Source organism: Callorhinus ursinus, unplaced genomic scaffold, assembly GCF_003265705.2.
Source record: "Callorhinus ursinus isolate GAN/ISIS: 27379988/994484 unplaced genomic scaffold, GSC_fseal_2.0 scaffold19, whole genome shotgun sequence".
Taxonomy (NCBI): Eukaryota; Metazoa; Chordata; class Mammalia; order Carnivora; family Otariidae; genus Callorhinus; species Callorhinus ursinus.
The window spans coordinates 21310534-21445494 of NW_027397081.1; the positions used below are offsets into that span (position 1 = coordinate 21310534).

General features: G+C 41.5%; 4 protein-coding genes and 1 long non-coding RNA gene across 11 annotated transcripts; 4 read left to right on the plus strand and 1 right to left on the minus strand.

Annotated features, from left to right (window-relative positions):
• The first annotated feature begins 2536 nt into the window (after nucleotides 1–2536).
• On the plus strand, nucleotides 2537–15466 carry EI24 (EI24 autophagy associated transmembrane protein). 2 transcript variants are annotated; one of them, XM_025893654.2, is made up of 11 exons: nucleotides 2540–2741; nucleotides 4968–5077; nucleotides 8160–8305; nucleotides 8767–8827; nucleotides 9862–9928; nucleotides 10411–10535; nucleotides 10866–10985; nucleotides 11338–11449; nucleotides 12141–12252; nucleotides 12641–12715; nucleotides 14327–15466. In XM_025893654.2, exons 2-11 carry the CDS (start codon nucleotides 5036–5038, stop codon nucleotides 14487–14489), a joined length of 1023 nt encoding a protein of 340 aa, XP_025749439.1. In that variant the 5' UTR covers nucleotides 2540–2741; nucleotides 4968–5035; the 3' UTR covers nucleotides 14490–15466. The 2 variants fall into 2 exon arrangements, with proteins under 2 accessions (XP_025749440.1, XP_025749439.1); XM_025893655.2 differs by lacking the exon at nucleotides 12641–12715 and having other exon boundaries at nucleotides 2537–2741.
• Nucleotides 15467–21764: 6298 nt separating this feature from the next.
• On the plus strand, nucleotides 21765–53183 carry STT3A (STT3 oligosaccharyltransferase complex catalytic subunit A). Its single transcript, XM_025893582.2, has 18 exons — nucleotides 21765–21850; nucleotides 24105–24231; nucleotides 25490–25550; nucleotides 28921–29042; nucleotides 29404–29549; nucleotides 30737–30827; nucleotides 31647–31753; nucleotides 32579–32743; nucleotides 34167–34347; nucleotides 35346–35501; nucleotides 37015–37106; nucleotides 37942–38097; nucleotides 38324–38512; nucleotides 39508–39624; nucleotides 39742–39844; nucleotides 49531–49719; nucleotides 50530–50645; nucleotides 51266–53183. The coding sequence occupies exons 2-18, from the start codon at nucleotides 24144–24146 to the stop codon at nucleotides 51302–51304; spliced, it is 2118 nt and encodes a 705-aa protein (XP_025749367.1). The 5' UTR covers nucleotides 21765–21850; nucleotides 24105–24143; the 3' UTR covers nucleotides 51305–53183.
• Nucleotides 53184–56692: 3509 nt separating this feature from the next.
• On the plus strand, nucleotides 56693–118483 carry CHEK1 (checkpoint kinase 1). Of its 6 annotated transcripts, none has more exons than XR_012381546.1 (14): nucleotides 57073–57856; nucleotides 58657–58880; nucleotides 59978–60042; nucleotides 60137–60206; nucleotides 73006–73194; nucleotides 73833–73937; nucleotides 76120–76215; nucleotides 79764–79872; nucleotides 80060–80237; nucleotides 80505–80636; nucleotides 82934–83035; nucleotides 84264–84378; nucleotides 104554–104665; nucleotides 117907–118483. XR_012381546.1 is itself a non-coding variant. In XM_025894015.2 (13 exons), the coding sequence occupies exons 2-13, from the start codon at nucleotides 57792–57794 to the stop codon at nucleotides 84357–84359; spliced, it is 1431 nt and encodes a 476-aa protein (XP_025749800.1). In that variant the 5' UTR covers nucleotides 56693–57044; nucleotides 57772–57791; the 3' UTR covers nucleotides 84360–88277. The 6 variants fall into 6 exon arrangements, 4 of the variants coding, with proteins under 4 accessions (XP_025749800.1, XP_073760035.1, XP_073760036.1 ...); XR_012381545.1 differs by lacking the exons at nucleotides 104554–104665; nucleotides 117907–118483 and adding exons at nucleotides 97660–97784; nucleotides 99480–100214; XM_025894015.2 differs by lacking the exons at nucleotides 104554–104665; nucleotides 117907–118483 and adding an exon at nucleotides 56693–57044 and having other exon boundaries at nucleotides 57772–57856; nucleotides 84264–88277.
• On the minus strand, nucleotides 113115–118562 carry ACRV1 (acrosomal vesicle protein 1). Its single transcript, XM_025893699.2, has 4 exons — nucleotides 118434–118562; nucleotides 115726–116316; nucleotides 114255–114374; nucleotides 113115–113500 (listed from the first exon to the last, which is right to left on the minus strand). The coding sequence occupies exons 1-4, from the start codon at nucleotides 118480–118482 to the stop codon at nucleotides 113376–113378; spliced, it is 885 nt and encodes a 294-aa protein (XP_025749484.1). The 5' UTR covers nucleotides 118483–118562; the 3' UTR covers nucleotides 113115–113375.
• A 9638-nt stretch (nucleotides 118563–128200) lies between these two features.
• LOC112840475 (uncharacterized) lies at nucleotides 128201–130635 on the plus strand. The gene is made up of 3 exons (XR_003212483.2): nucleotides 128201–128469; nucleotides 129096–129220; nucleotides 130105–130635. It is a non-coding gene; the product is annotated as an uncharacterized lncRNA (long non-coding RNA).
• The last annotated feature ends 4326 nt before the right edge of the window (nucleotides 130636–134961 follow it).

Sequence of the window (134961 nt, forward strand, 5' to 3'; positions counted from 1 at the left end):
TGATGTTTAATAAATCAGAGTATCTCTCTCCCCTGGAAGATTCCAAGACTCGTAACTGGGAGATCTAGCCTCTAGATCTGATATTGTCACCAATTCACTAAATCAGGGCACATAGAATTAGAAGGAACTCTAACCTCATCTGTGTAAATATGCCATATCTATGTAAAGATATCTATGTAAAGATTTACATAGATACCATTTATTTTTTTTAAGATTTTATTTATTTATTTGACAGAGAGAGACACAGTAGAGAGGAAACACAAGCAAGGGGAGTGGGAGAGGGAGAAGCAGGCTTCCCGTAGAGCAGGGAGCCCGATGTGGGGCTCCATCCCAGGACCCGGGGATCATGACCTGAGTCAAAGACAGACGCTTAACAACTGAGCCTCTCAGGCGCCCCTAGGTACCATTTATTTTAGCAACCTTGTGTTACAGATACAGAAACTAAGACTCACAGCTAGACTGGAGGTCAAGTTGTCCGAGTTTAGTGCTCTGCCATACAGCTTCCTCATTTGTAAAGTTAGGAAAATAATACCCTCTCCTATTTATCTCATAGGTTGCATCTAATCTTTTGTTTGTGAGAGCTCTTTAAAAGTGCAAAGTATAATTATTACTGTTTTTTAATTCTAGATCATATTATACATGCTGGGATTCGTAAGATTTCCTTCCATCAAGCAAATTAGAGATGAATATGTATTAAATTCTTTTTTAAGTTCACACTTTTGTAAAAGGATAGAGTTCGGAGGAATGGCTACTATGCTGATAGTTACAATATTCAGTCTATCATTAAACCATTTAAATCTCTTTATAACACGATATCTAAGCCTCAGAGGATGGATTGCTTACTTTAATCAAAATAAAATTCCAAAAGAAAAAAAAAGCTATTTTATGTAATAAACAGTTTAAGATTTTTACTTGAATGGGGGCAAAAGGAATGCATAGGAATGTCTCCTCTTTGTAATGACTTAAGTGCTAGAGTAAATAAAGCAATAGTTTTGCAGGATTTCCTTTCCTTTGGTGCCTGTGGTCCTTGGTCACCGCTTTGAAGAATGAAGAGGTTGACCAGACAGAGTAGTGGGCAGCAAAGCAAAGTTTATTGAGTGATAGTAAAGGGATAGTACAGAACTCCGGAAGAGGGAGGGGACCTGAGAGGGCTGCCATCAGCTTTCTAAGTCTAGGGGTTTTCAGTGGGCTTGTTGGAGGGCTGTTTTAATCTAATTAACCCTCCCTGTCATCCAACTAGGTTTTTGCCATCTATCTATCACGTGGGCAAGGGTGGAGGGCTCCTACCAGGGGGTGTAAAATCCTTTTAAGGGTGGTTTCCTCTTAGGGCAGGGGCAGCTTGTCCCTGGACACCTTTCTTCCACCTGTCTTTCATCAATAGATTCATGAGAAAAGGAAACTTGAGTGGATATTCCTAGATCTGTTTTCAGTGACAATGAGATTATTGAAACAAGTAAGAAAAAATGTCCCATCTCTGCCCCCTCCCCCCAACCTCTCCAGGAGTTTACATATAAATCCTAGGTTGGCCCTTTACTTCAGGGCTTCTATTCTGAATGCTTCATTCCCTTCTCTGATCTTGGTCATTTCTACTGATCCTCTTCCTTGAAGGGAAGGGAAGGTTTCTGCAGGCTCAAGGTACGGGGCTGGTTTATTTTGGCATGGGGCTGGATGTTGAGCCAGGGAGAAGGGGTCAACAACAACTCCTAGCCCACTTAACTGGAAGAGTCAGGAGGCCTGGGCATTTGCTCTGCCAATGACCTTGAGTGAGTCACTTGACACCCAGGCTTCCTGTCCCACAAATAGGAGGTTGCACTAAATAGCTTCTCAAGGTAAAAATCTGATCCTATAGGTGGCCCTAGCACTAGCAGTTCTAAACACAAGAGGTAAAGGGAAATATTAAGAGAAAAGAAAAGAAATGGTGAGATATAAGAGGCTGGGAATAGAAAAGAAAAAGTTCTAGGTGAGGCTTAATGTGGATGCTAAGGAGTTGCCATCCCTGGGGTAAAAATGGATTGGTGGGGATGGAGATGAAAAGGCTTTACTTCTTTTCACTTTTAGAGTTTTAATCTCAACCATCACTTTGCCGGCAGAGTGCACACCTAAGCAGCCGAACTGCATGGCGCCGTGTCCTGTTCTTAATGATCTTGACTTAAGCCCATCGTTGCATAGTACCCTTTGGTTACGGAAAATTTCCAACTAGATAAAGCAAGGTGACCTCTGTATTTTTTGTTAGGCTTCGTAGGATTTTAGAAGGACAAGCAACCCTGCAGAAGTAAACGGGGAGGACAAAAACCAGGTTGAGGGATCTGGCAGAACTGGAAGAGGGATCTGGCAGAACTGGATGAGGCAGGCGGTCCGCGGAAGCGTGCTGGGCGCTCCTGGGCGTCTCTGGACCCGGCGCGGGACGGGCGGGGTCGGAGCACGGACTGCATTTCCCAGGCTCCACCGCCCCGCCTGGCCCCGCCCCCTCCGCCGCTGCGGCCCCGCCCCCTCCACCCCACCCCGGGCTGCGCGGCGCGTCGCGGCGCGGCTCGGCTCGGCTCGGCTCGGCTGGGCGCCCGCCCGACTTCCCAGCGGCCCCGTGCGGCCCGGGCATGCCCAGTGCGGGCGCAGCGGCCCCGGCCCTGGGAGCGCCCGGGCGGGACCTGGCTGCCGGGCGCGGAGGGTCCAATAGGAGCCGAGTGGGCCCTCGGTGGGCGAGGGGCCGGGTGGGGCCGGAGCCGCGGCGGCGGAGCGGCCGGGTAAGTGCAAGACTGGCCGAGCCAGGCCACTGGCTCCGCGGCAGCTGGGGCCCTGCGAGGGCTGGGAGGGCCCGAGCGCGGGGGTGCGTGGTTCCGGGCAGGGGATTCGGGAGAGGACCCCTAGCAGGAAGGTTCTGGCCCGAGTCGGGCCAGGCCGGGGCGCGGGACGCAGCCCGCAGCCCCGCGCGAGACGGTGCCGGAGGTGCGGCGCGTCTATGTTTAGCTCTGCGTGTGACCGGAGGTGAGCGTGCTCCGCACTTCGTGCACGGCTGGGTTCCTGGGGGAAAACTATGTTTCCGGTCGAAATTGGCAAGGAGCTACGGCGGAGACGGGTCCGAGCTGACCCGTGGATCTGAAGCAGTCTGTGGAGCTCTCGAGAGAAGCGAGGATGCTCACCCTTTCTGCGCCTGGTGTTGCCTAGAACAGCTTCCTCCTTTCCGGACTTGGGTTTGGTGGCTTAGAAATGAAAGAACAGGATTGTGCCTCAGAAGATGCTTAACAAGCTCTAATGACTATTCGGCATCCAAAGGCCACCTGTATTTCCGGGTTCAAGAGAAGTTGCCCATGGGATCCTCGGGTTAAACAAACTCATTGCAAAGTTTGAGTAACAAGTCCCGACTGAGGGTTAGAATACCAGGGTTTTGAAGTTCGCAGTAGCCTTTCTTTGCTGTAATCTTGGGCAAGCATTTAACTTCGGAGACTCAGTTCCTCCATCTGTAAAGTGATGAGAACCAGATGCATCTTATTTCCTTCCAACTCCATTGTAAAATTTCCCGTGTGGTCTTAAATTGTGGCAAGTTCTATTTTTCTCCATGCCTCAGCTTTTTGTTAAACCGGGCAATTCAAGTATCCGTGAAGGAAGGCCGCTAGGGTCTCTGTATAGAATTGACTTGTCCTTCGACGGCCGCTCCTGGTCAGTAGGTAACCTGCCCCTGGTACGTGCGGAAGCCAGGTGTTAATGGCCACGGTTCAGATAACCCAGCTGTTCTGCTGGACTAGAACTGCCGTGCTTGAACGCTCTTTGTCAGTGTCCTGTGAGAAATGCAGACTCAGTGATTGGCTTCCTCAAACTCCCAAGCTAGCTCAGTCCTTAGTGGGATTGTGTTTATATAGAAGTTACTGTTTTTCTGTTATTACACCTATTCAAAAGACCTGTGAAGAATTTTAATATCGTTAATTTGCAGAGGAGGAAATAGCTGGTTAAGAATGAATCCGTGATAGTCTTCAGAAAGTGGTATTGTGTGTTGAATAGTTACTATTCACCTGACAGTGAGTTACCCTGTCACCCTGAGGTGTTTTTGTTTTTAAGTGGCGTATTCACAGAAGTTTTTGAATCCTAGAAGCTTCTTTATCTGAGGTAATAGGATTTGACCTTAGGAACATATGGTATATACGGTGCTGTGCAAGTTGTGCAAGTACCTTCCTACTGCTATATTCACTGCTCTTCTGGTTCTGGGTTGGCAGCAGTCCAGTTGGGTCAAGGTTCAGTTTGAAGTGGTTATATGTGTGAGGGAAAATGTGCTTATGTTTTGAAATTGGAGTTTTATACAAGATGCTTGTGAAACTCTGTCATAATTTTTGAAGCTAGGTTTCTCATTCACCTGAGAAATACCTAAAATGAGAAAGCTGTAGTGTTTTAAGGAATATTTATACATGGAACTTTTTTGACCTAATTTATATTCCACTGTTTCTTGCATGCTTATTAAAATTGTGTGTGTATATATGTATATATTTAAAGTTGGAAAACACCGGGAGGCCTATTTGGTAGTCTATTTCACATTTAGTCATTTTTGCCAGAACCTTCATCTTGCTCTTGCATTTTCATTCAAGAGTTTGAGGTTCTACATCAAGTATAACTACCACTTACGAGGATACTGAAATGTAATTATCACTCATTTCCAAATCCGCAAGTATTTGGGATGTGTAGGAGGGATGGTTTGGGACATCAAGGCCCAGAGAGGAGACTCCTGGACTGAGAGCACATTTACCCCTACTTAAAAGTGGAAGGGTGGGAAGTGACTTAAAAATTGTATTGCTTTCAGGTTTCAGCAGTTACAGGTATACCTTCATTTAGTTCCCTGTGTTCTATCTATGGGAGTGCCCGAATCTGCTACACTCCTGGTAGAGATGCAAGTATATGGAAAAGTCCTTATGTAGAAATGTACGTGAAATAACTTACCTGTAAGATACCTATTTGTTGCCCCATTACGCTCCATCTGTTTCCAGGTCCTTCATGATGAAAGATTTTGAGACGCTTCTCCCTCTGTGTAGTTGGTAGTTTGGGTGGCGAAGAGATGGCTGACAGTGTCAAGACCTTTCTCCAGGACCTTGCCAGGGTGAGTACATCGTTGTGTCATCTCTATCTTTTTGCTGCGGGAACTGACTAGGAAATCCTTTAGGTTTTTTGTGGGGGCAATTTTTGTTATATTTGTTGGGTCCCTCACCTATAGGTTTTCATTCTCATCCACACTACTCAGGAGATTAAGTGTTATCTTGCATCTTCCAGAAGCTTGGGAAAGCTGTCTAGTGAGTGTCTCTAGTATTGGAACCTTGGTTAGTTTGACTCCAGAGCCTTTTTTTTCAAAAATAATGTCTATTTTGGAATAATTTTAGACTTACAGAAAAGTTGCAAAATAGTACAAAGAGTTGCCCTATATCCTTCACCAGCATCAAGTTATTTTATGCAACCATGGTCCGCTGGCCAAAATTAAACAATGAGCATTGATAGAATACTATTACCTGAACTACTTTATTCCTATTTACATTACAGAACCTACTTTCTCCCCATTCTACATGGTCCAGATGACGATGCTCTAGGAAAATGTCCCATAAAGATCTGTTTAGGACTTAGTAACCCAATTAACCAGTAGCAGAAAATTCCATTATAGTGTGTGTCTGAGGCTAAATGCTCTGGTTGTAACCCTTGTAGCTATATCCTTGGGAGCAGGGGGATCCTTCCTTAGTGGGAATGCTTAAAAGTTTATTACCTTTGAGTAAAAGAGGGGAAATTGAAGGAGTATCTTAGAAGGGTCAAAGAGACTTCATGCAATGAGATCTACTTTTTTTTTTTTTTTTTTAAGATTTTTATTTATTTATTTGAGAGAGGGATAGGGAGCATGAGCAGGGGGAGGAGTGGAGGGAGAACCAGACTCCCCACCGAGCAGGGAGCCTGATGTGGCGGCTCTGGGGGCTCGATCCCAGGACCCTGGGATCATGACCTGAGCCAAGGGCAGACACTTAACCAATTGTAAGCCACCCAGGAGCCCTGAGATCTACTTTTAATAACTTTACCTCATCTTGCCATTCTTGTGCTATAAAATTTCAACCCTAGATCAGTTCTACAATGCACTGTTAATGTTTGTCCGACCCAGTTAGACTGTAAGCATTCAGAGGTGGGAATCCGGTCATCGTCCTAGCACATACAAGGCCCTCAGCCCTTTGAACTTCACTAACTCAAATATTTAAGCAGTTTGTGAAGATTTAGAAGTTAAAAGCAAAATAAAACTCTACTTGCAGATAAAAAGATCACATGCGCACTGTGCCAATTTATGCTGTCAGTGGTTAGTACATAACCACTTGGCCCATTCCCATTTTTCTGTATCCTGGCAGTTATCTCCAAAATTTGTTAGTAGCTAATAATAGGTAAAAATGCCATTTTTTTAGTCCAGTTTGGCCTTTGCTTCCAGAATCATTTTTTTCACCACCTATTCTTTGTGAGGTTGAATATCCCATTGCTACCAATCCATTTTGGACATAAATCTGTTGTGGCACATATTTTAAACTATTTTTGTTGTTTTTTGGTTGTATACTAGTCCTGGTAGGCTACATGTTTCTTGGGCATTTTCATGTGACCAACGTCTAGCTCATTGAGGATGTTTAACATGTGGGTGGATGGATGGATGGATGAAGTTTTGGAACTGGGTGATAGGCTCTTCTGGGCTTTGTAGCACTAACTTTTCTGCTATTGGAGCTCTTTCAATATGGTGGGCAAGTGCCTCTGTCACTATCTTTATAAACTTAACAGCCAACAGCCCTCCCCCTTCACACACTCCTTAAGGACATTCTTTCCTCTAACTATACTACCACGTTGTTTCTGTCTTATGTGGCAGGCTCTCATCCTCCAGCTATTCATATCTTACAGTAGTGATTTCTTTGTCTTTCCCTAACTGTGGTCCAGCCCCTGGTCCTTTCTAGAGACCAGTGTTTCATTTGTCCTTGTATCCCTGGAGTTTAGTACAGGGTATAGGGCATACTAGAGGTATTTGATTAATATTGAAAGAGTATGGAGGAGGGCAGTAACCGGACTTTCTATAGTCTTAAGTGTGGAGGGATTAGAAAACCACTGTTTTGCAACCATGTTATTCAAGCTTGGTTTGGCCAAGAATTGTCAATGGGTGCTAAATCTCAGGGAGAGAAACTTAATGAGCAGGATATTTGCCTGATCTCAGCAGTGTCTGCCCACCGATGGCTTATTATTGCAAGAGGAGAAATTTGCAACCATACAGTGGAGAAGCTAGACAGCACCGTGGCTGAGTATGTAACATAACATCACCAGCAAGGGCAGACAGGTGTCTTTCTCTGCCTCTACTATCTAGAAGGGCACACCAGCCTTTCTGCGATACCCATGCCAAAAATGGGGTAGCCTGGGTCTAATCGTGAGAAAACCTAACTTGAGGGAACCATGAAATAACTAGCCTCTGTACTTCAAGAAGAAAGACAGGCTGAGGAGCTGTTTCTAATTAACAGGGGCTAAGGAGATATGACAAGTAAATGTAGCATGTGACTCTGAACTGATTTGTGACAGGTGCAGGGTAAACATGCTATAGAGGGCATTGTCGGGACAAATGGAGAAACTGGAATATGGCCTGGGGATTAAAGTATTTCAGTATTAAATTTCTGGAATCGCTAACTTGCGGTTATAGAAAAGAATATCATTCTTAGGAATACACATTCTGGGGGTGCCTGGGTGGCTCTGTTGGTTAAGCATCTGCCTTTGGCTGAGGTCGTGATCCCAGGACCCTGGGATCAAGCCCTGCATCGGGCTCCCTGCTCAGCGGGAGCCTATTTCTCCCTCTCCCTATGCCACTTCTCCTGCTTGTGATCTCTTTCTCTCTGTCAAATTAAAAAAAAAAAAAGTGATACCCATTCTGATATGGGAGAAAATGTGTATATATACATGTAAATAATAAGTTAATTTACCATATTTATTATTACTTGGTAAATCTGGAGAAAGGATATTTAGAAGTTCTATTCTTACAACTGCTGTAAATTTTGAATTATATCAAACTATCAAGGCTCCCTTAAGCCATGTGGCAAAATAAGTTCAGTGGTTTCCACTGTTACTTTACTTTATATAACTTAGGGAAGTCTTCTCTGATCCATAATCCTTCCTCTTTAAAATAATACCCTTGTCTATAGGGAATCAAAGATTCCATCTGGGGAATTTGTACCATCTCAAAGCTAGATGCTCGGATTCAGCAAAAGAGAGAGGAGCAGCGTCGAAGAAGGGCAAGCAGTGTGCTGGCACAGAGGAGAGCCCAAAGTATAGAAAGGAAGCAAGAGAGGTAAGGAGTGGGGGCTGATGTCAGGAAATGTCTGAGGGGGAGGGACTTCAGGAAGTGACTGGTCCGTAGTGTAGAATTAAGACCCTATATAGTCACTTGGAATTTCAGTACCCCCTTGTTTGCTTTTTGCATTTTTTTCCAAAAAAAATATTACAGGTGACTCTTCCCCCCCCGCCCCACATCAAATTAAACTAGGGTCTAGCAATCATGCTTGCTGAGAATGTCATGGTGTTTTAAAAGACAGAATGGTGAATCGAGAACCACACACACACACAAAGAAGAAAAACTGCTTCTCTAGAAATATTTTTAGCCTTTTCTCATTGACACTAGGAGGACATTGGGAGAATAATAGGTGCTAGAAAAATAACAGTAACCAACAAAAGGTCTAAGGTGGGGAGTGACTGAATGATATGGAAATAGCCCATATATCTTATGAGCTAAATACACGTGGTCTTTTCCAGTGAGCCACGTATCGTTAGTCGAATTTTCCAGTGCTGCGCTTGGAATGGTGGAGTATTCTGGGTAAGTTCTTTTTCCTCAAATGCCAGGTGCCTTCAGGTTGTTGCTGTGTTAATAGTTCTTGACCCTTGTCTTGAAACTGAGACAAGTAGCTTTCACGTGGTGATACATGCTCAAGACCATAACTGAGAAGTCTGTGCACCAATGGTGATTTTATTCCCACACAAAGAACACTTGTATGTAAATGTCAGGGATAGCCCTAAATATACACTTTTATTTTTATTTATTTATTTATTAATTATTTTATTTCATTTTTGAGAGAGAACACAAATAGGGAGGCAGAGGGAAAGGGAGAAAGAATCTCAAGCAGGCTCCGTGCCCAGCGCAGAGCCCCATGCGGGTCTTGATCCCATGACCCTGAGATCATGACCTGAGCCAAAATCAGGAGTCAGATGCTTAACCGACTGAGCCACCCAGGCGCCTCTACACTTTTATTTTTTAAAAAATGACTATTTCACCAGTTTTAATGTTAAAAGAGTTCCTCTTGGCATTGGACATTTTGGCTAAGAGCGACTATGGGAGATCAGAAGGGCAGGGCAGAAGGACAGGGGCAAGGTTATCTTCGCATCTGGTCTTATCAATCTGTTAGAATTGATTACTGTTAAAACCCATACCAGAAAAAGTTACCTAGAGTTCATCAAGAACCAACACAGACTTAACGGAAGTTTAAGTACTTTGAAGAACAGGTAGTTAAAATTTTTTTTTTTTTGACTTGGAATTCAGTGTAACTCAAGTTGTCTTTGTCTTGATCTAAACATCAGAGATGTTTCCAGATGTTTAATTAATAAGTATTACTACGTATTTAGGTCTGAACACTATTTGAAACGTTCATCTCTGTCCCCAGGAGTCTCAGTGTTTTCACAGGCAGTGTCAGGTTTGTACCTTAGGGGAGTATTGGGAGGTAGAAATAGCTCTCAGTTTTGGTGTCTCCAAGCTTCCTTGAAAAGTCACCTCTGTCTGGAAAATAATGACACTGAAAGTTGGAACTCTTGTTTTAAAAAGAAGAGCTTTTAATGTTTATTACTTCTTCCCTTTAGTTAAGTCTCCTCTTGTTTTATCGAGTGTTTATTCCTGTGCTACAGTCGGTGACAGCCCAAATTATTGGTAAGTGTATGCATTGCTGTGTGCCACCTGCCCGGGATGGGGGTGGGAGGTATTGCCCTGTCTCCCTCGCTTCATGGAACACTACCGCGTACCAGGAGCTTTAGGTGTTTTTAGGTCAGGCCTCTCAACAACCCTTTGGGTACTGTTACAGATAGCTTTTTTATGGGTGAGGAAATAGAAATAGAATAGAAATTGGTTACTGAGGTTAAACCATTAGTAAGTGGCAGAGCTGGGATTGAAACTCAGGTAGTTTCCTGCATAGTGTGTGACATCTCAGTCACCACCAGGTAAGCAGCACAGATGGCTCCTCTGAATGAGAGCTGTGACTAGAGGTTGGTGTGTGTCCGGAGAGGACAGCTGTCTGAAATCGGTATGGTGATGTGCTGGCAGGAAACATAGGTGGGGGGTGGAGGGAAGAGTGACCACCTAGGAGTTCCATGTTTGGTCTTTAAACTGACAGCTCTTTTCCCCCCCCTTTTTAGGTGATCCATCACTACATGGAGATGTTTGGTCGTGGCTGGAATTCTTCCTTACGTCCATTTTCAGTGCTCTTTGGGTGCTCCCTCTGTTTGTGCTTAGCAAAGTTGTAAATGCCATTTGGTTTCAAGTAGGTCCATGGCAGAATGGAGTCTGGGTCCTGCAGCATGATGGTTGATGGGTGGTGGGTTGATGGGTGTCAGGTTTTAGCCTCGTGGTTGGTGGCCATGCAGGGAATGATTTCATAGCCTTAACCTTTCTTGCTCATGCAGCCAGTGGGTGATCCTTGTACACTTGTAAAATGGAATTATTGTCTCAGGTCACAAAAGCCTCCCTTGGCCAGATGTCCAGGAGCTTTTCTCACCTGGCAGATCTAAGGGTAGACCAGTGACCTTAGCTTTGGGGATGGGTGGTGAAGCCATCTTACTCATGTTTTGGTGAGCTACTTTCTCTGTTACAGGACATAGCTGACCTGGCATTTGAGGTATCAGGGAGGAAGCCTCACCCGTTCCCTAGTGTCAGCAAAATAATTGCTGACATGCTCTTCAACCTTTTGCTGCAGGCTCTTTTCCTCATCCAGGTGAGACTGGCCTTCTGGGTACATGGGCAAGTTTTGAAAAAAGGTTTGTTAAAAGGAGCTTCACAAAGACAGTATTGCATTTAAACTGGGGCAGATAAGCTTTATGGGAGGTAATGATTTTTAAATCATTTTTTCACAGAAATAACTAGAAAATTTAAAAATTGTAAAATAATAAGCAACATGAATTTACCTCCTCTTCCTTGCCCACGGGCATTCTCCACTCTCCTGCTGTTGAGAAACTTGAGCATCTATGAGGCTGTATTATATACGCAGAGGGGGATGACTCAGTGGCGGGTGAAGAGTGTTAGGTCTTGAAGCTTTGGGATTAAGATTTTCCGTATTTGTTCTTTAGGGGATGTTTGTGAGTCTCTTTCCCATCCACCTTGTTGGTCAGCTGGTTAGTCTTCTGCATATGTCCCTTCTCTACTCACTGTACTGCTTTGAATATCGTTGGTTCAATAAAGGTGAGTCCATCTAAAGAAACTCAGAAGTAGGAGGTCCAGTTTGGAAATGCTGCTAAACAGACTTCTCGAGAACTGTTCAATACTTAGGCCCTTGGTAAACCATCTTTGGAAGGAAGTAGCCTCTTCGGCAAGAGGGAATTTACACTTGGCTTACGGGGTTTAATCCGTAACTTTGATGCCAGGGGGACATGGCAATGTAACATTACCTTCATGGTGCTTAATGTGATGTAGCTCTGACTGAGCCATACAGTGGCATAAAGGAGCACTCATTTTCCTGAATTTGAGAAATCAATTTGATGTCAGTGCTTTCATATTCTTTGGGGGATGTTTTAAAGACCTTGGCATATTTGTCCGGTTGTCTGTGGTTGGAAGAGGTTACTTGGTTTCTAGAGAATGGCTGCCTTTTTATTTGATACCTTACTTTGTTTGAGACTAATCATGACAAAGGATGCTGATGTTGTAATTCATAATTCCTAGCAGCTTTAAAGTTATGATTATTGAATTGAAAAACTTCACACAGAAGCCTTATATCATTATTTGGACAGTTCCAGTTTGTATGCTTTAACTGTTCCAGATGACAGATGTGTACCTAAAAACTCAAACCTCAAATAATTTGTCTACCATATTTAGTCATTTGACTAAAAGGAAGTAAGCAATCTAATTATTAATTGTATTGGCTGTCTTGTTTTAGGAATTGAAATGCACCAGCGGTTGTCAAACATAGAAAGGAATTGGCCTTACTACTTTGGGTTTGGCTTGCCCTTGGCTTTCCTCACAGCAATGCAGTCCTCATACATTATCAGGTAATTTGGCCAGAGGGACTTGATGGGGACTAGTAAAAATACTCAGTGTAGGGAGCATCTGTATGCCTGGTTTTATGGTAGGCACTTATTTGGCCATCAGGAGGCCTGTAGACTTTTTCTCTTTGACAGAGAGACATTTGTCAGTTAGCATTAAAATCTAGTCTGCATGATGCTAAATGCCATATTCTTTTATGTTGCCTCCTGGAGCAGTGTTTACTGTAGCTAGTGCTTAGGAAAACAAAAAAAGGTTTTTTTGAAGATGTGTTTGATAGATTTAGGTTTCATCAAGCCATGAGGTTAGCTCTGGAGGCAAGGGAACTCTGGGCTTCTAATCTCTTCTCCAAAGTCCTGGCTGTCATGAAGGCGTCTTTTTCTCTTCTGTTTACAGTGGCTGCCTCTTCTCCATCCTCTTTCCTCTATTTATTATCAGCGCCAATGAAGCAAAGACCCCTGGCAAAGCATAGTAAGTACTAGCCGGTATTAGCTAAAGTGTAGTAAAGCTGTGTCTCTGTATAAAGGATCGGGGCTATAAGGTCACAATTACAGGAATGAGACTCTTTTTAAAAAAATAATCTCTTACAGTGTTGAAAGCGTTAATATACACTATGACAATAGAAGAACACTTGTGGAATATATCCCCCAATTTTCCCCACGCACATATGCACATATGTTTCAAAAAATGATGCTATTATACATATTCTTAAAATTTAAGTCACTGAATATAAGGCACTGTAAACACCTGTAGTGAAACCCATTTTTGTAAGAATGGTCAACTTTTTATAGTGGATCATGTGATCTGGCTTACATGAGTTTATTGATAGTGATAGTAAAACAAAGTATTTTTTAATATTTTATTTGAGCAAGAGTATGAGGGGGCCGGGCAGCAGAGGGAGAGGGAGAAGCAGACTCACCGCTGAGCAGGTTACTCTGGGCTCCATCCCAAGACCCTGAGATCATGACCTGAACCAAAGGCAGACACTAAACTGACTGCGCCACCCAGGTGCCCCAAAATAAAGTATTCTAAAATGAATCTTTAGCGGGGTGCCTGGGTGGTGCAGCCGGGTCAGTGTCTGACTTTTGATTTCGATTCAGGTCATGATCTCAGGATTGTGAGATCAGGCCCCATGTTGGGCTCCGTGCTGAGCGTGGAGCCCACTTGAAATTCTCTCTTGCTTTTTCTCTGACCTTCCCTCACCACTCGAGCACCCGTTTGTTTGTGCATGCGTGCTCTCTCTCTAAAAACAATACATTTAAAAAACAAAATGAAGTGAATCTTTAGCGATAATAATAGCAATCCTAAAAAAAAAAAAAAATAATAGCAATCCTAAAGTTTTACCATTTATTATTTTTTTACATATATATATTTTTTTATTTATTTGACAGAGAGAGACACAGTGAGAGAGGGAACACAAGCAAGGGGAGTGGGAGAGGGAGAAGCTGGCTTCTGGGTGAGCAGGGAGCCCGATGCGGGGCTCGATCCCAGGACTCCAGGATCATGACCTGAGCCGAAGGCAGACGCTTAACGACTGAGCCACCCAGGCACCCCAAGTTTTACCATTTTAAAAAAAGTTTAATCTTTGATCAATTTTGGTTGAGTCAGTGAGGATACATGTATTAGAAATTTCAGATCTGTTTCAGGTGTTTGCTTACTCTTACTATCCAGCAGTGCTTAGTGTAATGGCAATCTCGTGTAATTGGCTTTCCCTTGAAACTCTTGAAAATGAAGCACATACAGTATATGGTATCTTCAGACATAGCTGGAGGTTTATAAGCAGCCATAGAAAAGTACTTCTCTAATCAGAATTAATCTGAAATGTAACTTTATTTCCTGTGAGCCTTTATACTTCAAATGGTGATTCCATTGCACTCATGACAGCAACTGGACCCAGCGCCTTTAGTTGCTGCCTTTTAACCCATGTGTCTAAAATCTATAGAGTACTTCCTTGATCAAATTTCAGTTGTCTTGTTTTCCCCATGTCATTTTAAGTTTAATGTAGTCAAGTAAGTTGTTAAGTAATTAAAACATTAAGTTTGATGAACTGGGATCTAACAAATCGGGTCTCTTGCCTTCCAGTCTTTTCCAGCTACGCCTCTTCTCCTTGGTGGTTTTCTTAAGCAACAGACTTTTCCACAAGACGGTCTACTTGCAGTCCGCCCTGAGTAGCTCGACCTCTGCAGAGAAATTCCCTTCACCGCATCCGTCTCCTGCCAAACTGAAGGCTGCTGCAGGCCACTGAGTCGCCTGCCATCCAGAGGAGATGGGTGGGTTTGGAATCAGGCTGTAGAAGCTCTTTTCCTCGTCCCCTCCTCTGCCAGGAAAGGCAGGACCTGCTCTGCCAAGGGTCCTCTGCCTATTCCCTTCTCTCTGAGGAATTGGGACTTTTGTCTCTGGTGCGCTTAAGGCAGAATCTTCCTGACACCAGTGTGGGGATTTTTAACACCGGTGAGTCTGAATGGACCACAAGTTTTTTCTGTAGCTCTTTTCTAGCACTTGCCAGCCCCCGTGCCTGGACTGATTGGAATACTATTTTTGTCCCTGTGCCATTGACCCTCCCAGCTCCCCGTCCTGCCTTCCACCACCCTCGGATGAATGGATTTTGTAATTCTAGCTGTTGTGTTTTGTGGACCTGTTATTTGTGTTGTTTTTCTGTGAAGCACATGTATTGGATGTGGGAGAGAAAGGAGTATCTCACTTGCTCCCAGCCATTCCCTTCATAGCCATCACTGTCTAGTGTTTCTTGTAACTCAGGTTAGATTCAGATCTCTCTGGCTCCACTGCAAAAAAACAAGTCTGAAGAGATGGGACAGGAGGAAAGACCTCACAGCCAGATCTGCTGGGTTTGGGGGAGTGATTTTCTTTCTTCCCCTTGAAGGGGAAAAAGCTTTTTCACTGGTACCTTTAAAGTTCCCCAGCTAAAGGGAGGTACCAGTTCTGGACAAGTGCCACTGCAACACCGAATGCTCAGAGACCCTGAACTTGGAACCCGGAAGGTCTCAAGTGTACTGCTGGCCACTGCTGGGTCTGTCTGGTATTTCAAGGGAATATTGGGTGCTGCAAATAGGAACTGAAGGGGTACACTTATTAAACCCATTAAGCCTGTGATTGGTTGGTGTTTTCCTGTCATTTTAAAGAGACTAAATATGGGGGGGCAGATGTCAAAACACTTGTCCAATTTTAAAATGTCACAATTAAACGTGAGCTGGTTTCCGACAAGCGTGTAGTGGTTGAATTTTCAAAAATCATCACCTTGTGAAACGTTAAAAGGGTTAAGTGGTACCACGACTTTGCCTCAGACAATTTGGTTGTAGTTTTGGGAGATTAGTCCTGAAAAGTGTTCCCTGAGGAGGTGTGGATTATGGGATTATAACCATGTTTACATCTTATGATAGAAATGGGAATTGTTTTAAAGTCCCTATGTATGTCTCCTGTGTATTCATGAAGGGAGAGAGGTCCTTTCAGGTTTCAGTATGTTGAACATTCGCATTAGGGAAGAGATTACACATTCGGTTAACAGAAACCCTTATTTACAAGATGATAAGGATATAAAAATCCTTGCTGGGAGACCTACAAGCAAGTTTAAAGTACAGGTTTTAGAATAGTGGGCATCTTAGAAGTGGGTGTTGTTAGCAGCTTGTGCACAAGAAATTGTAAAAGATGTAGTTAAAATAAGATGTCTTTCCAGTATTCCTCTGTGACCCCTCTGGTCATTTGGCCACGTTGCTGTGGGGTGGTTTGAAGAAGACCTCAGTATTTCAGCAGCCATTACATTACCTTAAGGTGAGTGTAAAGTTCTTACAACTGGCTTTGTTCTTTAAGGGCCCACATCTTAGCTGCCTGAAACTTGTGTTTGTACCAACTGAGCTGGTCTTTACTTTAGAAGGGTGAGTTGTCACGTGGATGAAGTCATGTGATTCTTATCCAGCACTGTGCCTCACTATAGAAAAATGCGCAAAGTTGGAAGTGAGGTGTCTGCAAAGTTTTATTGGTGTAATTGAAAGACCAGGCCTGAAATCAAAAGGCCAGGCATATCTGCAGTAAAAATCTGGCAACCATCTCAAATGAGATGTCCTCAAAAGCAGAGTCAATTCCTCTTACATTTTCACTACGGCGGTGGTTGGGAAATTAGGAGCAAAGGGATAGTAGGCTCCTTTTTTGCCAAGTTCAGAATGGCAATTGGAGGCAAACTGACAGTAACTGAAAGGAAGGGAGATCGTACTTCTAAACATGAGAGAGCCTGAGTTTTAGCCATGCAACCAGGAGGATCTAAGGCATCCTGTTCACAAAAGTCCTTTTCAGGGATAGGCGTCAGCTTGAACAGGCATATGGGATTCAAAAGACTGCCCTTTTATCCCATCTAGAGCTCAGTTGTCCATGATAGCAACTCGAAAAATTGGAAAGTGGATACTTCAGACCTGAGTACGTTTGCTAAGTCTGTTGGAAACTTAAGTGGACAGGTTCATGTACTGACTTGTTCATTGCTCTGCACTTAGTAAGGAGCCAAGATAAAGTTGAAGAGGAATGGTGACAAACTGGAGCAAACCCAGAAGAGGGCAGTCAGTGGCTAGAGGTTTTTGAACCGCCTTAAGAGGATGACAGGTGTGGGAATAAAAAGGCAATTACAGTTGTCTGTTCACTGTCTATTCATTTTCCAACCTCTTCTATTTTCTGGTTATAGAAGTAGTACGTTCAGCTTCTATATTCACATCTTTACCTCCATCAACCATCTGGTAAAGGTTATCAGCTCAGTAGTACAATGGAATAGACCTTTTCCTCCTCCCTATTAATATTCCTCCTATGCTATCTGACCCCCAGAAATTAAAAGGAAGCTGACTTCAGGTCAGTGCAACATGCCTTTTAAACAATGACAGCCATGCATCACTGAGGTATTTTGGATGGACCTAAAGTGAGTCCATAGAGCCAGTCAAGGATCAAGTGGGGAATGGATGACTTCATCATGTAACATTTAAGTGCCTTATCTGTTGGGCACTTTGCAAAGCACTGGGGATTCAAGGGTGAACCAGAAGGATGATTACTGTCCTCTTGGACCTAACAACACAGTGAGGGAGAGTGACAAGTGATAAAGCAAATTTTTAAAAATAACACGATCAAATGCTGCTACTTTCCCCAGGTCTCAAAGCCAGATATAAAACATTGGATTTCAGGGAATCTCAGGGTGAGAGGTTAGGCTGTACATTCAGCCTCCTATTCTTGTACTCATTATCTGATTTCAAGTTTAAATGTTTTGTAGTGCTTTACATAAGTAGTTCTGGATCAGCATCAGAATCATCTCTGGAGCTTTCCCTAAATACACATACTACCTGACCCTGGAGGAAATTTAATTCCAGAACAAAAAGTAACTTTAAAAATTCTAATAACTACTCTAGGGGCACCTGGGTGGCTCAGTCGTTAAGCGTCTGCCTTCAGCTCAGGTCATGATCCCAGGGTCCTGGGATAGAGCCCCGCATCGGGCTCCCTTGCTTGGCAGGAAGCTTCTCCCTCTTCCACTCCCCCCTGCTTGTGTTCCCTTTCCCATTGTGTCTCTGTCAAATAAATCTTAAAAAAATTCTAATAACTACTCTCATAGAAATTTGGGCAACTATTGCATCCATAAAGTAAGAACATATTGTGAAAAGGGGACAGAATAGGAAAGTTCTCGGAACTTAAAACAGTTGTGGAAGTAAATGTAATGGCTTATAAAAGTGATAGATGTGCGCAGACATTTCTACAAAGAAGACCTACAGATGGCCAAGAGACACATGGAAAGATGTTCAACATCATAATCAGGGAAATGCAAATCAAAACTACAATGAAATATCACCTCACACTCATCAGAATGGTTAAAATAAACACAAGAAACAAGTGTTGGTGAGGATGGAGGAAAAGGAACCCTTGTGCATTGTTGGTGGGAATCAAACTGGTGCAGCCACTGTGGAAAACAGCATGGAGTTTCCCCCAAAAATGTAAAAATAGAACCACCCTATGTGATCCAGTAATTTGCACTACTGGGTATTTACCAAAAAAATACAAAAATACTAATTCAAAGGGATGCATGCACCCTAATGTTTATTGCAGCATTATTTACATTAGCCAAACTTCGGAAGCAGCCCAGGTGTCCTTTGATAGGTGAATGGATATATATACATACATACAGTGGGATATTATTCAGCCACAAAAAGAATGAAATCTTGCCATTTGCAATGACATGGATGGAGCTAGATAATACGATGCTAAGTGAAATAAGAGAAAGACAAATACTATATGATCTTACTCATATGTGGAATTTAGAAACAAATGAACATAGAAAAAAGACAAACCAAGAAACAGACTCTTATTAATAGAGAACAAACATGGTTGCTGGAGAGGAGGTGGGTGAGGGGCTGGGGGGAGATAGGGGATTAAAGACTACACATCATGATGAGAAAAAAACGATAAAGTATATAAAAAAGTGACCCTGAAGAGCCTAAATTAGAGAATTGCAAGATAAAACTGAGGAAATTTCTCAGAATATAATGATCAAGATATGGAAAAAGTTAATCATGGAAATGTCCAAGAATCAGGAGGTCTGACATTCATCTAAATTGCACCTTCAGAAATGAGAACGGGAACATGGAGACAGGAATAAAACCAAAGAAAACTTCCTGGACTGATGATGAAATTGGTGTTTTCAGATAGAAAGGGCCCGCAGAGAGTAAAGGTGCAAATGAGAGCAAAAATGAAAGGAAAACACACCTGGATGGAATCTCTAAGGAAAAGTCATTTATCTGAGAGAAAAACAGGTTACTTACAAAGGACTGTGATTCACATGGGCATTAGACTTCTCAAGAACAACTCTAGATAACAGAAGGTAAAATTGTAATGCCTTAAAAAGGATGCTTTTTTGTGTGGTCATGTGTATAGGAGATGCGTGGGTCCCCATTTTGTTCCCATAATTCTAGCTATGTTATAAAGGGTAAAACAAAGGCATTGTTTGCTTTCCATTCAGCTTTTCTGAAAAAGTTACATGAAAAATCTATCAAAGGGAAAAATAAATCCAAGAAATAGATGACTAATTAAAACAAAAAGCACCCAACCAAACACGAAACAGTGAAATAAATGCATTAAGAAGAAATCTTGATAATGTCGCTTTGCAGCACATTTGGAAAAGTAGATTCTGGGTAGAAGATCTTCAGGAAGAAAATAAATACTGTTACTCTGGTGTGCCTCAGATGAGATGAAGGCATGTAAAAGAGGTAAGTCAACACTTCAGGAAACACTAGGAGCTCCATAGGAACGATCTGACTCGTACAAAGCAAGCAAAAATAGCATTATTCTAAGCAATTCATGGAATAGTAAAAATAGTGTTTCTGAAAGAACCAACTCAAAGCTTTTGGTCCAATAAAGCAGGAAGAAGAAGGATTAACTAATATGCTGAATTCAGGTACAATCTCTGGGTTCACAATAATTTCCCCCATGACTTTGCTGTGCCGACTTTTATTTAATTATAGATAAGACTTTCCCTATCAACTGGTAGTAATGAATCACCTAAAAATTGGCTTCATGGGGTGCCTGGGTGGCTCAGTCCGTTAAGCATCTGCTTTTGGCTCAGGTCATGACCCCATGATCCTGGGATAGAGCCCCAGGACAGGCTCCCTGCTTAGTGGGGAGCCTGCTTCTCCCTCTCCTGCAGCATCCCTTGCTTGTGTGTTCTCTCTCTCTGTCTCTGTCAAATAAATAAATACAATCTTTAAAAAATCAGCTTCAGTTTTAAACTTTGTTCTTTGGTAGTATATTTTGACTTTTGAAAAGGTTGACTTAGTTTTACCACCTGGAAACTTAAGAGATTCCCTTTAAGAAACATGTTCAATAATTATTTTAAAAAATTAATGAAAACCCAAGATCTTATGTTCTTCAAACAGTATCTTTTTTTTTTTAACTTTAAAGGAATCTAATTTTAAATTCCTTTTTCTTTTTTGACAGGAAAAAAAAGCGCGCCCTAATTCCTGTTTTGCAGAAGCATTTATTTGAAGTTCCGCAATTCCTTTAGGTTCAGCTTTAGTTTCCTTGCGTTAATAAAATTACACTGAACGCATTGTAAAAACAAAACAAAAAAGCCGAGAGCTGTTGAATCATAACGTCCGAGGGTAAACCTGGTCATGCGAATTGTGAAAAGCACTGATTTTGAAGCACAGATTTAAATGTGCTTTCAGCATGTTTGGTCGGTTGCATTCATAGCAGCGTAAATAGTAAGATAAATGAATGGCATTGGCACTGACTTTGAACAGTTACCGACGCTCCCATTTTCTTTAGAGTAGCATCAGAGAGAGAGAGAGAGAGAAAGAGAGAGAGTGTGTGTGTGTGTACTTGCGTGTTTGAGAGGCGATGCATTTGGATGACCTTCGCCCTCTTCCCTACCCTCAGCATTTCTTTTGCGGGGGGAGGGGGGTGTGATTATGGGGGAGAGAGGGAGGACAAAGTGGTTAGGGCAGCTTTCACTGGCAGATATCTTACAAAGGGGTGAGCTGACCAGGCACAGCAAGGCTGCCTGCTGGGTCTCCAGATAAAGCCTATCTACCGCTTGGAAGGACTGCCTCTGCGGCAGTGGTTGACTCTCACTAGTCAGGCAGCGCAGACCCTGCCAGCTTAACCCCCACGATCTCTCTAGGCCTAGACATGCTCGCTATCGAAGTCCGGGGCTTAAGAAAGGGCTATGCCGGGCGCCTGGGTGGCTCAGACGGTTAAACGTCTGCCTTCGGCTCAGGTCATGATCCCAGGGTCCTGGGATCGAGTTCCGTATCCGGCTCCCTGCTCAGCAGGGAATCTGCTTCTCCCTCTCCCTCTGCCTCTCCCCCTGCTTGTTCTCTGTCTCTCTCGCAAATGAATAAATAAAATCTTAAAAAAAAAAAAAGGGATATGCCTCAGAAATGTGGCAGGGCTCTCTCGTCTATCGCAGTTTACGGGAGCATTGTCAAAAACAGCTCTTGAGCGAAATCTCAGACAAATCTTGTACAAGATGTAGCGGTCCGAACCAGAAAGCGTTTGAGTTTTCATCGAGAATAGGCAGAAGAATCTTCCCTCCTCTTCTTTAGCCTTATGTTAGGTAACAGTCAATTTCTGCACTTTCTTCCAAACTGAGACGAGAAGTCTCCCGGCACGGCTTTTTGGGATTTGTAGATTCAGTTTATCGCTCCGCTTAGTTTCCGCTTCTGGTCACATGACTGGGGTAAATCAGCCACACCTTCACCCCGGCGACTCCTTCTCGGTCCGTAGACCGACACGTCACTCCTCGGCTCTCAACCAAACTGCTCCGAGCACGTTCTTTCCGCGCTCTCGCTCTCACGAGCAAGCCTATCACAGCTCGGCGGGAGCACAAAGTCCCGCCTCCTGGCTGCTAAGTGACATCTGTATTGTCCAGTTAAGAAGTGTGAGCGCGGCTTTGTACACGCCTTTGGCTCTGACAGACAGTTCCGCAATCCTATCGTTCTTTCGAAGTGTGGTAACGAACCAGAGCCAGCCAATGGGGAGCGGTCCAGGAGGCGGACCAGGCTGCTGCCAGGGTTGGGTGCGCCGCTGAACGGATGGCAGAGACAGCGGAGCGGATTCCTGAGGAACGCTGGCCAGGTGAGAAGGCCTTAGGCTATAACTTGAGAATTAGCTGCAGGTGCAGCCCAGGTTGTTGGTGGCGCTGAACGAAGAGCAGGAGGTGGGGCTCTAATGGCGGCGGGTGGGGTGTGTGAAGCGGAGTTTAGGGCCTTGCAGAGGAGGGGGCGTGGGATGTGGGGTGGGGACATCCCGGAATGGAAGGACGTGAAGGTCCGGAATGGGGCGTGCGCTTTGGCTAGGAGGGTGTGCGAAAGATCGGATCCTGGGACTAGTCCTGGAGAGGAAGGCGCTCAGGACTGGGGTGCCCGCGATGGGTAGTGTCGGAGGTGTGGAGTTATGTGAGGTGGGAGGCAGGGAGTTGGGACCTGCTAGAGTGAGCAGAAGAGGGGCGTGGAGGGGAGTAAAAGAGTGAGAGGGTGCGAGAAAGTGTGTAGGCAAACGGGGCTGGGGAGGTCGCCGTCTTGGGAACTAGAACGAGGGTGGGACTGGGATGCCACGGCTCACAGGCACCGTCGAGGAGAGCAGATGCTAAGTGTATAAAAGTGTCTTTGCCCTTACTTGCTCTAGCGATGTGCTCAAATGCCCAGAGAGCACACTAGGAAAACTCCCTAAGGTCCTGACTTAAATTACCAGTTCCTGTACTCAGGTTTCAAGTAGAGGTTCCGGTGCTCTCATTTCTTCTGCTGACTCTTCTAGGCATGTGGCTCATACCAACTCAGTGGTGTAAACATTTTTCTGTTTCAGGCATTCCAGAAAAACATACAAACCTGTGGGGTGTGGCAGGATTATTGACTTCCTGGGGTTAGGTGTTTATTTTTGATTGCAAGAGAGGGTAAAATTTTGGGGTTGTAATTTAAAAACACATGTAAAACTGCCCCTCTGGGACAGCTAATTGTGGAAAAGATGTTGGGGCCAGGAATGTGTGCTTCTTAATGCCTTCCACCTAGTCCGGTGTTATTTTTTCCCCTCGTTTCCTCCAGTAATAGTGAGAAAAAGATTGGGAGGGATGCAGGTTCCTTTTTTCCCCCTGCAGTCTTGAACAATGTTGCATATCCTTTGTTACTATATTCTTTATCATTTGGCCCTTGATCAGCTTATGGTTTAAGAAGGCAGCACTATCTTAAACAGAAATAGCTAACCTCCTTCCTTCAGCATTTTGTTTTAATCTAGTATTTTTTTTCTTCCCTAAGCTTTTCTTGCTTCAGTAGGAATAATTTATTTTCTTTTCCCTTCAGATTTTCATCTAGTTGCATGAGCTATCTCTGAGATCAGTGGCTTAAATCAGCATTGTCAATTACAGACACGTCTTGGGATGGGCATTTGGAAGTGGCTGTAGATCTGAGCAGTAGTTGCAGTGTGATATATGGGATTGAAAGTGCAGTGATACACATATGTGTATCTTTCCCTCTTGAGTGCATCACTACCTGCAGTAGTGATCAGTCATGCTCTTTAGTTGACCCTTTGACCCCTTTGGGATTTGGAACAGAAAGAAGCTTGTAGCCAGTCAGTTGCTGCTGAAATGTAGGGCCATAAATTGGGCATATTCAGTCATGACTTATTTCTCTGATTTCTACTTTCACCTCTGTACTTAATATTCATTTCCTGCTTTCTTCCATACATTCCTGCTTTTTTCTAGAATGCTCTCTTTCTGGGGCACCTGGGTGGCTTAGTTGTTAAGCATCTGCCTTCGGCTCAGGTCATGATCCCAGGGTCCTGGGATCGAGCCCCGCATCGGGCTCCCTGCTCTGCAGGAAGCCTACTTCTCCTTCTCTCACTCCCCCTGCTTGTGTTCCCTCTCTCGCTATGTCTCTGTCAAATAAATAAATAAAAATCTTTAAAAAAAAATAGAATGCTCTCTTTCTCCATTTAATTATTTTTTTTCTCTATTTCCAGTCTTTCCTATTTTCTTTGCATCTCTTCCCCTAACCACCTTTTTTCTCTTCCCATGTTTGCTCCTTACTCCTTTTGTATCAGGCTATTGCCAGTAGCGATTATGTACTTGTTAGCTGTGAAGGAATAGGAAGCAGAATTATGGTGATAGAATCCAGTCACTCCTTTTGAGTCTTGACACATAGACCTGACTTATGCCTACTTCCTTGCCAGTCAGTCATACCTCAGGCAAGGCTTGGATGTTAGTATTAGCTCTGACCCTCTCTGGCGTGTTCATTAGCTCCTGTCTCCTTTATGGCTTTTTTGCCACCATAAAATATGAAAATTAATTAGATAAATTGGAAGTGTTTAATATCCTACACTGTTGACTTTTCCATTTCAGCCATTTGAGTGTCATCTGCTGCTACCCATTGATGTCAAGATGACTAAGCTGGGATTTTTGCGGTTGTCCTATGAGAAGCAGGACACACTTCTGAAGCTTCTCATTCTGTCGATGGCTGCTGTGTTATGTGAGTGTGCACATGGACCTCTCTTTGGGGATGGAAAGGAGAAAATCTTGAAAAAAAATCAAGAATGGCTTTCTTAGATGCCTTGTTCTTTTCAGTAGGTTGTGATGTGTTCTTTTTTTTTTTTAAGATTTTATTTATTTGAGAGAGAGAGAATGAGAGATAGAGAGCACGAGAGGGAAGAGGGTCAGAGGGAGAAGCAGACTCCCCGCCGAGCAGGGAGCCCGATGTGGGCGGGACTCCAGGATCATGACCTGAGCTGAAGGCAGTTGCTCAACCAACTGAGCCACCCAGGCGCCCTGTGATGTGTTCTTTTTACTGTTGTCTAATAGTATAATTTTATGAAGACAAAATACAGGAAACACAGGATTATAAAAGTCAGGTAGAGATCATCTGAGAAAGAATGGGAAGCATGCTGTGCTAATTCTGTTTTCTTATAGGGCTGGAAGATATACTGGGGACCCTTGGACACTGAATTTTATAAAAGACAATTGTCTTCAGTCTAGTTGCCTACTCTAGTATTTCTGAAAATCTCTTCAGAACTTATTCTGTTTTTTTAGATTTTCTAGCTCTTGATGAGTTATAAGTATAATCTCTTAGTTTGCTCCAAAGTAAAGGTTAGTTGTGGGAAGGGGAGGTCAACATATAAAAAAAGTGATCATGTAAGTTGAGTGCAGTATTAATAGGTGAATGCGTTGTTACAGGCCTTGGTAATAAGTAGTTAAATGTGTCCTACCTACGTGGAAAGTGTAGGTGTCATTGTCAGGGGAAAGTGAACTTGTTTTTGTTTCTTCTGTGTGGGAGAGATGGATAAATACTTTATTCACAGTTTTTTTTTTTTTTAAGATTTTATTTATTTATTTGACAGAGACACAGCGAGAGAGGGAACACAAGCAGGGGGAGTGGGAGAAGGAGAAGCAGGCTTCCCGCCAAGCAGGGAACCCGATGTGGGGCTCGATCTCAGGACCCTGGGATCATGACCTGAGGCCAAAGGCAGACGCTTAACGACTGAGCCACCCAGGCGCCCCAGGGTTTTTTTTTTTTTTTAAGTAAACTCTACCCGCAACATGGGATTCAACTCATGACCCCAAGATCAAGAGTCACAGGCTGTACCGACTGAGCCAGCCAGGCACCCCTATTTAGGGATCATTTTACGTTTCCTGTGACTTCTGTGCTGGATAATATTATTGTCTCTATGATACTATAATCTATTATTTTTCATGGCAGACTACCATTAAAATACTAACTTTGGTTTACGCAGCGTTCTCCACTCGTCTCTTTGCTGTCCTGAGATTTGAAAGTGTCATCCATGAGTTCGATCCGTGAGTACTTTTGCTTGGTCTTTTATTTGCTTTGGGAAGCTTCAGGTTCACGGGTTTCAAATTTCAAATTCTAATCAGCTCTTGGTGATGGGGATGTGCTTCCTACATATTTAGGGCAAAAAACCCTCAAGTTTTCCAAAGGAGATAATTGCTTCCTTTTGAGACATTTCTGTTGGAATTAAACAAGTAAGTATCCCAAACTCATTATCTGGCTATGCTAAGAGAAGTCTGGCTACTCAGCTTGGTCCACAGTTAGTGATACAAATTGAGGGAAAGGGGCCTGGTGTGTGTTTAAGGCTCAAAAGAAAATCACAAATCATGAACTTGAGATTTATGACTTTTTGTTTAACAATTTATATGATAGAAATTGGGCCTGTTGGCTAAGTTCTAAGATATTGGGGAAAATTTAAAGCCATGAGTTTGATTAGGGATTTTAGGTGAGTATTCATTTTGTTTCAAGCACCGTTTTACAGGTTATCTCTAAATCCTTACAACCCTACGAGATGGAGGTGCTATTTTCTCCTTTATATAAATGAGACAGGCTAGGAGAGGTCATTGAAGGTTACATGTTTGGAGGAGCCAAGATTTGAATCTAGGTTTGTCCGTCTCTAGACACTAGAGTCACTATGTTGTATTGCCTAAAGTTCAGGCCTAATTAAAAATTTGGAAAGCCAGAATCATAGATTCTTTAAGTGTCATTAATATTTTAAAAATAACATATTTTAGCTTATGGAGCATAGATTCAAAAGTTGATTTGCAAATTTGTTATTTTGTGTAGGTATTTGAAAGCACTTTGGAGGCACACAAATACATTCTTTGGGGCCTCTCAGATCAATTTATATTTTTTTCTCATGAATGAGAAAACGTATCCTTTTGTTTCTTGATCACCAGTCTGTTAAGGCTTTTTCTCAGATTCTCTAGATGACAAACATTGAGGCAAGATGGTCAGGGTAAATGAGACAGTCTGCTCTGCGGCCATAGACCTAGAAGGAACTGTAAAGATCTTGTGATTTGATGCTTTCTTTTGTGGAGCAGGAAACTGATGCCTGGGTTGTGACCCCAGTCCAGACCTCTTCCCACTAATTTATACATCCTCTGCCTTGCCCTGCCTGCCCGTAGGTGAAGGACATAGTTCTCATACATGTCGACTGCCTGCTACCCTCATTCCTGTGTTTCTCTGACAGTTACCAAAATAACATTCATTAGCAACAAACAGAAGGATAGAGATTTCTGCCATCTGCTACTTCTGCTTACTTCAGCTGCTAAAACTTGACTGACCAAGAAGGAAATAGGGTTAGAGGGATGGGCAGGAAAGGTGGTTAGTCATCATTACCTTTAGTAATTAAAAATTCCTTTTATTTATTTATATTTTTCCTTTTTTTCTTATTCGTTTTTACTTTTTTAATTAAATTTTTATTTGAATGTAGTTGGTACACAGTGTTAACATTAGTTTCAGGGGTACAACGTAGCGATTGGACAAGTTTTATACACTGTGGTGTGTTCAGCACAAATGTAGCTATCATCTGTCACCATACAATGTTAGGACTATATTCCTTATGCTGTGCCTTTTATTCCCGTGACTTATTCATTCCATAATTGGAAGCCTGTGTCTCCCATGCTTTTTCATCCATTTAGCCCATCCCCTCAACCTCTGCCCCTGTGGTAAGCATCAGTTCGTTCTGTTTTTACAGGTCTGATTCTGCTTTTTGTTTATTATTGTGAAATCATATGGTATTTGTCTTTCTCAGTCTGACTTTCTTTTAGCATAATACTCTAGGTCTTTCCATGTTGCTGTAAATGGCATGATCTCATCTTTTTTATGGTTGTGTAATATTCCATCGTATATATATGTGTATATATTTGTGTGTGTGTATATACCACATCATCCTTATCCATTCTTCTCTCAGTGGACTCTTAGGTTGCTTCTGTATCTTGGCTACTGTAGGTAATGCTGCAGTAAACATATGGGTGCTTTTAAATTATATATATATTTTTTTATATATATCATATATCTTTTTAAGTTAGTGTTTTCATTTTCTTCAGGTAAATTCTCAGTAGAGGAATTACTAGATCATATAGTATTTCTGTTTTAAATTTTTTTTTTGATTTTATTATCTTTTTAATTTTTCGACAGAGAGAGAGAACGCAAGCAGGGGAGTGGGAGAAGCAGGCTTCCCGCTAAGCAGGGAGCCCGATGTGGGATTCGATCCCAGGACCCTGGGATCATGTCCTGAGCCGAAGGCAGACGCTTAACAACTGAGCCACCCAGGCGCCCTCTGTTTTTAATTTTTGGAGGAACCTCTGTATTGTTTTCCACAGTGGTTGTACCAATTTACATTCCCACCAGCAGTGCATGAGGGTTCCTTTTTCTCCACATCCTCACCAATACTTGTTATGTCTTGTCTTTTTGATTTTAGCCATTCTGACAGGTGTAAGGTGATACCTCATTGTGGTTTTGATTTGCACTTCCCTGATGATGAGTGATGTTGACCATCTTTTCATATGTCTGTTGGTCATTCTTATTTTTAACTTTTTTAATTGTCATTTTCTCTTCTTTTAAAATAAGAAACTTAAGAGGTTACATACCTTGGACCTAAAGAATTGTGTCCTTCCCTCTATAACTCCAAGAATTTGTATCAAATATTTTTTTGAAGATCTTATTTTTAAGTAATCTCTACACCCAATGTGGGGCTCAAACTTACAACTCTGAGATCATGAGTCACATGCTCTATCAACTGAGCCAGACAGGCACCCCTCAAATATTTTTATGTAGTTTATATTTTTATGCTATTACATAGGTGGCAGCCAGAACTATTTTAAATAACATGAGTAGGACTTCTAAGTTTAAACACTCATTAAGAAGTTTGTGTTGCTGAGTTGATTAAAAAAATTGTAAGGTGTATAGGTGTTATACCAACATCTTTAGAGATGCTCATCACTTGAAGTTATCTTTGTGTCCTCCTATGTGGTATCAAAATGTTCTTTTTTATGTTCCTGTTTCTTGGAAAGGGCCAAATTTATTGGTGCCTACATCTCAGCTGTTTTATGTTTGGTGCTTGAATTCTCTGGTGCTAATGCCTACTAATTGCCAGGCTGGTAAAGTATCCTGCTTGAGTTAGGCTCCAGTTGCATTTTCTTCTTAGAGAAGCAGTGCTTTAGTTGAGACAAACATGGAGCTAGAAATGAGCAGACTTATGGTAATATAAAATGATTTTCATACTTGGCCTAATTTTTGGTACCGAATTGATTTTTATTGGAGTAAGGGTAAGTTCCTCAATTATGAAACCTGAGGAACAAAATTCTCTGCAAATTGGTACCACTATGTGAGTATGAAGAGGAGGAGACGCAGATCATTTCCTTCTTGCCACAGGTACTTTAATTATCGGACTACCCGGTTCCTGGCTGAAGAGGGATTTTATAAATTCCATAACTGGTTTGATGACCGGGCCTGGTACCCTTTGGGACGAATCATTGGAGGAACAATTTATCCAGGTGAGAGGAACAGGATTTTTTTTTTTAAATTTTTTAAGAGAAATCAGGCATTCTACAATAAGGAACAGTTTCTCTTATTTCTAATATCTTTATTTTGTGACAATTGTAACTTCATTCTGATTACAGATCCCTAAAAATGGATCTTATATATACAGGAGAATATATATGGGAGATGGGGATGGGTGGATTTTCATAAATTCTCGAATTTATAGGCCTAGCACAGTTGCAAGGTGTTAGTATTTATGGTGGTTTTTTAGGAGTTGTGTTATCACTTTATTGATACTTTGATTTTCTCTTTCTCTTTCCCTTAAGTTCTTGTCTTACTAAGATAACCTAATGGGGTTTCTTCTTCCTGTTACAGGCTTAATGATCACGTCTGCTGCAATCTACCATGTACTCCATTTTTTCCACATCACCATCGACATTCGGAATGTCTGTGTGTTCCTGGCCCCTCTCTTCTCTTCCTTCACCACCATCGTCACATACCACCTTACCAAAGAGCTCAAGGTGAAGGATTTGGGGTGATAGGCTTGGGAATGAATGTTGTTGAACCTCTCCAGCAGATGCTAAAGGGTAGGGGATTGAGAGCCTCAGAAGGGCAGGGAGCCAGAGACTAAAGACAGCTTTGGCTAGGCTAAATTATTGGGTTCACTCCAGCCCCTTCCTAGAATATGTGGTTTCTCTTTATTTCTCCTTATTAGAGAACATTTGAAGGTCAAATAAAAATTTCTACATAAGGAAAAAAAAACATTTAAAATGTAAAATGTGAGCTTTAGATTTTGAAGTTCTCACAATCTAAGGGAGAGGAAAAATAACTACAGGAAGTGTTCCAAAATGGTTAATTTTTTCTACTGGCAGTGCACATTTAGCAATTATTTGTTGATTTTTTTTAAACATTTATTTAAAAGTTATTAAACCACTTTTGTAGTAGGCTCTAGAATACTGACTCTCTATTTCTAGGTTTCTACATTGCTGATCCTGGTTCCTTGGATGCTATTCTTAGTTTGTGGCTGTGGTGTCAGGGAGATACCTGAGAGGTGATAAACTAGTAGGAGGTCTTGGGACACTTGAGTTTAGTTTGGAAACCTTTTCAGCCTTCTCTTTGCTGCCCTGTTCCAAATTTGACTCTTCCAACAGACAAGTCCTTACTCTCTTTTGGAGTGTGAGTTATATTTCGATGTTCCTCTCTTCTGAGCTCACAGATTGCCTTGTGATATTCCAGCTTTATTATCCAAGCTCCTGGCATCTTTAGTCCAGATAGATGATCACCTTTTGGCTTTTTAACTTAAATAATAGTTGTCTTCCTTTGATTATCCTTGCCCACCTCCTAGAGGTGTGACTGTTCAGGAGTGTGCAGATATTATTAGGGATTTGGGACTCATAAGCCTGGGAATACTCCAGCCAAACAGCCCATTTCTGGGGCAGTGTCTGATGTCTGACAGCTTACATGGTTTGCCTGTCCTTAGCATATGTGTATTCAATTTCAGAGAAACTGGTGTCATCATGGGGAATTCGTTGTGAAGTTTTTAGCTTTCTTGTGCTGCAAACATTTCTAGCATTTCTAGCATCACTTCTGCCTTGGAAAGTTTTGGACTGTTCCCTGGGCCCATTTTAAATAGAATGGATTAGTAGATCCTCTCTTCTCTCTCAGGAATGGATGGTGTTGACTTCCTGTTACCCCTCTTTTCTTATAGGACGCAGGGGCTGGGCTTCTTGCTGCTGCCATGATTGCTGTAGTTCCTGGGTATATCTCCCGATCTGTGGCTGGCTCCTACGATAATGAAGGTAAGACTTAAAATGCTGAAGATGATCTGTTCATTTCATTATTCAGTAGATCTTCAGGAAGTGCAGTAGAATCTGAGTTCATATCTGATGTTTAGCAGTAGCAAAAATGGTATCTGGGTGAGGAGATTAGAAATGGGCAGGAAGGGACCTCAGACAAATTTATAATCTCTCTGTCTGTCATCTCCTCCGGAAAGGTAGCTGGTAATTTTCCTTATATAAGGTCTTTTGCTCTTCTCTGGATTCATAAAAGTGGAGTTAGTTCAGTGTTGAATGTTACTGTTATTTTAACATATTAATCATTTGCTTTTTTTTCCTAGATAAGAGAGATGGATATTCTTTATTATTTATTTTTTTAAAGATTTTATTTATTTGAGAGGGTGAGAGAGAGAGCACGAGTGGTGGGGAGGGGCCGAGGGAGAGGGAGAAGCAGACTCCCTGCTGAGCACGGAGCCTGATGTGGGGCTTGGTTCCAGGACTCCGGGGTCATGACCTGAGCCAAAGGCAGTTGCTTCACCAACTGAACCAGCCAGGCACTCTGAGAAATGGATATTCTTTTTTTTTTTTTTTTTTTTTAAGATTTTACTTATTTGTCAGAGAGAGAAAGAGAGCGCACAAGCAAGGAAGACGGCAGAGGGAGAAGTAGGCTCCCCACTGAACAAGGAGCCTGATGCGGGGCTTGATCCCAGGACCCTGGGATCATGACCTGAGCCGAAGGCAGACACTTAACTGACTGAGCTACCCCGACACCCCCAGAATAGTATTCTTAAATATTATGTCAGTACGGCCTTTTATTGAATTGTTGTTCTGTTCTTTCTGCAGGGATTGCCATCTTTTGCATGCTACTCACCTACTACATGTGGATCAAAGCCGTAAAGACTGGTTCCATCTATTGGGCAGCCAAGTGTGCCCTTGCTTATTTCTACATGGTAACTTTTCACTCCTTTCTTCCACGAGTGTCTCTATTGGGATCAACTGATATAAGCTGGAAATAGCTCTTGGGCTTTGAGACCATGGATTGGAGGCTAGAAGTCTTTATTGTCTTATGTCCCTACAAAACCCAATCCAAGGCAGGTGTGGATATCTATCCATTGTATAATAGCAAAGTAGAGATAATGTTTTTAATTTTTAAAGTTCTCCAAATACCGTATGTCCTATGGGTACATATTGGTTATATTTTTTCCTGTTCAATCTTATGTATTCACTTCTCCCCTTAACTGCTTCCTCTTACTATGTATCCTTAAATCCTCCATATAATGTTATAATAGATTGCATCTAGATTAACCCTGAGGGTTGGGTGCTTCTTTTGTGATCATGATGGCAGGAGGCATAGGGAATAGGGGATTGAGTTACAGTAATAGGTGTGAATTTGATTTTCCTATTTAAAGAAACCAGTTATTTAGACTCTTTAAGCCACTTGGCTTAAAGGAAGTTTATAGTTACTATAAAGAGATATTCTTTGCAAGGTCGTAGGTAATATCCTAAGGTGTAGTGGGGGCCTGAGGAGGAATGCTTAGAGGAACTCTTTTTTTTTTTAAGATTTTATTTATTTATTTGACAGAGAGAGACACAGCAAGAGAGGGAACACAAGCAGGGGGAGTAGGGGAGGGAGAAGCAGGCTTCCCGCCGAGCAGGGAGCCAGATGTGGGGCTCGATCCCAGGACCCTGGGATCATGACCAGAGCCGAAGGCAGACACTTAACGACTGAGCCACTCAGGCGCCCTGAGGAACTCTTCTTTTTTATCCTGTCATAGGTTTCTTCATGGGGAGGTTATGTGTTCTTGATCAACTTGATCCCTCTCCATGTACTGGTGCTGATGCTTACAGGACGTTTCTCCCACCGGATCTACGTGGCCTACTGTACTGTTTACTGCCTGGGCACCATTCTTTCCATGCAGATCTCCTTTGTGGGTTTTCAGGTGAGCCCTAGACTGAGTAGAGTTTTTAGCTACTTCTACTTTCTCTAAACAGCTCCAACCAGCTTGATTTATCTTGGATTCCAATGAAGAGAGTAAGACTTACAGTCTAACCTTGGACTGTTGTGCTAACTGAAGCAACAGAATCATTGGTCATTAAAGTCTCCTTTCAGGGTGCGTTAATATTTGTTCCATAAAGTTTGAATTGAATGACTGTTAATTGGGCTTAGGTTTGTTGGAGGAGAGATACTTTGATCTGAGTTGATATAAATGCAAAGTTATTTGCAGTCCTTTTTAATGTTGATGAGTCTACGCATTAGTAATGACCCCTGAACTTCTTGATAGGGCCTGTGTGAAAGTCCTTTAGGAAGCAAAACACAAATGTTGTAACCACATTACTCGTAGGTTAAGAGACAACTATGAAACCAAAGAGTAATGTGTGGTGTGTTTGATTTCTCATGTAAAATTCTGATGGAAATGGAACCCTTATTCAGAGTTCAGCAGTATTTTCCTTACTGTTCACCTAGTGTATGCAATTTACTAATCAGTGAAATATAAAAATTAAAAATATGATCCTGGTCCTTAAGGGGTCCTTAAGGGAGTTACAGTCTTGCAGGGAAGGAAATACATGCAGGTGTCTATATTCTGTAATATAGCAGTTCTGGAAATGTAATTCCTGGACCAGCAGCATCTGGGAACTCGTTAGAAATGCAAATTCTGGGGGCAGCTGGCTGACTCAGTAGAGTATGCAACTTGATCTTGGGATTGTGAGCTTGAGCCCCATGTTGGGTGTAAAGATTATAAAAAATAGTAACAAATTTCAGTATTCTGAAGAAGCAAATGAACTCCAAATTTTTTATTAAAAAATGCAAATTCTGAGGCTTTATCAGAGACTCACTGAATCAAACTCTAGGGGAGGACTCCAGTCCGAAATCTGTGTCTTAACACCCTCTTTTCTTTGCCCTCCCCATGGTTATGGTGCTCCCTAGTTTGAGAACCACTGGTCTAAACAAAGAAGGAATTTATAAGTAATCTAAGGGATCTAAAGTGCATGGAACATAGAGAATAATGGATTTCAGTTTAGGCAGATTAGGAGGAAATGGTATTTGCATTGGGCCTTGGGTGATGAGAAATTCTGTGAATGTAAATTTTGGGAAAATGAGAAAATTGCTGTCTAGGCTAAACAAATAGTCTGAGTAAAGGCCAGAGGTATGATAATGATAGAGTATGAGATGCTTTGGAGGATTCCAAATACTCTTTGGAAAATGCAGCAGGCGAATTAGACCTTCCCCTCCATTGGCCCTAATTCCTTTGAGGCGTCAGAACTCATTTGACCCTTTTTTGGTCCAAACTAGGTCGGGATAATTCAGGTCTAGGCTAGATCCATTGTTTTGCAGCATTGTCACATATATGCTTTTACCTACAGCCTGTCCTTTCATCAGAGCACATGGCGGCCTTTGGGGTCTTTGGGCTCTGCCAGATCCATGCCTTTGTGGATTATCTGCGCAGCAAGTTGAATCCACAGCAGTTTGAAGTTCTTTTCCGAAGTGTCATCTCCCTGGTCGGCTTTGTTCTTCTCACCGTGGGAGCTCTCCTCATGCTGACAGGTAGGGAAGGCTCACAGCTTTTGTAAATGGGTATAGAACATATAATAAAACTTCAAAAATACGGGTTATTTCTTGACCACAGAAAGATTCATTCTTTTCCTCCTAAGAGTGTGAAGTCCTCCTTCATCACATTCAGTCCACTTGTCAGCTCAGTGTTTGGATTCTGCGTAGTTAAGAATGTCTCATTAGAGTAGCTCTTAATGTCAGAAACATCACACTTGGTGAAAGGACTGTATCTCACTTTGCTAATTTTTCTCCTCTTTTTTTTTTTTTCTTTCCTATTGGTAGGGTGGAAGGAATTGATACTGCTGGCCGTACCCTACAAATATGGCCTTGTCTAATCCCATATGCACTAACCCATGGCTGTTTAGCATGCCATGTTTTCCTCACTTCTCAGAGGCTGATTTGATTCTGCCCACGTCTCTGTGTATTGTCTACTTTGGAGCAGCACTGGCGGATGTAGCTGACTTAGTTTATAGAGTTGGCCATGGTTTGGCCAAATTTGACCTAAAACCCTTTGAAGGAAGCACTTTTGCCTCCCATCTCTGAGTTTATAATGTACAGCCTGACTTTATTCTGTTAGCTGTGCTGACAAAAGTACTCTCTAGTTTGAAAGAAAGGATGGGGTGAAATTCTCAAAGTATTGATGGCATTTTATTTTATTTATTTATTTTTTAAAGATTATTTACTTATTTGACAGAGATGGAGAGCACAGGCAGGTGGAGCGGCAGGCAGAGGGAGAGGGAGAAGCAGGCTTCCTGCCGAGGAAGGAGCCTGATGTGGGGCTCGATCCCAGGACCCTGGGATCATGACCTGAGCTGAAGGCAGACGCTTAATGACTGAGCCACCCAGGCGCCCCTATTGATGGCATTTTAACAAAAACCTAATCCTTCTCTGTCTCAGACTCTTATTAAAATGGAAAATTGAGATTAGTTAGGGTCAGAGGTTGTTTTGTTTCAGGAGTGATTGTGAAATGTTTGTTGCTCCTTTGCTGCCAGGAAAAATATCTCCCTGGACGGGGCGTTTCTACTCACTGCTGGATCCTTCTTATGCTAAGAACAACATCCCCATCATCGCTTCTGTGTCTGAGCACCAGCCCACGACCTGGTCCTCATACTATTTTGATCTACAGCTTCTGGTCTTCATGTTTCCAGGTCTGTCTGCTTTGTGTTCTTAGGTGGCCTTTTGTAAGAACCACCATTTGATTCAAAATAAGTAAATTACCCTCGTCCTTGTGTTTTGTTGTTTTTTTTTTTTTAAGATTTTTATTTATTTATTTATTTAACAGAGAGAGAGAGCACAAGTAGGCAGAGCGGCAGACAGAGGGAGCGGGAGAAGCAGGCTCTCCGCCGAGCAGGGAGCCCGATGCAGGGCTCGATCCCAGGACCCTGGGATCATGACCTGAACTGAAGGCAGACGCTTAACCCACTGAGCCACCCAGCCGCCCCGTTGTTGTTCTTTTTTTGCCTGTTTACCCTGTGCTGTACAAAGGATGGCTAAGCATTTTTCTAATATTTGAGGCAGAGTAGGAGTCAGAAGTTGAACAGTTAGAGATGCTGGCAAGTTCAGAGCCTCATAGTTTTCTGTTCATTTGTGTTATAAGTTAAAATTCAACTTGAATTTGAATTCACGTTTTGGTTTTTGTTTCTGAGTACTTTCAGAGTACCTCTCTCCCATCCCCCATCTGTGACTCCTCCCTGTTTATTTCTTGGCAGTACTGAAGTTTGAGAATAGGCATGGCTGATTGTAAAGACACAGCTACTTATCTTCTAGCCAATCCAGATATGTTTTTGGATTTACTAGAGGTGGGGTGCTTCCTTTTTTTTAATAATATAACTTCTATTTTTTTTTCTTATGAAATAAAGCCTATTGTAAAAAATACAGACAAGTTAAAAAAAAAAGTAAAAATTTCAGGAGTTCTCACCACGCATCTGTTGGTACTGTTATCATTTTGATGCATGTTCATCTAGTTAGTTATTCATTTATTTATTTTAGGTTTTTTTTTTTTAAGATTTTACTAGAGAGAGTGAGAGAGCGAGCACAAGCGAGGTGAGGGGTAAAGAGAGTAGCAGACTCCCCGCTGAGCAAGGAGCCCTGTGCAGAGCTCGATCCCGGGACCCTGGGATCATGACCTGAGCTGAAGGCAGACGCTTAACCAACGGAGCCACCCAGGCGCCCCTTAGTTTTTTTTTTTTAATTAAAAAATTTTTTTTTAGTAATCTTTACACCCACCCAGGATGGGGCTCAGACTCATAACCCCGAGATCAAGTGTCACATGCTCTTCTGACTGAGCCAGCCAGGCCCCCCCTCAGCCAGTTACTTACTGAATAAAAATGAAATGATATAGTTTTTCCCCAATTTTTTTCATTTTATGAAGGATCATAATTTATGTTATTTAGTATTATTTTAGAGTTATGATATTTAAATATGTTTTTTGTAAGTACAGAGATATGTAAAGAAGGCAAATGGTCCATATTATCCTGTAGCAATATTTTAATTGATGTATTGTACTCTATTATATAAATATACTATAAAAACTACCTCTTTTATGTTGGATGTTAGGTGGTTTCTGACTTTTTGCTATTTTTAAGAGTTCTGTAGTAAACATCTTTGCACGTATATATGATTATTTATTTTAGTTGCTTCTTTTTATTTTTACTTTTGTAGTTGGTCTCTATTACTGCTTTAGCAACCTGTCTGATGCCCGGATTTTCATCATCATGTATGGTGTGACCAGCATGTACTTTTCGGCTGTCATGGTGAGGAATGCCGTCAGTCATAGTATCAGTACTGCCCCTGACTCTGAGGGCCATGGCAGGATTCAGAATGTACTGATGATTGTGCAGATGCTTTCCTCGGAGCATTTGAGGGGCTGAGTTGTAAAGCTGCTCACTGTTGCTGCTCCTTCTCAAGGATGTGTAATGGGCTCATACGTTCTGCTTGTGTGGCCCAGCCTTCTTGGATTCATAACCTTGTATCAGGAAGGGGCACGTATACTCCGTTGGAAAAAGCGTCTGTGGGCAGGTTTCTTCCCCTCTCTTTCTGCATGTCTTAAGAAAGGAGTTGACATTTTTTCCTTAAAGCCCTGGGAGGATTGCCAAGTGTTAGATTGTTGAAAGTGGAGAGATTTTATATTTTGTAGTAAAACAGTGTTTCTTAAACCATAGTTAAATACATTTTTTTTTAAAGATTTTATTTATGTATTTGACAGAGACACAGCGAGAGAGGGAACACAAGCAGGAGGAGTGGGAGAGGGAGAAGCAGGAGGGAGCCTGACACGGGGCTCGATCCCAGCACTCTGAGATCATGACCTGAGCCTTAGGCAGACGCCCAACGACTGAGCCACCCAGGCGCCTCCCATAGTTAAATACATTCTTCAACATATCATTATTTGGGGACACATATACATATATAACTGAAAATAGTTTAAAGAATGTATACTTCTACTGTAGATATATCAAGTATTTTCTCATATTTTTTTATTGAGAAATCATGTTTGTTGAAAACCACTGAACTGATGTCATGATGTACTAATAGGTTGTAATTTGTAAAACGCTGATTGGACTATTTTTGTTTGCTTCCTGTCTCTTGTAGGTCCGTTTAATGCTAGTGTTGGCACCTGTTATGTGCATTCTTTCTGGCATTGGAGTCTCCCAGGTGCTGTCCACTTACATGAAGAATTTGGACATAAGTCGTCCAGACAAAAAGAGCAAGAAGCAACAGGATTCCACTTACCCTATTAAGAATGAAGTGAGAATTAAGCAACGCTAAGAACAGGCTTGGGAAACTCTGTGTGTATGTGTGTGTTTGTGTGTGTGTGTATCTATTTTTTGAGTGAGGGAATAGAATGTTGTCATAGTGGTCAGAGTGAACTCATATAGTCCCTGACTTGTTTTGATTCATTTCATCTATATTGTGTGTAAGAAGCTGTTCTGAGTTGTGAAATTTAATTTGCTTTATATTCTTCCTTGTTTAGGTGGCAAGTGGGATGATACTGGTCATGGCTTTCTTTCTCATCACCTATACCTTTCATTCAACCTGGGTGACCAGCGAGGCCTACTCTTCTCCCTCCATTGTGCTGTCTGCCCGTGGTGGGGATGGCAGTAGGATCATTTTTGATGACTTTCGAGAAGCATACTATTGGCTTCGTCACAATACTCCAGAGGTAAAAATTTGGGAGCGATGGGATTGAGGGGTATGGGGAAGTGGGAGACGTTTGCTGTGATAGTGATTCAATGGGTGAAAAGCCTAGAGAAATTGGAACTATAGAACCCTGGTGTTGAATGAGCCCTATAGGTCAGCCTCCATTCAATTCAGGATTTCTTCTGTATCCTTACTGGTAATCATCTACACTCTGACAGCGTGGTGATTTTATCATGAGATAGACCACCCCAATTATAAAAGAAATCAGAAAATAGAAACAAGAAAAAAGATACGGGGGCGCCTGGGTGGCTCAGTTGGTTAAGCGACTGCCTTCGGCTCAGGTCATGATCCTGGGAAGATCGAGTCCCACATCGGGCTCCCTGCTCAGCAGGGAGTCTGCTTCTGCCTCTGACCCTCCCCCCTCTCATGTTCTCTCTTTCATTCTCTCTCTCTCTCTCTCAGATAAGTAAATAAAATCTTAAAAAAAAAAACAAAAACAAATTTTCCATAAAGTGATCACCTGATGATAAGCACTTTTAACATTTTGGTTTATAACTTTTAAGAATTTGAAGTGATTTTCTTGCAGTAGCAATAGCCCTTCTGAGTTAGACACTTGATGAAAGCTGTAAGAATTTCTTAGTTCTTGTCCATTATATTCTGTGGTTTATATTCCCCCCCATCTTGATATTAACTGCTTTTTGTGTATTGCTAAAGATCATTTATTTAATATAATTATCTGATGACACCAAATTATTTATTTGGAAATATTACCCAGGCCCTATACCTACCATCGCTTTATGCTTGTTTATATAAGGTGATCTGAGATGAAAGTATTGGGAATGTTGAATTGTATAATTTGCACTGAGATTCCATGATTATATTATAAATGTAGGACCAAGTGCCAAGATTTATTTTCTGGTTAGGCAGTGCCTCACTATCAGATGCCTTTCCAGTTCTTCTCTTGTACTTGAATTTTGGAGGCAGTGAGCTTATTTTCATTTCCTGTTCTTCTTTCAGGATGCGAAGGTCATGTCATGGTGGGATTATGGCTACCAGATTACGGCTATGGCGAATCGGACAATTTTAGTGGACAATAACACATGGAATAATACCCATATTTCTCGAGTAGGGCAGGTAAAGTGAAGGGATCATTTGAGTGTTTGGCACACAGGATCTAGTGGGGAATATTTCTCTCTGAGGGATCATATGACTTAGAATTTTGCTCTGAGAAATGTGCGTTTATTTTTCTAGGCAATGGCGTCCACAGAAGAAAAAGCCTATGAGATCATGAGGGAGCTTGATGTTAGCTATGTGCTGGTCATTTTTGGAGGCCTTACTGGGTATTCCTCTGATGGTATGTACTTGATTCTAACTATAGGTCATAGATTCTAAGAAAACTACACGAATCTCCTATTTTTCTGGTCTTTTTTTTTTTCAATAATATCAACATACTTTCTTGGTTGGGAAAGTTCCTAAGTATTTGCAACTTTAGGGTTTATATGTTTGGATTTTTTTTGGCAACAAGTAAGAGGTAAAAGTAAATAATTCTCATATAGGTATGGCATGCTGTAATTGTCTAAAGACCTAGGAGTAGTTCCACACCAGTAAGCAAAGAACATAAAGCTTAGCTGAACCTACTGTGGTGTTCATTTCACAGTATATAATCGAACAAACAAAAAGTAATAGCAAAGTAAAATACAGTGTGAAAAAAAGAACATAAGGCATCTGAAAATGAACTTAAGAATTAGCATTTCTAGTGGGTTTAAGCCATAGATTCATATGCCAATTTAAAATGTTTCATATTTGTGTGTGTGTGTGTGTGGCATATGTTACCACGTTCCCTACGATTAATAGCAAAACCATGTTTTTTTTTTTTAAAGATTTTATTTATTTATTTGACAGAGAGAGACACAGTGAGAGCAGGAACACAAGCAGGGGGAGTGGGAGAGGGAGAAGCAGGCTTCCTGCGGAGCAGGGAGCCCAATGTGGGACTTGATCCCAGGACTCTGGGATCATGACCTGAGCCGAAGGCAGATGCGTAACGACTGAGCCACCCAGGCACCCGCAAAACCATGTTTTTAGAAGACTTGTCAAAATGTGATTCTCTGCCTTAAAAAAACTTTTTTTTTAATTTTATTTATTTATTTTTATATATATGAACGTATACATTATATGTAGTAGAAAGAGATGATGACCTGAGTCAAAGGCAGACGCTTAACAACTGAGCCACCCAGGCGCCCCTACCTTAAAAAAATTTTTAAAAAACTGAAGCAATACCTTATTTTTACTTGAAAATGTGAAACACTTTTGAAGGTTTATAATAAAAAGTGGTAGATACTACCCAGTCCCCAAGACTAAATTCCCTATGATACCAGTTTCCAGAGGCAATTATTTCTTCAGTTGTTCCTTTTTAGTACTTATGTTCTTATTTCTAAAAATATGTATATTCCCTATTCATTGATCATTTTATTTATTTATTTATTTATTTATTTATTAAAGATTTTATTTATTTGTTAGAGTGTGGGCAAGAGAGAGTGAGCGAGAGAGAGTGAGCAAGGGTACAGCAGGGGGAGCTGCAGGCAGAGGGAGAAGCAGGCTCCCCACTGAGCAAGGAGCCTGATGCGGGACTCGATCCCAGGACCCTGGGATCATGACCTGAGCTGAAGGCAGACGCTTAACCAACTGAGCCACCCAGGCGTCCCTCATTGATCATTTTAGATATGCCATATCAACTTATAATTGTAGAGAAGAAATTTTGTCCTTTTTATCACTCCCCACTTCCTCCTTTTCCTCTTGATTCTTCTTAGTGGGGTCAATTTTTAATTTTTGGTTAAATCCAGATAAAGTATTTTCAAAATCGTGACTATGTAAACATTCATTGCTGAGTCAGCCAGTATACCATGGTTACATTCTTACCTAAAATAACTTGTTTTCCTGCAATTAATAACTACCTCATATTTTTTTCTTAATTTTCTTTGAATATATGACTGCTTCTTAGAGATGTTTAAATTTTAGATTATATGTCTCTATATATAGTACATATAAAGTGCCAAGTATAAAGTTAGAAGACTGGTTTCCATGTGTGTCTTGTACAAGCAGAGGAAGAATGATGATGGCAAGGGCGTGTGTCCACAGACTTAAACTTTCACGATTGTACCAGCACTGTTTGTGTATAATCATTTATAGGTTTTTCTCGTAGTCACAATTAGCCAAATACTACAGAAAAGTATTTGTGTATGTATATATGTATATGTATTTTTATATATATGAATGTATACATTATATGTAGTAGAAAGAGATAATTTCTCAAAATCTTAGCAGTAACCACTCTTAAATAACCACTTTCAGTCAGTCAACCTTTTATTGCCTACAACGGTGCACAGAAGAAGTATGTTTAATGCTGGCATAAAAATGAATGTCATTATTTGGATTACATTGTAGTTTTTTTCTGTGAAATTAAGGAAAGTAGCATGTGAGACACCTGACAAAGTAACTTAACATTAAAAGAAAGTGCTAAGATGAAGAGGTTTCAATTGTACAAATATTTTAAAAAATTTTTTTAAAAGATTTTATTTATTCATTTGAGACACAGAGATAGAGAGCATGAGCACAGGGAGAGGCAGAGGTAGAGGGAGGAGCAGGCTCCCCGCCGAACCAGGAGCCTGATGTGGGGCTTGATCCCAGGACCCTGGAATCATGACCTAAGCTGAAGGCAGATGCCCAACCATCTGACCCACCCAGGTGCCCCAATATTTTTTTTAAAAGATTTTATTTATTTATTTGACAGAGAGAGATATAGCTAGAGAGGGAACACAAACGGGGAGTGGGAGAGGGAGAAGCAGGCTTCCCGCAGAGCAGGGAGCCCGATCCCAACCTGGGCCGAAGGCAGACACTTAACGACTGAGCCACCCAGGTGCCCCTCAATTGTACACATTTTTAAAGTGAACTTTGCATTGAACATTTTTAAAAATTGTACACATTTTTTAAGTGAACTTTGCATTGAACATTTTTAAAAATGCATTTTGTAAGCATATAGCATGATCAGTTTCCACAAGGGGAGCGTATCCATGTAACTAGCGCCCAGATCAAGAAACAGAACATTACCAGTGTCCTAGAATTCTTCTTCATACACCCTGCATCTGCCCCCCCCAATCTTCTAAGGGTGACCACTGTCTTGGCTTCTAATGCCATTTGTTTTTTAAACAGATTTATTGAAGCATTTTAACATATTGTACACTGTGTATATTTAAAATCTGTAATTTGGTAAGTTTTGACATTAATACATACCTACCTGGGTAGTTTTGCCTGTTTTTGAATTTTATAAATGCAGTAGTATTGTATGTACCCTTTGTTTCTGGCTTGTTTGGTCAGTATTGTGTTTGTAAGATTCATTCATGTTGCAGGTCATAATAATTTCTTAATTCTCAGGGCACCTGAGTGGCTCAGTTGGTTAGGCGTCAGCCTTCTGCTCAGGTCATGATCCTGGAGTCCCGAGATTGAGTCCCACATTGCATTCTCTGCTTGGCAGGGAGTCTGCTTCTCCCTCTGCCCTTCATCCTGCTCTGTCTCTCTAATAAATAAATAAGATTTTTTTTAAAGATTTTATTTATTTATTTGACAGAGAGACACAGCGAGAGAGGGAACACAAGCAGGGGGAGTGGGAGAGGGAGAAGCAGGCTTCCCACGGAGCAGGGAGCCTGACGCGGGGCTCGATCCCAGGACACTGGGATCATGACCTGAGCCTAAGGCAGACACTTAACGACTAAGCCACCCAGGTGCCCCAATAAATAAGATCTTAAAAAAAATTTTCTTAATTCTCATTCCTGTGTAGTATTCCATTGTGTGAATATAGCATAATATATGCATTTTATTTTTTATTTTAAAGATTTTATTTATTTATTTGACAGAGAGACACCGTGAAAGAGGGAACACAAGCAGGGGGAGTGGGAGAGGGAGAAGCAGGCTTCCCGCTGAGCAGGGAGTCCGATGTGGGGCTTGATCCCAGAACCCTGGGATCATGACCTGAGCCGAAGGCAGATGCTTAAGGACTGAGCCACCCAGGTGCCCCTATTTTTTATTTTTTTTGAAGATTTTATTTATTTATTTGAGCGAGAGAGAGAGAGAGCACAAGCTGGGGTGGGGGAGAAGCAGAGAGAGAAGCAGACTCCTGGCTGAGCAGGGAGCCCAATATTGGGTTCAATCCCAGGACCCTGGGATTATGACCTGAGCTGAAGGCAGATGCTTAACCAGCTGAGCCACCCAGGTGCCCCAATGTATGCGTTTTAGTGTTGATGGGTTCAGCTTGGGGCTGTCACAAATGATGCTCTTATGAACATTATCGTGCTTGTCTTCTGGTGAACATATATATAATGTTAATAATGGAATTGCTAGTTTAGAAGGAATGTATGTGTTCAGCTTTAATAGGTACTGGCAAAGAGATTTCTAAAGTGGTAGTACCAATTTACATTCCTGCCAACAGTATTGTTGGTTGTTCTGTATTCTTGCCTAACACTTGGTATTACAAATCTTTTTCATTTGTGTCTGTATGTGGTGGTAATACAGATGTTCTAATGAAGATGGAGACACTGTTCCCTCATAATCACTTGGTTATGTAAGACTATAAAAATGTGACAGTCAGAGATTTAGTTAGGTCAAATTGATGCCTAATTGTGAGAATGATAGCATAGGTTAAGTTTATGTAAAGAAAGACTCAGACAGAACACCTTAAGAGAGAAAAGCTTTCTTTGGACATTGTGCTATGTTTTTGAATTGTTGCAAGAGTAGTGATTGGACAATTTCTCTGATCTATATATGGAAGCTAGACTTAAAAAAAAAATAAGATAACCACTGAAAAAAGAACACTCGTTATCTAAATTTATGAAAACATGCATGTGAAAATCATGAAAGAAGTATTGTTTAATTTTCTCATATTGAATTTATTTCTCAAGTTCAAATGATTAGGCTTCATTAGTTGGAATTCTGAAAAACTCAAGAAGTATTGTATGATGAAAAGGAGTGAACCCAAAGTCCAGAGGTTGTTGCTATTATTGTTATTTAAACATGGTAACATTCCAGGTGGTGCCTTTTGTGAATACTTTTTAACATTTTAAAAGTAGCTTCTCCCTCCCTTCCTCCCTCCCTTTTTCTCCCTTCCTGCCTCCCTCTCTCTCTCCCCCTTTCAGTCTTTTACAAACACACACAGACACATGGACAAATGTGCCCCAGAACAGCTACTGGTATTGCCTTGATGGCTAATCCTCTCTTCCCCCCTGCCCTAACTCATTTTCAGTCATTATTCTTGCCTCTCCTGAGTCTATTAGAAAAAAAAACCACCACATCATGGGGCACCTGGGTGGCTCAATCGGTTAAGTGTCTGCCTTTGGCTCAGGTCCTGAACCCAGGGTCCTGAAATTGAGCCCCACATCGGGCTGCCTGCTCAGCGGGGAGACTGCTTCTCCGTCTCCCACTCTCCCTGCTTGCACTCTCTCTCTCTCTGTCAAATAAATAAAATCTTTTTTTTTTTTAGGATTTTTTTTAGATTTTATTTATTTATTTATTTGACAGAGACACAGCAAGAGAGGGAACACTAGCAGGGGGAGTGGGAGAGGGAGAAGCAGGCTTCCCGCTGAGCAGGCAGCCTGATGTGGGGCTCAATCCCGGGACCCTAGGATCCCGACCTGAGCTGAAGGCAGACGCTTTACTACAGCCACCCAGACACCCCAATAAATAAAATCTTTAAAAAATAAAATAAAATAACCACCACATCTCATCAAGTTGTATATGTTAAATATGTACAGCTTTTGGTATATCAATCATACTTCAATAAAGTGGTTTTTAAAAAGCACACACTGGGCGCCTGGGTGGCTCATTCGTTAAGCGTCTACCTTCGGCTCAGGTCATGATCCCAGGGTCCTGGGATAAAGCCCCGCATCGGGCTCCCTGCTTGGTTGGGAGCCTGCTTCTCCCTTAACCTACTCCCTCTGCTTGTGTTCCCTCTCTTGCTGTGTCTCTCTCTCTCAAATAAATAAATAAAATCTTTAAAAAGAAATAAAAATGCACACAAAATTTTTGCCCTGAAGATGATTCTAAAATGTTGTGAGCATTTTTTAAAAAAGATTTTATTTATTGGGTGCCTGGGCGGCTCAGTTGTTAAGCGTCTGCCTTCAGCTCAGATCATGATCCCAGGTTCCTGGAATCCAGCCCCCCATCGGGCTCCCTGCTCCATGGGAAGCCTGCTTCTCCCTCTCCCACTCTCCCTGCTTGTGTTCCCTCTCTCAGTGTCTCTCTCTCTCTATCAAATAAATAAATAAAATTTAAAAAAAAAGATTTTATTTGAGAGGGAGACAGAGCACAAGCAGGGAGAGGGGCAGAGGGAGAAGAACAAGCAGACTCCCCACTTAGCGGGGAGCCCCAACAAGGGGCTCAATCCCAGGACCCTGAGATCATGCCAGCCAAGTTAGATGCTTCACTGACTGAGCCACCCAGGCACCCCTCTTGTGAGCATTTTTATGCTAAGTGGTACCAGTTCCAAAAACAACATTTTCTAAAGGGATTAACATGCATTTGGGTATAAAAATTGTATTGCATTTATTTATTTATTTAATTTTTTAAGAAGATTTTATCTATTCATTTGAGAGAGAGTACAACAAGGGGAGTTGCAGAGGGGGAGGAAGAAGCAGGCTCAGCTAAGCCACCCAGGTGCCCCATGTACTGCTTTCTTTTTTAAAGTTTCATTATTTCATGGTCATATCTCATGTTTCTTAAATGTTCTTAATTTAAACTTCCTTGAGATGTTGCGTCATGGACAAGATTTTGCCCTTTTGCAAGTCATGTTTATTTCATGTTACTCATTTTCTATTAAATGCTTATACAGATCTAAAATAAAATATTTAGATCTGATGATAGTTCAGACTCTCTTGTCCGAGTTTGATACAACACTGCCCTTTAACTTTCCCCTTTTGTGTAGGCAACAGAATCTTTGAGTGGTGGCCTGTCCTTCATGCAGTTGCTGTTACTTTTTACTTCCCCTTCTTTTTTTTATTTGAAATTTTTAATAGGAAAGAAAAGAAGTAAGGGATTTTATTTTGTTTTTCTAAAGATTTTATTTATTTATTTATTTGAGAGAGAGATAGAGAGAGCATGATGAGCAGGGGGGATATCTTTGATGATCCAGTAGACCAGGGGTCCATTAGACTGCAGCCATACCCATTCATTTCTGTGTTATCTCTCTCCCCAGTTTTGAGATATAACTGACATTTGACATTATGTAAGCTTAAAGTTTACAACGTAATGATAAGTTTAGTCAATATTCGTCACCTCACATAGTTAATTTTTTTTTCTTGTGATGAGAATTTTTAAAATCTCTTTTAGCAACTTCAAATATATAATACAGTATTGTTAACTGTAATCATCATGTTGTATATTATGTGCCCAGAACTTAGTAATCTTATAACTAGAAGTTTATCACCTTTGACCACCTTCACCCAGTTACCCCCAATCCCGCACCCCCAGCCTCTGGCAACCACAAAATCTGGCTTCTAAGTTTGGGTTTTTTTTTTTAAGATTCCACTTATAAGTGAGATCCTACAGTATTTGTCTTTCACTGTTCGACTTATTTCACTTAGCCTAACGCTCTCAAGGCCCATCCATGTTGTTGCAAATGGCTGGATTTCCTTTTTATTTTATTTTTTTTCTATGGCTGGATGGTATTCCATGTTATATATGTGAAATAAATATATATAGTAGTTTTTAATTTTTTGAGGAACCTGCATACTGTTTTCTATAGTAGCTGTATCAACTTACATGCCCACCAACAGTGTATAAGCTTTCCTGTTTTTCCACATCCTTGGCAGCATTTGTTATCTCTTGTCTTTTCTAACAGGTATGAGGTGATATCTCACTGTGGTTTTGATTTGTATTTCTGTCATGATTAGTGATGTTGAGCACTTTTCCATGTACGTGTTGGCCATCTGAATATCTTTGGAAAAATGTCTATTAAGGTCCTTTTCCCATTTTTAATCAGATTATTTGGGGGTTTTGTTATTGAGTTCTATGAGTTCCTTATATATGTTGGCTATTAATCCCCTATGTTAATACATGGTTTGCAGATATTTTCTCTCATTCCATAGGTGGCCTTTTCATGTTGCTGATTGTTTCTTTTGCTGTGCACTCTTTCATTCTTACAGCTTATCAGGTTTTTGCTTCAGACATAACGTTCAGGAAGCTACAATCTCAGTACTCCAGACACTACACTACACAAGGAAAGCAGTATTATATATGGAATGCTTACTATGTGACAAATGGTATACGAAGTGCTATACATGCTCTTACTCATAACTCTGTTGTACATACTCTCCTTTTTCTATCTGAAGCTCAAGAGAGGTTAAGTAACTTGTTCAGGGTCATCCACCTAGCATTGGCAATGCTAGAATTCAAACCCTGGCTGTTTAGATCCAGAGTCTGTGTTCTTAAGCAGTGAGATATCCCCTGGAACCCTTTGCTGTAGTGCAGTAGGAACCTTTTTTCCTACAGATCCATAATACATTTTTTTTTTAAGATTTTATTTATTTGACAGAGAGAGACACAGCGAGAGAGGGAACACAAGCAGGGGGAGTGGAAGAGGGAGAAGCAGGCTTCCTGGTGATGCAGGGCTTGATCCCAGGACCCTGGGATCATGACCTGAGCTGAAGGCAGACGCTTAACAACTGAGCCACCCAGGCGCCCCCAGATCAATAATACTTTTTATACTAACCATCCATTTCCCTAACACTCATGGAGGAGATACAGAGAGTGACATTCTAAGAGAGAGAACCTGAGTTGCTGGTGGCGTCAGTATATATGGACCCTGGTAGTGTGTTTGACATAGAAATGTTGACTTCTCATAGATATGTTTTCGAGGTTTGTAACTTTACAACTGTAGGTCAAGAAGTTGCTAAAGTTGATAAAGTTGCTTTCTGGGTCTGTGCTGTCTGATAGAAATACAATGCGAGCCACATATATTGTTTTAAATTTCTATTAGTCACATCAAAATAAGTAAAAAGAAACAAGAAGTGAATTTTAATAATTTAACTGAATATATTCAAACATTATTTAACCAAAATATTTTACTCACTTCGTTTTGTTTTGGTTTTGGACTAAGTCTTAGAAATCCAGTGTGTACTTTATACTTAACAGCAAATCTTAATTTGGATTAGCCACCTTTTTTTTAAAATTTTTTTTAATTTTTTTTTTAAGATTTTATTTATTTATTTATTTGAGAGAGACGGAGAGAGAGCACATGAGAGGCGGGACGGTCAGAGGGAGAGGCAGACTCCCTGCTGAGCAGGGAGCCCGATGCGGGACTCGATCCCGGGACTCCAGGATCATGAACTGAGCTGAAGGCAGTCACTTAACCAGCTGTGCCACCCAGGCGCCTGCCACCTTTTTTTTTTTTTTAAAGAGAGGGAGGGAGGGAGACAGAGCACAAGCAGGGGGTGGGCAGCAGGAGAGGGAGAAGCAGACTCCCCACTGAGCAGGGAGCCCCACATGGGGCTCCATCCCAGGACTCCAGGATCATGACCTGAGCTGAAGGCAGATGCTTAACTGACTGAGCCACCCAGGCGCCCCTGAACTAGCCACCTTTCAAGTTTCAGTAGCTACATGTGGCTAGTATGTATATACAGCTACTATACTGGACAGCTCAGACCAACTAATAACCTGGAAATAATTTCTGTTGTGACTTAAGTCTGGACCAATAGCACAGGCTTTCAGAAGTCTATAGGAAAAGTTGTAAATTTTGAGGGAAAAGTTTTGCCCCCACATTGTATTTCCTATTTTAAAAAATTAGACTTAAATAGTACCATTTCTCATTAGAAAAATATTTTGAGGGATTTTCTTAGAAATAGTGACTTTTTCAAAGGTCACATCACTGTGTCGTATACTTTAAACTAATATTGTATGTCAACTATACTTAAAAAAAAGGAAATAAATAATAGCTTTCATTAGGTGATTTAGCTCTAGCAACCTTTGTGACACAGCTGTTCCCTTTCTGCTTTTTTGTAGACATCAACAAGTTTCTGTGGATGGTCCGGATTGGAGGGAGCACGGACACAGGCAGACATATTAAGGAACACGATTATTATACTCCAACCGGGGAGTTCCGTGTGGACCGGGAGGGTTCTCCGGTGCTGCTCAACTGCCTTATGTACAAGATGTGTTACTACCGCTTTGGACAGGTCTACACAGAAGCCAGTAGGTGACTCCTAATAACATCGGTAATAACAGTAAGAACAGTGATGCTAATACCTATAGTGTTTTTCATCTGCCAGGCACTGCTCTGAGTGCTTTACATCTATTAACTTGTTTGATCCTTACAACAACCCAAAACACAGATACTACTATTATTTCCATTTTATATATGAGGAATTTGAGGTACAAATCAGGTACTTACCTGCCCAAAGTCACGTAACTAGTGGCAGAGTTAGGTTAAACTCAGGCAGTCTGGCTCTGGATTCTGTGATTTTACCCATTACATTTTATTGCCTCTCAGGAAAAGGTATTGCAGTGGAGAGAGGAATGAAAGGGGGATACAGTGATATAAAGGACTTTTCATTTCTTTAAATAAATGCCTGGAGACTAATCTGATTAGGTTAAGTCTTCTGATTTTAATTTCTTGGTATTGCATTAGGGACAATGCTTGAAATGGATGCAGGTCTGATTTCTGATGGGTTCTTCTGTGATTCATGGAGGGGTTACTAGTGTAACACAGAGGCCTCTAGGTAGCAATCCTCGGGAGTGAGGGGCTGGGAAATCAGCCCCCTGTCTTGTAGAAGAGGTAGCCTCCATGGACTTTGTCAAACATCAGCTTGGAGAGGACTTGAATCAGGGTAACACTTGATTTGTCCTAACTACCTGATGTCTTTTTGTGTAGGCCCTACTCTCTAAACAAACTTCAGGCTGAGAAGTAACATTCCAGTTAGTAGATGATTTACCAGATTGATTTCCTCTTAGGAAATCAGCACTGTAGAAAGAAGTGTTTCTCCTTTTTTTTGTCCCTTCTAGAGCGTCCACCAGGCTTTGACCGTGTCCGGAATGCTGAGATTGGGAATAAAGACTTTGAACTTGATGTCCTGGAGGAAGCATATACCACAGAACATTGGCTAGTCAGAATATATAAGGTGAGTAGATGCTACACTGAGAAAGCAACTCTCATGTTTGTGGATTGGTTCTAGTGCTAAAAAATGGGCCACATATTTCTAATATAGGGACATTTCTAATGTCAGAAAAGTAGCTTTTACAACTCAGAATGTTACTATTTTTATTTCAGATTGTTCTTCAAGAGTAGACACCCTAGTCTCCTGTCATTTTCGTTGCGGTTACAGTGATATTTTTCCAGTTGGGGTTGTACTTGATTTGTTGTCGTGATTTTCAGGCCTGGAGGGGAAAAAAAAGAAAGTGTGTGTGTGTGTGTGTGTGTGTGTCTGCGTGTGTGCATGTATATGTGCACACGTGTACGCTACATTTTCTTCTCTCCTACTGAAGAATTTATGGCATAGAGTCACACAGAAGTGTGTTATATCTCTTACATAAGAAAAGATTGAGAACCCTTGATTTTTTTGGCAGGTAGATCATTTATACTCCTCCTCAGAGGTACTCCAAAAGGCTAAGCAGAAAGTAGCTAGTCTCAAACCAGTGCTCATTTAGTCACAAAGCCAAATCAGGCAGCAGACCCCAACTTAGTAAAGCTCTTCCAACTTGACCTGATTGTAAATATTAAAATGACATCTTTATGTTGCAGGTAAAGGACCTGGATAATCGAGGCTTGTCACGGACATAAATGTTATGTCCACCTCCAATATGCTTCGCACTGAGCGTCACATTTAGGACACTGAAGACGTTTTTTAAATATGCAGTTTATAAGAACAGAGCACGATGGGATTAGTATTGTCTGGAAGTTTTGCCCTGGGCAGTATGGGCTGGGCCAAATGGAATGATTTTTTATAATTCTGAGCAGGTTACCAAATGAAATGTCATGGCTTTACTTTGGTCAATTAAAGGGGGGACCTTTTTTTTTAAATGTGCCTTATTTGTTTTGACTTATGACTGATTTGAGAAAGGCAAAAATTTGTGCTGGGCTGATAGAAGGACGAAAAGTAAACCTCATCCATGCTTTTAGCTCCCTAAATGAGCCATGTGGGGGCATTCTGTCTTTCTCAAATCAGGAACACTGTCAAGGACTAGCTCACATCCCACTTGTACAAACAGTTTTGTCATTTCAAAAATTGCAGCACCTAACACAATGCTTTGCATATAGTGGGTGCTCAGTAAACTTTTATTAAATGAATAAATGTTTGTGGAACTAGGAGTGCTGTTTCTGGGCAGGAAAGTCAGCTGTATTGCCATCATGTCTCGGTTTCAGTATCTCTTGTCATTAGAGGCTCTTTGCTTTTATGAGGGACAGAAGGTGGCTAACCACACCTGATCTCACCAGTATTCTTTGGGACTAGCTAGGTTTTTTGTTTTTGTTTTGTTTTGTTTTGTTTTTGAGCAAGAATAAACCAAGTGAGACTCAGTCACTTGAAGTTTTGAAGACTCAAGGCAGACAGTGAAATTGTTCTCAATGGAGAAGATGAAACTCCTCCAATATTATTTATAGAATTTGATGGTCAGGTGTTTTCGAATCAGCTGAAATATAATCATACATTTCTATTTGAAATCCAGCTTTTCAGTCAGTACTCATTTATTCATGATACAGTAAACATTCTTTGCTCTTTTCCTTTACCTTATATGCTAAAACTCTTGTGATTATTTAAGGGTGAGCTTCTTTCTCAGTCTCAGCTAATAAATATGTGGCCCATGTTGTTATTATATACCACTAATAAACTCAGTGATCTGGTTTTGAAGCCCTTGCCAAATAAGCTACAAATTAGAAGCGGGGGGAATTGCTATTAGCAAGTACCTGGAGACAGTGCTAGCCTGACTGCAGTAAGGGGGAAGAGAAACTTAAAAAAATTTTAACTCAAAGTACAGTAGTTCCATCAATATTCAATGTCAGGACAAATAGCCTTATATTCAGTACAGCAGGACACTGTATGTATTTTACAACATAAGACATATATCAGTGATGTATCCCTAAGTCATTAAACATACAAGATAACTGTTTAGTGTCACCTGTTTAAGAAACAGGAGCAATTACATGACTTTTAGGTAAGTCATAATGGTGCCCCTAAAGGGTATGCTCAGGTATTCTTGTATACCCAGGAAACTTAACCTTCCAAACCAATTTATATACTAAGTGCTTGACCTGTGGGTGAGATTCAGATTGGTGTAAGATTTAATTTGCTATATGTAAATATATTACTTGATTTTTATACAGAATTTCTCCCTAGTGGAAGAGGTTATTCCGAGCTTGTTTTTTTTAACCAATATGAGCAGTACCAGGTTAAGATTGTTAGTGATCTTCCTCAGAAGCATATATGGAATAATCACTATAGTTGTTAGTCTTAATGATTTTAATTTTGTTACCTTCTAGGCTACATGAAGGTATTTTTTTTTTAAATTTACTTTTCACTTTCATTGTCCTAGTGCATTTAGTGTAAGAAAAATCACATAGCTCTAAAAAAGCAACAACACTTTTTCACCCCCCAGAGACAACCACTTTCAACTCTGCTGATTCTCATATTACTTACCTCCTTATCATTAAATAATTTGCTTTATTTTGCTATGTGTTGGTTTTTCAATTTTAGGTATCATCTGATGACTTGGTGGTGTGGAAACTGAGGTTGTAGCTCTTTCACCAGTCTGTGATTCCCATGGACACACATATTCTTACCATCTTATGGTTCAATCATGGTTATGATTTAGATTAGATCACTTATGATTTAGATTAGATCAATATTTCTTACCTTATGGTTTTCTACAACTAGGCCATGTGGTTACTCTTTTTTTCCGACATAACTTTTTGGGGGAGGGTTTTTTTTCTTTATTTGTATTTTGTACCTGATGCTCATTTTTCCCCAAGCTCTCCTTCATTTGTAACAGCATCCTTTCAATATGTTCGGACTTGTTAGGTATTCATTCTTAGAGAGGTCTTCTGTTTTGATATGTTCTAGTTTGGACTGGTTTACATTCTAGATTTGCTACCCAACCTGTTGGGTTGGTGTATCCTTTCACTGTCATATTGTGTTAATATCCTAACTTCCTTCTTAACACCTCTACCTACCTTCCTGAGAAAAAACAGGTGGGAGATAAATTTCTTGAGATCTTGCATGTCTCTTTGTCACACTCAGATGATAGGTTAGCTGCATACAGAGTTCCAGGTTGGGGATAACTTTTCCTTAGAATTATTTTGAAGGTATTGGCCCGTTGTTTTCTGTCTTCTAAATGTTGAGAAGTGCAGTGCTATTATTTTTTTTTTTAATTTTATTTATTTATTTGAGATAGCACAAGCCAGGGGACAGGAGAGGGAGAAGCAGGCTCCCCACTAAGCAGGGAGCCTGGATCATGACCTGAGCTGAAGGCAGACTCTTGACTGAGCCACCCAGGCGCCCTTGCAGTGCTATTCTGATTCTTAATTTTTTTGTATGTGTCCATTCCTCTAACTCCCACCCCAGACCTATTAAGATCCTATCTATGTAATGTTTTGAGATTTTTACCAATGATACACTCGGAAATGGGTCATCCATTGTTCTGGGTACTTTAAAGTATGGAAAATCAAGCTTCGGTTCTGGGAAATTTTCTTTTTTTTTTAAAAGATTTTATTTATTTATTCATGAGAGACAGAGGAGGAGAGAGAGAGAGGGAGGGAGAGAGAGAGAAGCAGAGGGAGAAGCAGGCTCCCAAGGAGCAGGGAGCCCGATGCGGGACTCGATCCCAGGACCCTGGGATCATGACCTGAGCCGAAGGCAGACGCTTAACCATCTGAGCCACCCAGGTGCCCGAAATTTTCTTTTCCTAATTGTGTATTCCCACAGCTTCTCTTTCTGAAAATTAAGTTACTTGGATGTTGGACTTACTGGGTTAGTCTCCTGATAGTCTATATTTACTTTTCTGTTTTCCACCTTTATCCTTCCTTCTGGGACATTTCTGAAACTTTTTTTTTCTAACCTGGTTTCCTTTTTTTCTCCTGTCATTTTTTTTAATGTCCAAAAGCTTTTTAAAAATGTTCCTTTAATATCTTTCATATTAAAGACCTTTTCAAATTCTTGGTTGTCTGCTCTTCTTAGAGAGTGGGGCCCAAAAAGTGGATTGGAAGGTCTGTTTGGGGTTGGGCTCACTAAACGTGGGCCTCTCTCCCATGATCTGGCTGAGTTATCATATTGTTACATAGGAACATATTTCTGTTGTTATATAATTGTTTACATAGGCAATCCCTGATACTAGTATTTTTAGATCTTTCATGTAGGTAAGATTCCCTGAAGAAGGCTTGTATGAGTATATACTCTTAGGGATACGAGGCCAGCTGGCAGATTTCTGGGAGTAAGGTGGGGCAAGAAGGCTTCGAGTTTCAGCCTGATACTGATTGTGCCTGATACTCTCCAGTTAGGATTGGGTTTACCCTCTCAAGTCTTGTACCAGCTTTGGGGAGGAGCAGTTAATTGGGTACACACAGGAGGGAGGGGTTCCAAGGTTCTTTAGGCTTCTTACATAGTCTTTCAACATATCCTCTTTTTAGCCCCACCTTCACCTCCACATTCCATTACCTGGAGTCACTAATCAAACTTGAGCCTTTTGGGAGTTCTGTGATATAAACCAAGTTGCTTTCCTTTCCTATTGATGGCTTTACGATTCATCATTTAAGTTATCACTTATCTGAAATTTTTCAATTTCCAAAATCTTGTTTTTCATACTCCATTCTTGTGGGTTATTGCATTTTACAAATTTACTATTTTTTATTTTTTTAAGATTTTATTTATTTATTCGACAGAGAGAGACACAGCGAGAGAGGGAACACAAGCAGGGGGAGTGGGAGAGGGAGAAGCAGGCTTCCCGTGGAGCAGGGAGCCCGATGCGGGACTCGATCCCAGGACCCTGGGATCATGACCTGAGCCGAAGGCAGACGCTTAACGACTAAGCCACCCAGGCGCCCCAAATTTACTATTTTTTAATTATTATTTTAATATTTACTATTCTAGTAAGGTCTGAGAAGGGAAGAGAGGCTTTTGTGTGCACTGATTCTCTCACATGCTATCTTTAACTGGTGTTCTGCCTGAAATCTGTACCTTTTTTTTTTCAGGCTAAGATACCTTCACTCCACTCATACACAGAAACTGTGCAGGCCCTCCTCTTCCTTTGTTCATATTCTTGCAGCACAGTGTGCAAATGAGAGAAAACGGAGTAAATGACCTGGAAAACTTTATTACATGAAGCCTAATGCTGACATCACGGTTACAAACTTCTCCAGTAAGCACTCTGAAGTGCTCTGGCCTTTTTTTTGGTCCCTGACTTTGCTTTGTGTGTGCTTTTTTGATAATATGTACGCTCATTTTACTCTCTTACTAGTATCACAATCAAGAGCTTTATACTCAAGGTATGTGGCCCAATTTTAAGAACTGGAGAATTTAATGGAGATGATCTTGACACCTTGAGTTCCCAGTCTAGTTCATTGTCAAAGGGGGAATATCTATAGTTTTTCCACATTATTTTGTTCTCAAGTCCCTTTCCCCAGAATTTTCTTTCCCATTTAAACTGGTTACTCTGCATTTAAAATCTGCATCGTAAAATGAGGCCAAACAGTCCTTTGCCTCCACCTGTTTCTTACACACTAAGAATGAGAAAGCAGGTAGGACTCGGCTATGGAGGTGCTGTTCCCTCAAAAAGGTTGGGAAAAGGTATGGTTTTGGAGCCTGGACACAAGACAGAGCAAAACTGGTTATCCTGACACGCTCTCACCACTACAAAAGAGTAGCTTGCTTCAGCTGGATGCCTTCCACCCACACTGCAGCACAGCCAGTCTTGCCAGTCTTTTTTGGGTGCTTCTCGCTCCCGCCACAAAGTTCTTTCATTGTTCACAGGATCGGTTCGCCAACAGCTGTTCCTAGCTTTTCGGCTCTGAGCTGTACCGCATTTTAAAGTTTCAGAAGCAGCACTTCTGAGTACGATTCGCACAATGCTGCCAGGCCGCTGGGCAAGGGGCTCAGAGGGCCGGGCAGGGGGGGCGTGCAGGTCCAGAGCGGCGCGGAGGGCACACGAGCACCGCGCAGCCCACATAGCGTGTGCCGGCATTCGAGGGGGCTTCGGCTCCGCCCTGCAGCCCGAGGGCCGCCCGGCTGCGGGCCACGCGCCGGATACCGGCTCGCGCTTGGGCCCAGAGATCCTTCGCGCTGATGCGCTCGAAAGTTCTTAAACCTCTCCAGCCTGGGTCTCCCCTCGACTCCAAACTAACCCGGGCCTCGCCGGCTAACGCATCCGGCGCGCAGCCCGTTATGGCCATCCTTTAAAGCAACGGGACGAAGGGACGCGCGCTCTCCTGCTTTACGGCAAGGGTGCGCGGGTTTGCGACAGCGTGACGCCGGCAGAGTTTTGGCGGGAAAAGCGCTGCATTTGGATTCCTGTGGTGGCGGGCAAAGGACGGCCTGGTGAGGAGGGGCGGCCGGTAGGGTGGGAAAGCAGCCTGTAGAAGGAGTTCGGGGTCTACATTAGTTGGGAGGGGCATGGCGAGAGAAAGTTATCGGTGACGAGCGAAGGGAATCGGAGAGACTCCCGCTGAGGGGCGGTTTCGGAGGGTGGAGGAGTGTGGGACCGGGGAACCCCGTGGTGGGGGGATTGGAGAGACTACCCCTTTGCCGGCTGAGGACCCCAGAGGTTTGGGCGCCGGCCGTCTAGAGTGCCTGCCAACCCTTCCTTCCGCTTCTGGGGGCAGTTTGGCCCCGCCCCAGGCTCCTCCCGGCCTTTGGGACGGCGTGGGGTGGGTATTGGAGCTGAGCAAGCGGGAGGAGGGGCTGCAGGCGTCCTAGTTAAACTCTGTTCTTCTCCACTAACTGGCAGCCCGTCGCCCGTCTCACCCTCCGTCTGTCCCTAGTCATTCCCCTCAAAGCATATGTGCCCCCAGCTCCTCAGCAGAGCCGCTGCCTTTTCTCAGAGGCCTGAGGAAGGCAGTTTCTGCTTCGTTCTGCGTGGGAATGGGGATGGTGATTTACACCACAGAATGCCAGAATTTAGAATACTTGCTTGTGGTTTAAAGCCTTGGATAAAATACGGATGAGGTGTAAGGGGAAACCAAACTGTTAGTTATATTGAGGGATCATGGCAGATGGTTGACGCTTATCCTCACCCCCATCTTTTCTGGGTTCCTGCCTTTTACAGCCGTGGTGCATCGTGAAGTCATGGCAGTGCCCTTTGTGGAAGACTGGGACTTGGTGCAAACCCTGGGAGAAGGTGCCTATGGAGAGTGAGTTCGAGTCCCTTTACCCTGCCTTCACACTTGCCTTAGATTTCTGTCTGTTGTCTTGAGTACGTATTTGTTGTTTTGGAATTGTTTATTCTAATACAGTGGCATCTTAGAGAACAGATCTTTGCGTTTGAAGTCTACGATTTTTGGAAACTAGAGCCGCACTTTTATAAGGATTAATCCCCCCCCTCTTTTTTTTAAAAAACATTTTCTCTGTAAAGAGCTGGAAGAGACCTGTGAAGTCAGTTTCTCCTCCCACATATTCCATCCTGGGATTTAAGCATAGTGGTTAAATGAGCAAATGAACAGACTCTTGAGTCAGACTGCCTGGTTTCAGATCTTCACTCACCACATTGGTTTGTGTTCTTAGGCAAACTTCTTCGTGTGTGCCTCTGTTTCCTCAGCTCTAAGGTGACAATAATAGTACCTACCTCTTAGAACAGTTACCACAGACATATGTAGTATGAGCTTAATAAATCTTAGGTAGTGTTATTAAAATTAAATGAATAGAGCATGTGTATATGTGATGTGGCATGGAATTACTGTTACTCCATTTTAGTTTATTTTATCAAGTATTTATTAAATAACCTTTGGATGTACAACATAATGACCTCTTTAGAGCATTATTCATCATACTTCACATTTCAGAAAAGAGTAGTATCTGTTGAGAACATGGCAGAAACTATTTCCTTGGTTTCTACTGGGTAGAGAGAGTAATGAAGGTAAAATTGTTGAGTCATATTTAATCTTTTGAAGTTTTCAAAGAAATCGAATTCAGTTGTCTTCCTTTTCCTTTTTAGGGTTCAACTTGCTGTGAATAGAAGAACTGAAGAAGCAGTTGCAGTCAAGATTGTAGACATGAAGCGTGCCATAGACTGTCCAGAAAATATTAAGAAAGAGATCTGTATCAATAAAATGTTAAATCATGAGAATGTAGTGAAATTCTATGGTCACAGGAGAGAAGGCAATATCCAGTATCTATTTCTGGAGTACTGTAGTGGAGGAGAACTTTTTGACAGAATTGGTATGGAAATAAGCTGTAAGATAACTATTCTACTAAATAAGTTTCTAAATTTGTTTTTTAATCTTGGGTCTGCTATTTGGTCATTGTCCATTCAGAACTGCTTATGCAACAGTGAAATTGGAGTAACTTTTCTTGTTTTTACAAGTTACATTAACACATTAAAGCATATATGGAATCATCAAGGAAAACCTTTTCCCCAAATTGTGTATGTGATTTTGGTTAGGATTGCTGTTTTGTAGAGTTTAAGGATGATAAACTAATCTCATGGTGAAGTATCATTAGTGCAATGTATTCTCACTATACAGTGATTTTTCTTTATAGACATTCCAGTTATATGAAATCATTACATACATTTACAGAGCCAACATAATAGCATGTTATATTTTTTCTTTATTTATTTAAGTGAAATTAACTTGAGAATTTTCTAGAATTGCTTTGCCTATATTTAGTGAATTCTGTACTTGCTACTTCAATGTTCTATGTAGATTCAAAGGCTTGGTATTGCAGGACTCTGAGAAGTACACAAGAATAATATTATGTGGATCTAAATTTATTATTTAAAGCTGTTGTGTTCATATTTAAAAGCTGATTATTAGACTCTCCAGTATGTATCTCAGGAGAGAGTTCAGTGTAAAAGAAACCAAGAGGTAAAGAGGGAGATCAAAATTTAAATATTTAGTGAAATCAGTTTATATTTGCCCAGGCTTACACTTTGGCAATTACATTTCAGGGGTGGGGAAAATATTGTCAGCATTTGGAAGAAATTAGGGGAGAATTTGAAAGATACCAAATGAATGATGGTTAGTGTATGATAAGCAGAGATTTTCAAGGTATGACTTCCATTCTTGATTTGGATAGTAGTTTGTTGTTTCTCTCTGTAACTTTCCTGTGATGTTAATTTATTTTTGCCACATAACAGATGGGGAAATGTGAGTTATTAAATATTGTACAAGTTAGTGGACACCAGGGTCTTAATTGTTACCATAAGATTCTGTTTGCCAGAGTACCATCACAAAAGTCTAACCTAATTAGGAGACTGTGGTTGATACCTGATTATGTTTACCTGGCAAACTAACTTTCATTATTAATTCTTACAGAGCCAGACATAGGCATGCCTGAACAAGATGCTCAGAGGTTCTTCCATCAACTCATGGCAGGGGTGGTAGGTACAGTTGTCTCTTTTCCTTTTGCTTAAAATTATTATGAATGAAGTAAGTTACCAAATTTTGGTATGTTTCCCTCTGTTTCTCTTTTAGGTTTATCTACATGGTATTGGGATAACTCATAGGGATATTAAGCCAGAAAATCTCCTATTGGATGAAAGGGGTAAGTTGAGCATTTTGTCACTGCTGCCTAAATTATTTTATTTTATTTTATTTTTCTTTAAAGCTAGAGAGAGAGAAAACAAGCAGGGGGAGCAGCGGGCTGAGGGAGAAGCAGGCTCCCCGCTGAGCAAGGAGCCCGATGCAGGACTCCATCCCAGGACCCTGGGATCATGACCTGAGCCGAAGGCAGCTGCTTAACTGACTGAGCCACCCAGACGTCCCTGCCTAAATTATTTTAATCCATAGAAGGCAGGTTCGAAGCTTTTGCATTATTGAAATCTTAGGGCAGAAAATCTGAAAAGTCTAGGAAGTTTGAGAGACTCCATATATTTAGACTTCACAAGTCCTTCCTGATATAGTTGTGGATGAGAGAGAAATCTAACCTAGATGCTCACTAAATGAATAGCTGTATGAATAGTCTTAAAATGACTTTTCAATGAATTAAAGTTTCTGTTGGAATACACTGCACTTTAGCCTTATCTTGTTTTATTTAATTAGGTAGATAGTTAGTTTGTTTCAAATTTTTATTTAAATTCCAGTTAGTTAACATATAGTGTAATATTAGTTTCAGGAGTAGAATTTTGTGATTCATCACTTACATATGACACCCAGTGCTCATCACAAGTACCCTCCTTAATACCCATCATCCATTTAACCCATCCCCCCACCCACCTCCCCTCCAGCAACCCTGTTTATTCTCTATAGTTAAGAGTCTCTTTTATGGTTTGCCTCTCTTCCCGCCTCCATGTTCATCTGTTTCGTTTCTTAAATTCCACATATGAGTGAAATCATATGGCATTTGTCTCTGACTGACTTATTTCTCTTAGCATAATACTCTTTAGCTCCATCCACCTCATTGCAAATGGCAAGATTTCATTCTTTTGCATGGCTGAATAATATTCCATTATATACCGCAACTTATTTATCCATCAGCCGGTGGACACCTGGGCTCTTTCCATAATTTGGCTATTGTTAATAATGCTGCTATCAACAACAGGGTGTATGTGTCCTTTCAAATCGGTATTTTTGTATCCTTTGGGTAAATACCTAATAGTGCAGTTGCTGGGTTGTAGGGTAGTTCTGTTTTTTTGTTTTAAGATTTTATCTATTTATGTATTTATTTGAGAGAGAGCGAGAGAGTGTGTGTGTGGGGGGGGGTGGGAGAGGGGCAAGCCGACTCCATGCTGAGTGCAGAGCCCGACTTGGGGCTTGATCTCAGGACCCTGAGATCATGACCTGAGTGGAAATCAAGAGTGGGAGGCTTAACCATCTGCACCACCCAGGAACCCCAGGGCAATTCTATTTTTAACTTTTTGCGGAACCTTCATACTGTTTTCCAGAATGGCTGCAACCAGTTTGCATTCCCACCAGCAGTGCCAGGGGATTCCTCTTTCTCTGCATCCTCACCAGCATCTGTTGTTTCCTGTGTTGTTGACAGGTGTGAGGTGATATCTCATTGTAGTTTTGATTTGCATTTCCCTGGTGATGACTGATGTTGAGCACATTTTTGTGTGTCTGTTAGCCATCTGTATGTCTTTGGAAAAATGTCTGTTCGTATCTTCTGCCCATTTCCTAACTGGATTATTTGTTTATTAGGTGATTGAGTTTGAGAAGTTCTTTATAGATCTTGGATACTAACCCTTTATCAGATATGTCATTTGCAAATATCTTCTCCCATTCCAAAGGTTGCTGTTTAGTTTTGTTGATTGTTTCCTTTGCTGTGAAGAAGCTTTTTATCTTGATGAAATCCTAATAGTTCATTTTTGCTTTTGTTTCCCTTGCCTCCAGAGATGTGTCTAGTAAGAAGTTGCTACTGTCGATGTCAAAGAGGTTGCTGCCTGTGTTCCTCTCTAGGATTTTGAGGGTTTCCTGTATCATGTTTAGGTCTTTCATCTATTTTTTTTTTTTAGATTTTATTTATTTTTTTGACAGAGAGAGAGCGGGTACACACGAGCACAAGCAGATGGAGCAGCAGGCAGAGGGAAAAGGAAAGGCAGGCTCCCCGTTGAGCAGAGAGCCTGACATGGGGCTTGATCCCAGAACCCTGGGATCATGACCTGAGCCGAAGGTAGATGCTTAACCAACTGAACCACCCAGGCGCCCCTGCTCTTTCATCTATTTTGAATTTGTTATTGTGTATAGTGTAAGAAAGTAGTCCATTTGCGTTCTTTTTTTTTTTTTTAATTTAAGACAGAGGGAGAGAGTATGAGGTGGGGAGGCAGATGGAGAGGGAGAGAGAAACTCAAGCAGACTCCACACTGAGTACAGAGATCTCACGACCTGAGCCGAAACCAAGAGTTGGATGTTCAATGGACTGTGCCACCCAGGCACCCCTAGTTTCATTCTTTTGCATGTTGCTGTCCAGTTTTCCCAACACCATTTGTTGAAGAGACCGTCTTTTTTCCATTGGTTATTCTTTCATGCTTGTTGGAGATTAGTTGACCAGATAGCTGTGGGTCCATTTCTAAATTTTCTATTCTGTTCCATTGATTTATGTATCTGTTTTTGTGCCAGTACATACTGTCTTAATGATTACAGCTTTGTAATACAGCTTAAAGTCCAGAATTGTGATGCCTCCAGCTTTGCTTTTCTTCTTCAAGATTGATTTGGCTATTTGGGGTCTTTTGTGGTTCCATACAAATTTTAGGATTGTTTATTCTAGCTCTGTGAAAAATGCTGGTGGTATTTTGATAGGGATTGCATTAAATGAGTAGATTGCTTTGGATAGTATAGACATTTTAACAATATTTGTTCTTCCAATCCATGAGCATGGAATGGTTTTCCATTTCTTCATGTCCTCTTCAATTTCTTTCATAAGTGTTCTGTAGTTTTCAGCGTACAGATCTTTTACCTCTTTGGTTTTATTCCTAGGTATCTTACGGTTTTGGGTACAATTGATTCCTTGATTTCTCTTTCTGCTGCTGCTTTATTGGTGTATAGAAATCCAACAGATTTCTATCATTCTTTTTTTTTTTAATCGTAATACATTTATTTCACTTACATCAACCTGATCCATGTGCTCTTAACAATTTTGCTTGGATTGCTCAAGAAGAATTTTTTTTTATTAACATATAATGTATTACTTGTTTCAGAGGTACAGGTCTGTGATTCATCAGTCTTTACACAATTCATAGCGCTCACCATAGCACATACCCTCCCCAGTGTCCATCACCCAGCCACCCCATCCTTCCCACCCCCTCCCCCTCCAGAAACCCTCAGTTTGTTTCCTGAGATTAAGAGTCTCTTATGGTTTGTCTCCCTCTCTGGTTTTGTCTAGTTTCATTTTTTCCTCTTCCCCTATGATCCTCTGTCTTGTTTCTCAAATTCCACATATCAGATCATATGATAATTGTCTTTCTCTGATTGACTTATTTCACTTGGCATAACACCCTCTTAATTCCATGCATGTCGTTGCAAATGGCAAGATTTCATTTTTTTTTTTTTAAGATTTTATTTATTTGATACAGAGAGAATACAGATAGGTAGAGTGGCAGGGCAGAGGGAGAGGGAGAAGCAGGCTCTCCGCGGAGCAGGGAGTCCGACGCAGGGCTCGATCCCAGGACCCTGGGATCATGACCTGAGCCGAGGGCAGCCACTTAACTGGCTGAGCCACCCAGGCGCCCCAAGATTTCATTTTTTGATTGCTGCATAATATTCCATTGTAGATATGTGTACCACGTCTTCTTTATGCATTTGTCTGTTGATGGACATCTAGACTCTTTCCATAGTTTGGCTATTGTGGACATTGCTGCTATAAACATCGGGGTGCACATACCCCTTCGGATCCCTACATTTGTATCTTTGGGGTATACCCAGTAGTGCAATTGCTGGGTCATAGGGTAGCTCTATTTTCAACATTTGGAGGAACCTCCATACTGTTTTCCAGAGTGGCTGCACCACCTTGCATTCCCACCAACAGTGTAGGAGCGTTCCCCTTTCTCTGCATCCTCACCAACATCTGTCGTTTCCTGACTTGTTAATTTTAGCCATTCTGACTGGTGTGAGGTGGTATCTCATTGAGATTTTGATTTGTATTTCCCTGATGCCGAGTGATATTCAGCACTTTTTCATGTCTTTTGGCCATTTGGATGTCTTTTTTGCAGAAATGTCTGTTCATGTCTTCTGCCCATTTCTTGATTGGATCATTTGTTCCTTGGGTGTTGAGTTTGATAAGGTCTTTATAGATTTTTGGATACTAGCCCTTTATCTGATATGTCATTTGCAAATATCTTCTCCCATTCTGTCAGCTGTCTTTTGGTTTTGTTGGACTGTTTCTTTTGCTGTGCAAAAGCTTTTTATCTTGATGAAGTCCCAATAGTTCATTTTTGCCCTCGCTTCCCTTGCCTTTGGCGATGTTTCTAGGAAGAAGTTGCTGTGGCTGAGGTCGAAGAGGTTGCTGCCTGTGTTCTCCTTTAGGATTTTGATGGACTCCTGCCTCACATTGAGGTCTCTCAACCATTTTGAGTCTATTTTTGTGTGTGGTGTAAGGAAATGGTCCAGTTTCATTCTTCTGCATGTGGCTGTCCAATTTTCCCAACACGATTTGTTGAAGAGACTGTCTTTTTTCCATTGGACATTCTTTCCTGCTTTGTCGACGATTAGTTGACCATAGAGTTGAGGGTCCATTTCTGGGCTCTCGATTCTGTTCCATTGATCGATGTGTCTGTTTCTGTGCCAGTACCATACTGTCTTGATGATGACAGCTTTGTAATAGAGCTGGAAGTCCGGATTTGTGATGCCACCAGCTTTGCTTTTCTTTTCTTTTTCAACATTCCTCTGGCTATTCGGGGTCTTTCTGGTTCCATACAAATTTTAGGATGATTTATGCCGTTTTCTTTGAAAAAAGTGGATGGTATTTTGCTGGGGATTGCATTGAATGTGTAGATTGCTCTAGGTAGCATTGACATCTTCACAATAGTTGTTCTTCCAATCCATGAGCATGGAATGTTTTTCCATTTCTTTATGTCTTCCTCAATTTCTTTCATGAGTATTTTATAGTTTTCTGAGTACAGTTTCTTTGCCTCTTGGGTTAGATTTATTCCTAGGTATCTTATGGTTTTGGGTGCAATTGTAAATGGGATCAACTCCTTAATTTCTCTTTCTTCTGTCTTGTTGGTATATAGGAATGCCACTGATTTCTGTGCATTGATTTTATATCCTGCCACTTTACTGAATTCCTGTATGAGTTCTAGAAGTTTTGGGGTGGAGTCTTTTCGGTTTTCCACATAAAGTATCATATCATCTGCAAAGAGTGAGAGTTTGACTTCCTCTTTGCCGATTTGGATGCCTTTGATTTCTTTTTGTTTCTGATTGCTGTGGCTAGGACGTCTAATACTATGTTGAATAGCAGTGGTGATAGTGGACGTCCCTGCCATGTTCCTGACCTTAGGGGGAAAGCTCTCAGTTTTTCCCCATTGAGAATGATATTCGCTGTGGGTTTTTCATAGATGGCTTTTATGATATTGAGGTATGTACCCTCTATCCCTGCACTTTGAAGAGTTTTGATCAAGAAAGGATGCTGTACTTTGTCAAATGCTTTTTCTGCCTCTATTGAGAGGATCATACGGTTCTTGTTCTTCTTTTATTAATGTATTGTATCACATTGATTGATTTGCGGATGTTGAACCACCCTTGCAACCCAGGAATAAATCCCACTTGATTGCGGTGAATCATTCTTTTAATGTACTGTTGGATTCGATTTGCTGGTATCTTTGTGAGAATTTTTGCATCCATGTTCATCAGGGATATTGACCTGTAGTTCTCTTTTTTAGTGGTTCTTTGTCTGGTTTTGGAATGAAAGTAAGGTGGCCTCGTAGAATGAGTTAGGAAGTTTTCCTTCCATTTCTATTTTTTGGAACAGTTTGAGAATAGGTATTCACTCTCCTTTAAATGTTTGGTAGAATTCCTCTGTGAAGCCATCTGGCCCCAGACTTTTTTTTTGGGAGATTTTTGATTATCGATTCAGTTTCTTTGCTTGTTATTTGTTTGTTCAAGTTTTCATGTTTCTAGGAATTTATCCATTTCTTGCAGATTTCCCAATTTGTTGGCATATAATTTTTCATACTATTCTCTTATAATTGTTTATATTTTTGTGGTGTTGGTTGTTATCTCTCTTCTCTCATTCTCATTGTTTATTTGGGTCCTTTCTCTTTTCTTTTTGGTAAGTCTGGCTAGGGGTTTATTAATTTTATTGTTTTGAAGAACTAGCTCCTGTTTTCACTGATCTGTTCTGCTGGGTTTTTTGATTGTTTGTTTCTGTATCATTTCTTCTCTAATCTTTTTTATTTCCCTTCTTTTGCTGGCTTTAGGCTTCATTTGTTATTTTTCTAGCTCCTTTGTGTGTAAGGGTTGTTGCTTATTTGAGATTTTTCTTGCTTCTTGAGGCAGGCTTGTGTTGCTATATATTTCCCTCTTATGACTGCTTTTGCTGCATCCCAAAGGCTTTTTCATGTTTTCATTATCATTTGTTTCCATGTGGTTTTTAATTCTTTAATCTCCTGGTTGGGCCATTCATTATTTAGTAGCATATTTTTTTTATATGCCAAAATGAGTAGTAAAAGTACCTCATTTATTGTAATTGTGTAGCAGTCAGTTTTCTTTAGACTAATGCACTGTACAGTAGAACTTTCTGCAATGATCGAAATGTTCTGTACCTCTGTACATCAAAAGAGTAACTGCTAACCTCATGTGGCCATTGAGCATTCAAAATATGCCTATTGTGACTGAGCTGAATTTTTTTTATTAATATATAATGTATTATTTGTTTCATGGGTACAAGTCTGTGATTCATCAGTCTTACACAATACACAGTGCTCACCACAACACTTACCCTCCCTAGTGTCCATCACCTAGCCACTCCATCCCTCCCATCCACCTCCACTCCAGCAACCCTAGTTTGTTTCCTGAGATTAAGAGTCTGTATGGTTTGTCTCCCTCTCTGGTTTCTTCTTGTTTCATTTTTTCCTCTCTTGCCCTATGATCCTCTGCCTTGTTTCTCAAATCATTCTTTAGTAGGATGTTTTTTAATCTCCATGTATTTGTGGTCTTTCCAAATTTTTTCTGTGGTTGACTTCAAGTTTCATAGCGTTGTGGTCAAAAAGTATATATGGTATGATCTCAGTCTTTTTGTACGTGTTGGGCCCATTTACGACCCAGTATGTAGTCTGTTCTGGAGAATGTCCCATATGCACTTGAAAGAAATGTGCATTCTGCTGCTTTAGGATGAAATGTTCTGAATATATCTGTTAAGTCCGTCTGGGCCAGTGTGTCATTTGAAGCCATTGTTTCCTTCTTGATTTTCTGCTTAGATGATCTGTCCATTGCTGTAAGTGGGGTGTTAAAGTCCCTTGCTATTATTGTATTATTATCAATGAGTTCCTTATGTTTGTTATTGTTTTATATATTTGAGTGCTTTCAAGTTAGGGGCATAAATATTTATACTTGTTAGGTCCTCTTGTTAGATAGACCCCTTTATTATGATATGATGCCCTTCTTCATCTCCTGTTACAGTCTTTGGCTTAAAATCTCATTCGGCTCGGGGTGTCTGGGTGGCTCAATCGGTTAAGCATCTCATTCTAGATCTTAGCTCAGGTCTTGATCTCAGGGCCGTGAGTTCAAGCCCTGTGTTGGGCTCCAGGCTGGGTGTGGAGCTTACTTTAAAAAATAAATAAAATAAAATAAAATCTCGTTTGTCTGACATAAATATTGCTACGCCAGCTTTCTTTTGACTTCCATTAACATGATAAATGGTTCTCTGTCCCTTCAGTTTCAATCTGCAGGTGTCTTTAAGTCTAAAATGAGTCTCTTGTAGGCAGCATATCCATTCTGTTTTTTAATCCATTCTGACACCCTATGTTTTTTGATTGGAGCATTTAGTCCATTTACATTCAGAGTAATTATTGATAGATATGAATTTAGTTCCATTGCATTACCTATAAAGTTGTTGTTTCTGGAGATTTTTCTCAGTTCCTTTCTAGTCTTTGTTGTTTTTGGTCTTTCTTTCCCACTCAAAGAGTCTCCTTTAATATTTCTTGCAGGGCTGGTTTAGTGGTCATAAACTCCTTTAGTTTTTGTTTGTCTGGGAAACTCTGTACCTCTCCTCTTATTCTGAATAACAACCTTGCTAGCTAAAGTATTCTTGGCTACATATTTTTCCCATTCAGTATGTTGAATATGTCACCACTCTCTTCTGGCCTGCTAAGTTTCTGTGGCGAGATCTGCTGCTAACCTTATTTGTCTTCCCCTGTAAGTTAGGGATTTCTTTTATCTTGCTGCTTTTAGGATTTTTTCCCTTATTTCTATATTTTGCAAATTTAACTGTGTTATGTCTTGGTATTGGCCTGCTTTTGTTGATTTTGATGGGAGTTCTCTGTGCCTCCTGGATCTGGATATCTGTTTCCTTCCCCAGATTAGGGAAATTTTCAGCTATTATTCCCTCAAATAAACCTTCTGTCCCCTTTTCACTCTCTTCTGGGACTCCTATGATACGAATGTTATTATGTTTGATGGAGTCACTGAATTCCCTAAGTCTGCATTTGTGATCTAATATTTTTCTTTCCCTCTTCTTTTCAGCTTCATTGCTTTTCGTAATTTTATCTTTTGTATCACTTATTCATTCCTCCGATTCTTCCGTTCTTGTGGTCATTACATCCAGTTGGTTTTAAATCTCAGTTAATTACATTTTTTGTTTTGGTCTGACTAGTTTTTAGATCTTTTATCTCTGAGGTAAGAGACTCCCTCGTGTCTTCTGTGCTTTTTTCAAGTCCAGCTAGTATTCTTGCGATTGTTGCTTTAAGTTCTGGGTCAGGCATATTATTTATATCTGTTTCAATCAGAGCCCTGGCTGTGACCTTTTCTTGTTCTTTATTTTGGGATGAATTCCTCCATCTTGACATTTTGTCTAGGTCTTTATTTTGTTCTGTGTATTAGGAAAGCCTGTTAATGTCTCCTGCTTCTGGGAGTAATGGCTTTATAAAGAAGAGGTCCTACACTGTCTAGGGCCTGGTGCTTTAGGAAGTGTCTCTGAGGTATGTGTATGTACTCTTTGGCTGTATTTTGGTTGCTCTTTCCCTCAGGTTAGTCCTCTGCAGAGTTTCCCCTTGCCTGCAGTGGGGAGTGTTTGGACCTTGGCCAGAGTGTGCTGAGTTTTAGCTAGGTGTGTTTTGGTCTGCTTGTTAAAAGAGACCTGATGCTATTTCCACTAGTGCTGAAGCTCCGCAGAACTCTCTTGTCAGTAGACTTGGTGCATGTGGGGGATTTGTGCTGGTCTTCTGAGGGAGCGGTCTGCTGCACCGGTCTCAGGCATACTTGTCTGAGAAAAACAGCACCTTCAGAGCACTGGGTGGGTGAGGCTTGGTATAAGCAGTTCAGGCTACCAGTGTTGGTGCTGTGTTGCTTACTGAAGTTAGTTTATGCTGAGGGGCAGGGGAGAGAAATGGCATCAGCCCCCTCCCTCATCCCTGGAGAGGGGAGTTTGTACCTGCCACTGTCCAGGAAGCCCTCCCAGAAAAGCGTGTGTCCAGAGGAATCCCTCAGATCGCTTCCTTCACCCTGTCTGTGTCTGGGCTGTCTGCCTGCCGGCATCGCAGTGCACCTGTGTTCTATCCCAGGCAGGCTGGCTGAGTTTTAAAACTCCAAACTTTAGGGACCTGGCATGGCATGGACCATAGGATATATGCTTTTTTAATGTGCATGTAGACTTTATTTTTCAGGACTTCATTTTATTTTGTATTTATAGTGTATAAAAACCTTTACGTTACTTAAAACTTAAAAAAACATTTAGACATGGGGTGCCTGGCTGGCTCAGTTGGTAGAGCATGCTACTCTTGATCTTGGGCTTGTGAGTTTGAGCCCCAGGTTGGGTGTAGAGCTTACTTTTTTTTTTTTTTTAAGATTTTATTTATTTGAGAGAGAGAGCGCATAAATTGGCAGAGGGGCAGAGGGAGAGGCAGACTCCCTGCTGGGCAGGGAGCCCAATGTCGGGCTCGATCCCAGGACCTTGAGATCATGAACTGAGCCGAAGGTAGACGCTTAACCTACTGAGCCACCCAGGTGCCCAGGGTGTAGAGCTTACTTAAGAAAGTTCAGGCATATAAAAGTTTATTTAAAACACGTGATATAATAAGATAAAAATACAGTAACTACCTGTGTACCAACCTGGCTTAAAAAATAAAACGTTAGGGTGCCTGGGTGGCTCAGTCAGTTATGTGTCTCCCTTTGGCTCAGGTCATGATCTCAGGGTCCTGGGATCAAGCCCAGCATCGGGCTCCCTGCTCCCCAGGGAGTCTGCTTCTCCCGCTGCCCCCTCCCTGCCCCCCTCCACTCATGCTTGCGCTCTCACAAAAATAAATAAAATCTTAAAAATAAAACAAAAAACATTATACATATGTACATTGCTCAAAGCATCGGTGTTTATAATAGCAAAGAACTGGAAACAACCTAAATGTCTATTCTGTTGTTGATAGGTACAAGTAGTGAAAGTAATGACATGGATATGTTTCGTAGAAGTATTCATACAAGTATGATTCTATTAAATGAAGTTCAGAAATATGTAAAATTAAATATATCAGTTAGAGATACACATATGGGGAAAACCACAAAGAAAAAAGAATATATTAAAAATCAGAATGGTGGTCACTTCTGAGAAAGTAGGGAAGGGACTATCTTGAGACAAGTAATTATAGGGGGTTTCAAAGGAAATAGAATGTTCTTAAATTGAGTATTGGATAAGTGGATGTTCATTATATCCTCATATCCTGCATATTATATAAATATTCTTTTCTTCCTATTCAATATTTAACAATAGTTTTTTTAAAAAAGCAAACATTGTGAATATAGTCCAAGCTCTGTGTATTCCTTCACAAATGTATTCCCTTTTTCTCAGAGATAACCACACCCCTCAGTTTAGAATTTATTATATGCAGGTCTTTAACCTGAGTATTATGTTGCAGACATATGGAAACAAAAAAATACGAGGAATGTTACAGTTATTCATTAGCATTTTCACTGGTAACTTGGCACTCTTAATCCCAGTGGTTTGTCAAGATTGTGTCATGTATAGCTATTAAAAGGATAATTAGAGGAGCTACCTCCCAATTCAAATGCAGGTAAACATCATCCATGCCTTACATTATTATATTGTGTGGATATACTTGATTTTATCCTCATTTTAGGACATTAAAGTTGTTTCTAGATTTAAAAAGATAGAACAGCAATGTCTGTTCTATAAATTTGTGCACAGGCCCAATATAAAAATTGGGTCGTGTTATAATGGATATTTGCTATGGCACTTGTCTTTTTTTTTCACTTACACCCTATTCCATGTCTGTACTATAGATAGATTTTTTTTTTTTTTTAAGATTTTATTTATTCCAGAGAGAGAGAAAGCAGGGGGAGGAGCAGAGGGAGAGGGACAAGCAGATTCTGCACTGAATGCGGGGTGGACGCAGGGCTTGATCCCACGACCTCAAGATCATGATCTGAGACACAACCAATAGTTGGACACTCAACTGACTGAGCCACCCAGGCGCCCCCCCCCTTTTTTTAAATAACAACTTACCAACATAGTTTTCATTGTATACATGTGCAGTAAGATTTTATCATTTCTTTTTTTTTTTTTTTTTTTGATTTTATCATTTCTTTATTGATGGATATTTAAGCTATCTACAGATGATATTGCTAGGAATATCCTTATATTTGTGAATTTTAGGGAGTATTTCTGTGTTTGTGGTCCTGGACATGGGAATTGCTAGTTCCAAGAGTGAATATTTCAAATTTCCAGATTGTCAGATTGCCTTCTAAAAAGGTTATACCGTTTGACACCTTGGTAATAGGGGGACTTCCCTCCCTCCTAAGATTAGATTAGATTCCCTTGCTATAAGATCTTACAATGCTTTGTATTTTTATAACTTTCGTAGCAGTTGGCTATTGTTAATCTTTGGTGATTTGTGTACCTGCATTGGCTAGCAAAGTGTCACTCAGTTACAGGGGATATTCACTAAGAACAGGATAATTGAAAGCTCTGCCTGCAGTTGTGTGTTAGAGATGGGAAGTTAGAGGAAATTTGCTCTTCTGGTTTATTTTTTGTGCAGAGTTCCTCCTTTTCTAAACTTAGCTGCTTTGACAAGAAGTTCTAGTGGTTTGTGGATCTTTAGCTTTGGTACATCTTTACATATTTTCTTCCTGCCAGCTGGGTTTGTTTGCTGCTGAGAAAGTTATGCCTGTCATGTTATTGATGTCTCCTTCCTGCCCTCTGTACAAGTTGATGAAGGTCTTGGCTCGCTTTCAACCTAAGACTAGAGTGTCCTTTTTCCAGAAGGGCAACCCCTTTTGACTCCAGTGTCTTTCTTGAACCTGGTCCAAACTGTTTTGTGTGTTGATGATTTTTCTCTTAATAGAAACAATGAGGCCTTTTTCTAGTTTTTAGTTATGTGATATCTTTTATTTCTTCTTTTTTAAAATTTCTTTTTTGGGGTGCCGTGGTGGCTCAGTCAGTTAAGGGTCTGCTTTCACTCGGGTCATGATCCCAGGGTCCTGGGATAGAGCTCCGCATTGGGCTCCCTGCTCAGTGGGGAGCCTGCTTCTTTCTCTCCCTCTGCCTGCCTCTCCCCCTGCTTGTGCGCTCTCTCTCTCTATTAAATAAGTAAAATCTTAAAAAAAAATTCTTTTTTGTCATTTTAAGGTAGAAAAGTGCTACACACTTTAAGTAACACCAGTGATTTTCCAATAAAACTTAATTCCTTTAAGTATATCTATTTATAGAACATTTTTATCCAGTGCCATTCATTTTTCCTTTGGTTTAGATAACCTCAAAATCTCTGACTTTGGCTTGGCAACAGTGTTTCGGCATAATAATCGTGAACGTTTATTGAACAAGATGTGTGGTACTTTACCTTATGTTGCTCCAGAACTTCTAAAGAGAAAAGAATTTCATGCAGAGCCAGTTGATGTTTGGTCCTGTGGAATAGTACTTACGGCAATGTTGGCTGGAGGTAAGAGCTGTTTAATTAATCATGATGAAACTCCTGTCCTATGGAAAGCCAGATTTGTTATACCAAAATAAATTAAACAAACCAAGGAAATCCATATTTATATGATAATATTTTTTTTTAAATTTTTTAAAGATTTTATTTATTTGTCAGAGAACACAAGCAGGGGAAGTGGCAGGCAGAGGGAGAAGCAGGCTCCCTGCTGAGCAAGGAGCCCGATGTGGGACTCGATCCCAGGACCCTGGGATCACGACCTGAGCTGAAGGCAGATGCTTAACGGACTGAGCCACCCAGGCATCCCCTATATGATTGTATTTTAATAGTGAACTTATTTATAACTAAGTTGGAACTTTGAATCCCAAAACTTTTTAAAAATGAGGTATGTATAGCTATTAAATAAAATATCACAATAGCAATCTCTTAAGATTCATGTGAATAATTTTGGAAACAGTAGAGCAGAAGTGATAGTTTATCTTTGAAGTGCCTCATATGTCTGTGAGTTGGCATTCTTAGTTTGAAAACTATATTGAATTAATTTGGAGGAAACTTTTAATGGGTTTGTATCATTGACTATTTTCCTTTAAAACTTTACTATATAATAATGTGAACATTCAGAAAACCGGGACTTGTTTCTTTTTTAGAATTGCCATGGGACCAGCCCAGTGACAGTTGTCAGGAATATTCTGATTGGAAAGAAAAAAAGACATACCTCAACCCTTGGAAAAAAATTGATTCAGCTCCTCTAGGTAACTGGGTTATGTTGACTGAAAGTACTGATTTCTTGGATAATGAAGCTTAGTGATGTTTGAATTTTTTCTTATATATATATATTTTTCTTTTTAACTTTTAAATAATCACATAAGTAATATGTGGTCCTTGCAGATAGATTAGAAAATAATAATTTTTTTTAAAAAAGCCGACTGTATAATTCCAGCACTCAGAAATAGCTTCTTTTAATATTTTGATATGCAGTTCTACACTTTGTTGTAAAAATGTATAACAAATATGTTTGTTATGTATGTATATTATTTATAACTATGTATGTTTTTATAGAAAATGAGATCACACTACACATGCTATTTTATAACCTGTTTTTTTGTCTTAATGCTGTAGTCATGGCCATTTTTCCATGACTGTAATTGTAGGTCTACATCATTGTTTTTAAAGGCTGTGATGGAATTTTGCTATGTGGGTATGTTTTACTATAGTCATCCAATTCACTTCTTTTAGAGATTTATATATTTTTTTAAAATTTTTCACTTATGAAAGAGATACGGTGATCATCCACGTAATGCACATACCTTTAAATCATGTAATTAAAAAAAATCCACAAGTGTCAGGAATGTATGCAGTTTTTAATTATTATGGTTTACTTGGCCACATTGCTTTTTTTCTTCTGTGTTTTATAATTTTTTTAAAATTTTATTTTATTATGTTATGTTAATCACCATACATTACATCATTAGTTTTTGATGTAGTGTTCCATGATTCATTGTTTGCGTATAACACCCAGTGCTGCATTCAATACATGCCCTCTTTAATACCCATCACCAGGCTAACTCACCCCCCCACCCCCCCAAATTGCTTTTTTAGAAAGTTTGTACCATTTCATCACAATCTCATTAGTTAATATTTTTTTAAAGATTTTATTTATTTGTTTTTAAAGATTTTATTTATTTATTTATTTGACAGAGAGAGTGCACGCACCAGCAGGGGGAGCAGCGGCAGGCAGAGGGAGAAGCAGGCTCCCCACTGAGCAGGGAGCCTGATCTGGGACTCAATCCCAGGACCCTGAGATCATGACCTGAACCGAAGGCAGATGCTTACCTGACTGAGCCACCCAGGCGCCCCAAAGATTTATTTATTTTAGAGAGAGAGCACACATGATGCATGCAGTGGGGAGGGGTAGAGACCGTCTTCTGCAAACTCCGCACTGAGCATGGAGCCCAACATGGTGCTCGATCTCAGGACTCTGAGATTGCAACCCGAGTGGAAACTAAGAGTCGGTTGCTTAACCGACTGAGCCACCCAGGCACCCCTGTATTCACTGTTTTCTTATTTTTATTTTTAATTTAATACCAATGAGGTTGTACATCCATTGCTAGCTTTTTGTCCATTTTTATAGATGATCTGTTTTGCTCACTTGTGGCAGTGAGGTTTTCTTACTAATTTGTATGAGTTTTTTTTTTTAACATTAATGTCATTAGATCTTTGCATTTGTTACAAATATTTTTCACAATTTGCCATGCATTTTTATTTTGTTTATGTTATTTTCACATGCAGAAGTTTTATATTTTTATTCAGATCTATTATTTTGTTCTTTGTGGTTTTCTGACTATTGTTATGTTTGGAAAGGTCTTCCCTACCCCTAACTTTAGAAAAAAATTCCCTGTGTTTTTGTGTTTTTATAGCTTCAGTTTTTCATTTAAATCTTTGGTCCATTAGAAAATAATTTTGGCTTTCGGAGATGTATGAATTTTTTATCAAGATAATTAAGATACTTTAGGATGATAGTTGCTTACATTATTGTCTCTTAAAAAGTTACTGGAAAGTAAATTTTCCTTATAAAACTGTGTGAATGAGGATGTAACATGACATATTGGAACAATGAAGTTTGGTATTGAAAGTGGATGAGGGTTTTTGTATCTTTTTGTTAATGTTGTCATATGGGGAGAAACATTTCCACTAGACTCTTATTCTGCTTACTTGCAGACAGCTGAGAATTAGATCTGAGAATGATCTTCTAAGATACAGACAGTAGCAAAGAGCAACTACATGAAATTAAAGCAATAATGTAGTAGCTTTAGTCTTTCTCTTGCCCAGAAATATATTTGGATATAAGGAGACTAATAGAGAATATGTTCCACAGCACAAGTTTCTAATCTGCATGACTCTTTTGTAAATGTTGTATTAATATTTTATTTTCAGCTTTGCTGCATAAAATCCTAGTTGAGAATCCATCAGTAAGAATTACCATCCCAGACATCAAAAAAGATCGATGGTACAACAAACCTCTCAAGAAAGGTAATGTCATGAAAAATACAAGTATTTTTTTCTGTGAAAGAAAAGACACTTGGCAGTCAGTATTACAAGTCAACAACACAAGATACCTGTGGTCTAAGTCCTCATGTTGGTTGGTTATAATGTCTAGTAGGGAAAACAAATACAAAATTGAATTTTGAAGTTTATTAATAAAGTGGAAAGTCAGAGTACTATAGCTAAGTGTTTGACCAAGTCTTAAGTGACAGAGAAAACTTGTCTTTCTGAGGAAATCACATTAAATCTAAGGTCTGAAGATTAAAGGGGAGCTAGCTAGATGAGTACTAGCAAGATGAGTGTCAGATTCTGAACAGAAGAAGCAGCATCTGGAGAGTCTTGGAATTTGGAAGGTGGTACATTTGAAGAACTTGAAAGAAGGCCAGTATGGCATGGACTGTGTCTGGCTTATTCATCACGGTTATCACCATAGGTTAGCACGGTGTGTTGTACATTGTAGGCTCTCAGTAAATGTTTATTGAATAAATGAATGAATAAAGAAGGGGGAGAGGGAGAGAGGTTTGAGATGAAGGTTGAAAGGTAGACAGTGACCAAATTGTGGAGGGGGACCTTATAAACCACATTAAGGATTTTGGACTTTAACTTGAGGCCACTGAAGAAGTCTTTGAGAGATTTTAAGCCAGGAAATACGTGATCTGGTTTTAAATATATTCAGTTTTAAAAGATCTTTCTAGCTACCTTTTTTTCCCTATTGTTTTTGACATTTTTGATCCTGAATGTGAGAAGATGGTACCTTGGATGAGGTTAGTGGCAGTGGGATTGGAAGGAGGAAGTAGATTCCAAAGAAATTTACCAATTAGAATTGATAGGACTGGTGATTGTTTATATATAGAAAATGAAGGAGGATGAGGAATCCAGGATGACTCCTTTCTGGGTTTACCAACTCAGAAAGTGGTGGTGCCATTTACTGGAATATAACTCAGGAAAAACAGAATTGGGGGAAATTTTATTTGATTTTAGACATGTTGAATTTAAGAAGTAAAACTGTCTAATCAAGAGATGTGTGTATGTGTGTAACTCAGGAGATAGGACCAGGCTTGAGATGTCAGTATTTAGGTGTTTTCTGCAAATAGACAGTAATTTAAACTGGTAGATGAAATTGAGTGTATGAAACTTTAAGGAAACTTAAATCTGTAACATTTAAGAGATAGGTAGAGGCCAGGGAAACAGAGAAAAATAGCCAAAGAGATGGAGGAATAACAGGAGAATATGGAGGAATTGAGGCTAAGAGAAGAAAACGCATGATACTAGCTAATACTGTTAAGTGAATTAATAACGAACCCTAAAATTTCCCGATAGTTATTCAGGACTGTGGCAGGAACAGGTTTGGTGGAGACCTGGGAGTAATTAAGTACAGTGATTATAGTCTAAAAGAGAGATAGTGAAGCAGAGTGTAGACAGCTCATTCAAGCAGTCTGGCTGTGAATGGGAGGAGAGACCACAATGGCTAGAGATGAATGAGGAGTTTTTAACTCTTCTCTGAATGTGTCTTTTACCTTTCACTCTGTTCTAATAGGAATCCAACTCTTCTGAGAACACAGGCTTCCTCTCCAGTGGTAGATGTTTTCTTTCCCACATGCTCCTACCCTTGAAACACGGGGTGGGGCAGACATCCTTTTTGTTCTTCATTGCCACTTTTCCCCCTTTTCCCACATTTCTCCCCCTCTTCACTTTGAATCTCATATTATCAGATTACCACCCACAGTTCCATCCTTGTTACAGTCAGCTTCTGAACCCCCAATTAAAATTCCTGCCACATTGTCACTCTCTCCAACATGACTCTTGATGTACATTTTGTCATGGTTCTTGGTGATTTAAATATTCATTTGGATGATTCTTCCAATATCTTGATCTTATATTTCCTTGACCCTCTCTCCTCTAGTGATCTCTTCAAGCATCCTGCTTTGATTACTGGTATATTTTTTTCTGGTTTCCTCCTCTAGTACCCTGACTCCAGCAATCCTTTGACCCTACTTGGATATGTAATCCACTAATTCTACTTCCTTTTCACTATCTCTTATCTGCCCCCTCCCTAGGTCCTCATTTCCATCCTCACTACTTTAAATCCCAAGGTCAGTCATTATAATGTCTTCTTTACATTCAGCTTCAGCTTTCCGGCCCTATTCTCTCTTCATCATGCTTACTGGTCAAAACCTAACCCAAGTTTAATCCAGTCTTCTGCCTACTCTACATTTAACACCTGCATAGCTGATCACATTTGGACCAAAATATATGACAGTGTTCACTTTAAATTCAGGCTCACTAATCTCAAGTGAGCCCTTAATTCTGCCAGGCAATTATAATGCCTTTCTTTACTTCTTTCACAACCTCACTCTCCTAAATCACATTTGTATGACTTTTCTTTTTTCTTCAACTTCTAATACCTCCTTCCCCATCCTCACTCTCAGTTGGTGACAGTACTTCCTGCTTCACTGAGAAGTAGAAACAATCATAAGGAAACTTCCACAAGCTCCCATCACCATTTCTATTCACCTAACCAGCTGCCTCTGTGCTCGTATACTCTGCTTTCTCCTCAGTTGCTAGGAATAAATTGTCTGCTCCAGATATAAGCCAACTCTGTCTTGTGCACGATGCCCAGTTCTCCTTTGCTTACTCAGGGACATTGTCTAGCAATTCTTTTGTCTTTGTCCTGTATCATTAATTTTTCTCTCTCTCCTGCTTTCTCATTAACATACCAGTATGCTGTTCTTTCATCTTACTGCCTGATGCATAGTAGCTTTAATAAAATATTTGGATAAATGAATTAATAAATAAAATGTTTGGCTAAATAAAAGTGTGTGTAAATGGTTTTGAGACAGTTCCAGTTGATAGGAAAAGGCTGAAGGTCTAAGAGAGAAGGAATGAAGGAGCATCAAGACCCCTGAAGAGAAAGGAGGGTATGGGGCTCACATACAAGTAGAGGGATGGGCATTGGATAGGAGCATGGAAGGGAAGGAAGGGTGGGTAGTTGTGGAAATTTCACAAGAGTATAGAAGTTTTGAAGTAATCATTTGGAGAAAGGGAGAGGAAACTGACTAGAGAAACATAGGACTAACTGTCAGTGTTGAGGATCCAGCTAAGGATAGTAACCATGAATTTATAGTGGCATCATTTTCTATATAATAATTATTCTTGGTGCCTTTTTCAGGGGAGCAAAGAATGTTGGATAGAGTAGATTGATAATGTTTATTGCCATTATCATAAATTATTTTTTATTTTAAAAAGTTTTGATTTTTTTAGCTAGGTCTCTTTGTCTTCATAGACCATTGTCTGTTACTATAAATGGTACCATTAAAATAATGACCTTTATGTGAAACCCCACACTTGGAACATACTTACAAGTCAGGATTTGTGAAATGTGTAATTTGACAAGTGAGTCCTCCTAAGTTTATAATGACCACATTTCTTATGTAATCATGTACAAGGAGCCACTATTTGTCATATAACTATTTTGTTTTGGATAAATGGATTTAGATGTGGTTTTAAAACATTTGTATTTATGTTTTCTTTTTTAGGGGCAAAGAGGCCCCGAGTCACTTCAAGTGGTGTATCAGAGTCTCCTAGTGGCTTTTCTAAACACATTCAATCCAATTTGGACTTCTCTCCAGTGAACAGTGCCTCTAGGTAAGATTAATCAATAAAGATCAAATAGTTGTTGAATGTAATGTTCCCATAAGAAGGAATGCATGTATAGATTTTTTCTTAATAATGAATGTGATTTTTATCAGTGTGAGAATGGTAATGTCATATAAGAAAGGCCTGATTGATTTTATCTGAAGATATATTTTTTTCCCATATCTTAATGCTCCAGTGAAGAAAATGTGAAGTACTCCAGTTCCCAGCCAGAACCACGGACAGGTCTTTCTTTATGGGACACCAGCCCTTCATATATTGATAAATTGGTACAAGGGATCAGTTTTTCCCAACCCACATGTCCTGATCATATGCTCCTGAATAGTCAGTTACTTGGCACCCCAGGATCCTCACAGGTAAGGGAATTTAGTTTTTTCAAGTAAGTGATGAAAAACCTCTAGTTTTTGTCATAACCTTTTTTTAAATGTATAAATCTTAGAAATATAGTATTAACACTTTAGTGTATACAGATTTTTTTTTTTTAACAAGGAGGAGAGAATTAGAGGATGCTTTCCTGTATAAGAATCTTAAGTCACATAAAAGAATTTTCAGACCGAATAGCTATGATATGACTGCTTTTGGTAATACCAAATTTATTCAGGTTTCCTCTCTTTGACATGTAGAACCCTTGGCAGCGCTTGGTTAAAAGGATGACACGATTTTTTACCAAATTGGATGCAGACAAATCTTATCAATGCCTGAAAGAGACTTGTGAGAAATTGGGCTATCAGTGGAAAAAGAGTTGTATGAATCAGGTATGTTTCATTGATTTTCCTAAAGAAAAATGTAAATATTTAAGTAAAAAACGATCATTATCAGTATATTTTTGAAAAAGAAACAATTGGGGGATGCCTGGGTGGCTCAGTCGCTTAGGTGTCTGCCTTTGGCTCAGGTCATGATCCTAGGGTCCTGGGATTGCTTCCTGCATCGGGTTCCTTGCTCAGCAGGGAGCCTGCTTCTCCCTCTGCCTGCTGTTCCCCCTGCTTGTGTACTCTCTCTCTCTCTTCCTCTTCCTCTCGCTCGCTCTCTCTGACCAAAAAAAAAAAAAAAAATCTTAAAAAGAAGCAATTGAGATTGAAAAGACTTAAGTAAAATGTTCTTTACCTTAAGAAATAATATTGAAAGTCTTCTTAAAGGTTATTAAAAATATCGAGAGGCAAATCATTGTTTTTAAAAACTATATATACTTAAATTGTAACAGTAACAAAGGTACCCTTCTATGAAAGATGAATACATTAACAGTCCCATATTTCTTCCATCTCCCCTGCTCCCACCTACCAGTTTTTGTTGTTTATATTATTATAGCATATTTGTAACATTGAAATTCTAATCTGTCTTTAGGCTTTTCAAAAATCTGATGTCATAAAAAACAATTAGAGGTGAATATTATGTATTAAAGAAAACTGATAAATAATGTAATGCATGATCTTTCACTAAATCATGGATTTAAAGAAAAGAAAGCTATAAAGGCTGTTATTGGGATAATTGGGGAAATTTGAATATGGTTTTATATTAGATAATGTTTCTGTATAAGTGCCAAATTTCTTGAGTGTTATAATATTGTGGTTTGTAGGAGAATGTCTTTGTTCATAGGAGAAACATGTGGAAGTGTTTGTCTTCTATAGCTTGGTTGAAAAACTAAAAAAAAAAAAAGACAACCACATAAAAAAAGACAAGTAAACATATACTTATCTAGGTTGATAAGACCAGTGAAGGGTATATAGTTATTATTGTAGATTCTTTCAGGGTTTTTTTTGTAGATTTGTAAGCTTTCAAAATTAAAAGTTGGGGGAAATTGTTACTGTGCAGAAATCTGAGGCCAGCCTGATTTTCCTCTCACTTGTGTAGGTAATTTATTTATTCTTTTAATCAGGTAGGTTTACTGAGATGAAATTCACGTAACCTAAAAATCATCACTTTAACCATTTTAAAGTGTATAATTTAGTGGTTTTGGTATATTCACAAGATTGTGCTACCATCATCATTTAATTCTAGAACCTCCCATTGCCTCAGAAATAAACTATACCAATTAACAGTCACTCCTCCCTTTCCTGGCAGCCACTGATTTACTTTCTGTCTCTGTGGACTGCCTATTCTGGATATTTCATATAAATGGAATTATATAATATCATATAAATGGCTTTTTGTGTCTGTCTTCTCTAACTTACCATAATGTTTTCAGGGTTAATCCGCATTGTTTACATTTATCAGTATTTCATTCCTTTTTATGGGGAATAATCTTCCATTTTGTGGATAGAAGACTATTTTATTTATCCATTTACCTGTTGATGGACATTTGGGATGTTTCTACTTTTTGGCTATTATGAGTAATGCTGCTATGAACATTTTTGTACAAGTTTTTGTACAAACTTTGCCAGGGCTGTCATAACAAAATACCATAGACTGGGTGCTTAAACAGCAGAAATTTATTTTTTCACAATTCTAGAGACAGAAGTCCAAGATCAAGGTGCTGGCAGGTTCGGTTTCTTCTGAAACCTCTTTTCTTGGCTTTCATATGGCTGTCCTCTTGCTGCCTCCTTATATGGCCTTTGCTCCGTGCACATGGGTACCTGTTATCTGTCTCTCTCTGTATCCTAAATTTTTTTTTTCTTACAAAGATACCAGTCATATTGGATCAGGACCCACTTAGTGGTTTCATTTTAACTCAGTTACCTCTTTAAAGACCCAGTCTTCAAATACAGTCATATTCTGAGGGGTTAGGGCTTTAGCATACGAATTTTGAGGGAATACGATTCAACCCATAACAATATGTTTTCAATTTCTTACGTATATACCTGCTAATGGAATTGCTAAGGCGTATAATAACTCTGTTTAACTTTTTGAGGAGCTGCCAAGTGGTTTTCCAAAGCAGCTACACCATTGTACATTTCCACCAGCAGTGTATGTGTTAAGCATCTTGTACTTTCCCAGAACATGAGGTTCCAGTTTTGCACAATAGTGGTATACCAGTGTATTTTTTAGTCATTCCTTGAAATGAGAAGTATTACAAATGTTTTTGTAATTGAGGCTAAACTTATTTATATTGCCTTAGGTTACTGTATCAACAACTGATAGGAGAAACAATAAACTGATTTTCAAAGTAAATTTGGTAGAAATGGATGAGAAGATCTTGGTTGACTTCCGGCTTTCTAAGGTACATATAACAACATGTTTTCTGTTTGTTTGTTTTTTTAACTTTGTTTTGCTGTTATTAAAGAAGTATTACATGTTCACTGTAGAAACCTAAAAAATATGAAAACATATAAAGGAGAAAATATGAATCAAGTTTAATCTAATCATCCAGAGAGAACAGAGACCTATTTTATACTGTATTTCATTATGGTAGTCTTACTACTTCTTTAGTATGTGCTATATGGAAATGCTCTTATATGTAGAGATTTTTTTTTGAATGGCATTATATTTGTATATACATGGCATTTGTAAATATATGGTAACATTGATTTCATTCAGTGTTCTGAACATTTATTTTTTGTCATTATCCTTCTAAAACATAGTTTTTTCAAATGACATTTTCCTTATTATAGAAGTTTTTTGTAGAAAATGTAAATAAGTAAAAATAAAATAAAAATAACCCTAAACTATACTGTCCAACAGTAATTACCCTGAATATTTTAAAGCATTCTAAACTTATTTAATCCATATATATCTTTTTAATAACAATTATGTTTGTCCAAGTGTACAATATAATTAATGAGCATTCATCTGTCATATGTAAGTCTGTGATTAGTATTTGTATACATAGAGTCTTATTCACATTTCTGGTTATTTCTTTAGAAATTACTGATTCTGAGGTTATAGTTTGGCCTTGGTATGTAAGACCAAATATGTTTGCTGAGAGATTGTGTATGGCTCTAAAGGAGGTTGGAGAAACAAGTCACATTCTAAAATTGAAAATGTGCTGCATTACCATTGTCTAGATGCTTAGTATGGGATTAAATTATTAAGATCCTAGTGTAATGAAATTCTTCTCATAACTGAATCACTGGCTTTGTTGCCACAGTATTTTGGCAAGACTTCAGTGTAGTTGTGTAGCTTAATTTTAGTTTACAAACCCCTAGTGCCTATGGAAAACAGTGACTTAGGTCCATAGATAACAATGCTTGAAATAGACAAGATGCCATTGTTTCTGCTCTCTGAGCCCAGTGTGGTGGGAACTGTGATGGGCCCAAAAGCAAGTTGGAATTACTTATGTAGCTATTTCTTCTAAGACTTTTGGTCCTCAGAAGAGGACCTGAAGAGAATTGTAGGTGGACATCCTTAGCTATGTCCACCTATAATTGTCTCTACTTACCACTAAAGAGAGTTTGATTTTATGGCAATCTCTTTTTTGATATTATTTTTGGGTATTATTCCTAATATAGGGTGATGGATTAGAATTCAAGAGACACTTCCTGAAGATTAAAGGGAAGCTGAGCGATGTTGTGAGCAGCCAGAAGGTTTGGCTTCCTGCCACATGAGAGATCCACTGGATTCCTGGTGAATATAGTGCTGCTATGTTGACATTATTCTTCCTAGAGAAGATTATCCTATTCTGCAAACTGCAAACAATAGTCTCTGAAGAGTTGTCTTCCCTCTAGCCAAACATTTTCCAATTCTTTTTGTATGTTCTTCATACAAACAATACCTATATCTTCATTGTAAGTAAAGCTTCGGGGAACGGATGGATAGAACTCATTAGATATTTCTTCATCCTGTGTTTAGTGTCTAAAGACCCATGTGATGGAAACCAAGCTTTGGGGATACATGAGCTTACCAGCTTTTATACCAGTGTAATGAAAAATATTCTTGTCGCATTGGTAACAAAACATTTGGTTTCATCCAAAAAGTAGGTGTTTCCTATGTTGATTTAATTATATGGATGGATTAGTAATAAAGCAATCCTGTGACTTTTGGACAGTAGATTTATCAGTCTATAAAGTGAAGCCAACTTCAAAAAATATATCCCCATGATTTGTACTTATATTTTCACAAGGGCCTTACCAAGTACATAAATCTGTTTTTGAATTATAACTGTTACTTAAAATTGCAAGTAGGTATGTTTTCTCCATTGTAGTGAATAATATATAAAATACTGGTTTGTCTTTCAAGTAGAAGTTGAGCATGGACTCTAGTGCTTAACTACCTTTACTGTAAAATTACTATTGCACATTTTAAATATTTTTCTATATTATTTTCTACTTTCACAGCCATATTTTAATTCTTTATGACAGAAATAAATTCTATTTTGAAAATGAATAGCTAACTCTGTGGACTTCTTGGTGACCAAGCTTCTAGGTAGTAGGGAATAAAAGAGGAGGGAGAAGTAAGGAAGCTGTGATAGAAATAGATCTGATCCTAATTCTTTTACTATTAGGTTTACTAAGACTTTGTTCTTCTGATAAAATTTATATTAATATTTGAATGTTTTAGGTTGGGACCTGTATTCCTTTTTCTTGGTAATTTATAAAATTAATCATTTTAGTCTGAAGCTAAGAACATGTGAAATTTTATGGTTAGAGTTTATCGCTTATTAGTATATACTGGTAAATTGTGTTCACTGCAGTATATCCATAGGAGAAATAAATTTGAAGCAATAGGTGACTCCTAAGAATTGAGCCAGTAAATTCTCAAATACGAAAAATTTTGTTCTTGAGAATTGTGACTAGTAACTCTCAAAAACAAAGTTATCTCAGGCTTTGACCTCTCTTGTGAGCTTTAGACTTTTACAGACACAGCCAAGCTGACATTTCCACTTGACTAATAGTGAACACGAGACCAAAACCAGCTTTTGGTCCCTGTCTTCCAACCTGTTCTTCCCTAGTTTCTCCTAATCCCAGTAAATGCTACATTCAGCTCTCCAGTTCCTTAAGCCAAAACCCCAGGAATCCTCCTTGACCTGGTTTTCATATTGTACATTTAATTCAGCAAATCCTATTCCATTTAGCACATTTATCCACAATCTATCCTACTTCACACCTCTACTAGAAGCACTCTAGTTGAAGGCACTGTTACCTCTCTTTTCATATTACTTATCCTACAACAGTTCAAAAAGAGTCAGAATGATCTTTCTAAAATGTAAATCAGTTATCCTTCCCCTGTTCTCGAGTCTCATGGCTTTTCATCACACTTCAAACAAAATTCAAAATTTTCTTTCTCACCTCCTGGCTTTACGGGATCTGCCCTCTTACCAGCGCCTGGGCCTCCTCTGCCCCTCTTCTTACTTATTATCCTGCCCTAGCTGTATCTGCTTTGCTGTTCTCATGTTTACATGAGCAGACACATTCTTATCTCAAGATCTTTTCCTTTGATGTTCCCTCTCCCTGGAGTGCTTTACTCCCAAACATTCATGCGGCTTGGGCTTCACTTTAAGTCCTTGCTTGTGTCACCCATTATGCAGAGTCTTTCCTTGACTTATCTAAAATGTTATCCCACTTCTATCATTCTTTATTTTTCATCATAACACCATCTGACATTATAAGATATTTTTATTTACCTATTAAATGTCCATTTCCCTCATTGCTGTGTAATATATAAGCTCCTTGAGGTCAGGGATCCTATATGTCCTGTTCACTTCTGTGTCCCCAGCACCTAGAAGAGTGCCTAATGTATTACAGCGTGCAATGAATAGTTGTTTAATGAAGAAATAGACACTCCATTGATCCGGTCTATCCTCAGAATATATCTGAGGATATTCCCCAATCACTGTCCCACTGTTTTGTTTTCTTTATAGAACTGATTACTATCTGAAATTATAGTCTGTCTCCCACACCAAAATGTAAACTTAGACTTCTTCATTTCTTTTTCCCTTTGTATATCTTCCCCCGCCCCTTCCTGCCCCTTTGTATATTTTGTATGTGGAACAGTACCTGGAATATAGTAGGCCCTAAGTAAATATTTGTTGAACAAATAAATTAAATATCAGATGAAGAAAATGCTACAGAATATTTTAAGGGGAAGGTGAATAGATGGATAGTAAACAAACTTTCTCAGCTATTGGAATTTGTGTAGAATGAGGGGGAAGTTCCATTCAGACTTGGACAGATTAGCTCTCACAGTAATAATTACATGAGCATTGGCAACCGCCTCTGTAAAGAGACTGATAATAACGACATTTTAGAGTTGTTTTTAATCTTAAATGAGTTAATGTGTATAAAGAGTATAGTATTTTGTGTTGCACAAAAGGCATTCAATAAACAAGCCGCCATAATTTTTCTGCAGTGTTCATTATACTGTTGGGAGAATGTGTTTACTCCCATTATTAAAAGTAATGTTTGCTTAGCAACGAAAATTTGCAAAATGCAAAAATGGGGGGAATGGAATTATTACCCAAAGATAACAGCTAAAATTTTGATGGAAAGGTCAACGCGTGCTGCGTTGTGTGTATGCATAGTGTGGTGTATGAAGTGGGTATGATTGTTGAGATAAATATAAATACTTACAATGTGTATGGTTTAACAAGCAGTTGTAAAGTTAATCTGTTTAACCAAACTCAGTTGAAGAAAGATCATTTCTGGACCCTCACAAGCCTTCCCTTGTACCCCTTCCCACTCAGAACCCACTCCTTTCCCCCAGAAGTAATCATAAAATTTATTTTTATAATAATCCTCTCCTTGGTTTCCTTTAGTTTTCTCAGCTATTTATGCATCTTTATTTTATTTTTTAAAAAAGATTTTATTTATTTATTTGAGAGAGAGCGTGAGAGCGAACACAAGCAGGGTAGGGGCAGAGGGAGAAGCAGACTCCCCGCTGAGGAGGGAGTCTGATGTGGGACTCGATTCCAGGACCCGGGACCACGACCTGAGCTGAAGGCAGACACTTAACCTACTCAGCCACCCAGGCGCCCCTATTTATGCATCTTTAAATGACATAGTTTACTTTTGCCTATTTTAGAACTTCATATAAATGAAATTATGCTGTATGTAATTTTTATGTGTTGCTTTTTTATTTTCATTAGCATGAATAGCTTGCATGTATCGAATTCATTGATTTTAATTGCTGTATAGGATGCCATTTATGAGCGTACCACTAAAATTATGTATGCTTTCTACTGCTAATGGATGTTTGCGTTATTTACAGTTTGACACTATTATTAACACTCCGACACTATTATTAACACTCCTGCTAAGAACATTGTTGTTCATGTCCATGAATTCTCTAGGTCCTGGAGACTAGTGTGTATACCTATGAGTGGAATGGATGGGTTTTAGGATATGCATATCTTCAACTTAAGTAGAATAATGGCAAACTGTTTCAAAAGTGATCGTACCAATTTACACTGCCATGGAAAGAGGATGCAATTGCTGGAAAAACAGTTTGGAATGATCTATTAAAGTATCAGAATTTTAATAGCAGAATATGTGTTTCTAGTATTTCAGACTTTCCCCTCCATTTGATGCTGTCAGTCTAATTTTTGCCAAGTTACTGGTGTAATATTTGTTTGGTATTAATTTGCTCATACCTAAGTTTAAATAAGGTTGAGTATCTTATGATGTGCCTCCCCCAGTCTTTTCCCCATTTTTCTGGTTTTTTTTTCTTAATGATTTCAGTTGTTTATACAGTCAGCATACTAGTTCTTTGTCAGTTGCATGTATAGCATGTACACTGTCCCATTCTGTGGCTTATTGTTTCAAATTTCATGGAGGTTTGTAATTTTAATGTAGTTCCATTAAGATCTCTCCTGGCTAGCTTTGTTTCCTATTAAGGACTCATTCTGTACTTCAAGGTCATGAAGATTTTCTTGTATATTATTTTCTAAAAGCTTTATAGCATTGGCTTTCATGTTTAGATCTATAATCCACCTGAAAGTGGATTTTGTGTATAGTGTGAGGGGAGAGGTCAAGGCTCATTTTTCCCCCCACTTGGCTATCCAGTTTAACATTGGTTAATTGCAAAGATTATCCTTTTCCTCCTGATATCCATTCAGTGTTCAGATTTCCAGTTCTTATGTTTTACAGGACACTTTTAAAAACGATTTTATTTATTTGGGAGAGAGAGAGAGATTGAGAGAACGAGTGGGGGGAGGGGCAGGGGGAGAAACAGACTCCCTGCAAAGCAGGGAGCTAGACATGGGACTTGATCCCAGGACCCTGGGATCTTGACCTGAGCCAAAGGCAGACACTTAACCGACTGAGCCACCCAGGTGTCACATCTCATTCATATTCTAATTGGAATTTTTTATATTGGGTTTTGGAAATTCTTTATATGTCCTAGATACTAGTTCCTTGTTGGATATGTGGTTTGCAAATGTGCTCTCCCATTCCATAGCTTGCCTTTTCATCCTCTCAACAGGTTTGAAAACAGCAAAAGTTTTAAATTTCAATGAAGTCCAGTTATTATTTCATTTTACAAATGACATTTTTGGGATCTGTTAAACACAGAGTCTAACAATCCTTTGTCTAGACTTAGACCGCAAAGATTTTTCCTATATTATTCCTGAAAGTTTTTGTTTTTTCATTTTACATTTAAGGCTGTGATGCATTTTGAGTTAATTTTTATGTAAGGTATGAGCCTTAGGTTGAGTTTAATTTTTTTTTTTTGCCTCTCAATATCTCGTTGTTCCATTGCTATATGCTGAAAAGGTTATCTTTCCTCCACTGAATTGGTTTCAGACCTTTGTAAAAACATCAGTTGGGTGTATTTGTAGGTCTCTTTCTGAGTTCTCTGTTCTGTTTCATTGTTGTGTCTGTCTGTTTGTCCAATAATACCACACAGCCTTGATTACTATGCATATATATTGTGAATTTGGTAGATTGATTCCTTCCAGTTTATCTTCTTCAAAATTGGTTTAGATATTCTAGTCCTTTGTTTTTTCATATACATTTCAGAATAATCTTGTCTGAATGTAAAAAAAGAAATTTGCTGGGTTTTAGTTTTGTTTTGTTTTGTTTTTTTTATAAATTTTATTTATTTATTTGACAGAGAGAGACACAGAGAGAGAGGGAACACAAGCAGGGTGAGTGGGAGAGGGAGAAGCAGGCTCCCCGCCGAGCAGGGAGGCTGACGCAGGGCTCGATCCCAGAACCCTGGGATCATGACCTGAGCCGAAGGCAGATGCTTAACGACTGAGCCACCCAGGCGCCCCTGGGTTTTAGTTTTAATTGTGGTAAAATGTATACAACATAAAATTTATCATTTTAATTATTTTTAAGTGCCGGTTCAATAGTGTTCAGTATATTCACACTGTTGTGTAATTATCACCATCATCCATTCTCAGAACTTGTTCATCTTCCTGCACTGAAACTCTTGTACCTATGAAACAGTAACTCCTCATTTACCCTCTCCCACCAGCTCCTGGCACCCACCATTCTACTGTCTATTTCTATGAATTTGAAAACTTCTAGTCCTCCATATTATAGAATCATATAATATTAGTCCTTTTGTGTCTGGGTCATTTCACTCAGCATTTGTCTTCATGGTTCACCCATATTTTAGCATGTATCAGATTTCATTCCTTTTAAAAGCTGCATAATATTCCATTGTATTTATAATACACATTTTGTTTATCCATTTATCCTTTGATGGACATTTGAACTGTTTGTACTTGTTGGCTATTGTGAATAATGCTGCTGTGAACATGGGTGTACAAATAATCTATTTGAGTCTCTGCTTTCAGTTCTTCTGGGCATATACCTAGAAGTGGAATTGCTGGTTATATGGTAAATCTATTTTAATTTTTTGAGATAACTCCATATTGTTTGCCATAGTGGCTGTACCATTTTACATTCTTACCATCCTAGAGTTATAACAATATATTTAAAATTAACACCATCTTAATTTTGTCATGAAAGGACTCTAGTCCTCCACAGCTTTGCTTCTTCCCTTCCCCATTTTATTTTACTGATGTCACAAATTACATCTAACATAGATTTACAATTATTTTTATGCATTTATCTTTCGAATCATGTGCAAAAGTGGAGTTCTAATTGTTTTCTCCCTATACATAAGGCTTCATTTTTCTCTGGCTGTTTTTAATATTTTTTTTCTTTGAATATGGAGGTTCCTCAAAAAATTAGAAATAGGAATACCATACAATCCAGTAATTCCACTTCAGAGTATTTACCAACCCCCCCAAACCCTAATTCAAAAAGATATATTCATCTTATGTTTATTGTAGCTTTATTTACAATAGTCAAGATATGGAAGCAACTTAATGTCTATTGATACATGAATGGATAAAGAAGATAAGGGGTATGTGTGTGTGTGTGTGTGTGTGTGTGTTGGAATATTACTCAACCATAAAAAAAAGAAAATTTGCCATTTGTGACAATACAGATGGACCTTTATGGGTATTGCACTAAATGAAATAAGTCAGAAGAAGACAAATATATGATTTTGCTTATATGTGGAAAGTAAAAAAACAAAAAAAGCCCAGAAACAGACTCAAAAATACAGAAGAAACTGGTGGTTGCCAGAGGAGAGAAGGGTGGGGGAATGGGAGAAATAGGTAAAGGGGGTGAAGAGGTACAAAACTTCCAGCTATGAATAAATCACAGGGATGAAAGTACAGTATAGGGAATATAGTCAATAATTTAATAACTATGCTGACAGATGGTAGCTGTACTTACTGTGGTGAGCATTTCATAATCTATATAATTTTCAAATCACTGTTTACACCTGAAACTAATATAAGATTGCATGTCAATTATACTTCAATTAAAAATAAAAAAATTTAAAATATTTTTTCTTTGTTTTTAGTTTTTTTTTTTTAAGATTTTATTTATTTATTTATTTGAGAGAGAGACAATGAGAGATAGAGAGCACGAGAGGGAAGAGGGTCAGAGGGAGAAGCAGACTCCCTGCTGAGCAGGGAGCCCGATGTGGGACTCGATCCCGGGACTCCAGGATCATGACCTGAGCCGAAGGCAGTCGCTTAACCAACTGAGCCACCCAGGCGCCCTGTTTTTAGTTTTTAGACATTTAATTATGATGGTTGTTAATGTAGATTTCTTTTTTGTTTCGAGTTTTTATATAAATTTTAGTTAACATATAGTATAATACTGATTTCAGGAGTAGAATTTAGTGATTCATCACTTGCACATAATACCCAGTGCTCATCAAAACAAGTGCCCTCCTTAATCTCCATCACCCATTTAGCCCTTCCCCCAACCACCTCCTTTCTAGCAACCCTGTTTGTTCTCTATAGTTGAGTCTCTTATGGTTTGCCTCCCTCTCTTCTTTTTTCTCCCTTCCTCTATTTTCATCTGTTTTGTTTCTTGAATTCCACATGAGTGAAATCATATGGTATTTGTCTTTCTCTGATTTATTTCGCTTAGCATAGTACACTCTAGCTCCATCCACATCATTGCAAATGGCAAGATTGTTCATTGTTTTTGGTGGCTGAGTAACATTCCGTTGTGTGGGTGTGCATATATATACACACACACACACCACATCTTACTCCATCAGTTGATGGACGTTTGGGCTCTGTCCATAATTTAGCTATTTGATAATGCTGCCATAAACATTGGGGTGCATGTGTCCTTTCACATCGGTATTTTTGTATCCTTTGGGTAAATACCTAGTAGTGTAATTGCTAGGTCGTGTTAGGTTAACCCCCGTGATGAGGGGTGAAGAGAGAGGGAGACAACAGCTCTATAGCAAACTCAGGTGTTATTGTGGCAACAGAGACCTGCAGAGGGCATCACCAGCTAAGGCTGGAGCCCGTGTTGCTTACAGGCTTAGGGGTAGTTATAGGTTCCCGTTGAGGAGGTGAGAACTGCTGTCTTGGGGTGGGAAAAATTTTTGCAGCTAGCCATGGCTAGAGTTGCTAAGGAGGACTGCTTTGCAGTTAAACTGTTTTTTTGTCAAACAGGATGTACTATGGGCCCCGGGTTTAGGTGGTAATTTTCCAGTCCAGTCACCTGAGGTGGCAGCTGGTAGAAAATGGCGTGCCTTTGGCTAACCTTTCAGTCCGTTTTCCTTAAAAAAAGAAATGGGATTCGGTTGTTGAGGGCAATGTGAGTCATCTGGCTGCTTCCTGCTTAGTGGGGGCATTGAAGTTATGGTGTTTTTCTGGCTTAGAAGATATCTCATTTGGCACGGGAGGGAGATGCTGACCATGTGTTTTTGGATGGCTGTCTGTTAAAAGGAATTTAGTTCTTGGGAGATAAGCTAGATAGGATGTTAAGTATGCAAGAAACTCCCAACAACAGAATTATGCAGAAAAAGGCAAGAGGGGCCATAGCCAGCATAACTGTTGGCTGCATAATAAGGCCCACCATCCGTGAACCCCTTCCATTGAGGAGAGGTTCTTTGAGTTACTTAGGTGAGTAATGACCTGTCTGGTCTTACTGATATAAAAGCAGCACTCCTCTTGTAGGAAAGTGTATGTTCTGGGGCTCCTGGGTGGCTCAGTTGGTTAAGTGACTGCCTTCGGCTTAGGTCATGATCCCAGGGTCCTGGGATTGAGCCCTGCGTTAGGCTCCCTGCTCCATGGGGAGCCTGCTTCTCTCCCTCTGCCTGCCACTCCCCCTGCTTGTGATCTCTCTCTGTCAAATAGATAAATAAAATCTTTTAATTAAAAAAATTTTTAAAAAAAGTGTATGTTCTCTCAGCGTGGGCAGTTAGGAGATTTGGTGTTAGGCAGTTTTGGAGGGTCAGTCCATGCAAAGGAGAAAAGATCCTGGCCGATGGGGTCTAGGGGAATTGTAAAAAAATGCATCTTTTAGGTTGAGCACTGAAAAAAACAAGTGGTGGATGGGGGATGTGGGAGAGCAGGGTGTAGGGATTAGGCACAATGGGGTAAATAGGAATTACAGCCTGATTAACAATTTGGAGGTCTTGGACAAGGCAATAGGACTTGTCTGATTTTTTGACAGCAGCTAGCATAGGAGTGTTGTAGGGGGATTTGGTGGGTTTTAGGATGTGAGTCTGAAGGAATTTGGAAATAATGAGCTTTAATCCCTGAAGACCTGCAGGACTTAGTGGATGTTGTGGCTGATGAAACAGAGTGAGGGATTTTGGAGTTTGATTGTGACAGGCGTATGGTGAGTGGCTACAGTGGGTTCCACTGTATATGGGAGGATCCACTTGGGGGAGGAGGGTGGATAGAGGAGATAGAGGGGAGGGAGAAGCATCTAGGTGGCAAAGTAGGATGAAGGGGGTTGAATTGAAGGGTGCACATTGGAGGGAGGCCTGGAATTTGCTTAGGATGTCTCTCCCTAAGATTGCAGTGGGGCATTGTGGGGTAGCTAAAAAGGAATGAATGAAGGGAGTGTCAAACAGGTTGCAGAGTAAAGGGCCAGTCGTTTATGTGTGGAGGGTATCCACCCCAACGGTAGAGATGGAGGAGCTATGGAGGGGGCTAGAAAACTCTGGTAAGACTAAGAATGTTGCCCCTGTGTCCAGTAAGAAAGAGATGGGCTTACCAGATACTGACAGCATTACCCTGAGTCTTGAGGCAGTGATGGTGGTGGGGGCAACAGACCCCGAGCCCTGTCAGTCTTTGGTGGCAGACCCAGTAGGTTCACCAGGCCTAGGTTTGGGTTAGGGGGTTGGTTGGGGTTGGAAGTGGCTGGATGGGAAACAGTCTCGCAGAGTACAATCCAACTTCCAGTGCCCCTTTTTGCCACAGATAGGGCAAGGCTTTGGTGGTGGTTTGGGGTTGGGGCAAGCTCTTGCCTGGTGGCCCTGCTGGCTGTATTTAAAGCGTGGTCCTGGTGGGGTTATGTGTGGGGCATTAGGTTTTTGAGGACCCTGGGAGACTTGCCTGATGACAGCTACCAGTGTCTGATATTTTACCTGATCTCTTTTGAGGTTTTGGGGTTTTTTGCTCCTCCTCTCTATTATCAAACACCGTAAAGGGCACCTTAATTAAATCTCGTTGTGGGGTTTGTGGGCCATCTTCCAATTTGGGGGGTTTTTACGGATATTTGGGGCCAACTGTGAAGTGAAGTGTAAGTGAAGATAGATCCTTTCCTTGTCTGTGTTGGCAGTGAGAGTAGTATATTTCGTTACAGCTTTTGAAAGCCAGGAGTAGAAGGGGGCAGGTTTTTCATCAGGGCCCTGGGCGACTTTTTTTTATCTTTTTATAATTGACGGCCTTGAGGTCGGTGTTATCCATACCAGCCAGGAGGTAGATAATGATGTGGCCCCTCCTCTGTTTATCGGGTGTATTGGGCAGGTAGTCCCATTTGGGATCAATTCTGGGGACAGCGACGGTGCCAATGGGGTTGTGGGGGGCATCCTGTTGCTAGAGGGTGTCTGCATGAATTTGAGCTGCTGCCCAGATGTGTTCCCCGTCCTTGGGGGAGAGCGTGGACGAGGGTGACGTAGATGTAGTAGGTAAGATTACAGGACTGCTTGATGCATAGGAGTTCTTTTCAGAAGGTGGTAGGGCTGGTGACGAAGGAGCCTAAGCACTTTTGAATTTGGGAAAGGTCAGTGAGGGAGAATGGCATATGAACGCGGACAGTGCCTTTGGCCCCTGCCACCTCCCTGAGGAGGGGAACATGTTGGCAGGGGCATGAGGTTTTTTTTTTTGAGGGGGGTGGGGGAGGAGGCACCGAGGGATGGGCTGGAGACAGGCGCAGAGAAGTAGGAGGTGGTAATGGGGGCTATGCGTCTGCCTGAAATTGCAGGCGGAAGGTTTTTTTGGGAGGGGAGAGGGGCAGGAGTGGGGTTTTCTTTTGAGGAGACGGACTTGGCAGGGCAATAGGGTTGACAGAGAGCGGGTTTAGATTAGAGGTGGACAAAGGCCTGGATATAAGGGACCTCAGTCAGACCATTTTCTATTGTGTTGGAGGAAGTTTCTGAGGTCACGCTATATTTGGAAATTAGAAGTGCCATTTTTTGGCCAGCGATTATCATTATCTAGTTTATACTGAGGCCAGGCCATATTGCAATCGAAAATGAGATGTTTTTGGCTTAATGCTGGAGGTCAGGCCCAAGGATATTATGGATAAGACACCCAAGAGGAAGGTTGCAAGGGGACTTTAAGGGGGTCTGACCCATGATGGAGGCTGAGAGAATGAGGGTTCCAGTCCCCAAAGAAATGAAAAATATTAGATGAGAGGGGCATCCCCACAGACTTCTGCTATTTTTTGAAGGAAGGAGCAAGGAGGGCTCAGAGGGCATCCCCTGAGGGCACGCCGGTGTCAGAGCCCGGATGCCTGGCAGACAGAAAATATGAGAGGGTTCGGGGGAAGGAGAAATGGGAAAACTCACCTGTATGAAGACGGCTGCTGTTGGATGTGATGTCCAGCAATGGGAAGTGGCCCCTGCTGGAGCCCAAGGGAAGAGAAGAGAAAGCAACAGGAGGGGGAAGTCTAGGCCAAGACAGGGTCAGAAGCGAGACGGGAGAGTTAGCCCGGGGCGGGCCGCTGCTGCCCGCCGCTTCTCAGGGTGCAGGATGGGTTTCTCCTGCACAGCTGGAGCCCCGTGCCCAGAGGTTTGGCACCAAAATGTTGGGTTAACCCCCATAGTGCGGGGTGAAGGAGAGAGGGAGATGGCAGCTCTATGGCAAACACAGGTGTTATTGTGGCAACAGAACCCTGCAGAGGGCGGCACCAGCTAAGGCTGGAGCCCTCTTACAGCTTACAGGCTGAGGGCTAGTTCCAGGTTCAGGTTCAGGCGGTGAGTACTGCTGTCGTGGGGTGGGGAAAATTTTTGTGGCTAGCCCTTGCTAGGGCTGCTAGGGGGAACCCCTTGTTGTTAGCCTGCTGTTTTGTCAAAGGGGATGTTCACTATAGTGGGGTTTTTTTTGTTGTTGTTTGTTTGTTTTTGCAACAGTCAAGACACGTATCCATTTCCGAGAAAGGAGATTTCAGTCTGGGCTCACAGCATACTCAGGCAAGTGGCCTAAGGATGAGAAACCACGTGGTGGTGTGCCCCGCCCCTGCAAGGCACGCAGGAAGCCTGGGCTCCCACCGGCCACTCTTGCTCCTTCTGTGGTGGACGTGCAACCCTTTGCCCCTGCTCCCATCGGCGGCCCCTCCCAGCTGGGGTTGTAAAGCCCTATACTCAGGGCCTGTGTGCCGGTGGCTCTGCCCTATCTTCTTCTGCGCCCTGGTCCTTCAGGCACAATGGGACCTGGCTTCCCCCAACTGCTGCTCCTGCTGCCCCCGGTGGTGCTGTTGCTGTCCCTCCCCTTCCTGCTGGGCTTCCAGTAGAGACCCTGCTGCGCATCGGGAAGTACTTTGGGGTCTGGCTCTAGGTGAGCTGTGAATTGGCGGCCCCGGAGAGGTGAAGAGCAAGGCACAAGGGCCTAACCTTAACCTCAAGGGGCATCACAGCCTTTGCCCCCTCACTCCACTGGGTTTCCTCCCTCTCTGCCTCTCCTCCCCTTTGCTTCCTCCACTTTTGTCCCTGCTTTTCCCTTTCTCCTTCCTCTCCCCTTCCCAATTTTACTTCACCTCCTTCCCACCTCAGTTCTAATCCCTGACACTCCCCAGTTCCTCAGGCTTTCTTGCTGAGAGGCCTAAATTTGAGCTGAAAGGGAGCAAAGAAAGTTTTGTGGGTGGTGAAGGCAATGTGGGCTGCCTTTCGGGAAGGATTGGGAAAATGGTCACGGGGCCATATGGGTGGGGCTGGAGGGGCTACAGGGTAGGACGCAACCTTCCCCGGGCAGCACAGTCCATCCCTGGGAGGAGAGGGGGATCCTGTCAGTACTCGCAGGTATGAGCCAAGCATCCAGGAATCCCCCGATTTCAGCCACCTCCTCGGGCCTGGGAACTGGCATTGTCCAGGCTGCCAGTGGCCCAGAGGGTGTGCACGCTCCTGACCTGTGGGAAGGCAGGGCCTGGCGAGCCTCATTATGTCTGTTTCACTTTCCAATCCTAGACTATTTCCAGAATGGAAGAGTCAACATCTGTAGGGCTTTCATTACCCTGGGGTTTCCCAGGCTGGGCAAAGTGCCATCCCGACTGAAGGGAGCCAACAAAGCTCTCTGAGGACAGACCATGAAGGTAGGTGGGGTCTGAGATGTCACCTGGGTGACCTTTACCTGATCGTGAGGGAGGTAGCTCTCAGGAGCCCTGGGGTCAGTAGCTGAGAGACTGGGAAGGGTTCTTTTTTTCCTTAAAAAGTTACAAAAGGGGTCGTGGCCAGAATGCATCATGGATTTCCCCGTGGGTGGTGGTTTTAACTAAATTTCACCATAGCTCGGGGCGCCTGGGTGGCTCAGTTGGTTAAGCAACTGCCTTCGGCTCAGGTCATGATCCTGGAGTCCCGGGATCGAGTCCCGCATCGGGCTCCCTGCTCGGCGAGGGGCCTGCTTCTCCCTCTGACTCTCCTCGCTCTCATGTACTCTCTCTCTCTCTCATTCTCACTGTCTCAACATAAATAAATAAATCTTTAAAAAAAAAAAAAAAAAAAAATTTCACCATAGCTCTATAATCAGCTCCCTGGAATTATAATCTGGAAATTCCTTACAGGGCTTGGCATTTGGCTCTTCCCTGCATACTCCACCCTCAAGCCCTGGGAAAGCTATCCCAGATCCGGGTGCTGGCACTATTTGCAAAATTAATGCTTCCATTGTTTGAGCCAAGGGCTGAAATCAAAGTGGCAGTATTTAAATATCATCTAAGCGTACATATGATAGTGAAAAAAGGGCTGTGAAATCCTTTGGGAAAAACAAAAGTTGCACAGGAGTCCTGGATCTGGTGCTGGACTGCCACTGGCCCTTGACTGGACCAACAGAGTTATCAGGGGGAAAAGGACTTGTTGAGGGACACCTAGGTCTTTGGGGAGTCCCCAGGCAGACTCAGGGATGGGAGGAACTGGGATGAAAATTGCAGTGGGGCTTGTTTGTGGTAGTGCTTTTGGGAACTTGAGGCCTTGGGGGCAAGGTGAAGGGTTGGGGGAAGATGGCCCACTAGGGGCCCCCCTCTGTCATTGCAGGGTGGCTGATGTCCCTTCTTACCTGGCAACCTGACTGCTCAGGACCATGTGCTGTTTCTTCCCATTGGCCGAATCACTCATTCTTTTTTTTTTTTTTTTTGCTTGTCAAAATATGTGAAAGTTTATTTTTTTGCACTTAGTAACCTCGGATTTTTATCTTGTATATTTATAATCTATAATGTGCCTCCCATAATTAGTATGAAATGTAGATTACTAATCAACTTCCTAAAGTTTCTAGACATTTTATTTCTGTTAATATGATTACTAGGGGTGATAAGTTGTATGGTTAATAACCCAATCCTGCTACTAAATGCAAATTCTAAACATATCTTAAAATAATTGCATAGATGCCTAAAATGGGCTTCTTCTTTTTTTTTTTGTTTTGGTGTACTGTTCCATGATTCATTGTTTGTTCATAACACCCAGTGCTCCATGCAGAATGTGCCCTCCTCAATGCCCATCACCAGGCTAACCCATCCCCCCACCCTCCTCCCCTCCAGAAACCTCAGTTTGTTTTTCAGAGTCCATCATCTCTCCTGGTTCGTCTCCCCCTCTGACTTACTCCCCTTCATTCTTCCTCTCCTGCTATCTTCTTCTTTTTCTTTTTTCTTAAAATATGTTGCGTTATTTGTTTCAGAAGTACAGATCTGTGCGAATCACTCATTCTTTCAACAAATATGTATCGTCTATCTCGAATGTGGCAAACACTTGATCTTGGAGGCCACAAATCAGAGATCCTCTTTTCTTGTCTTTCTCTCCAGATGACAGTCTCCCGTATGGATACCAGGACCGTGGGGACCTCTCCGTGCCCTTCTTGAGACCAAGGGCTCAAATTGGTTTTGAATCCCACCGTGACACTGTAAACGATTGTAGAGAGTTGGCCCTTCTTTGACCCGCTCAGTTACTCGTTTAGCCCTTTTCTGTGCCCCTGTAGCCTCAAAGGATGGGGCCCCCCTGCCCCAGCACTGTTCAAGCCCCGAAGCCTGCTCCTCCTCAGCTCTGGGTAATGACATTCGTACAGCTTCACCCACCAGATCAAGGCTTTCTGCTTCCCATGGCCCTTGCTGCTCTTTGCCTCTGATTCCTGTCCCCTCCCTTTCTCTCTCTGTACCTCCACCCCTCCCTCCCTTCTGTCACTTGCCGCCAGATAGCAAGCCCTCCCCCCTCCCTCTTTTCCTTCCTTCAATGCATATTTTTCTGCCTGCTTGGCCCTGTAATTAGATGCTGATTTTAGAACAGTGAATAAAACAGACCTGATCCCTGTCCTCAATGTGCCTTCCGTGTAGAGGCTTCTTTTCTGCCAGGCTGACCAGAGTCACAATGGCTCCAATATCTTGCCTCCCTCTTACTCATAGAACTTAGGGCTGGAGGGAACTCCTTCACCAGCCTTTCAGTTACACACACACACACACACACACACACACACACAACTTCCTCAGTCTTTCCCCCTTTCTACTGTGTAGCTTTTTTCTTAATAAATCCTGTATCTTTTTAGGTTGGTGTTGTTTTGGAATTTTTGTTTTTATGTTTAAATTATATAAGTAAAATATTCAATTTAGTAAAAGGTATAAAATAGTGGCCAAAGTAGATCTCACTAGCAATCCCCTCCTATCATGCAGAGACATACCTTGTTTTAGGGCTTATGGCATACACCTTTAATTTATCACAATTTACTTAAAGTGCCTTTTTCTCCTGATGTCTTCAAGATTTGCTCTTTCTCTTTGGTTTTAAGCAATTTGATGATTGTGGTGGTGTTTTCAGTACTCATCTGTGTGAGATTCTTTTAGCTTCTTTGAATCTGTATAATATAGTGATTCAACAGTTCTATACAGTACTCAGTGCTCATCATAATCCCCTTCACCTAGTTCACCCATCGCCCAATCCACCTCCCCTCTGGTAACCATCAAATGTGAGTGAGATCATATAGTATTTATCTTTCTCTGACTGACTTATTTTGCTTATTATACTCTCTAGGTCCATCCATCTTGTTAGAACTGGCAAGATTTCATTCTCTTATGGCTCAGTAATATTCCTGTGTGTGTGTGTGTGTGTGTGTGTGTGTTTCTCTGTGTGTGTGTGTGTGTGTCTCTGTGTGTGTGTATCTCACATCCTGTTTATCCATTCATCTTATCAGTGGCCACTTGGGGTGCTTCCATAGTTTGGCTGCTATAAATAATGCTGCAGTAAACATAGGCGTGCATGCATTGTTTTGAATTAGTGTTTTCATATTCTTTGGGTAAAAACCCAGTGCGGTTACTGGATCATAGAGTGGTTCTATTTTTAAATTTTAAACTCCATACTGTTTCCACAAGTGCTGCCCTAGTTTGCATTCCCACCAACAGTGCATGAGCCTTCCCTTTGTTACCGAGAGTGAGATGGAAACAGAAAGAAGCCTTGGTTCTTTTCACTGCCACAGTAAAGAATTACAGGACAGCGAAAAAAAAGTAAAGCACAGCAACGTTTTTTTAAAGTGTACTCCAAGGGAGGAACCAGTCAGTCAAGAGAGAAAATGGAAAACCCTCCCCCACAGCCATACTTTTCTACCTTTATTTGAGTCAATCAAATACTTTTTAGTATTCCATTTTAATTTTCCCATTGGCTTTTTAGCTATGCCTTTGTGTATTTATTAAAATGATTTTTCTCCAAGGATTACTATATCTCTTCACAATTGAATTAAATTAACATTGACTACTTCACTTAAAAATAAGAAACTTTTGGGCACCTGGGTGGCTCAGTTGGTTAAGCAACTGCCTTTGGCTCAGGTCATGATCCTGGAGTCCTGGGATCAAGCCCCGCATCAAGCTCACCCTGCTCTGCGGGGAGCCTGCTTCTCCCTCTGCCTGCCACTGTCCCCACTTGTGTTCTATCTTTGTCAAATAAATAAAATCTTTAAAAAAAAAATAAGAAACTTTTTTTTTAAGTTGGTTCCATGCCCAGCATGGAGCCCAACATGGGGCTTGAACTCACAATCCTTGAGATCATGACTTGAGCTGAAATCAAGAGTTGGATGCTTAAACAACTGAGCCACCCAAGCGCCCCCAAAATAAGAAACTTTTGAAAGTATAGTTCCAGTTACCTCCTCTTTCCTTTGTGCTATTATTGTTATATCTTTTTACATTAAAAATAATTTTAGGGGCACCTGGGTGGCTCAGTTGTTCAGCATCTGCCTTTGGCTCGGGTCATGGTCCCGGGGTCCTGGGATCGGGCCCTGCATCGGGCTCCCTGCTCGGTGGGAAGCCAGCTTCTCCCTCTTCCACTCCCCCTGCTTATGTTCCCTCTCTCGCTGTGTCTCTCTCTGTCAAATGAATAAATAAAATCTTTAAAATAAATAAATAAAAAATAATTTTAGCTTTAAACAGGCATGGCTTTTAAAATTAGAAGAAATAGTATACATGTCTTAAATTTACCACATTATATCTGTTCTCCACATTTCTTCCTGTAGATCAGAGTTGACTTGGCATCATTTTCCTTTAGCTTCCTTCAGCACGAAGAAATTACCTTAGTGCCTTTTTTTTTCTCCTGGTCTCCAAGTCTGTTGGTTATGAATTCTCTTCCTGTTTGGGTATATGAAAATGTCTTTGTTACCTTCATTTTTGAAGGATAATTGTCTTGTTTGTAACATTTTGACTGACGGGTTTTTTTCTTTTATGGCTTTAAACATATAAGTCTCTTGTTTTCTGCTCTCTGTTGTTTCTGATGAGAAGTCAGCTGACATTTGTGTCAGTGTTCTCCTATATACATGTTACAATGTATCTTTTGTTTGAACCAATTTTGAGTTTTTTTTCTTTATCTTTGAATTTTAGTAATTTGACTATTATGTGCCTATGTGGTTTTCTATTGTGTTTATCCTACCTTTAGTTCACTGAACTTCTTAGATGTGTAAGTTTGTGTTTTTCACCCAATTTGGGAAAATTTTGGCCATTATTTTTTGTAATGCTTTTTCTGTCTCATTATCTCTCTTCTATTCTTCTGGGACTCCAATTAATTATACGTTTTATTGCTTGATAGTGTCCCACAAGTCACTGAGGTTTTGTTCACTTTCTTTAATACTTTTTTCCCCTCTGTTTTTCAAATTGGATAAGTTCTATTGAGCTCTCTTCAAAATTGCTGACTCTGATGTGGTCCCTGTTATGCTGTTAAGATAATCTAGTGGATTTTTTCAGTTATTTTACTTTTCCGTTCTAAAATTTCCATTTGGTTCTTTTTTATAGTTTTAGTTTCTGTGTTGAGATTCCTTATCTCTTCATTCATATGACACTATTTTCCTTTAGATTCTTGAACACATCTCTAATAGCTGCTTATTGCTTTTGTTCACTAATTCCAATGTCTGATACATCTTGGGGTCAATAACCTTTTTTTTTTTACTATGGGTCACATTTTTATTTCTGTGTCTACTAATTTCTTATTATATAGTGGACATAGTGAATGATGCGGAGTTCTGGACTCTGTGTTCCTCTGAAGAGTGTTGACTTGTGTTCTCCTAGGTTGACTTGTAGTCCAAACTCTGTCTTCTTTGAGATAGACAGCAGCACACATCTCTGCTCAGTTCTTTCAGCTTCTAGTTGCTATTGTCAGACCTCCTGGAGTCAGTGATCAGCCAAGAATTTGGTCACAGTTTATACTCATTTTGAGGTTTAATTGTGGTTTCTTTCTTTCGAGGATTTCCCTAATTTTACAACTCTCTGCCTGCTCTAATCTTTGTTTTCTGAATCCTCAAACCAGTAAACTGGATTTTTGCTCTCCCTTGATATGTGGACTAAGAAGTCCTCTCAGGCATAAGGCCACAGACTTGCAAATCTCACTCGGCGCTGTTCCTGTCTTTTTAGGGGTGACTTCTTTCCAGTACCTTTCAGGGAACTTTCAAATAGTTCTTTCTTATTTTTCACCCCGTTTATAATTGTTATCTAAAGGAGGGTTAGTTCAACCAAACTCTTCCACTATTAATGGAAGCCAGAACTTTCCTTCCATTACATTTTAACCACATGTTTGAACTTATTTCCTCAACATATGTAGCTATATTTATAGAGCAGATTTAGCTAATATTTATCCCCTTCCCTCAAAAAAATCTCAGTAATGTTAGTAGGATTTCATTTTTCTTCTTGCCCTCAATAGACCATATTTTTTTAAGATTTTATTATTTATTTGAGAGAGAGAGAGCACAAGTAGGTAAAGAGGCAGAGAAGAGAGAAAATATCCAAGCAAATTCCTCCTGAGTGGGGAGCCCCATGCAGGTCTTGATCTCAGGACCCGTGAGATCAGGACTTGAGCTGAAACCAAGAGTAAGATGCTTAACAGACTGAGCCACCCAGGCACCCCAGTAGACCATATTTCAAGTTGAGAATTCTCTTGGAATTCCAAGGTTTTGGGCCTTTATTTTTGAATGGCAGTTAATGAAGAGATAGTACTGTGTATCCAAAATAATTTTCATTCAGAAATTTTAAAAGGAGCCTGAAGGAGTCTCTGGACCACCACCATTTATTTTGGCTTATGACAAAACTCTCCAATTTGTCTTGCTTAGGATCCTGTAATCTTAATTTTTTTAAAGATTTTATTTGTTTATTTGACAGAGAGAGACACAACGAGAGAGGGAACACAAGCAGGGGGGGTGGGAGAGGGAGAAGCGGGCTTCCCGCGGAGCAGGGAGCCCTATGTGGGGCTCCATCCCAGAATCCTGGAATCATGACCTGAGCCGAAGGTAGACGCTTAACGACTGAGCCACCAGGCTCCCCTAATCTTAATAATATTGTAAAATTGTTTTCAGGATTAAAAGAGAAAGCATGGGGGGAGGAGCAAGATGGCGGAGGAGTAGGAGACCTGGATTTCGTCTGGTCTCAGGAATTCAGCTGGATAGGGATCAAACCTTTCTGGACACCTATGAACTCAACAGGAGATCGAAGAAAAGAATAGCAACAACTCTCTGAACAGAAAAGCGACCACTTTCTGGAAGGTAGGACGTGCGGAGAAGTGAATCCGAGGCGATATTCGGGAGGATAGACGGCGGGGGAGGGGGCCCTCCGTTGGCCGCTTCTGGCAAGTGCTAGAGCCGCGGAGCACAAAATCGGAACTTTGAGAAGGCGGCTCCGCTGAGGGATGTCGCTGCAGTGGCTAAGCGGGGGGTGGAACCCTCGCGGGACAGTGTGGTCTCAGGACCCTCGGGGTCACAGAAAGACCAGGGGTGCCTGAGTGCAGCAGAGCTCCCGGGTATCGGAGCAGGGAAGCCAACTGTAGAGACGGAGCCGAGGCGCGGGCTCTCCGCTTGGGGTGGCCATAAACCGTGATCCTCGGCACAGTCAGGCCACTGCTCCTCCAGCAGGGACCCAACAGGAGGCAGATCTGGGGAGACTCCCCTTCCTCCCCCACGGAAGGAGTGGCACGGGAGCACACCACAGGGATCTGCTGGGTTTGCAGACTCCACACGGGGTCGGGTGCTAGAGATAGAAACGCTCGGTCACAGGCCGGGTGAGCATGGAGTGCGGCCGGAGACCGGGAGAAAAAAGATTTACTGCTTTTCTCTGGGGGTGCACTAAGGAGCAGGGCCTCAAGTTCTTGGCTCCTCTGGGGCGGAGATTGGGAGGCCGCCATTTTCACTCTCGTCCTCCAAAGCTGTAGGGAAAGCTTGCAGGGAACAAAAGTTCTGGAGAGCAAACCCGAGCAGATTACTTAGCCTGGACCGACAAGGGCGGGGCAAAGACATTTGGGAACCACGGCAACAGGCCCCTCCCCCAGAAGATCAGCAAGAACAGGGAGCCAAGACCAAGTTTACCCATCAATGAGAATGGCAGAGTGCCAGCGCTAGGGGAATACTGCACATAGAATTCATGGCTTTTTTACCATGATTCTTTAGTCTTTCAAAGTTAATTTTTTTAAACTGCCTTTTCTTTTTTCTTTTTTTTGTTGAATTTTTCTTTTTCCCTTTTTCAACCAACATCTTATCAATCCCTTTTTGTTAAAAAACATTTTTTATTTTTCATTTTTAGAGTCATATTCTATCCCTTCATAGTAGTTACCCTTATTTTTGGCATATATATATATATATATAAGTTGTTCTCTCTTTAAAATTTTGAGATACAATTTCATCTAACAGATCAAAATATACCCTAATCTCTAGTGTATGGCTTTGTTCTAGTCTCCTGCCTGATCACATTCTCTCCCCCCCTTTTTTTTAAATCCTCTTCTTTCTTTCTTTTTTCAACCAACTTCTTATCTTATCAATTCCTTTTATAAGATCTTTTATAATTTTCACCTTTATAGTCATACTCCATCCCCTTATCATATTAACCCTTATTTTTGTACATATATAAGTTTTTCTTTCTTTAAAATTTTGGGAGGTACTTTCTTCTAACAGACCAAAATATGCCCAAAATCTAGTGTGTGACACTGATCTGTGCACCAGCCTGATCATATTCGATCATATTCTGTTTTTTTTGTTTTTGTTTTTGTTTGTTTTTATCTTTATCTTTATCTTTTTCTTTTTTCTTTCTTTCCCTTTCTTTTCCTCCAGTTTCAGGTCTTTTCTAATATGTTTAGTGTATATTTTCTGGGGACATTTTTACCCTGTTAGCATTTTGTTCTCTCATTCATTTATTCTCCTCTGGACAAAATGACAAGATGGAAAAACTTACTTCAGAAAAAAGAACAAGAGGCAGTACTGACTGCCAGGGACCTACTCAATATGGACGTTAGTAGGATGTCGGAACTAGAGTTCAGAATGATGATTTAAAGATACTAGCTGGGCTTGAAAAAAGCATGGAAGTAATTAGAGAAACCCTTTCTGGAGAAATAAAATAACTAAAATCTAACCAAGTAGAAATCAAAAAGGCTATTAATGAGGTGCAATAAAAAATGGAGACTCTAACTGCTAGGATAAATGAGGCAGAAGAGACAATTAGTGATATAGAAAACCAAATGATGGCAAATAAAGAAGCTGAGAAAAAGAGCAACTACTGGATCATGAGGGCAGAATTCGAGAGATAAGTGATACCATAAGTTGAAACAACATTAGAATAATTGGGATCCCAGAAGAAGAAGAAAGAGAGGGGCAGAAGGTATATTGGAGCAAATTATCACAGAGAACTTACATAATTTGGGGAAGGAAACAGGCATCAAAATCCATGAGGCATAGAGAACCCCTCTCAAAATGAATAAAAATAGGTCAACACCCCGACATCTAATAGTAAAACTTACAAGTCTCAGAGACAAAGAGAAAATCCTGAAAGCAGCTCAGGAGAAGAGGTCTGTAACCTACAAGGGTAAAAACATTAGACTGATAACAGACCTATCCACAGAGACCTGGCAGGCCAGAAAGGACTGGCATGATATCTTCAGGGCACTAAATGAGAAAAATATGCAGCCAAGAATACTATACCCAGCTAGGCTGTCACTGAAAATAGAGATTAAAAGCTTCCAGGACAAACAAAAACTAAAGGAATTTGCAAAAACGAAACCAGCCCTACAAGAAATATTGAAAGGGATCCTCTAAGCAAAGAGAGAGCCTAAAAGTAACATAGACCAGAAAGGAACACAGACAATATACAGTAACAGTCACCTTACAGGCAATACAATGGCACTAAATTCATATCTTTCAGTAGTTACCCTGAATGTAAATGGGCTCAATGCCCCAATCAAAAGACACAGGCTATCAGATTGGATAAAAAAACAAGACCCATCGATATGCTGTCTGCAAGAGACTCATTTTAGATGCAAAGACACCCCTAAATTGAAAGTGAGGGGGTGGAAAACCATTTACCATGCTAATGGACACCAAAAGAAAGCTGGGGTGGCAATCCTTATATCAGACAAATTAGATTTTAAACGAAAGACTGTAATAAGAGATGAGGAAGGACACTATCCTACTTAAAGGGCCTCTCCAACAAGAAGATCTAACAATTGTAAATATCTGTGCCCCTAATGTGGGAGCAGCCAATTATATAAGACAATTAATAACAAACACATCGACAACAATACAATAATAGTGGGGGACTTTAACACTCCCCTCACTGAAATGGACAGATCTAAGCAAAAGATCAACAAGGAAATACTTTAAATGACACACTGGACCAAATGGACTTCACAGATATATTCAGAACATTCCATCCCAAAGCAACAGAATACACATTCTTCTCTAGTGCCCATGGAACATTCTCCAGAATTGATCACATCCTAGGTCACAAATCAGGTCTCAATTGGTACCAAAAGACTGGGATCATTCCTTGCATATTTTCAGATCACAATATTTGAAACTAGAACTCAATCACAAGAGGAAAGTTGGAAAGAACTCAAATACATGGAGGCTAAGGAGCATCCTACTAAAGAATGAATGGGTCAACCAGGAAATTAAAAAAGATTTAAAAAATTCATGGAAACAAGTGAAAATGAAAACACAACAGTTCAAAATCTTTGGGATGCAGCAAAGGCAGTCCTAAGAGGAAAGTATATAGCAATACAAGCCTTTCTCAAGAAACAAGAAAGGTCTCAAATACACAACCTAACCCTACACCTAAAGGAGCTGGAGAAAGAACAGCAAATAAAGCCTAAACCCAGCAGAGAAGACAGATAATAAAGATCAGAGCAGAAATCAATGAACTAGAAACCAAAAGAACAGTAGAACAGATCAACGAAACTAGGAGCTGGTTCTTTGAAAGAATTAACAAGATTGATAAACCCCTGGCCAGACTTATCAAAAAGAAAAGAGAAATGACCCAAATAAACAAAATCATGAATGAAAGAGGAGAGATCACAACCAACACCAAAGAAATAAAAACAATTATAAGAAAATATTATGAGTAACTCTATGCCAGCAAATTAGATAACCTGGAAGAAATGGATGTATTCCTAGAGATGTATCAACTACCAAAACTGAACCAGGAAGAAATAGAAAACCTGAACAGACCTATCACCACTAAGGAAATTGAAGCAGTCATCGAAAATCTCCCAACAAACAAAAGCCCAGGGCCAGATGGCTTCCCAGGGGAATTCTACCAAACATTTCAAGAAGAATTAATACCTATTCTCCTGAAACTGTTCCAAAAAATAGAAATGGAAGGAAAACTTCCAAACTCGTTTTATGAGGCCACCATTACCTTGATCCCCAAACCTGACAACCCATCAAAAAGGAGAATTACAGACCAATATCCTTGATGAACATGGATGCAAAAATTCTCACTAAAATACTAGCCAATAGGATCCAACAGTACATTAAAAGGATTATTCACCATGACCAAGTGGGATTTATCTCTGGGCTGAAGTTTGGTTCAACTTCTGCACATCAATCAATGTGATACAATACATTAAAGAAAGAACAAGAACTACATGATCCTCTCAATAGATGCAGAAAAAGCATTTGACAAAATACAGCATCCTTTCTTGATCAAAACTCTTCAGACTATAGGGATAGAGGGTACATACCTCAATATCATAAAAGCCATCTATGAAAAACCCACAGCGAATATCGTTCTCAATGGGGAAAAACTGAGAGCTTTCCCCCTAAGGTCAGGAACATGGCAGGGATGTCCACTATCACCACTGCTATTCAACATAGTATTAGAAGTCCTAGCCACAGCAATCAGACAACAAAAAGAAATCAAAGGCATCCAAATCGGCAAAGAAGAAGTCAAACTCTCACTCTCTGCGATGATATGATATTTTATGTGGAAAACCCAAAGGACTCCACTCCAAAACTGCTAGAACTCATACAGGAATTCAGTAAAGTGACAGGATATAAAATCAATGCACAGAAATCAGTGGCATTCCTATACACCAACAACAAGACAGAAGAGAGGCAAATCAAGGAGTTGATCCCATTTACAATTGCACCCAAAACCATAAGATACCTAGGAATAAATCTAACCCAAGAGGCAAAGAAACTGTACTGTTCTCAGAAAACTATAAAATACTCATGAAAGAAATTGAAGAAGACACAAAGAAATGGAAAAACGTTCCATGCTCATGGATTGGAAGCACAAACATTGTGAAGATGTCAGTGCTACCTAGAGCAATCTACACATTCAGTGCAATCCCCAGCAAAATACCATCCACTTTTTTCAAAGAAATGGAACAAATCATCCTAAAATTTGTATGGAACCAGAAAAGACCCCAAATAACCAGAGGAATGTTGAAAGAGAAAAGCAAAGCTGGTGGCATCACAAATCCGGACTTCCAGCTCTATTACAAAGCTGTCATCATCAAGACAGTGTGGTACTGGCACAAAAACAGACACATCGATCAATGGAACAGAATAGAGAGCCCAGAAATGGACCCTCAACTCTATGGTCAACTCATCTTCGACAAAGCAGGAAAGAATATCCAATGGAAAAAAGACAGTCTCTTCAACAAATGGTGTTGGGAAAATTGGACAGCCACATGCAGAAGAATGAAACTGGACCATTTCCTTACACCACACACAAAAATAGACTCCAAATGGTTGAAAGACCTAAACGTGAGACAGGAGTCCATCAAAATCCTAAAGGAGAACACAGGTAGCAACCTCTTCGACCTCAGCCGCAGCAACTTCTTCCTAGAAACATCGCCAAAGGCACGGGAAGCCAGGGCAAAAATGAACTCTTGGGATTTCATCAAGATAAAAAGCTTTTGCACAGCAAAAGAAACAGTCCACAAAACCAAAAGACAACCGACAGAATGGGAGAAAATATTTGCAAATGACATATCAGATAAAGGGCTAGTATCCAAAATCTATAAAGAACTTCTTAAACTCGAATACCCAAAGAACAAGTGATCCGATTAAGAAATGGGCAGAAGAATGAACAGACGTTTTTCCAAAGAAGACATCCAAATGGCCAACAGACACATGAAAAAGTGCTCAGCATCGCTTGGCATCAGGGAAATCCAAATCAAAACCTCAATGAGATATCACCTCACACCAGTCAGAATCCTAAAATTAACAAGTCAGGAAACAAAAGATGTTGGCGGGGATGTGGAGAAAGGGGAACCCTCCTACACTGTTGGTGGGAATGCAAGCTGGTGTAGCCACTCTGGAAAACAGTATGGAAATTCCTCAGGAAGTTATAAATAGAGCTACCCTACAACTCAGCAATTGCATCACTTGGTATTTACCCCAAAGATACAGATGTAGTGAAAAGATGGGGCATGTGCACCCCAATGTTCATAGCAGCAATGTCCACAATAGTCAAACTATGGAGAGAGCCTAGATGTCCATCGACAGATGAATGGATAAAGATGTGGAATATATATACAATGGAATATTATGCAGCTATCAAAAGGAATGAAATCTTGCCATTTGCAACGATGTGGATGGAACTGGAGGGTGTTATGCTGAGCGAAATAAGTCAATCAGAGAAAGACATGTATCATACGACCTCATTGATATGAGGAATTCTTAATCTCAGGAAAAAAACAGGGTTGCTGGAGTGGTGGGGGTGGGATGGATGGGGTGGCTGGATGAAAGACATTGGGGAGGGTATGTGCTATGATGAGCGCTCTGAATTGTGCAAGACTGTTCTGCACCTCTGAAACAAATAATACAATATATATTAAAACAAGGAAAAAAAAGAAGAAGACAGCAGGAGGGGAAGAATGAAGGGGGGAAATTTGAGGGGGAAACGAACCATGAGAGATGATGGACTCTGAAAAACAAACTGAGGGTTCTAGATGGGAGGGGGTGGGAGGATGCATTAGCCTGGTGATGAGTATTAAGGAGGGCATGTTCTTCATGGAGCACTGGGTGTTAAATGCAAACAATGAATCATGGAACACTACATGAAAAACTAATGATGTATGGTGATTAACATAAGATAATAATAAAATAATAAAAAAAGAAAGTATAAACAAAACTGCTAAATGCATCACACGGCATAGAGTATATATTCTGTAAGTGCTACTTACCACTCTCTTCACAATGATGAATGTCTTCATGGAAATAGTTATTCAAAGTCCCAGCCCACTTGGTTTTCAGCAAATAGTACATACTTAAATCCATAGGTGAAAATACTAAATCAACCACAGCTTATATTTCTCTATTAAAGTACAAAAATATTTAATGTGTTGTCAATTTGGATATTCCCATTTAAAAACAAATAAATATGAATGTAAGCATCACTGAATTTTAGACAATGGAAATTAAAATTATATACTGGGAAAAATAATAACTGTTGGGAAAAAAAAGAAATTTGAAGGTAAGTTCCATTGTCTTCTAGCCAACAGTTATTACCAATGTTTTTGGGAGAAGGTCCATGATGTGTGTATGTGTGTGTGTGTATAATTTTTTAAATCTCACAAACAGTAAAATCTGTTGTTTTTTTTAAAGATTTTATTGAGAGAGATAGAGAGCACAAGCAGGGAGGAGGGGTAGAGGGAGAGGGAGAAGCAGGCTCCCCGCTGAGCAGAGCCCAATATGGGGCTTGATCCCAGGACCCTGGACCAGGACCTGAGCCGAAAGTGGATGCTTAACTGACTGAGCCACCCAGGTGCCTGTAAAATTTGTTTCTTGATGTAGTATTCCAAGAGTTCTTAAGCATGAAACCTAAAGCCCTGTCCATAAAATAAAAAATAAATTGGATTTTATTAAAATTGAGGTTTTTGCTCTGCACAAGACACTTAAGACCACGCAGCTGGTTTCAGGTGGTTTTAAATAGAGATGTGGGAGAGCAGTGGTAAAAGGAGATGGGCTTGTGTTGGAAGAGAGGATTGATTTTGGTCTTGAAAGAACCATTCTGCCTAATATTTATCATGTTGTAGAAGCAACTCAAATTGAAATCATGCGGATTTGGTTTTGAAATCCAGCCCTGGCTCAATGTTAACTCTCTAACCATGGCCAGTTTGGAACAACATGGTGTATTAATAAATAAATTCTATGTATTTTTAAACTAAGGATGATTCTGTCTTTCTTGTCTGCCTTACTGGGCTCTTTTCTGAGAATCAGATGAGACCATGTATGTGCAAATACGTTAAAGAATATAACACTAATACAAGGTGAGAGAGGGACTATTACAGTATTTCCACCTGCTCCTCTATACTGAGATGATCTGGTAACATTGTGTGAGAAAAAGATTTAAGCAATTATCACCTACTACATATTTACATAGCAAATAAAAAAGAGCCATTTTATTGTTATAATTTTGTTAAGAGCAGACTCTTGAAGACTGAAAACTCAAGAGCCAAAGAAGGGGTGAGTTTTGGACACCATCACGGGTGGTAGAACGGGGTAAGGTTTCTATTGGGATGGAAATGGGGGGTCAGAGAAGGTCCCACAGTATTGTTTAAGCTACCCTGCATTCCTTTTTGTGATCTCTGCCCTGGGGGACCCCTCCATTTTGACGAATGTGGAGTGATTTAAAATACATCCACTTTAGTATGTGGAGGAAGCAGGCTCAGGCTGATCCTGCAGCTGGCTGATGGGAAAAGAAGTCCATCACCAGTCTGTATTCTTGACCATGCAGGATTTATTGAGAAAGCAAAGAATGTTGAGAGATGGGGTAAGGGAAGACAGAAGACAGAGAAGCATGGGTCACGGGTCATGGATAGGAGAGGAAGGGTGAGGTATTTGAACATCCTGTCTGACACTCAGGCAGAGACAGACGTGATTACTTATTGACTGGGGAAGAAACAAAATATAAATTAAGCCCTTTAGGGTGATGGAGAATTTTTACTGCCTGAGTCAGGGCAGGAAGCAAAGGCACAGACTTCTAGATCTTGTTGCAAAAAGATTGGTTCCGACAGCATATAATTTGCATCCTGGTTCCATGGGAGAATAGGTTCATAGATGGGCACATGTTCTCACACCCCTGAACCATGAATTGGAGTTTTCCACCTGAAAGAAGCAGAGACAGACTGTAGTGAGCAGAAGGCTTCCTCCTCTGACCTTCATCTTCATCCATGGTCCCCAGTGTCCCCATGCAGGCACAACCAAGACCTCCAGTTTTTGGATTCTTCCTCCCCCTCTCCTTCCATCTGTCTTTTCTGGGCCCTTCCCCACATCTGTTGCCCACTGCCTCTATTGAGGGACTAGACAAATCACAAGGGAAATCAGGCAGTATGGTTCACGGGATGGCAGTAACCAAGATCCTTTATTTTGGGGATGAGGAGTGAGTATAAGGGTAGAAAGTATGGGAATATAGCAAGACACATCTGGCAACCTGTGAACACTGACTGATAGACAATTGTTTATTCATTTATTGAGTATTTACTAAATTCCTACCATGTACTAAACATTGTACTAAGTTCTAGGAATATATAACCATGAACAAGACAGATACAGTCCTGAGCTTATGGTTAATGTCTCAACATCTCAAGGTGTAACTCATATATTTCTTTTGTAGGAAGAGAGCCAGTCTCCCTGTCTCCTTTTAAGACATCATAGGCCTGCTGGGAAGGACCTCCGCCTCCCCATCAGTAGCTAGAATTCTGCTCTTAATTTAGGATAAGTTTCTCCTGAATCTCCAAGTTTCTAGGGAATCACAGCTTGACCCCTCCTCAGGCTCCCACCACCCCAGCTGCTCCCAAGAGTACTCAAGTTAATTGATGTGTTTCCCTGGCAAAGACTGTATTATGAAGTCCCCACATACCTTCAAAGATCTTCTTTAACATGCACTGCTGAGAATTCTGAGTGGAGCAGACTCCCTCTCCACGAAGACATTTTCCATGATCATTCATATATGAGCATGTGTGGCAATTTAATATTGGGCCTGCAAATTTAAGACAAACCTGATGAAATTTCCTGATGGACCAGGCAGGGAGCCACAAAACACAAGGAGAGGAATGATGGGCAGTAAGTAGCCTGGATACAACACATTTTATTGTTTGGTTCTTGTTGGGCATTTGAGGGCCCTGCATCTGATAGAGCATAGTCTCTCTTATGGGCCAGAGGAAATTCTTTCATTCTTACTGCTTCATCTATAATTTTCATTGCTGAAGAATCCCAAATTTCTCTCTATAATACTGATGTTTACTCCAATTCATATCCCCACTGGCTTCTGCCATGTCTAACTCCGTAGGAGCAAAGTAGAGCTTTAATCACATGACTGGCTCCCCTTTTTACTCCCCCATCATACTCTCACCCACAGGGCACACTTAGAGTAAGAACTGGCTGATTAGTAAGCTATGTTAGAATGCTCTAATGTTGCAAACTCTGCAAAGAGTGCTCGTTCTCCATTTTCAAGTTGACCTTCAACAATATCAATTTGTCACAAAGGGCATTCTTTGCGAAATGCTTCTATTTTGCCTCTTTTACTGTCTCCATTGCCAATTCCCTAGTTAAGGAAGCATAAAGAAATAGGAAGGATGTGGGCTTTGGAGTCAGACCAACTTAAGTTTGAATCCAAGGATTGTTACTTTCTAGCTATGTGATATTAGCCCCACTTCTCTCATCTGAAGATTTGGAATACTACTACTTAGGCAATGGGAGGAAATATGAAGTGCTTATGTCTGGTAATAACTTGAGTGGTCATCAAACTCTGGATCTTGTTGTCCTTCCTTGAACAACCCCTTTTTAGTAAGAGCCAAAGAATTGCAGTTGTGCTGGGAAGTTCTTTATGAATCTAACAGACAAAAGTGTGTTCATGCTTTATTCTCCATGTTCAAACAAACAAAACAGAGCCACCAGCTCGAGGGCTAGTCATCTCCTTACAGAGTTTGCGAGGCATTCTAACATAGTTTGTTGAGGCAGATTTAGCATGAAGCTCATGAAGGTTAGTGTCCCATGAGCCCCTTCCAAGGGAGCAGTGGGCATTTGTATTTATAATTTCTTACATAGAGTGAAGTTGGAGGCATTGCTGGCATTTTGTATTTGTGTTATTTTTTTAAAGGGCCCTCAAAATTGTTTAGCCTTCAGGGTTACACAAAACCTATATCCTGCCTCCTGGTATTACTGTAAAGAGATGTAGAGTGTCTTTGAGAGAGCTGTGAAGTGTTTGTGAACTAATCTTTCTTCTATACGCTCTCCTTAAAAGTTGGGTTTCTTGATGTGTTGCCTATTTCTCCCCTGAAGTCAAGGACTAGCACCCATCCAGATGCAATTCCCCTGAAAATGTGCCTCACCTGAAAATGTGCTTGATGGTGGAATGCCTGAAGACTGTTCACCCAGTGGCTTTTCACCTGAAGCCTGTTCACCTGAAGCTTGTTCACCTGAACCCTGTTCACCGGAAGGCTTCTCACTGGAAGCTTGTTCACCCGAAGGCTTTTCAGCTGAAGCCTGTTCACCTGAAGGTTTTTCACTGGAAGACTGTTCACCAGAAATATTTTCACCAGAAGCCTGTTCGCCGGAAAGCTGTTCACCTGAAGGCTTTTCACCAGAAGGCTGTTCACCTGAAGGCTTTTCACCAGAAGGCTGTTCACCTGAAGGTTGTTCACCAGAAGTGTGCTCACTGGCAATATGTTCACCTGAAGTATGTTCACCCGTAGCATGCTCACCTGAAGCACGTTCACCTGAAGCGTGTTCACTTGAAGCATGTTCAGCTGAAGTGTGCTCACCTGAAGTATGCTCACTTAAAGTGCTCTCGCCTGCAGAAGTCTCATATAAAGTCTCACCATCTGAAGGGTTTCCAAGTGAAAAGTACTCACCTGAAAATTGCTGAACTGAAGCTTGATGACTCATAGAGCCAGGAGGCTCATCAGGCTGACCTGATGCTCCTGGGATGGAGAGGAACAGAAGAGAGATAGGAAGGTGAGAGAAAGAATGTCTGGGGTAAAGACTGCTTTTCTTATGCAATAAGGCTAACGTGGGATTCCTGGGTTTCCTGTGGGCCTGGTCAGGCATCTGAAGATATTGCAGATGTTGGAGGAAGTCAACTAATTACCCAAGAGACCATGAAGGACAGAGGTGTTAATGAAATACACGGAGACTGCCTCTGGCATTTAAAGGAAGAATTTTAAGATCCACATTATTAAGAAATGTACAGGAGGGCCCACTAGCCCATGTACCAAAAGCACCTAAAGGGAAAATGGTGTGCCTCCCTGACAAAGCCAGCATCAGGAAATCAATATGCCATCAATCACAAGATCAGAAGTCTACCACAAGCCCTCCCTCCAGTTCCTCTCTGGGTGAAAGGCAGGAAGGATGAAAATACAAAAGGGAAAGAGAAAACAACTCAGTTCAATAGCTAAGTAATTCTTGCTGAAATTGAAGGTAGATTTTACCCTTTGGACAGGATAAATTTTAAACCAGAGATGACAAAATATCTAATGAACCCACAAAAATGATCAGACGGGATTTAAGACATTTTTATTTGGCGAATTCAAGTTCTTTCTTACACTCAGTCCCCAATCCATGTGGGTTGGAGACTCAAAGCTGGGATCACTTATTAAGATAAAAACATTCTTTGCTTATTTATTTCTGAATTGAGATTCCTTGTGATGTACCATTATACCTACTTCAGGTAGTTGCATGAGGTTTCAGTAAGATAAATTGTGACGTGCCTAGTTTATTGCCTAAGTGTTCAATTAATTTTATTTTTCTCTCCTCCCCACTTTACACTGGGACTTAAAAAAACTCTTAGCCGGTCATTCTCTTCTGGCCAGTCCCTCCTACCTTTAATCCATCTCACCAATGACTACCAGACAAATATTCTTTAGGTGGTACTTTTCATTTTATTGAAGTAGCACCAAAAATTTTGGTTATTACTCTGTGATTAGACTGAGTAAACCAGAGGGGGGTGGGTAGACTACAAACATGAGTTATTAATCCTAGCCAAAAGCTGAGAGGAATGACAAGATCTGTTGAGGACAAGGTAGCCTAGGGCTCCAAATTACCCTTATCTCTGTAAGAGTCCTGCAATAGATACGCATATTCTGGGTGATTTGCCATCCTTATAATCAATGACTTTCTGAAAGACTATGCTTAGAATATGTTGATAAAGGAAAGGTAAGGTTTGGAAAGGAAAGGCTATGGGGAGGTTTTTATTTTTAAAAGTTGTTACTGAATATTATTTGCTTGATTGATTCTTTAATAGTTAACAGAAGTTATAATAAAGAGATTTCTGATGTAGAAAGGAGGTTTGAAAAAGCATACTCATTTCGTAGTCATTCTTAGAGTTGACAACTCACTGCTTCGCCATGTGGCTGGCATATACTACCATTTGGTAGCTATGTATCTAAATTTCTGAGTCAACTTTTGAAAGTCTAAGAAAGCAAAAAATAAAATCTCGGACAACCAACATTATGGAAAATACTTTGTCATTTAACCGACAGTTCAGAGCTCATGGCTTCTCTCTTCTCCTCTAGGAGGAATGAGGGAACACAGCCCACCATGAATGAGGACCCTGAAAGAAGAAATACAGAAAACTGGATGGGTAGAACCTGGCCATGAAGGCTAGGCTCATAAGGTCTCTTGCCCATAGCACTGCTGTGTTCTGAGATGGCTTTCTGGGTACATCACATTCCTATCTCCTTCTATCTTTCCTTGCTACATTAACTACATAAGGATCCCTTGCACTCAGTTCATTGGGACAGACCTTCATTGGACTTCCACAGAACCCTTAGACTTGTTTTCTCATCTCACAGAGCATCAGGCGCAAATGGTGAGTGGCTGAAAAAGTAGTAGGAATGAGACAATGCCAAGCCAGCAGGCTTCTCTGATGGTAAAGCCATTACAAGGAGAAATCAACTGGCTCAGGAGTTCTCAGAGTTGAACTGGTTTAGCTATTCCTGATTCTGAGTTAGATTGGTTTGGGTAACTAATATTCTGGTCCTCCTTCTTAAGGGCTAAAAGACCTGAAAGAAATCTCCCAGAGCTAAGATAGGGGACTCACCTCTGGCACATCCAATCAGATAAAGACTCATTAGTAAGGGAAACTTCATCTGGATTTTGGGAAAGAGGAGACTCTGGTGTAGGACACCCAAGAGCTGTGAGGGAAAACTGTGAGCAGAAGCTCCCAATGCTAAGCTACAGCTCCTGGGAATTCTAGAACCTCAGAGACCACCCATGTGCCTCACAATGGGTTGAGCTCTGAGATTCTCATACAGGCTGTTTCGGCAGGATGGCTCTCTAACAACTCAGGGCAAACGGTGCAGGTGAAGGCTAAATTTGCCATGTATAACATGGTGTATTGGGGCTCTTTGCCCTATCTATAAAAAAAAAATCCTATTACCAAAATAATATATTCTCTTTGTAATAAATTTTAAAAGCTATTTATTCTCTTTTTGAAATGTTCTTGACAATGAGGTATGATTGGTTGATTATTTTGTGTTTGGCTCTTTGGTTTTTTGTTTTTGTTTTTTGATTTTTTTTGGCCCTGTAGGCTAATCTCTATTGACTTGATCGCCTGAATGCTGGTTGTGTTTGGCTTCAGACTGGATTTAGCCAGTGGAAGACTAGAGGGGGACACACACACACACACACACACACACACACACACACACACACACACAGATTGAGATTGAAATATTTATTCTCTATTTATTGTACTTCCTTTCCTGCCATGGTTTTAACACTGGTTGGGTCTTGACATGACAAAGCTTCGGTGCCCTATCTTCTATGGCTGCTGTTCTCAACCAGGCTATGCTAACATGTTGGTTTTAGCAGGAAACAAATGACAAATGCATGATATGGGCCCAAAAAGGGATCAACAAGGGGTTGTTGAAAGCTGTGCCTTGAGCTGTAATTTCTCTCAAGGGGTAGAATATGGATGCAGTGAGGCATCCACCTGGTAGAAAGCTAGAACTCCTGGGGGTTGCGTGGCAGAGATACTCTGGCCCTTACCTCCTACTTCTTCCCTGCCCACCTCCCTTGGACCACTTTGTTTCATGTAATACTGAAAGCTGGATCCAGAATAGATGCATTTATCACTCTTTTAATTATTTGTTTAATATTTATCTCCTCCATTAGACCCTAAGCTCCTTGAAAGCAGGATCCCTGTCTGTCTTTATCACTGTAGTATCCCCACTACCTAGTGGCAGTTTTGCTTTGCCACATAATACATACTTAATAAATGCTTTCTGAATGAAGGAATGGATGAATTGCCTTTTCTGGGCCTCTCTCTGCCTCACAGAGGAAAATTTATAGATAGCTCTTAGAGTGGGCTGGCTTTATAAAGATTGTGGGTCAGCTGGAGAAGGCGGGATCTCCAGGGGTCAAAAAAAAGTTGCGGAGGGAGGCCTACCCTACTTGGCATGTGTTGAAGGACAAAACTAGGATTTGTGGGTCTGAGGCTGGGCTTCCGTGGAGTGGATAAACGCACGAAGGAGCATGTTGTTGATCATTTTTTCTCCATGTGGAGAGAGTGCGGAGAAACAGCTGGGGGATCATACTGAGTTAGACTTTTGTTGATAGAAGCAGTGGAAATTTATGGAAAGGGAGAGGCACTATGTATACCACCCACCAGTTTAAGTTTGGTGGCACCCTTTTTTTGCAACTTTCTGGAATATCGCAGCCTCACCCCTCCCTAGAAGTCACAGTATTGAAAGGCAGGACCTAAAGCCTGAATGATCACTCCTTAAACCTCAGCCTCCGACTTTTCCTCCCTCTTTTCCTTAAGGTTGGTGTTACGGGACTGTATCCCAATCCCACCCAGCCTGGCTTTCCTTAGGCTCTACTTTGGAAATTTTCTCCCTGTTTCCAGTGGTCTGGCACTTCGGAGTCAAACCTGCACTGAGTATCTGAGCACACTGTATAAAAAAACATGGAGTGATGGAGAATTTGCCGTGGGACCAGAAGTGTTCCGGAGCTAAGATGTCCAGAGGTGCTCCAGTCCCTGTGTCCTTCTCTGGCCCATCTCTGCTATCCTAGATGAGGGGAAGCTCCAGTTTCTGACAGCCCAAAGCGAAGCAAAGACCCTGCTAGGTCAGCACTGGTAATGTTTGCAGCTGAGCCAAACAGCCTTCTCCCAAGGGCTTGTAGAGGGAACACAAAGAGAGAGGCAGCTAGGCTCCCTAGGAATAGTCATATGTATGGAGAGCTGAGAACCTTTCACTGGACCAGCTTCTTTGCTTAATCCATGATGTACTGGGAACTGACTTGAACTGGCAGAAGACAGCTGATTGGTAAAGTTTCAGGAATTCCACAATCTGGTTGTTGAACACAGATATTATTAAAATTAACATAATTAACATAATATAAACTGACAGATTATATTAAAAACAAAGGTAAGAAATACTCAAAACCTCATCACTTCTAAATAATTTTATGACATTTTACTTTTTTTTTTTAAAGATTTTTTATTTATTTATTTGAGAGAGAGAATGAGAGAGAGAGAGTACGAGAGGGAAGAGGGTCAGAGGGAGAAGCAGACTCCCTGCTGAGCAGGGAGCCCGATGCGGGACTCGATCCTGGGACTCCAGGATCATGACCTGAGCCGAAGGCAGTCGCTTAACCAACTGAGCCACCCAGGCGCCCGACATTTTACTATTTACTATCTGTGCTCATAAAGTTATTTAGTACTGCTGTATCTGTGTGTGAGAAATACTCTATAATGGTGGGCACATCTCTTCAACTCCCTATTCAGTGATGTCAGGATGGTAGCTGCAAATTGCCATTTGCACCGTGGAAATCTGCAAATCCTACAAATCAGGACTCTTCCCATCCAGCCTCACCCCACAAGCCAGTTGTTAAACGTTTACCAGCACACCAGGGGGCTAAACCCATGTACTTGTAACCTGGGGAAGATGGCCAGCTTGTCAGGACACTGAGACCTTGCACGCTTCTTCAGCATAGGAACTCCTATCTGACCAGACAACTGATCAAACTAGCAGCCAGGAATTCTGCTGGGTTGAACCCAGATAAAGAATGATAGTTTGCACTAATGGTTGTGTCCAATCTCTGCACTCTTTTGTCCCCAAAGGTTATTTATTTATTTATTTATTTTTAAGATTTTTCTCCTTTTTTGAGAGAGAGAGCGAGAGAGCACAAGTGGCGGGGAGGGGGAGAGGGGGAGAGGGAAAGGGAGAAGCAGACTTGGGGAGCCCGACATGGGGCTCCATCCCAGGACACTGAGATCATGACCTGAGCCAAAGTCAGATGCCCGACTGACGGAGCCACCCAGGTGCCCCACCCCCACCCCCACTAGTTATTGATAAAGGTTATTAGTAACCCTTATACAAGGGCCTGTTCTCTCCTGAAGCCTGGGAGTTCTGCTACCTTTGTGCCAAGTGTAGTGTCTTGCTCTGGAATGTTTCCAGAGGTTGGAACTCTGATGCCCAGGACTCTGCCTTCACTGTATGCACCCACAGCCATTCCTCCTCTCACTCCTTGGGACTCTGCCAGGGAACCAGACTACCTTCGTATAATTGAGGGCAGGGAGGGATATTAGCCAATGGCATACAGACTAAATATCTCCTTAGGTTACCACAGTGTGTACCCATTCTTATATTTATGTCACAGAACAGGGAAGAGCATCGCAGAGTCATTTTATGGGCAACACCGGGCTGGCTGGGAGGATCCCAAGTTACTTGGTTCTCTGCATTCAGGAAAGAGGGAAGACATAAGGTGAGATTTCAGAGGCATCGGGTGGGGGGGTGGGTCACATGGTGTTATGGGGGATAGGATCTGGGGGACACTGTCTACTGAGACCAGTGCTGAATGACAAGCTCATTTCTTCCTCTACCCCTTCATCCTTAACCACTCATTGAAAGCATCTGAGCAAGGTTTCTTTTTTTTTAATTTATTATGTTATGTTAATCACCATACATTACATCATTAGTTTTTGATGTAGTGTTCCATGATTGTTTGCGTATAACACCCAGTGCTCCATGCAGTACGTGCCCTCCTTAATACCCATCACCAGGCTAACCCATCCCCCCCCGCTCCTCCCTTCTAGAACCCTCAGTTTTTTTCTGAGTCCATAGTCTCTCATGGTTCGTCTCCCCCTCCAATTTCCCCCCTTCATTTTTCCCTTCCTACTATCTTCTTCTTCTTCTTTTTTTTTTTAACATATAATGTGTTATTTGTTTCAGAGGTACAGGTCTGTGATTCATCAGTCTTACACAATTTGAGCAAGGTTTCTTAATCTTTAAAAAAAAAGCACATCATTTTTGGATAAACATCTAAATTCTTACTTCACCCTAAGGAGGCCTCCTTTAAACTTCCTTGACAATGATGGAAAGGGGGTTAACTGCTTTTTGATCCCTCCATGTGCTGTGATGATTTTATCAAGCTTTATGTAATTTGTACCAAGAAAGCAATTAAGTTTTTTCCCATCCCCCCACCCCCCTCTCCTCCAGAACCCTCAGTTTGTTTCTGAGTCCATAGTCTCATGGTTCGTCTCCCCCTCCAATTCCCCCCGCCTTCATTTTTCCCTTCCTACTATCTCTGTAATCATCAAGACAGTGATGGCACAAAACAGACACATAGATCATTGGAACAGAACAGAGAGCCCAGAAATGGACCCTCAACTCTACGGTCACCTAATCTTTGACAAAGCAGGAAAGAATGTCCAATGGAAAAAAGACAGTCTCTTCAACAAATGGTGTTGGGAAAACTGGACAGCCACATGCAGAAGAATGAAAGCAATTAAGTTTTACTCACTTTTTTTCAAGTGTATTATGTTAACTATATTAATATATTTGTGAAAATGATGCTTGGTCTCCCATCCTAAGTTTCTGTTATTATCTGTCCCCCCGCCCCAGTTCAGGCACAATGCACAATGTTGAGTCCCTGAGCACCCCACAGGCTGACTGGGGACTCATCCATTTTTTCCACTACAGGAAGGACTGGGGAAGGGTAGCCAGGGGCACTACCTGGCCTTAGGGATCTTGGAAAACTGGAAAGAGGGTCAGGGATTAGCTTCAAGGAGTAGAAAGGAAAGAATCCCCTGGGGCTGGCCTAAACAGCAGGGCCCCCATCCTGCTCCAGAGCATGCTAGGATTAAGACTAAATGGGAGTCCCAGAAGAACCATTTAATAAAAACCTTATGAGTAGATTACAGAAAATTATTTTTGCTGAGACATATCCATTTTTGTGCATGATGTGGAACAGGGGCTGGGGGCCTTCTGCGTCTGAAGGAGCCATCTCTGGCAGTAGGAATTCTGTCTTAGGGTCCTCGGATATTAATGGGGCAGCTCTTGGTGATGTGTTTTTGGAGTAGTGATGTGGGGTCCAGAGCCGATGGCCAAGAAAGAATTCTTGAGATGTGTTTGGTGTAAAAAGATGGTTTTATTAAAGCTTGGAGATAGGACCCGTGGGCAGAAAGAGCAGCTGTTACCCTCTGCTCCCCACTGCCCCAGGATTGTGAGGGGCAACTGATTCTATACTTTGGGGTGGGGGGGAGTAAAGCTAAGGGAAGTTCCAAAAGGATTTTCATATGCTAAAGAAGACACACGATACAGGAGGCCTTGCTATGGTCAAATTAAGGTTGTTTTTCCCTCTAGCAAGACATTAACATTAGGACAGTTGGGAGCTGCCTGGAGGAACATTATATCCGGCCTGCCTCAAGTATTTGTCAATGGGCTGCAGGTTATATGGACATTTAATTTTATCACCATTTCCTTCTGCCTTGGTTTCCCACATCATACCCCGCTGAACAATTTTGACTCTTAAATCTTTAAGGTTGCTGAGGATGGAAGGGCTTATCTTCTGTAACTTCTTCTTGCTGAATAGGCGTGTAGAGATGTCCCTACCTGTGGGTCAACATTGGTCAGTTGGGGAATTTATATTCAGGAGTTACCGAAGGCAGAGGCAGTCAATCCAAGGTAGACAACATAGGGATATTAGCACAGGGCATACAGACTAAATACCTCATTAGGTTACCACAGTACACACCCATTCTTGAGTGGAAAGGACCATGTGTCAGCTGGAAGTTATGGCAGTGAAGGGGTCTTAGCACCATGCAGGGGGAGATGGGAAGAGACAACAAAATAAGGTTAATATTATGAGAAAGAGAAGCCCAAATAAAGAGACCTTTGGTAGTTAACCAAAATTTTCTTCCAGTCCTTTATTGTCCTTTGAAGAGAAATTTGAGGTCTTCCACTGGTTCACAGGAATAAGAAGGCATGTTACTTTGCTCATTGGTCTCCTGTGTGGGAGTTACAGCTTTTATTCTAGATATATGAGCCCATGAAGAGTGTCCCTCTAATTTTACTGCAGTGGGAGAACATAATATGACCCTGTAGGGGCCCTTCCATTTTGGAGTTAAATCCTCTACTGTGTTAGACTTCCAATCCTTTAAATAAACCATGTCTCCAGGGTTTATCTGGGATGGGTTGCTAGTAACTATCAGATCAGGTTTAAGGAGGATATGGTTTGCATATTCATTTAAAGATTTATGAATTAACCCAGCCTCAAGTGAGTAATTAACAGAGCATTACAGTCTCCATCTATTGATAGGTCTACAATGAGAAAAGGTTTTTCATATAGTAACTCAAAAGGACTTAACCTTATTGGTTGTTTTGGGGCAATCCTCATTCCAGTTTTCTTGAGTCTCAATGCTTAAAATCTAGTATCTACAAAGATGTTTTATTGAAATATTTTCTTTCTATAATAACCCTCATTTTTAATCAGAGATAGCCAAATCAGGACTAATTTATTTATAAAACAAGTCCAATTTTAACAAACTTGGCCTAATTTTATTTACATAAGCTCAGCAAGAATAGTGCTTGATCATATAGATCTTTCAGAATAGAGAATGTCCATTATCAAGAAAACCAGCCCCCCCACCTCCACTACTGGGTGGTGTCCCACGTGCAGGATATGTCAGATGTTCCTGCTGTCATAGCGACCTGAGGTATCCCTCGAATGAAATCGCTATGATCACTGCCTGCCGTAAATGCCCTGTAGGAGAGAGGCTGGCCCTCCCCTCACTTCCCCATCGCATTCTAGACTACGATGGGTGCCAGGGTATGGACCAAGTTTGCCATGCTGTGAAGGCCACGTGCGCCTTGGCTTGCCCTGCTGAGGGCCCCGCTGTGAAGGCCATGTGCACCTTGGGTTGCCTTGTTGTGAAGGCCACTTAGAATCCACCGTTTTCAACCCATGGAATACACTAGAGAAGTCTTACAAGAGGAAAGTACCCAATTTTGTAACTTAAGTAGTTAGTAGAGGACGTTGATGGGAAGATAGAAATCCATCATGATCTAAGCAACATTTCAACCCATGTAGTCCTCATAGCCAACGTCCCTAGGAAATTGGTCCCCCATTGGGTTTTAATTCAGTCGGGTACTGTTTTCAGCTGGCTCCAAACTGAGATCTCCAGCCAGAAGCAGCTAGACCAGGGATGTGAAGGGGATCACATTAGACCAATGAGGAAGAAACCTCACACGGGAATCTTAGGATTGGCAGCTGTCCTGGTGACTTAGGTGGCTGTCCCGTGCCCAAGACAGACGACTTTGCATAAGGACAGGAATAAAGAGAGGGCATCAAGTTTCTGGGTCTTATTACCATCCCGGCCAGGGTACTGACTTCCAGCCAAAAGGCAATCTTCTTCTCCCCATAGAGTAGCCACAAGCTAGAGGATTACAGTCTAAGCAATGGGCATGAAAATGTTCCAATAAGACCGTACTCCTTGAAGGGTTCCTGAAATGAGAGTAAAGGACAAGAAGAGAAAGTACTCCCCAAGTTTGCACCAAAGCTCAGAGTTCAGATGAAAAGACTCAAAGGCCCCATGTTGGGGTCAAAATGATGTGGTTTTGGAGTAGTGTTGTTGGGGTCCAGAACTGATGGCCAAGAAGGAATTCTTTGGTGCAAAAAGGTGGTTTTATTAAAGCATGGGGACAGGACCAGAGCTGCTGCCCCGGGGTTGTGAGCGGTGGCTGATTATATACTTGGGGGTTGGGAGTAAGGAAAAAGGGAGATTTTCAAAAGGATTTTCCTATGCTAAAGAGCAAGATACCAGAGGATTTGCCACTGTCAATTTAAGGTTGTTTTTACCTCTAGCAAAGCATTAATATTAAGAGTGTTGGGAGGGGTGCCTGGGTGGCTCAGTTGTTAAGCATCTGCCTTTGGCCCAGGTCATGATCCCGGGGTCCTGGGATCGAGCCCTGCATCGCCAGGAAGCCTGCTTCTCCCTCTTCCACTCCCCCTGCTTGTGTTCCCTCTCTCGCTGTGTCTCTCTCTGTCAAATAAATAAATAAAATCTTAAAAAAAAAAAAAAGAGTGTTGGGAGTTTCTTTCTGGAAGTTAGGTTATTGATAAGAATGTTTTTTTCTTGTAAATCACTGAGACATTTGTAACTGAGGGAGACTCCGGTCCCCCAGAAGTGTAATCTCTGTAAATTAACCATTTGTCTTTTCTTCCCTTAGCTTTAGGGCAGTGGGGAGTGCCTGAGGAATGTCACACATGTCCCACCTAGGGGGTGGGGTCTTGCGGGGTGTCAGCTTGTGCTTTGTCCTCAGCTTGCCTTCTGCCCCCTCATCAATATTGTTCAAGTATTCAGCAGTATGTCTGTCACATAGCAAGTTCTCTATCAATGTCATATGCTGTTTTGGGATGGCATAGCTGACTCAGCCTCTTCAGACTTCAGAGGTGGGCTGGGGAATAATTATACCCCTATGGGGTAAGCCCTCCATTTCAGTGGGTTTCCTGTTCTTAAGTTGGGAGAGAAGGTTAGTGCAGGAGGGGAGCAAATATGTGCATTCTTGAGGTCCGCATTTGGGTAAGGGTGGACCCAAGTTCTGGGGTGTGCCTAGGAGTGCAGAGAGCCTGAAGCCAAAGCTACAAAACTATTTTTCCCCCCAGATCAGTGTTTTGTTTTTAAAGATTTTGATTTAAGTAATCTCTATACCCAGCATGGGGCTTGAACTCACAACCCCAAGATCAAATGTTGCTCACTCTACCCACTGAGCCAGCCAGGCACCCCTCCAGATCAGTGTTTTGTTTTGGGGGATTTTTTTTTAAGATATTTATTTATTAATTTGAGAGAGAGAGAGAGAGAGAAAGCAGGAGTGGGGGAGGGGCAGAGGGAGCTGGAGAAGCAGACTCCCTGCTGAGCAGGGGGCCTGATGCAGAACTGGATCCCAGGACTCTGGGATCATGACCTGAGCTAATGGCAGACACTTAACAGACTGAGCCAGCCAGGCGCCCCCAGATCAGTGTTTTTAAATTACATTCCTCAGCATATAAACAACCCAAAATCTCTAGTCTGGAATGCAGCCTGCATGGAAGATAAACCCCTTCGGTTAACACTTGTGACAAGGGATTGAGGAGAGGGTGAGGGAGATGGCGGCTCTAAGGCAAACACAGGTGTTACTGTGGCAACAGAACCCTGCAGAGGGCGGCACCAGCTAAGGCTGGAGCCCTCTTACAGCTTACAGGCTGAGGGCTAGTTCCAGGTTCAGGTGCAGGCGGTGAGTACTGCTGTCTTGGGGTGGATAAAATTTTTGTGGCTAGCCCTTGCTAGGGCTGCTAGGGGGAACCCTTTGTTGTTAGACTGCTCTTTTGTCAAAGGAGATGTTCCCTATAGTGGGGTTTTTGTTGTTGTTTGTTTGTTTTTGCAACAGTCAAGACACGTATCCATTTCCGAGAAAGGAGATTTCAGTCTGGGCTCACAGCATACTCAGGCAAGTGGCCTAAGGATGAGAAACCACGTGGTGGTGTGCCCCGCCCCTGCAAGGCACGCAGGAAGCCTGGGCTCCCACCGGCCACTCTGCTCCTTCTGTGGTGGACGTGCAACCCTTTGCCCCTGCTCCCATCGGCGGCCCCTCCCAGCTGGGGTTGTAAAGCCCTATACTCAGGGCCTGTGTGCCGGTGGCTCTGCCCTATCTTCTTCTGCGCCCTGGTCCTTCAGGCACAATGGGACCTGGCTTCCCCCAACTGCTGCTCCTGCTGCCCCCGGTGGTGCTGTTGCTGTCCCTCCCCTTCCTGCTGGGCTTCCAGTAGAGACCCTGCTGCGCATCGGGAAGTACTTTGGGGTCTGGCTCTAGGTGAGCTGTGAATTGGCGGCCCCGGAGAGGTGAAGAGCAAGGCACAAGGGCCTAACCTTAACCTCAAGGGGCATCACAGCCTTTGCCCCCTCACTCCACTGGGTTTCCTCCCTCTCTGCCTCCCCTCCCCTTTGCTTCCTCCACTTTTGTCCCTGCTTTTCCCTTTCTCCTTCCTCTCCCCTTCCCAATTTTACTTCACCTCCTTCCCACCTCAGTTCTAATCCCTGACACTCCCCAGTTCCTCAGGCTTTCTTGCTGAGAGGCCTAAATTTGAGCTGAAAGGGAGCAAAGAAAGTTTTGTGGGTGGTGAAGGCAATGTGGGCTGCCTTTCGGGAAGGATTGGGAAAATGGTCACGGGGCCATATGGGTGGGGCTGGAGGGGCTACAGGGTAGGACGCAACCTTCCCCGGGCAGCACAGTCCATCCCTGGGAGGAGAGGGGGATCCTGTCAGTACTCGCAGGTATGAGCCAAGCATCCAGGAATCCCCCGATTTCAGCCACCTCCTCGGGCCTGGGAACTGGCATTGTCCAGGCTGCCAGTGGCCCAGAGGGTGTGCACGCTCCTGACCTGTGGGAAGGCAGGGCCTGGCGAGCCTCATTATGTCTGTTTCACTTTCCAATCCTAGACTATTTCCAGAATGGAAGAGTCAACATCTGTAGGGCTTTCATTACCCTGGGGTTTCCCAGGCTGGGCAAAGTGCCATCCAGACTGAAGGGAGCCAACAAAGCTCTCTGAGGACAGACCATGAAGGTAGGTGGGGTCTGAGATGTCACCTGGGTGACCTTTACCTGATCGTGAGGGAGGTAGCTCTCAGGAGCCCTGGGGTCAGTAGCTGAGAGACTGGGAAGGGTTCTTTTTTTCCTTAAAAAGTTACAAAAGGGGTCGTGGCCAGAATGCATCATGGATTTCCCCGTGGGTGGTGGTTTTAACTAAATTTCACCATAGCTCTATAATCAGCTCCCTGGAATTATAATCTGGAAATTCCTTACAGGGCTTGGCATTTGGCTCTTCCCTGCATACTCCACCCTCAAGCCCTGGGAAAGCTATCCCAGATCCGGGTGCTGGCACTATTTGCAAAATTAATGCTTCCATTGTTTGAGCCAAGGGCTGAAATCAAAGTGGCAGTATTTAAATATCATCTAAGCGTACATATGATAGTGAAAAAAGGGCTGTGAAATCCTTTGGGAAAAACAAAAGTTGCACAGGAGTCCTGGATCTGGTGCTGGACTGCCACTGGCCCTTGACTGGACCAACAGAGTTATCAGGGGGAAAAGGACTTGTTGAGGGGCACCTAGGTCTTTGGGGAGTCCCCAGGCAGACTCAGGGATGGGAGGAACTGGGATGAAAATTGCAGTGGGGCTTGTTTGTGGTAGTGCTTTTGGGAACTTGAGGCCTTGGGGGCAAGGTGAGGGGTTGGGGGAAGATGGCCCACTAGGGGCCCCCTCTGTCATTGCAGGGTGGCTGATGTCCCTTCTTACCTGGCAACCTGACTGCTCAGGACCATGTGCTGTTTCTTCCCATTGGCCGAATCACTCATTCTTTCAACAAATATGTATCGTCTATCTCGAATGTGGCAAACACTTGATCTTGGAGGCCACAAATCAGAGATCCTCTTTTCTTGTCTTTCTCTCCAGATGACAGTCTCCCGTATGGATACCAGGACCGTGGGGACCTCTCCGTGCCCTTCTTGAGACCAAGGGCTCAAATTGGTTTTGAATCCCACCGTGACACTGTAAACGATTGTAGAGAGTTGGCCCTTCTTTGACCCGCTCAGTTACTCGTTTAGCCCTTTTCTGTGCCCCTGTAGCCTCAAAGGATGGGGCCCCCCTGCCCCAGCACTGTTCAAGCCCCGAAGTCTGCTCCTCCTCAGCTCTGGGTAATGACATTCGTACAGCTTCACCCACCAGATCAAGGCTTTCTGCTTCCCATGGCCCTTGCTGCTCTTTGCCTCTGATTCCTGTCCCCTCCCTTTCTCTCTCTGTACCTCCATCCCTCCCTTACCCTTTTCCATCTCCCTGTGAATTGCTTTCCTTCCCTTTGAAGTCCCAGACCCTTACCCCTTCTCCTTAGTTCAGGAAAACATAAATATATCATTTTGCCTAACTGTCCTTGGAATCTCATGTTTATGTGAATTCCCCATATGTACATCAGTAAATTTGATTTTTTTCCCGTTAATCTGTCTCCTGTCAATTTAATCCTTAGACCACCTATAAGAATCTCGAAGGGTATATAAAAATTTTTCCTCCCCCACAGTGTATTTGGGAGAATGGGCTCTGGAATGTGAAATATTTATGATTAGCAAAATGAGTGGAGAGTTCTTCAAAGAATGACAAGAGCAGCTACATGACCTATGTGTGTCACTGGCAGGAAGTGCAGGGGGCCAAGGTGGGGACAGTTGCCCCAGGACCCCCACTCTCCCAGGGCTCACAGGGTGGGGGATGACCTAGAGATTGCAAAGGACGCCGGTAGACGGCAAGCTTTTCGTCCACTTCCCACACAGACTTCCAGTATCTCCCAAAGGCCACCCAGCACTGGTCCCAGGAGCTCCCCCCAGGCCAGGGGTCTCGGCCCCGCCCAGGGGTGTCTGCCCAGCCCCTCTGCTTTCACTTGAAGAGGGTAGACAAGCAGGGGATCTGCCGGCTGGCCGGTATTGCTTTAGGAAGCTCCCCTAAAACCTCTTTTCCTTTTGTGCAACATTCACCTTAAGGACAAAAACCATTTTGTGGCAGAATTCCTAGCTGACATACCAAACTCCTTTTGTCTTCCCTCTCTCTCCTTCTCAAAAGAGCTCTCACTTTCTTCTAGGAAGTTTCCAGTCCATTTTATGGCTGCCCTCAGGGTGAGTTTTTGGCAAGCAGAAACAGAAGATGTTGGAGAACATCCTCCCCCACTTGCTGGTTTATCTTGAAACCTGAAGTCCTCGGCAGGATTTCCTAGATAGTGAAAGGAGGAGAGGAGAAGAGGGAATGCCTTGGGGGCTGTGGGAGGATGGGATCTTTTCTTTCCACCCTGATTCTGACAGAGCCCGAATGAGCGGGTGACCTCACAGGGACACGGTCTAAACAGAGAGGTGGCCCCTCATCTCCACGGATTTCAGACTTGGCAGGAACCAGGAAGGCCCCAAGCATGAAGCCAAAACAGGGAGCAAGAGCTCCAGCAAAATCAAAAATTTCTGCTCTAAGTTCAGGCAAACATTCATGATGTGAATGTTTCAAACTTCCACTGATGTGTGTCTTTTTTAGAAACTCCTCCTGATGGTAATGAGAGGAGGGGAGAAGCCCCTGAAATAGCAGAGATGGTTGTTTTAGCATCCACGGTGGTGGTAGTGGGGTGTCAGATTTTGTATGATTTTTTAAAAATTTTTTTATTGTTATGTTAATCACCAAGATTTTGTATGATTTTAAGAGAACGAGAAATGAGATATTTCTTGGACCCCAGATTATAGTACCAATAAATCCATACCTATTCCACCTATACTTTTTGCCCAAGAAAACTTTCAGAGAGCCCTCCAAATCATGTATAAGTAATTTATATTCAGTTCAGATGAGCTTGAGCCCCCTCCTGGTTTTTTAGGTCTTTGTCACAGCTCCACTGAATGTTGGACCAATGTGCCATGCTATCCATGGTCCTGTATTTTCTGCCAAACAAGGCTGTGTAATGGGTCTGTGGGAAGGATGGGGACAGGCTAGGAACTTTCTCATGACCTGTACAACTCAAATTTTATACCTAAGGAAGGAAGGAGGTGTCATAAGTGCTCATTTTCTAGCTCATCCATCTGATGCCTCAGATACTAGGCGCAGCCGGGGTTAACATCTGTCTCCTGGTCAAAGCCTGTCTGCTGGCCTTGCGCCCCTACACTCCGAGACATGCCAAGACTGGACTCACTTGTAGTGCAGGCTGCTGGGGGGCAGGTCTTCTTCCCAGACGGTCTACCAAAGGAAATGCCATGCAAACCCGCTGCTTCCAGACGCCCCTACTCTTTGGGATGTTGAGCCAACTGGAGCCCAGAGGAGGAGGGGCCAGCAAGAAAGTGCTCATAGCTCTGAGTGTTTCCTAAGGATTGAGGCACAGGTAGATAGTGATGTTGGTCGTAGTGTTCGCCTGCTTGTGGAGGCAGCAGGATGCCCAGCTTCTCCTTATCTCCTCTTCTACCATATTCCTCCCAGGTGTGGAAAGGTCCGAGGGCAGAGGTTGGGGGGATGGTCCTTGTGGTCTTGGTCTCTACGTTCCTAGTCCTGCTACTCGGCACTCATGCTGATCTGGGAGGGATCTGGGCATAAGTGTCCTATTCCTGATCCTGAGGGAGACAGAGAAGCCTGGGAAAGGCAGAGGGTGTTGTAACTTGTGGGGCACAAGATGCCCTCGCTGACCAGAGACTCTGCCTTAGAGGAGAGCCTGAACCTCTCCCACCCAGAGGGAGGGAAGGAGGGAGGGAGGGGGGTAATGCAGACAGAGAAAGATGGGGGAAGGAGGGGAGAAAAGTGAGCCCAGGGTTTAACTCACATCAGTGGCAGGTGAGGAGGACAGGCTGAGGGAAGGAAAGGGTGGCATGAATTCGGGAGATGTACCTGCTCAGGGGAGGCCTGATTCCCTGCTTCCCAGTGAGCCAGGGGAGAGACTATGCTGTCCCAACTGGGGCGGGGGGTGCTGTGCACATGCTCCCCCCACCTTCAAACCCAGAGCCTTGGCCCCCTAGCTCTCTCTTCCCACCCAGAGAAAAGCGATCTTACTGACACTCCGGAGCAGGGGTCACAAAGCAGAGAGCAGCCTTAAAGGTTCTCTTCCCGGCTGCACCTGAGCCAGAGAAGAGGTCATCAGATTTGAAGAGCCCCCCCGTGGTTGTCAAAGCTGCCGCACATACACGCCCAGCTGGACTCCTCCCCGCAGATCCTGGGCTAGGAAAGGCAGAAGCCTTTGCTCTGCCAGTGAGGACTTGCGGACTCAGCATCAAGCACCGTCCTGAGTCACACTGCTTTACAGAGGCAAAATTATGACTCAATTTAGTTAAGACTCAGACTTTATCTGTTCCTATGGCCCTGGCCTGGCCCTCTAGACCCACCAAGGACTGTGCCACGCCCTCCCTCCCGCCGCATCCCCAGCATCCAGCTAGAAATGTCCAATAGTGCCCGGAGCCTTGAAGTTCTGGGTCATGTGGGTTTTTTTTCGTGCGTGTGTGTGTGTGTGTGTGTGTGTGTGTGTGTGTATTTTAAGATTTAAATATTTCTTTGAGGTAGGGGTGGGACAGAGGGAGAGGAAGAGAGACTCCCAAGCAGAACCTCGGAGCCCAACACAGGACTTGATCCCGCGACCCTTAGATCCCGACCAGAGCCAAAACCGAGAGTCAGACCCTCAACTGACTGTGCCACCCACGTGCCCCTGGGTCACAGTTTTTAACAAGAAAGGGCATGCACTAGTTAAAGAGTTCTTCTGGGCAAAAAGCAATGTGAACCACACACATGTCCTCAGCCTCAGCTGGTACTAGTGATTTAATTATGTTGTCCCTGGGCACTGTCCCCAAACTGTACAGCAGATGGGCCTTTGGGGATATCCCCCTCCTGGGTAGGTATATCTATATCCCCTCTAGCTGTCCAGACACTGTGTTTGCTGACACTCCAGCTCAGCTCCAGGAGCCCCACCTCCACCACCACCTGGGCCCCTCTGTTCTCCCCTTTGCAGGGACTTCGGCCCCCCCCAGGCCTTCGAGATCGAGGCTCCCTGCTCCCTCGTCCCCAGGGACAGCGGTCCTCAAACTGCCCTCACCTCCAGCTGGGGCCAAGGGAAGTGTCTGGGCATGGGGCTCACATGCTTATTTCTCTGAAAAACTTTGATATGAATGCTTCTGGCCTCACTTCGTCTGTGAAGGAAAGGTCAGAGTTTTCTTCTGTGTTTCTCTTCCTGTTTGTTGAAGCTTGTGGTTTTACACAGTTCCTGAGAAAATACAACCATGTTATTTCACAGAACGCTGAAAATTATAAGAAATCAAACGATGGTAAGTTTGGAAGGTTCAGGAGGCAATCAGCTGAAAAGGGAGACACCTGTGACCTCATCGATCCCACTTTATTTATTTACTCATTTCAGCAGCAGGATGGAAACAAGCTGAGCTGTCCCTTATATTAAATCCTTGGAAGTGCCAACACGAGGTCCCCAGCACTGCCTGGGTTCCAGGGGACTCGCGGACACCTGCCCCTCACAGTCCGGGCTCCCATGTGGTGACGGTATGGGGAATGGCTTTAGAAGCAAAGGGCCATCGATTCCAAGTCTTGAGGTGAGCGACACTAAACAAACAACATATAAATAAGTAAATAGCAATGGAGAGAAAAATCTTGCAGAGGATTTCTGCCTCTCCAAGAAACAAAGAATCAAAACGGAGAGAGTGGGGACCACAGAGAAAATAGCCTTGTGGCCACCCCTGTCCTGTTTGCAGCTGCCTGACCACACCTGGGACAGCTGGAGAGCTTGTCCAGAGGCCTGTCCTGGGCCTCACTTAGGAG

Coding starts and splice junctions, on each gene's coding strand:
- EI24 (XM_025893654.2), top strand. CDS start 5,036: ATGGCTGACAGTGTCAAGACCTTTCTCCAGGACCTTGCCAGG. Junction 8,306..8,766: donor ATAGAAAGGAAGCAAGAGAG/GTAAGGAGTGGG, acceptor GGTCTTTTCCAG/TGAGCCACGTATCGTTAGTC. Junction 8,828..9,861: donor GGAATGGTGGAGTATTCTGG/GTAAGTTCTTTT, acceptor TCTTCCCTTTAG/TTAAGTCTCCTCTTGTTTTA.
- STT3A (XM_025893582.2), top strand. CDS start 24,144: ATGACTAAGCTGGGATTTTTGCGGTTGTCCTATGAGAAGCAGGACACA. Junction 24,232..25,489: donor GTCGATGGCTGCTGTGTTAT/GTGAGTGTGCAC, acceptor TGGTTTACGCAG/CGTTCTCCACTCGTCTCTTT. Junction 49,720..50,529: donor ACAGGTCTACACAGAAGCCA/GTAGGTGACTCC, acceptor TGTCCCTTCTAG/AGCGTCCACCAGGCTTTGAC.
- CHEK1 (XM_025894015.2), top strand. CDS start 57,792: ATGGCAGTGCCCTTTGTGGAAGACTGGGACTTGGTGCAAACCCTGGGA. Junction 73,938..76,119: donor AATTGATTCAGCTCCTCTAG/GTAACTGGGTTA, acceptor TTTTATTTTCAG/CTTTGCTGCATAAAATCCTA. Junction 80,238..80,504: donor GCACCCCAGGATCCTCACAG/GTAAGGGAATTT, acceptor TTTGACATGTAG/AACCCTTGGCAGCGCTTGGT.
- ACRV1 (XM_025893699.2), bottom strand. CDS start 118,482: ATGAAGTTTCCCTTACTAATGAGTCTTTATCTGATTGGATGTGCCAGA. Junction 116,317..118,433: donor TCTGATTGGATGTGCCAGAG/GTGAGTCCCCTA, acceptor TCTCCATCCCAG/GAGCATCAGGTCAGCCTGAT. Junction 113,501..114,254: donor GTTAAAGAAGATCTTTGAAG/GTATGTGGGGAC, acceptor TGCTTCTTTCAG/GTGGAAAACTCCAATTCATG.